We start from the raw sequence: 143,764 nt of genomic DNA, 5'->3' as shown, positions 1-143,764 counted from the left end.
GGGCCAGGCGCAGTGGCTCACACCTGTAATTCCAGCACTTTGGGAGGCTGAGGCAGGCAGATCACTCGAGGTCAGGAGTTCGAGATCAGCCCGGCCAACATGGTGAAAGCTCATCTCTACTGAAAATACAAAAATTAGCCGGACTTGGTGGTGTGCTCCTGTAGTCCGAGCTGCTCAGGAGGCTGAGGCTTGAACATGGCAGGTGGAGGTTGCAGTGAGCCAAGATTGCACCACTGCACTCCAGCCTGGGTGACAGAGCGAGACTCTGTCTAAACAAACAAACAACCACCAGAAAAACAAAAACATAGTACTGGAAGTCCCAGCTACAGCAATCAGGCAAGAGAAAGAAATAAAGAACATCCAAATTATAAAATAGAAAGTCAAACTATCACTGTTTGCTGATGATATGATCGTATACCTAGAAAACTCTAAGAACTCCACCAAAAGACTCCTAGATTTGATAAGTTATTTTAGCAAAATCTCAGGTTACAAAATCAATGTACACAAATCAGTAGCACTGGGATACACCAACAAAAACCAAACTGATAATCAAATCAATGACATAATCCCTTTTATAGTAGCTGCAAAAAATAAAATGTTGAGAAATATACTTAACCAAGAAGGTGAAAGAGCTCTAGAAGCAGAGTACTACAAAATACTGCTGGAGAACATCACAGATGACACAAACAAATGGAAATAGATTCCACACTCATGGATTGGAAGAATCAATATTGTGAAAATGACCACACTGTCCAAAGCCATCTATAGATCAATCCAATGCCCATCAAAATGCCATCATTATTTTTCACAGAACTAGAAAAAGCAATCCTAAAATTTATACAGAAGAAAAAAAGAGCCCAAACAACCAAAAAAGTCCTGAGAAAAAGAACAAACCTGAAGGCATCATATTACCTGACTTTACATTATATTGCAAGGCTATAGTAACCAAAACAGTATGGTACCGGTATAAAAGTGGATATACAGACCAACGGAACAAAAAGGAGACTCCAGAAATAAAGCCATATACTTAGAACCACCCGATCTTTGACAAAGCATACAAAAACCTAAACTGGGGAAAGGATACCCTATTCAATAAATCGTGCTGGGAAAACTGGATAACCACACGTAGAAAAATGAAACTGGATTCATTTCTCTAACCATGTAAAATAATCAACTGAAAATGGATCAAAGACAATTATAAGGCCTGAAACCATAAAAATTCTAGAAGAAGACCTAGGAAAACACTTCTGGACTTTGGCCTAGGCAAATAATTTATGACTACCATTCCAAAGGCAAATGCAACAAAACCAAAAATAAATAAATAGGTCCTAATTAAACTAAAAAGCTGCTACACAGCAGAAGAAATAATCAGCAGGGTAAACAGAAAACTCACAGAATGGGAGAGAATATATTTGCAAACCATGCATCTGATGAAGGACTAATATCCAGAGTCTACAAGGAACTCAAACAAATCAGCAAGAAAAAAATATCCCATCCAAAAGGGGGCAAAGGACATGAATAGACATTACTGAAAAGAAGGTATACAAATGGCAACAAACACATGAAAAAATATTCAATACCATTAATCATCAGTGAAATGCAAATTAAAACCACAATAAAATACCACCTTACCCCCGCCAGAATGGGCATAATTAAAAAGCCAGAAAACAATAGATGTTGGTGTGGATGTCACGAAAAGCGAATGCTCCTACTCTGCTGGTGGGACTGTAAATTACAACCTCTATGGAAAGCAGTATGGCGATTTCTTTAAAAACTGAAGGTGGATCTACCATTTGATTCAGCAATCCCACTACTGGGTATCTACCCAGAGGAAAAGAAGTCACTATACCAAAAAGACACATGCACATGTTTATTATAACACAATTCACAATTGCAAAGATGTGGAACCATCCTAAGTGCTCATTAATTGATGAGTGGATAAAGGAAATGTGGTATAGATACTCCCACAGAATACTACTCAAACATAAAAAAGAATGAAACTTGAATGGAGCTGGAGGTCATTATTCTAAGTGAAGTAACTCAGAAATGGAAAACCCAATACTGTATGACCTCACTTATAAGTGAGAGCTAAACTATAGGTATGCAAAGGTATACACAGTGGTATAACAGGCATTGGAGACTCAGAAGAGGGGAATGGTGGTGAAGGACAAAAAACTATATATTGGATGCAGTGTATGCTATACAGGTGATGGGTGCACTAAAATCTCAGACTTCATCGCTGTAGAATTCATCCTTGTAACCAAAATCCACTTTTACCCCAAAAGCCATTGAAATAAAAAAATGTATTTAAAAATAGAAAAAATAATGGATGCTGTCAGAGAAGCAGAAAGAAGGGAACACTCATATCCTGCCAGTGGGAGTGTAAATTAGTACAATCGCTATGCAGAACAGTATGGAGGTTCCTCAAAAAAAAAAAAAAAACCCTAAAAATGCATCTACAATATGATTCAACAATCCCATTGCTTGGTATATATTAAAAAGAATGGAAATCAATATATCAAAGAGATATTTCCACCTCCCCACCCACATTTACAGCAAAACTATTCACAATAGCCAAGATATGGAATCAGTCTAAGTGTCCATCAAGAGATGAATGGACAAAGAAAATGTACAAATACACAGCAGAATAGTCTATAGCCATTACAAAGAATGAAATCCTCTCCTTTGCAGCAAAATGGATAGAAATGCACATAATTATGTAAAGTGAAATAAGCCAGGCACAGAAAAACAAGTATGACATGTTCTCACTCATGTGGGAACCAAAAAAGTTGATCTCAAGAGATAAAGAGTAGAATAATGGTTACCAGAGGCTTGGAAAGGTTGAAGTTGAATGAAGATCAGTTGGTTAATGATTGCAAAAATACAGTTAGATAGAAGAAATCAGTTCTGTGTTCAATAGTGCAGTAGGGTGACTATGGTTAACAATAACTTACTGTATATTTCAAAATAGATAGAAGACAATAATGAAATATTCCCAACATAAAGAAATAACAGATGTTTGAGGGGAAGGATATCCCATTACCCAGATTCAACCATTACACTTTGTATATTTATATCACCATATCACATGTAACCCACAGATACGTACAATTATTATGTATCAATAAAAAAGAGAAAAACGATATAAAAAATAGATACTGAGTTTTTCTACCCAGGAACATGGAATATGTCTACATTCAATTCTTTGATTTCTTTCATTAGAAATTTGCGATTTTCCACATATAAATCTTGTACATTTTTAAAATTTATATGTAAGCATTTTATGGGGATACTAATGTCAATAGTATTGCATTTTTAATTTCCAATTTCACGTTTACTGCTGCTATGTAGTGTTTGACTTTTATATACTAACATTGTATCCTTCAAACTTGCTATAATGTCTTATTAGTTCCAGGAGGGTTTTTGTTGGTTCTTTTAGATTTTTTACATAGACCATCATCCCATTTGCAAACAAAAACAGTTTTATCTCTTCCTGCCCAATCCAAGTATTTTTTATTTCTTTCTCTTGTCTTATTGCATTTAGTACTTCCAGTGCAATATTGAAAAGTAGTGACAAGAGGGGAAATTCTAGTCTGGTTTCTAACCTTAGTGGGAAAGCTTGTCGTTTCTTTCCATTAAGTATGATGCTATCTGTAGGTTTTTGAAGATATTCTTTACTAAGTTGAAGGCATTCTCTCCACTTCCACCTTACTGATAATTTTTAATTATGAATGGGTGTGGGATTTCGTCACATGCTTTTTTGCATCTATTGATATAATCATGTGATTTTTCTTCTTTAGCTTGCTAATGTGATGGTTTACATTATTTGATTTTCAAATATTGAACCAGCCTTGCATACCTGCAATGAATCCCATTTGGTTATAATGTATAATTATTTTTATATATTGTTGGATTCAATTTGCTAATATTTTGCTGGGAATTTTGCATGTATGTCCAAGGTAGATTTTAATCTGTATAGTTTTACCTCTCCCTTTCTTCCTAATTTTTTTCTTTTATTTTCTTCTTCTCTTTTCTTTTTTTTTTTTTTTTTTTTGCTGGTAATGTCTTTGTCTAGGTTTGCTATTAGGGTAATGATGGTCTCATAAAATGAGTTAGGAAATATTTCCCCTGCTTCTGTCTTTTAAAAGATAAAGCAGAAAATTGGTAAGAATTTCTTCCTTAAATATTTGGTAGAAATCATCAGTGAACCAGTCTGGGTCTGAGGCTTTCTGTTTTTAAATGATATTAATTATTAATTCAATTGCTCTAATCGATACAGGCCTATTCAGATTGATCGCACTTTCCTTTCATTCTTTTCTTTCCCCTTCTCATAGTTTTGGGTAGATCAAAGGTGAATGAATGATAGTATATAACTATGATTAAACATTATGTACCTGATACAAACTAACACAGGAACAGAAAACCAAACACCGCATGTTCTCACTCATAAGTGGGAGTTGAACAATGAGAACACATGGATACAGGGAGGGGAACATCACACACGAGGGCCTGCCGGGGGGTGGTGGGGAAGGGGAAGGAGAGCATTAGGATAAATACCTAATGCATGCAGGGCTTAAAACCTAGATGATGGATTGATAGGTGCAGCAAATCACCATGGCACATGTATACCTATGTAACAAACCTGCACATCCTGCACATGTATCCCAGAACTTAAAATAAAAAAATTTAAAAAATTATGTAGCTGATACAATTAAAAACTTCATGGAGAAACATAAGATCTATATGTGCTATTTTGTATACTTACATGATAAGTACGTAAAATATTTATGCAATAAGTATAGTATTGAATGACATTATAAAAATGTAGTTAGGTAAATATCACAGATATTTTAAAGAGATTATTTTAAGGTTAGTCAGGCAGAGTGGTATACAGGCAAGAAAACTAATTTTAAACTCATTGAAAATATATGTCAAATGCCAGCCAAACCACTTACTACCTTCAGAATCTTGAGAACAGATTTTAAAGCTCTGGTAGCCCTAGTGCTATAATAATTACACAAGGAATTGCAATTACAATATTTGGAAGTAGAATCTACCCAATAATCATGATCCTCGCCTCTCTTTGTGCTGAGTTCAATGTTTAATTTAAAAATTCAAATGAAAGTAGATAAAAGTGTTGGGGAACTCCTTTGCACTGGACCTTGCCCAGTAGTCCTGGAGGAGAAGATTCTCGAGCACAACTGCCTAAACAGGAACCACCACAGCTCCATCTAGAAGGAAGCTGCTGAAGCTTTGCATGCTGTTGTGCTGACCAGAAATCTAGCATAAGGTAAATGTAAGCAGACCAGGGAGTGCTCATGACCTTGGACGGAAAATCATGTTTGGAGAGGAAGCTTGTTGCTCATCCCCTTCTATGCTCAGCTGCCTGGGTTTTCTTCCCTACCATTTTATTTAACAAGAAGCTATCTAGAGAACTTGCTCCCCGTGCTGAGCCAGGAGGAGAAACTTGTAAGCTTTGAAGGGGGCAGTTTCCTTTCAAGGACTGGAGAATATGTGTGCAAAGCTGGGGCAGGTCAGGGCAGAGTGTCCTGCAGACTGGTCTGAGGGCATCTATGGGGCTAAAAGTCTCCACACAAGTTCCTCGTTCTATGGTCCAAACCTTCACCTAGATTGTGGCAGTAGGTGAGACAAGAGTAGGGCAATGTAGACCTCTGATTCACCCTGATAGGCTGTAGTGTAGGTTTAAGGCTCTTTCCTTTGACCCAATTAGCCTCCACTCCCAATATTTCTCTGTGCAGAAGGCTCAGCTACATGTGTCAGGCGTTATAAATCCTTAAAATAAATCATAGTTTAACCCAGAATACAGAGTCCAGGCAGGAGGAGGAGAGGAGAGGTGGGAGTAATAATTTCTTCTCCCTTATCGGAAGGGGATGCAGTATCAGAAAATTCATGCTCAATGGGCCAAAGAGTAAATCAGAAAACTCTAGGGGTAAGGGTATGTTCATAGTGGGGGTGAAGGGGAATTCATTACCTCCAATTAAATTTTCAAAAAATTTTTGTACAGATGAGATCTTGCTATATTGCAAAGGCTAGTCTTGAACTCCTGGTCTCAAATGATCCTCCCTCCTTGGACTCCTGAAATGCTAGGACTAGAGGCATGAGCTACCACACCCAGCCCATCTGTCTTGATTTGTGATCTCATGACAATTCCCTGACTTCTCTCCAGAAAGAGATAAGTCCAAGTTCTCTTGTTAGCATCTCTGTCTTCTCCTTCCACTCTTAAATTCTACTGCGAACGTGTGAAATGACGCTGTCATGAAACAACGTGCTAATATAGCTTGTATGACTTTCTATAAGAAAATAATAATCTAGACTATCTCAAAAACAAATGTCAAAAATTGAAGGAGAATGAGGATTATAGAATAAAAGTCCCTAAAAGACATAACTGAATTAACATGTAGTTCTTGTTTGCATTCTGATTAGAAAAATGCTCTTTAAGTAATCCCGATATTAGAGCATTTATTGGATGTCAGGACAAACTAAGGCACTTGTTCTTTTTAGTAAGTTATAAACAAAACTTAAGTTGATATGGTAGTTATATAAAAAATGAACTTATATTTGACTTCCAGTTTCTGATCTGGCATGTAAGAAGCTGAAAGTTGCTGCTGGATCCCGACAATAAGTAAAAAGCTGAATAAACTGAAAACTCAGCAGTCTTGATTGGTAAAAGATGTCACAGGGCAAACTGCAGCTCCCCAAATTGGAAAGACCAACAGGCAAGTAGAGGGAATCACAACTTATTGTAAAAGAAATCCATCCATTGCAACCTCTGGAGGAACCAATATCAGAGAAGGGAAATGTTTACTGTAATTGAAGAATTACTGAAGGCTTGGTATAGACAAATCTGAGAGGTCAAAACTCCTGGGGACCCAGTTATTGGAGGGGGTTCCCACACTTTTGTTGGTTTTACCTCTAAGAGGTCTGTCAAGTCCTCATTGTAAAAGCAGGAGAAAAGACCCCTCATACTTCTGTTAGGGGAGGAGGAACAATGACCCATTTTGAAATACGCCAGAGTATTCTGTTCTTCCTATGAAGATCTACCCTCAGGAGGAACAATTTTCCTCTTTTCAACTTTTATTTTAGATTCAGGAGGTGCATGTGCAGGCTTGTTACATGGGTAAATTGCATGTTGCTGACGTTTGGTGTACAAATGGTGCCATCACACAGGTAGTAAGCGTAGTAGCTGATAGGTAGTTTTTCCACCCACGCCCCTCTCCCTCCCTCCCCCACCGAATAGTTTCTAGTGTGTGTTGTTGCTATCTTTGTGTCCATGTGTAGTCAGTGCCTAACTCCCACTTACCAGTAAGATCATGTAGCATTTGGTTTTTCTGTTCCCGCATTAGTTTGCTTAGGACGATGGCCTCCAGCTGCCTCCATGTTGCTGCAAAGGACATGACTTCATTCTTTTCAACATATGCAAATCAGTACATGTGATTCAGCACATAAACGGAATTTTTTATGCATTTTTTATGGACAAACATTAATTTATGTAGCCTGTGTTTGGGTGTTATGTTCTAGGTGAGGTGTTTTACATGTATAAATTTATTTAATTCTCACCAGTATCATTGTATCTATCTTTTATATAAGAAAAGAAAGATGAGAACTTTTTTTCTTACTTTAAGTTCTGGGATACATGTGCTGAACGTGCACATTTGTTACATAGGTATACATGTGCCATGGTGGCTTGACACAGGGAGGGGAACATCACACACCAGGGCCTGTTGGTGGGTGGGGGAAAGGGTGAGGGAGAGCATAAGGACAAATACCTAATGCATGTGGGGCTTAAAACCTAGATGATGAGTTGATAAACAGAATTTAAAACAAAAACCACATCTCAATAGGCACAGAACGGGCTTTCAATAAAATTCAACATCCCTTCATGTCATAAACCCTCAACAAATTTGGCATTGAAGGAACATACTTCAAAATAGTAACCATCTACGACAAACCCACAGCCAACATCATACTGAATGGGCAAAAGCTAGAAGCATTCCCTTTAAGAAGTGGAACCACACAAGGATGCCCACTCTCACCACTGCTATTGAACATAGTACTAGAAGACCTAGCCAGAGCAATCAGGCAGGAGAGAACAATGAAAGACTCCAAATGAGGAGAAACAATTGAACCAGAACCTAACCTACTGGAGTTTTATTACAGTTTCACTGGAAAAAGAAAATACCCAACTCTTGCCAGCTCTAGTCATCCTGTTCCACCTAAGGGAGGTGGTGTCAGGGGATCCTGATTAGCACATCTGCTGATGGGGGCTGATATCTAAGCATAGGTCTATAGAATGATTCCCCTCCCCATACCTTACTGCCATATTGCTAAAGGCTTATTTAAAACAGTTCTTTTACCCAAGTACTTCATGTCTGGGTATCAAGAAAAAAATTACAAGGCATACTAAAAGACTGTTTGAAGAGAGAGAGAAGGCATCACAAACAGACCCAGATAAGGTGGGCATGTCAAAATAATCAGACTGGGAATTTAAAACAACTATGATTAATGTGCCAAGGGTTCTAGTAGACAAAATAGACAGCAAGGAAACACAGATAAGCAATGTCAGCTGAGATGATAATTCTAGGAAAGAGACAAAAGAAATGCTAAAAGTCAAATCGATTGTAACAGAAATAAGGAATGGACTGGTGGCCCACACCTGTCATCTCAGTGCCTGGGGAGATTGAGGTGGGAGGATTGCTTAAGTCCAGGAGTTTGAGACCAACTGGGTCAAAATATCAGGACCCCATCTGTACCAAAAAAAAAAAAATTGTTCAGATGCGGTGGTGCACACCTGCAATCCCAACAACTTGGGAGGCTAAGGCCAGTGGATCGCTCGAGCCCAGAAATTCAAGGCTGCAGTGAGCTGTGATTGCACCACTGTAGTCCAGGCTGGGTGATAGAGTGAGACTCTGTCCCTATTTTAAAAAATAATCAGAAGAAAAGGAGGAGGAGGAGAAGAAAGGGAGAAGGAGAAGAAAGAGAGGAGGACGTGGAGGAGGAAGGGGAGGGGAGGGAGAGGGGTAGGAGGAAGATGAAACGAAGAATACTTTTCATGGGCTTACTAGTAGACTGGACATGGCTGAGGGAAGAATCTCTGAGCTTGAGGATATATCATAGGATCCTGCAAAATTGAAAAGCAAAGAGAAAAAAGAGTGGAGGGAAACAAGCAGAAGAGAATATCCAACTGGGACAACTACAAAATGTTAACATAGGTGTCATGGAAATACCAGCAAGAGAAGAAAGACAAATGAAAAAATTGAAACAATAATTACCGAGAATTTCTCCAAATTGATATCAGAAATTAAATCTCAGATCCTAGAAGCTCAGACCACTCCGAGTATGATAAATGCCAGAAAAAGTACACGTAGGCATATTATTTTCAAACTACAGAAAATCAAATATACAATGAGAACACACGGACAAGGCAGGAGAAAAATACACACTGGGGTCTGTCACGGGGTGGGCTGGGGAGTGAGGGAGCGTTAGGAAAAATAGTTAATGCACGCTGGGCTTAATACCTAGGTGCTGCGTTGATAGGTGCGGAAAATCACCATGACACACGTTGACCTATGTTACAAACTGCACACCCGGAACATGCATCCTGGAACTTAAAAATTTTAAAAATATATATATAAAGAAAAAAATCCTTATAAAAGCTGAAGGGAGAGCCTTACCTATAGAGGAGTAAAGATTAAAATTACATCCAATTTCTCTTCAGCCCATACAAGAAAGAGGAGAATGAAGTGAAATATTTAAAGTGTTGAGAGAAAAAAATTCACCAACCTAGAATTCTGCACCCTATGAAAGTATCCTTCAAAAGTGGAGGAGAAATAAAGACTGACTCAGATAAAAGTTAAAAGCATTTGTTATCAGTAGACTTGCTTTGCAAGAATTGTTTAAGGAGGTTCTTCAAAGAGAATGAAAATTATATAGGTCAGAAATCTGTGTCTACCTAAAGAAAGGAAGAGCATCAGGGAAGGAATAAATGGAGATAAATAAAAGCATTCATTTTTCTTATTCTTAATTGATCTAACAGATTACAGTTTAAAATAATAAGATAAACAAAGCATTTTACCATCTGTGCACATGTGTATGTTATACATATGTTATATACATTTTTATGAATATATGATATAGTGACAACAATAATAAACGGGATAGAAAGAAGACATCAGAATTGTGTTATTATTAGAAGATACTTGCACTACCTGTGAAATCATATAATGTTATTTGAAATGGATTTGGATTAGTTATAAATGTATATTTCAAAACTCTAAGAAAACTACTAAAAATATTTTTAAAGTAGAATTGATATGCCAAGAAATAAGAGAACATGGAAGTATATAAAATGCTTACTTAAAAGCACCAAAGGCATAAAAAGAATGAAAGACAAAAATAGAAATAAAGAACAAAAGCAACAAACAAAAAACCGTAACAAATTTGGTTTATATTAATATCAGTGTATCATAAATTACTTTGAACATCAGTATTTTTAATGCATGAATTAAAATACAGAGATCATTAGAAAGGATTAAAAAATAAGACCTGGATAAAGTGTTTTCTTTTTTTTCTTTTTTTTTTTTTTTTTAGACAGAGTCTCGCTCTGTTGCCCAGGCTGGAGTGCAGTGGCGCAATCTCGGCTCACTGCAAGCTCCACCTCCCGGGTTCATGCCATTCTCCTGCCTCAGCCTCCCTAGTAGCTGGGACTACAGGTGCCCGCCACCACGCCCAGCTCATTTTTGTGTGTGTTTTTAGTAGAGACGGGGTTTCACCATGTTAGCCAGGATGGTCTCAATCTCCTGACCTCGTGATCTTCTGCCTCGGCCTCCCAAACTGCGGATAAAGTGTTTTCTAACAAGAAAATCACTGTAAATATAAAGACATATATAAATTAAAAAGTAAATGAATGGAGAAATATATACCATACTAAAACTATTCAAAAGAAAGCGGAAGAAAGAGGTAGCAAAGTGGTTAATACTCACAATACCTTGGCTCTTGGAAAAATTTCTGATTTATTTGTATAGAAAGTTCCACCTCTGTAGCACGTGCATAGTGTTTACTTAATGCCCTTTCCATCATCACTCATGTCGCTTTATCATCTGTGACCATATTCCCAGAGGCTCTCTCACTGGTTGCTATGGTGCTTCACTGATGATAACCACATATGCAAGTCTTGCCCAGAGTATGCAGGATAATGCCAAGAAAAGCTTGCTTTGTTTGGAATTTTATAGCATAAACATACAATAAAACCTCTTCCAACCATATCACCTTTTGACCTTTTAAGGCCATGATCTCTGCTTTTCTAGAATGAAATCTCTTTCAATGTTGACCTTCACATTCCAGCACCAGCAGGAAGCACAGGTGAGGACTCTCTGAGTAGCATTAGAAGAGTAGCCGCACTGTGAAAATAATATTCATTCCTCAGCTGGTGAAACCAATGACCAGAACCAGAAAACCAGAAAACTGATGCATCCATTGGAGACAAGGGAGTACATATCCTAGAATGACCCATTGAGACTGCAGAGCAACTGTGTCAAAAACGCTTGGATGAGACACGTGCCTGTCTTATTAGGACATATTACAGCCCTATTATTAGGACATATTAAAGCCCTATTTTACCAACCTCCTTTTTTTCTCTCTTTTTCCCTTTCCCAGATTTTGCCCCAAATTCTTAGTTATTACATTTCTTGTACAGATCAAAAAATGTAAAGAACTCTATTTTTACTTGACTACTTGACACCTGCTTTCTCTCTCTCTCTTTCTCTCTCTCTCTTTCTCCTATCTCTGTATCTCTCTCTCTCTCTCTCCTTCTTGCTCTCTCTCCACTTTTGCATTCTGATATCCTTCACTCAATTCGACATAATATCCACACACACACTTAGGGTATATGTCTCCCAAAGACAGTGAGGAACTTTAAATAAGAAACCAGTTTCAGTGGCTGGGTGCAATGGTTCATGCCTGTAATCCCAGCACTCTGGGAGACCAAGGCCAGCAGATAAAGAGGTCAAGAGATCCAGGCCATCCTGGCCAACATGGTGAAAACCCATCTCTACTAAAAATACAAAAATTAGCTGGGCCTGGTGGCACGCGCCTGTGGTCCCAGCTACTCGCGAGGCTGAGGCAGGAGAATCACTTGAACCCGGGATGGGGAGGTTGCAGTGAGCCAAGATTGTGCCATTGCACTCCAGCCTGGTGACAGAGCAAGACTCCATCAAAACAAAAACAGAAACCAGTTTCTCTGAGACAAATAGTTTATTTTCCTTTGTTCATTTCTTCTAATTAAAAGGATAATATTTGTAAAACACTGGACACAGTACAGGATACATAGAAAAACTTCAATGCTTGGTGGCATTTATGACTATGATGTTATTCTTGCTTTTTCTTACACTAGGGGAAAATAAAATCTTTTTTGCCTGTCTGTTTAAGAAGAACCATGTGCATAAATGCCCAGACACATCCACGTGATGATCTCCACCTATCCACAGATAGAAAACACATTTCTAGGCACAGATAATGGGATAAAGTTCGTTACAATGGCTCATAAATGATCACATGAGCCTAAGCAAAAAGGAAGGGGAAAACAATAGCTAGTAGGTACAAAACACATATTTTCAGGTATTTTCACATACCTGAACCCTTACAACAGTCCTATGGAGATACACATTATTATCCCCAGCCCTTCTATTATATTTTATCACCACCAAACTGGCCATTAGGAGCTTAGAGGGCAGAACCTTCTGCAAAAGTTTTTATTTATGGCATTCTTCAGCTCCTTGTTCCTTAGACTGAAAATGATTGGGCTGAGGAAGGGGGTGAAGACAGTATAGGTGGTGGCCATCAAGGCATCACTGTACATAGAATGGAGGCCCTTGGGTTTGAGGTAGATAAGGGAGGCAAAACTATAGTGCATGACCACCACAGTGAGGTGGGATACACAAGTGGAGAAAGTCTTGTGCCGGCCCTCAGCAGAAGGAATCCTCAAGATGGCAGCCACAATGAAGACAAAGGAGAGGATGATGAGGAACAAACAGCCTATCAGGGCTGTGACACACACCAGCATCACACCCATGATGACAGATGATGTCTTGCTCCCACAGGCCAACTTCAAGAGGGAAAGCACATGACAGAGAAAATGGTGGATCACATTAGACCCACAGAAAGTGAGGTGAAAAACCATCATTGTCACCATCATCCCCATGACCGAGCCACCAGCCCAGGTCCAGGCCACAAGATGGGCACAGCCACGGGGACTCATTAGCATGTTGTAATGCAGTGGGTGGCAGATGGTCACGTAGTGATCATAGCCCATGACCATGAGAAGGAAGGAGTGAGTGAAGCCAAACATGAAGGAGAAGAACATCTGAATGGCACAAGCCACAAAGGTGATGGAACGATGGGTGAAGAGCAGATCAGCCAGCATGCGAGGGGTGATGGCAACAGTGAACAGAATCTCAGAGATGGAGAGGGCACACAAGAAGAGGTACATGGGTGTGTGGAGTCTGCGTTCAATCCAAACTGTGGCCATGATAAGAAGGTTGCCAAGCAATGTGAACAGGAACATCAGGAGGTACAGCAGGAACAAGACAGGCAGGAGCTGCTGGGGGAAGGCTGAGAAGCCAGAGAGGATAAATTCAGATATGGTTCTGTAGTTCTGACCAGGCATGGATACTGTATCTGGTGAGATCAGAAACAAAATTAAGTGACAGTGGTTAAAACTTAGACTCTAGCACAGACCAAATGGAAACCCAACAGCTCTATGCTATTCAACAACTGGTGGAACTTTCTGGGTCTCACTTTCCTCATCTGTTAAATGGAGTAAATAATAATAGTTCTTAACATTCAGCAATGTGACAAAGATCAAACGAGATCAATATATTAGATGACCAAGTCAGATGTTGGCTACTAATTGGGTTTCCATTAACACTGACTAACATAAAGAAAAGTTTCAATACTTGGAGCCATTAGAGACAGGCATGGATGATCAGGGTCAGATTCCCCTGAAAATGTGCCAGTTCTAGAAAACATTTATTTTGATCTTGAGCCTTAAATTTTTGTTCCCCAAGAGTCTTTGTCTTTTAATTGCTTATTTAACCCGTTTACATTTATTTTAATACTCATTTATTGATACTCATTTATGCCATCTTATTTCAAATTACACATTTACTATTCTAATAAATCTGAATAGAAAATTCAAAAATAAAAGGATGGGTAAATATATGTCTGAAGAATATGCACCAAATGAAAGCTGAGGCTGCAACCTTAATAAAAAAGTGGAATTTAAGGAAACAATGATCGCAAGGTCTCTAATACAATACACCTCTACAGGGAAGTAGAGTTCCTTAACACATGGCTGATCTGTGGTCTGGACATGGAAGAAAGCCTTGGACATCTTCTACCAGTGTAAAATGAAATTTTCACTAAGTAATGGGATAATATTAAAAGCCTGCAGGTACCAGATTGAAAAGATGCCCACTAGTCAAAAACAATAATCATTGTACAGAAGATGGAGGAACAAGCTAAATTATATAATGAGAAAGCTTTCAGAAAAATCCAGAAGGTGGATAATTCCACAGAACAATTGGTCTGGTTTCACTGATAGAGGTATATTGAAAGGATAAGAGAGATTCCAGGACATAGTAACTGGATGCAACATAGGGGACTAGTTGAATCTTGATCTACATAACCAGCTGTAAGTATTTTAAGGCAATAGAGAACATTTTGATTACAGTATGAATGAATGATTACGTATGAGTAATATTAAAGCATTATTATTGATCTAATTGTGAATTTTTTAGAGACAAGGTCTCACTCTGCCCCCTAGGTTACAGTGCAGTAGTAGGATCATGACTCACTGCATCCTGGAACTCCTGGGCTCAAGTTATGCTTCTTCTCAGTCTCCTAAATAGCTGGACTACAGATGTGTGCCACCTCACCTGTCTAATTAAACATTTTTTTTTTTTTTTTGTAGAGACAGGGCTTTGCTTTGTTGCCCAAACTGGTCTCTAATTCCTGGCCTCAAGCAATCTTCCTGTCTCAGCCTCCCAAAGTGGTGGGATTATACACATGAGCCACCATGCTCAGCTAATTATTTTTGTAAGTGTTATCTGGTTATTTTGACTATGAAGGTAAATGTTTAGTTTTTCAATGCATACCAAGATTTTTACATCTCACACACACACACATGCACACACACTAAGGGACAGAGAATAACATTTATACCCATTAAAAGAACATAGCAAACAGCATCAATACTATAAATCCATGTAACTATATATCCTGGAATATTCATTAACAAATAATCAATACAACTTCAGTGAGATAGATAGAAATAGCCAAATCGACGGCAGATTGATTATTTTTTTTTTGAGACGGAGTCTTGCTCTGTCACCCAGGCTGGAGTGCAATGGTTCAATCTCGGCTCACTGCAACCTCCCCTTCCCAGGTTCAACTGATTCTCCTGCCTCAGCCTCCCTAATAGCTGGGATTACAGGCGCGTGCCACCACGCCTGGCTAATTTTTGTATTTTTAGTAGAGGCAGGGTTTCACCATGTTGGCCAGGCTGGTCTCAAACTTCTGACCTCAGGTGATCCGCCCACCTCAGCCTCCCAAAGTGCTGGGATTACAGGTGTGAGCCACCACACCTGGCAGATAGATTATTATAGTTAGAAATTTTAACAGAGTTCAGAAATGCAATTTATTAATTATTAATTACAAAGCAATTAATAATATCCAGACATTAGCTATTATATATATTAGACTCTTCACCAAAAAGAAAATTAACACTCTTTCAACCACTCAGCGACTTTTACAAAAATGGACATTTCATTAGAATATAAAAATTTATTTAATTCCAAAGCATAATAATATGATATAGATTATAATGAATTAACATTAAAAATCAATAGGGAAGAAATAGCTTTACAAATCTCATGTGTTTGGAAGATAACTATATAATTAAATAATCTACAGTTTCAACAGTAAATCATAAAATGGAGGAATATTTAGAATTAAATGATAATTTAAATATTGAATGTCAACATTTTAACCTAAAATAGTACTTTGAAGGAAATATACAGCTCAAAATACCTTTATCAAAAAACTGCCTCAAGAAAAAAATCATGCATAATAAAATCAAAATCAAGTTATTGGAAAAAATTAATAAGATAAACAAGGAGAAGGTACCAATAACAGAACCCAAAATTACAAATGGGAAATAATTACAGAGATAATTGATATTTTTAAATTAATAAAAATAGTAAAAGAAATAACAAATTTACATTGTAGATGAAATGAACAAGTACTTAGAAAAATATAAAATTCCAAAACTGGTGCAAGAAAAAAGGGGATGCTATATGCTCAAATAAGCTTTAAAGAAATTGAAACGGTAGTCAAAGATCGTCTCTCTAAAATCTTTGCCCCAGTGGGTTTTATTAAAGTGCGGTAAGTACTATTAAACTGTTAAAAAAAAAAACAGTTGGTTAGAATCTTACACATGATCTTCAAAAAAATAGAAAAGAGTTAGGAAATCTGACAAACACATCTCCTCAAGTTAATGCAATCTTTGTCTAAAATCAGGCAAGAATCTTCACCGAGAAAAAGAGACAATTATAGGCCTACTTCACCTATCCAGGCAGATTTAAAATTCCAGAATAAAACATAACCTATTCAAATCTAATGGTGTATTAAAAATAGTTTACCATGATCAAGTGGCATTGGTTTATTCCATAAATGACAAGATTGGTTAACATCAGAAAACCTATCATACAATTTATCACAGGAATCGATTTAAAAAGAAAAATCATGATTATTTCAATCAAGGCATAAATACATTCTCTAAAACCCTACTCCTATTATGATTTAAAAAAAAACACTTCACAACACAAAATCCAAGGAGACTTTCTTAACTAGATATAGAATATATAGCACAAATTAGCAAATACAACACTGAAGAAGAAACTTTTCCATGCATCACTTTAGAGTCAAGAAAAAGCCAAGGATACTCACTAATTCCGCTGTTCTTTAACATGGAGCTGAAATTCGTGAGTGATGGTATAAGGTAAGGGAAAGAAACAAGTTATCTAAGGTATCTAAGGACTGGAAGGGAAGAGACGTGATCATCTACCTAGAAAAGATGAAAGAATGATGACATCATGTATTAGAACAGCAACAGAGCCCAGTGATGCAGAAGGCAAGGTCAGCTGGCAAAAACCCCAGTGATCCTCCTAGTATCACACCAGTAACAAGCATTCAAGAAGTATAATCTGAATACAGAGAAAGAGAACAGTCCCAATAGCAACACAAACTATTAATATAAAGAAACATCGCTCAGGATCCCTTTACACCTCAAAGTTACTAAGCACTCTAAAGGGCTTTTGTTTATGTGGTTTAGAACTATCCATTTTTACCATATTGGAAATGAAAATTGAAAATTATTAAAAATATTTAGTTATTAGTATATTTAAAAAAGCATGCCCAGGCACGGTGGCTCACGCCTGTAATCCCAGCACCTTGGGAGGCCGAAGTTTGTGGATCACTTGAGGTCAGGAGTTTGAGACCAGCCTGGCCAACATGGTGAAACCAGGTCTCTACAAAAAATACAAAAATTAGCTGGGCATGGGGGCACGCGCCTGTAATCCCATCCACTTGGGAGGCTGAGCCAGAGAATCACTTGAACCCGGGAGGCGGAGATTGCAGTGAGCCGAGATCATGCCACCGCACTCCAGCCTGGGCAACAGAGTGAGACTTCGTCTCAAAAAAAAATTTCTAAAGAGCAATAGTAAGTCTATTGAATGCTAATATGGGAAACATTTTCAGGCAAATAATCACATTAGGAAAAAAGCATTTCATGAGAAGAGTGGCCTTGTTTGACATTTTAGCCAATACCTCATATGTCCTAGCTTGGCAGGAAACAGCTTGATGGTTTCATCTGCCTCTTCATTCAGTCTGTGGCAATATATTGAAGCATATGATGAAAATATATTCTCACATGTAAATTTGAAAAATAAGGATTTCAGGGACCACTCTGCAGAGGTCCTCATGTCACACTTTGAAAAAATCTGCTATAAAATATCTAGGAATTAACCAAAAACATGACATAGCTCCAAAGAAAAAATTTTAAATACATACTAATAAAAATGTAGAAGATGATCTGAACACATGGGGAGCAGTATAGAGTCTTGGCTGGGATGGCCTGATGTGCTAATGGTGTCAATTCATCCTCAAATTATAACCTCAATACTTAATAATACTCAATAATATAATATTGTATTATATTTACAATTCCAGTGAATCAACTGTAAATTTGATAAAACTATTTGAAAATTCCTTCAGAAAAATAAATATCAGGCCAGGCACGGTGGCTCACACCTGTAATTTCAGAACTTTGGGAGGCCGAGCTGGGCAGAACACTTGAGGTCAGGAATTCAAGACCAGCCGGAGCAACATGGCGAAAGCCCGTCTCTACTAAATATACAAAAATTAGCCAGGTGTGATGGCCCACTTGTAATCCCAGCCACTTGGGAGGCTGAGGCACAAGAATTGCTTGAACCTGGGAGGCGGAGGTTGCAGTGTGCTGCCTGGGTGACAGAGTGAGACTCTGTCTAAAATAAATAAATAAATAAATAAATAAATATGGAATCAAGGGAAGAGCTGTTCCCTCCCACGCGCTGAGACACACAATAGAGTCATAGTCATTTTTAAAATTATGAAACGTGGAACAGACCTAGGTCTGGGTAAGTCGATTGGAAATCTCAGAAAATAACCCTGCATTATTCAAAACCTAATATAGTACACGATAAATGTACTGGCACAAATCAAGAGGAGAAGGTAGGTTGTTCACCCATTGTAGTGAGAAAACTGCTCATTTTATGAAGCAAGTCAATCCGAATTTCTGCCAAACTCTACATACAAAGGAGGATCCAGATGCATTCAAGAAATAAATACCAAATATCAAGGTGTAAATTTAAGAGAAGAAAGTATAGGAGAATAACTTTGTGATCTAGGCTTGAGGAAAGACTTCCTAAACAAAATTTCCAAAGCACAATCATTAAGATGATTTTTAAAACATTAAAAAAATCAACATTGAGGATTTCCATTCAACAAAGGATTTCCAGGATGAAGTTAACAGGCAGATGGGAAATGGGGAAAAATTATTTGCATTGTCTAAAACCGACAGGAGCACATCCAGTGGTGTGGGGAATTTCTTAAAAACTGACAAGAGAGTTATATCTAGAACAAACAAGGAACCAGTTATATCAAGAAGAAGTAGGTATCTTAATGCAAAAACGAGCAAAAGATGTGAGAAGATAATGCACAGGAATTACTCAGGCAGATGAAAGGATGCTCGAAAAAAAAGAAAAAAGAAAAAGAAAACAAAAAGGAAAAGAATGGAGGGAAGGGGAAAATGAAAGAGAGAGTGGAATTTCACTGTATACCTATGCAATTCCCAAAATTATAAAATGTCCAGTATTGGTTGGGCTATGAGGAGAAAGAAATATTTACGCACTATAGGCTGGGCGCGGAGGCTCACGCCTATAACCCCAGCACTTTGGGAGGCCGAGGGAGGAGGATCACATGAGGCCAGGAGTTTAAAACCAGCTATGCCAACATGGCAAAACCCTGTCTCTACCAAAAAGACAGAAATCAGCCAGGCTGGAGGTACACATCTGTAATCCCAGCTACTTGGGAAGCTAAGGCATAACAATCACTTGAACCCCTGGAGGTGGAAGTTTCAGTGAGCTGAGATGCCGCCACTGCACTCCAGCCTGGGCCACAGAGTAAGACTCCATCAGAGGAAGAGGAAGAGGAAGAAGAAGAAGCAGAAGGAGAAGGAGAAGGAGGGGAAGGGGAAGGGGAAATACTTACATACTATTAGTGGGCATGTAGAATGTTGGAAATTAAAATTTTTAATGGGATTCATGCTCTGTGTACCAGCAAATTTGCTACTGTATATCTATCTTGACTTCTGAAACCTGTTTATAGGGGGACATGTAAAAGAATGTTTCCTGCAGCAGTTATTTTAGTGGGGGTGATGGATAAGCCTGCTTGTCCCTAACTGGGGAGAAGGCAGGTAAAAGTATATAGAGGCAAACAACGGATATAGAGGCAAAAGGATATAGAGCTTTTGTCACGAGTTAGATGCACACATAGTAATATAAATGAACTTTTAAAATAATATTGAGTGAAAAAAACAAAAAAACAGAATGAACTCTTGTGGACACATTAAGAATATATGTACATAAAACTATTCTGAATGATATAGTAATAATGAACCCATGTCATTTGTCAAAATCCATATACACAATGCAAAGAGCATAACCTAATACAAACTATGAAATTTAGTTAATAACAATGCATCAATATTGGTTCATCGAGTGTAACACAGGTGATACAGAAATGCAAGATGTCAATAATAGGAGAGACAATCCCACATGCAGGGGTGAAGCGTATGTGAGAACTCTCTATACTTTCTGATCAATATTTCTATAAAGTTAAAACTGCTCTAATAAAATTAAGTCCATTAATTTACCATTTTAAAATAGTCACATTAAATTTTGTGCAGACAGAAAGCAATGTGTTTCTTACAAGAACATATACAAATCAAAAAGTGCATACTAAGTGTGTGAAAATGCCTGTCAAAGAACGGAAACAAAGTGAAACAAATGAAATAAGAGAAGGATCTTTCGCAAATCAATGTTAATCAAAAGCCACAAACTGAAAATATCATGGACTCAAACCTTTGCACCTGAATTCTACCATAAAAGAAACAAATATTTTTATGAATAATGTGAGCCACATTGCTACAAGAGTTTCTGAAATCTTTCTTTCTGGATGGGCCCATTCATCATTACATCCCCCTAGCAGTCTCACTAGGATATTGTCTGAAGTATCCCCTGACCAAAGCAGGAGTCAGTCAGGCGCTTGGAGAACACAGAATCACCCGGACAGTGAGGAACTTTACTGGAGTGAGGATGACGTATCCCACATGAAAAGACCACACTTATGACACGGAAGGAAAGTCTTCTGACCACGAAGCTGCCCTACCCAGAAACCATACTCCAGCATCAGCCATCTTCCTTCCCCATCCCTCCCATTGCTGGGCGCCCTCTCTCCTACTAAGCACTTCTCCATCTGCTCCCTTCCTCTCCATCCCCTCTCCTGGGCCACTGCCCCATCCTCCTCATCTCCTCTCCTCTGCACACACTCCACTCTGGCTTCCAGAGAGAATTTCCTGAAATGTTTACAAGTTGTGGAGGCATCAGACTCAGGGTGGAAACCCCAGCCATCACTGTGTGTCTTTGGAGAAACGACTTTGCAGCTTCGAGGCTACTCTCCCCAAGTGAAAAACAGGAGTAACCAGAGCACTGTGAGAGTCCACCTTGCAAAAGTCATTGTCATTGACTGATAATGATTTTGGTCTTCTGAGCTGGTTTGTTTGTGTTGTTCTGTTACAAATGTCACTTGCTGACCCCATTCTAGGCTAATTCTCTGACCCCAGCAGGGTCCTTAGGATTTCTGGCAATGACACAACACAGTGTCTGATCCAACCAAGAGTCTCATCTAACCTTCCCCCTCTCCTCAAGCCCCTGTCTCACCCCTACAGTCCAACATCCCACCTCCTGCTTACTGGAGCAGCCACAGCTCTCAAGGCCCGGCTTCCCCATCTCCTCTGACAAGTGGACAGAATTCTGCCTACTCTGGTATCATTGCAGATGGCTCATACATACAGGCTGAGCAAACATCTCACAGCACTGGAGTGCATCCTGCCCTCCCACAGAGCCTTGCCCCCAGGTTAGCAGGGGCACAACAGTGAAGACAAAATATACCTAGAACAGCGTTTCTCAGTCTCAGCACTAGTGAGGTTTGGGACGGATCATTCTTTGTGCTGGGAGCTGTCCTATGCATTGTCTGACATTTAGTGGCATGCTTGGCCTCAATCTCTTAGATGCTAGTAGGAAAATCCCCCCAACCCCCATACACAAGTCCTGACAACCAAACCGTCTCCAGGCACGACCAATTGACCCCTGAGGGCCAGAATCACGTCCAGTTGAGAACTGATATGAGTGCCTGGGCTCACTAAACAACCAGGCATCTTGAGTGGGCAAACACAGAAGGCCCCAGGAAGTCAACTAAAGTTGAGATCTCTCTCTTTTCCTCGTCTCCCCAGTTCTGCACCCCAACTCTAGGCTGGGCAGCTCCATCCACAGCTCTCTGACTCTGCCCTTATACCCTCCTCCTCTTGGTCCACCTCCACCTGGGGCTGCCTTCAATGAAGTGGCTCTAAGGAAAAGGCACAAAAAACACCCTTTTTAGGTGTTTTCACAGGACACCTGCAGGCAAGTGTAGGAGCCAGACCCAGGGCCTCCTTGAACTGGTGCTGTGAGCTTTATTCCTGCAGTGACCTTCCCAGCAGGTCATTCCCATGGGCCTCTACAGGAAACCACGCTGGAAAGGCTGTCCTCTGGGTCTGGAGAGGCCAGGAAGAGCCTCAGGGAGCATTCAGGAACCTGCAGCCTCCACCTCTTCCTCCAGCACACAGGGCTCACTGCTACCTCTCTGCCCAGGGAGATTTTAGCTCATGCAAAGGATGGGAAGATTCCAGTCTCAAAGGAGACAGGGATGGAGAATTCTGGTTAAAGATTGATAAGGAAGGGCCATACTGAGGGATAGCCAACCTCTCCTTCCATCACAGCTGGGAACACGGTTTTTAAGATTTCTCTGGGGTTCTTATGTTCAAGAGGGTGTCTGTTCAGTTGGTTGGGGGCCTTAGGATTTTATTTTTATTTCTCAAAATCCAACAGACCTAATGGTGCTCTGAGCAACTGGAAAATGAGGATGTTGTGTAAAACCTTGCAGAGCTCAATAGGAGATCCACAGTGGAAATGTTTAATATGTTAGAGCAAGAAATCACTATTCTTTCCTGGGACAATAAGGCTTCACTCACTTCTGAGCCCCATTAAGGACACAACCCAATATGCTTATCCTGGACTAGGCACGTTCTGTTCACAAAGCCATAAAATTAGATGCACAATCCAATTTGTCAGCAAGTACAAGTAGTATATAGCAAACTAGGCTCGAGGCAGTCTTTTTTTTTTTTTTTTTTTTCTGAGACAGGGTCTCATTCTGTCACCCAGGTTGGATTGCAGTAATGTGATCACAGCTCACTGCAGCCTCAATCTCCTGGGCTCAAGTGATCCTCCTGCCTCAGCCTCCTGAGTATCTGGGACTAGAGGCTAGTGCAAACATGCCCAGCTAATATTTTGTATTTTTTTTTTTGTAAAATTGGGGTTTCCCTGTGTTGCCAAGGCTGGTCTCAAACTCCTGGACTTAAGTTAACCTTCCACCTAAGCCTCCCAAGTAGCTAAGATTGCAGGCATGAGCCACCATGCCCACTTTCCACAGCTTGTATAGAGAAATCTCTTTCTAGAACTCAATCTCCCTCAAAACCTTTGAGAAATTAAAAATAATAAGCAATTTTTGCTGGCACACTTGTCTTTTTACCTGTTACACAGTTTTAGAAATGAAGAGATGATCTATGAAGGGTGCTGGACATAGTATACAGCTCAACATACAGTAGACACTCATACAGTGGCTACCATTATTATTTTACTATTGCTGTGCAACAGCATGGGAAGCAACCTAGTAGCTGGGAATGAAGTGTGTTTACTAATTCAGTATGAATGATGTGTCTGCCTAGGGCCATGTGTGTGTGTGATGATTATTTCCTCATCCTCACAAACTTATATAATCACAGACATAGGTCACTGATGGAAGTTCACAGACAGGATTCATTCAACCACACTGAACCCAGCCAAAACTAAGATTAGGCCCCTACCTCACACCATACACAAAGTTTGACACTCAAAATATATCAAAAACCCAAATGTAAGAGCTAAAACTACAAAACTCTTATGAGGCAACGTAGATGTTCATGACCTTAGATAAAGCAATACAATGTTTTTTTAGATGTGACACCAAAAGCACAAGCAACAACAAAAAAAAATAGGTACACTGATGTTATCAAAATGTAAATCTATTGTGCTACAGAAAGACACCAAAAAGACCATGAAAACACAACCCACAAACTATAAGGAAATAACTGAAAATCACAGATCAGATAAAAGAGTCTTAACTAAAAATATAAAGCATTCTTACAACTTAACAACAAAAATACAAACAACCCAATTGGAAAATGGGTGGAGTATCTCAATAGCTATTTCTCCAAGAACATATCTAAATAGCCAATAAGCACATGATGAGATGTTCAACATCCTTACTCACTAGGGAAATGCAGATCAAAACCACAATGAGATACCACTTCACACCCACGAAGATGGCTGTGATCAAAAAGACAGTAACAAGTATTGGTGAGGTTGCAGAGACCTAGACCCCTGCAGCATTGCTGGTGGGAATGTAAAATGGTGCATAGACTTTAGGAAACAGCTTGGAAGTTCCTAAAAAAATAAACATAGAAATACCACTTGACCCAGCAATTTCACTCCTAGGTATATATCCCAAGGAAATGAAAGCATATATTGCAACACTTGTACTGATCACTCATAGCAGTATTACTCAAAATAGCAAAAATTAGAAACACTGAAATGTCCATCAATGACAAATGGGTAAATAAAATGTAGTGTTTCCATACAATGGAATATTATTTGGCAATCAAAATGATATACTGGCTGGGCACGGTGGTTCATGCCTGAAATCCCAGCACTTTAGGAGGCCGAGGTGGGTGGAGTGTTTGAGGTCAGGTGTTCAAGACCAGCCTGGCCAACATGGTGAAACCCCGTCTCTACTGAAATACAAAAATTAGCCAGGCATGGTGGCAGGCATCTGTAATCCCAGCTATTTGGAAGGCTGAGGCAAGAGAATCACTTGAACCTGGGATGCGAAGGTTGCAGTGAGCCAAGATCATGCCACTGCACTCCAGCCTAGGTGACAGGGTGAGACTCTGTCTTGAAAAAAAAAAAAGATGATGTACTGATACAAGCTACAATGTAGGAGAACTTCAAAAACATTATGCTCAGTGAAACAATTCATCTGAAAATAAAAGAATTATATTTACAGTTGTCCATTGATGTGAAACGTCCAGAAAAAGCAACTCTAACCAGACAGAAAGATTAGTGGCTCCCTAGGGCTGGAGGGCATGGAGATTTGGAGGAAACAGAGAGTGACTGATAATGAGTATGGGTTGTTTGTTTGTTTGAGACAAGGTTTGGCTCTGTTGCCCAAGTCAGAGTTCAGTGGTGATCATGGCTCACTGCAGCCTCGAACTCCTGGATGCAAGCAATCCTCCCACATCAGCCTCTGGAGTAGCTGGGGCTACAGGAATGTGCCACCCCATTTAGCTAATTATCAGAATTTTTGTGTGTGTCAGGAAGGGGAACATCACAGACTGGGGCCTGTTGTGGGGTAGGGGGAGTGGGGAGGGATAGCATTAGGAGATATACCTAATGTTAAATGACAAGTTAATGGGTGCAGCACACCAACATGGCACATGTATATGTATGTAACTAACCTGTACGTAGTGCATATGTACCCTAAAACTTAAAGTGTAATAAATTAAAAAAAAAAGAACTTGTGTGTGTGTATGTGTTTGTGTGTGTGTGTAGATGGCATCTCACTATGTTGTCCAGACCGATCGTGAATTCCTGACATCAAACAATTCTCCCACTCAGCCTTCCAAAGCACTAGGATTTGGGTTTCTTTTTTGGATGACTAAAATACTCTAAGCCAGATTGTCATGATGGTTGCATAACTCTGAATACGCAAAAACCACAGAAATGTGCGCTCTAATGGGTACATTGTATGGTAGGTGAATTACATCTTAATAAAGCTACTATAACTCAAAAATTAAAACTCAGATAAAGACATACAGATCAAGAGTTGTGGAAGTAAACATGCTTTTAACATTTACTGAGCACCTACTATGTGATGAGTGTTGTCATATACAGAAATCTTTACACCTGCCTTACAAGGTAAGCATTACTAGCCACACTGTGCAGACAAGGTGATGGTCATCCTCCTATCATATTCTATCAGCACTTCCACACCAGCTACTCAGGTGCCTGAGGAATAGAGTGTGCTGAGGAAGGTCCTCTTCATGGCAACCTTCAGTTCTTTGTTCCTGAGGCTGAAGATGATGGGGCTGAGGAAGGGCGTGAGGACTGCGTAGGTGGTGGCCATCAGGGTGTCACCCTCCTGAGAGTGGGGACCTTTGGGCTTGAGGTAGATGACAGAGGCAAAGCCATAGTGCACAATGACCACAATAAGGTGAGAGGCACAGGTGGAGAAGGCCTTGTTCCGACCTTCAGCAGAAGGGATCTTCAAGATGTCGGCCACGATGAAGGCATAGGAGAGGAGGATGAGGAGAAAACAGCCCAGCAGTGCCATGATACATACCAAGCCCACGCCCAGGGCCACAGCTGGTACATTATTTCCACAGGCCAACTTCAACAGAGGTGGCACATGACATAAAAAATGCTGGATCTCATGGGATCCACAGAAAGTCAGTTGGAAAATGGCCGAGGTCACCACCATCCCCATGACCGAGCCACCAGCCCAGGAGCAGCCCACCAGGCAGGCGCAGCCCCGTGGGCTCATGAGCACGTTGTAGCGCAGGGGGTGGCAGATGGCCACGTAGCGGTCGTAGCCCATGACGGTGAGCAGGAAGGAGTGGGTGAAGCCGAAGCTGAAGGAGAAGAACATCTGACTGGCACAGGCCAGGAAGGCGATGGAGCGCTGGGTGGACAGCAGGTCGGCCAGCATGCGCGGGATGATGGCCACGGTGTAGAGGATCTCGGAGACTGAGAGGACGCACAGGAAGAGGTACATGGGCGTGTGGAGGCTGCGCTCGCTCCAGACGGTGGCCATGATGAGCAGGTTGCCCAGCAGCGTGAACAGGTACATCAGCAGGAACAGCAGGAAGAGCATCAGTTGGAGGTGGGGGAAGGCAGAGAAGCCGACGAGGATGAATTCAGACATGGAGGTGTGGTTTAGCCCCAGCATGACGGCCACCCCTAGTTGGGGAAGAGAGGAAAGAAGACCCAGTGGTTAGGAGCATGGGGGTGTCTAGTGATTCCTGCCTGGGAGGACATCTGAGAGCGCCTCCTTCATCTGTCCAAGCCATGGTTACTCCATCTGCAGAAAGGCATTAATAATAATGTATTGAGGTTTAAATAAGATCACTCACCTTAAGTGCTTTGTGCAGGTCCTGACACAAAGTAAGAATTTAATAAATTATAAATGTTGATAGTAATAATTATTCTGCTATTGTTATTGCCATCACGATTATTAGATCCATGCACCACCACCTACACCTTGCTTTTCTGCCTTTGTTCATGCTGGTCTTTTCATGCTTTTCCCTATCTTTATGGGTCCAAATCCTACCTGAATTTTATGAGCAAGCTGCTCCCTGATTGCCACCTTCAGCTGGAAGTCATCTCTTCCCTATGTCATGGAAACGTCCAGACTCTGTTTAATTCTCGGCACCACTGCTTTCTAGCTGTGAGATGCAGGGCAGGTTGCTTCCCCTCTCTGAGCCTCATTGCTCCCCTGGAAAATTGAAACCACCTTTGCAAAATTATGACTGAGACAGCGAAAGAGATCTAACTTAACCAACTCCATCTTGCTTCTAACCTCCAAGCTGTCCTTGTTCATTCCAGGACATAGGGTGAACTAACTTTGGGGGAAATTTAGTTTATAGTTTATAGTTTATAGTTTGGAACAAGGACGATAACAGCCCTTTCCCAAAGCAGACCTCCTTCTTGTCTGGGGATTAGATTGCCTTTGTAGAACTAACATTAGCCACAAGATTAGAAATTATGGTTTAGGAGTCATGCAGCTGGAGGCTACAAGATTCTGACCCTCCCTAAATTGCTCCCAAGATCAGTGCTTGAGATATTTTGCAGATCCTGCACTTGATGGATCAGCTGGCACCACCCAGGTCGATAAACTGGCTCAACTGATCTTGTGGCCCCCACCCAGGAACTGACTCTCCGCAAGAAGACAGCTTTGATTTCATCTCTGACCAATCAGCACTGCTGGCTCACTGGCTTCCCCTCCACCCACCAAGTTGTCCTTAAAAACTCTGCTCCCCAAGTGCTCAGGGAGACTGATTTGAGTAATAATAAAACTCCAGTCCCCTGCAGAGCCAGCTCTGTGTGAATTACTCTTTCTCTATCACAATTCCGCTTTTTTTTTTTTTTTTCTTTGAGACAGAGTCTCACTCTGTCCCTGCTGGAATGCAGTGGCATGATCTCGGCTCACTGCAACCTCCGCCTCCTGGGTTCAAGCAATTCTCCTGCCTCCGCCTCCTGAGTAGCTGGGATTACAGGCCCGCATCACCACACCTGGCTAATTTTTGTATTTTTAGTAGAGATGGGGTTTAACCATGTTGCTCGGGCTGGTCTTGAACTTCTGAGTTCAAGTGATCAGCCTGCCTCAGCTTCCCAAAGTGCTGGGATTTATAGGTGTGAGCCACCATGCCCAGTCAAAAACTTCTTAGCAGAAAATGGTTATGGTCCACTGACCTCTAGGCTATGGGCCCAGCATGCTTCCACTACGTGACTCTGCTGGTCTCCTCCTCTTTTTGACCCCAACCCCAATCCTCCAATCCCAAACCTAACAGCAAAAACCTAGGCTATCAGCCATGGCTTCTCTCATCACCTTCCCTGAGTGGCCACAGAGTCAGATCTGCCCAATTTCTCTGCCAGGGCAGCTCTCCTCCCTGCACCAATAGGAGCCCTTCTACTTTATTTAGTTTATGGAAGTTCCCCAACAAACTAAACTAGGAGGCTGTGACTCCTCTCCCACTCTCTTTCTTGCCAGTCTGCAAACAGGCTAGATGCAAAATACAAAAGTTTATGTTACAATGCAAACTGGATCAATGAATGAATGGATAAACAAAATGTGGTCCGACCACACAATGAAATATTATGCAACCACGCAAAGATTGAATCAGTGATACATGCAACAGCGTGGATGCACTTTGAGAACATGAGGCTGAGTGAAGGAAGCCAGACACAAAAGGCCACATAGTATATAATTCCATTTATAAGAAATGTCCAGAATAGTTAAATCCACTGAGAAAGAAAGCAGATGTGTGGTTGTCAGGGAATGGGGCTAGCGTGGGATGGGGAATGACTGATGAATGGATATGAAGTTCTTTTTGGAATGGTGACAATGTCTTGTAACTAGAGGTAGTAGCTGCACAACATGTTAATGTACTAAATGCCACTGATTGTCCACTTTAAAATATTTAAAGGATAATTTCAGGTTAAATAAATTTAATCTAAATTTTTGAAAGCTCATGCCAGTTAAAACAGCTTTTATCTAAAAGATAGAAGACAATAAATAGCTTTGTCCAAAAGATAGAGAATCCAGGTGAGAACACAGAGAAAAGGGAATCCTCATACACTGTTGGTGGCGATGTAAATTAGTACAGCCACTATGGAGAACAGTATGGAAGTTTCCCAAAAACTAAAATAGAACTACCTTACAATCCAGCAATCTCACTGCTAGGCATATACCCTAAAGAAAGAAAATCATAATTTTATTTTTGAGACAGTCTCACTGTATTGCCCAGGCTGGAGTGCAATAGCATATTCTCACCTCACTACAACCTCCACCTCCTAGGTTCAAGAGATTCTCCTGCATCACCCTCCCACTTAGCTGGGATTACAGGTGCCTGCCACCACACCCAGCTAATTTTTGTATTTTTAGTAGAGAGGGGTTTCACCATTTTGGCCAGGCTGGTCTCAAACTCCTGACCTCAAGTGATCCACCCACTTCAGCCTCCCAAAGTGCTGGGATTACAGATGTGAGCCAGGAAATTAGTACATTGAAGAGATTTCTTCACTCATGCTTACTGCAGCACTATTCACAATAGCCCAGATTCGGAAGAAACCTAAGTGTCCATCAACAGAGAATTAGTTAAAGAAAATGTGGTACATATACACAATGGAGTATTACTCAGACACAAAAAAGGAATGAGATCCAGTCCTTTGCAACAAAATGAATGGAACTGGAGGTCATTATGTCAAGTGAAATAAGCCAGGCACAGAAAGACAGACTTTGCATGTTCTCATTCATTTGTGGTAGCCAAAAGTTAAAAGAATTGCTTTCAGGGACATAGAGAGCAGAAGGATGTTTATTAGAGGCTGGGAAGGGTAGTGCACATAGCTGGGGGGGAGTGGGGATGATTAATGCGTAAAAAAGTATAGTTAGACAGAATGAATAAGATCTAGTATTTGATATCACAACAGGGGGATTACAATCAACAATAATTTAATGTATATTTTATAAGAGCTAAATATAATTAGTTAATATAATAAGTATAGTTGGAGGCCGGGTGTGGTGGCTCATGCCTGTAATCTCAGCATTTTGGGAGGCCAAGGCGGGCAGATCACAAGGTCAAGAGATCGAGACCATCCTGGCCAACATAGTGAAACTCCGTCTCTGCTAAAAATACAAAAATTAGCTGGGTGTGGTGGCATGTGCCTGTAGTCCCAGCTACTCGGGAGGCTGAGGCAGGAGAATCACTTGAACCTGGGAGGTAGAGGTTGCAGTGAGCCAAGATCATGCCACTGCACTCCAGCCTGGGCGACAGAGCAAGACTCTGTCAAAAAAAAATTATATATATATATATATATATAATTGGAATGTTTGTAACACAAAGAAACAACAAATGCTTGAGGTGATGGTTGAGGTGATGGATCCTGTATTTACCCTGATGTAATTATTACTCATCGTATGCCTTTGTCCAAACAGCTCATGTACCCCATAAGTATACACACCTACTATATACCTATAAAAAATAAAAAGGAATAAAGCACTGACCCATGCAACACGGATCATGACCCATGCAAAATGAGGAGCCTTGAAAACACGATATTGAGTGGAAGAAGCCAGACAAAAGAGTCACATATATTCTGATCCCATTGCTATGAAATGTCCAGAACAGGCCAATCCATAGAGACAGAAAGCAGGTGTTGGTTGACAGGGGCTGGGAGGGGGGAATGGGGAGTGATTGCTCATGGGTACGGGTTTTTAAGGGTGGGGACAAAAATATTCTGAAACTAGATAGAGGTGGTGGTTGTACAACCTTGTGAATGTACTAAACACCACTAAATTGTACACTTTATACTATTTAATTCAATATTATGAGAATTTTATTTCAATTTTTAAAAAGTACACCATGGGGCCGGGCACGGTGGCTCACGCCTGTAATCCCAGCACTTTGCGAGGCTGAGGCAGGTGAATCGCCTGAGGTCAGGAGTTCGAGACCAGCCTGGCCGACCTGGTGAAACCCTGTCTCTACTAAAAATACAAAAATTAGCTGGGCGTGGCGACACATGCCTGTAATCCCAGCTACTCAGGAGGCTGAGGCAGGAGAATCACTGAGAATCACAGGAGAATCACTGAGACAGGAGAATTGCTTGAACCCGGGAGGAGGAGGTTGCAGTGAGCCGAGATTGCGCCACTGCATACCAGCCTGGGTGACAGAGCGAAACTCCATCTCAAAAAAAAAAAAAAAAAATGGACCGTGGGCCACCCTCAGCCTTGTTCTACCTCTCCCTGTCTCTGCACTGTGTTCACAGCCTAGCCTGTGCTCAGGAAGGGAGAGGGTCCTGGGGTGCCCAGGGTCAGTCCGGAGCTAAGGGAGGCAGAACCCACAGCGCTGTCCCGGCTCAGCCTTCCTGCTCCCGCCCAGGACAGCGCTGAGCCCCACCCCAGCTGTGTCTGAAAGCAGAGGGGGAGGCTCCTCAGGAAAGCTCAGGGATGGGCGGCTTCCGCCTCCACAGACTGAGACACGGGTGCCCACTGTGTCCCTCACACACCTGTCCATGTACCTGCATCCGCCTGCCACCTCTCCCCACGTGCTGCAGGCTCTGTCGCCAACACCAAGCGTGCACCCAACCGGCACGCGCGCGCACTAGCAAGAATGTTCAGACCTGAGCCCTCACAGAGGCAGAGACCCTGCACGCGGAGGTGGACACGCACCTGCAGAGCGTCCTGGCACCATGCACACCTGGAGATGCGTGCAGACATGCGCACTCGCAGCACCACTCACGGAGACGCGCCGAGGATGGTACACGACGGTGTTCCCCCCACGCAACTTTCACCCGGGATCAATCAAATCACTGCACTCCAGCCTGGGTGGCAGAGTGAGACTGTATCTCCAAAAAAAGAAAGAAAGAAAGAAAAGAAAGAAAGAGAAAGAAAGAAAGAAAGAAAGAAAGAAAGAAAGAAAGAAAGAAAGAAAGAAAGAAAGAAAGAAAGAAAGAAAGAAAGAAAGGAGGAAGAAAAGAAAAAGAAAAGAGAAAGAAAAGAAAGAGAAAAGAAAAAGAAACATCTTCTCCATCTACTTCCTTTCACTGCATTCTGCCCTTGAGTCAGGGACTGTGCGACAAATTCCTCTGTTTCTTCCATCTGATCCCAAATACATGAAATCTGGCAGATACTCATTTTTTTAATGTGTATGTATTTATGCTGTACAACATGACGTTTGGATATCTGTATACACTGCGGAATGGTTCATTCAAGACTGTTAACATGTGCATTATCCCACATAGTTATCATTCTTTTCTGTGATGGCAATACTCAAAATCTACTCTCGTTAATTTTCAAATATACAATAGATTGTTATTAATTATAGTCATCATGATGCACTAGATCTCTTGGTCTTCCTGTCTAACTGAAATTTTATGTTCTTTGACCAACATCAAAAAGATGAAAGATAAAAAAAATGTTGGCAAGAATGTGAAGAAAAGGGAACTCTTGTAAACTGTAGGTGGGATTGTAGATGAGTACAGCCATTATAAAAAACAGTATAGAGGTTCCTCAGAAAATTAAAAATGGAATTATCATATAATCCAGCATATAATATCCAGCATATCATATAATCTGGGTATAGTATATACCCAAAGGATATGAAATCAGTATATTAAAGAGATATCTTCACTCCCACATTCATTGCAGCACTATTCACAAAAGTCAAGAGATGGAATCAACCTAAGTGTACATCAACGGATAAATGGATGAGGTAATAAATACACATGGAATACTATTCAGCCTTGAAAAAGAAGGAAATCCTCTCATTCACGACAACATGGATGAACCTAGAAGACATTGTGTCAAGTGAAACAAGCCACGCAGGTTCTCTTTAGTATTAATGGTAATTTATTCTAGATGAATTCCTTTTTTGGATCTTTTCACCTCAATGAGTTTCAGAGAAGGGAAAAGGGCTGTAAGCAGGAGCCTGCAGCATTTTCATTGCATTTATCTTGCGGTATCTGAATGACTGATGCACTGGTCTGTCTCCCTTCTTTGCCCAGAAGCTCTTAGAGGTGGAATCCAGGTCGCAGTCACCATTCTAGCACATATTAGGTGTGTCATAAATATTCATAGGATAACATTTTCACTAAAGATCGGAAGGCTGAGTTGGGTTGAAGGGCTCTTCAATGTCTTGGTCAACTTCTTGCTCAAGAGGTCTCCTCCATCTGAGATAAGCACTGCCTGACAATAAATATTAGTAGAAACAGGTAACCTCATGCTTGATCTGCTCTTTGGTAACAGGGAGAAATAGAAAGAGCCACACTGGCTGCTTAAGATGATGAGAGTGATCAGCCTCAACCCCTAAAGACTGTGCATGAGATAACTCTTATCTCCAGCTCAGAGGAAGTTCAGCCTCAGCTACCACACACTTAACAGATGTATCCAGAGCATTGGAGCTCATCACTGAGCCAGGAGCTGTGGACACTGCAATGGCCAGTGCAGACTTAGTGCCTGTTCTTGTGGACTTTACAGTGGAGGAGAGAAGGTAGATGATGAATAACTGAATTTCAGACAAGAGCAGGAGGAGCATAAGGAAGGGATGGTAGTGGCTACAGGAGTAGGCAAATGAATCCTCAGAAAGCAGGACAGGCTGATAGGAGAGAACTTCACGGAGGAGGTAGCACTTCATTTGAGTCATTCTGCAGAGGGAGAGGAAAGGTTGTGCACCAAGCAGAGGGAAGGGCATGTGCAAAGGACTTAGGGTGGGAAAATGACTGCTCATCCAAGGAACCGAAGAAGGCCAATATGGAAGGGGCCTTGGGCAGCTAGGAGTGAGGAGTGGCTCAAGGAGCCTAAAAGACAGGCAGAGGTTTGCATCCAAAGGACCTTTCCCCATAATCCATCAGACCTGAGTTGACACAGGGGATACACACATAAGGGCAGGTGGGTTCAAATGATGTCAACTACATCTACAAAATGAATTTCAGATTAACTGGAGAATAGCCATCCACATTTTAGAAGGGTTTTGCAACTCACAGACATGGAATGGGGTTGCAATGAGAGAGTCATTTGTTTGTTTTCTCTGCGATTATTTATTGAGCATCTATTAGGTGCCAAGCAGTGAGAACACAAGGTTGGGCAAATCCAGTGTGGCCTTATCTTCTTGGGGGGAACGTTGAGTAGAGAAAGATAGTAGGTATTGAACAAGTCATTTATATAATAAGGAGAGTGTGGTAAGTATTAGGATGGAGGAAGCAGAAGCCTGGCCCACCTCGGAGCTCTGGAGACCTTACCCTCCATCCCATCGGGCAGCACAAAATGCTCACAGGGGCCACTCTTGGCACCAAGTACTTTGCATACTTTGGTTCTGATGTCCAAGATGCTGTGGTGCTTTCTGTAACATTTGGCTATGTGGAGCTCTGGGACTATAGTGTCTTGGGGAAGAAAGAGCCACTTCCAATGCCTACCTATGTCTCTTGCTGCTAATCAGACACCTAAGTTTGGACCTGAGGCTAAATGGAAAACTCTCTGGGACCATTTCCCCAGAGTAAGATGAGCCGTGTTTCTGTCTCCACTTAATCCCTGAGCTATGCATTCAAACCTAACCTCCCTGCAGCTCTGTAGCTGATCCTTAGAGACCCTTTCATTTGCAAAAAAAAAAAAAAGAAAAAAAATGAAGTGGAGATGGAAATTGTGTGTCAACTTTTAATGAGTCACCAGGTGTTAGTGAAAATCCCATGGCTTGTTCACTATCAAAACTTAGAATTGGCTTCCTGGGGATTGTTATGCAGTGGAGTTTGGCGAGTTGTGCAGACAGTTGTCCCATTGGGATCTTTAATACCAATCAAGGCTCTAACCATGTTCTTCTCTGCTGTGTCCTCCAGAAAAGATACCTGGGGGCTTTGAACGATGTGCACTGAGAGCTTTAGAGCAGGGCTGGAGGTGGCAGGTTCAGATAAATTTTACTAATTGCCTGGTTTGGAGACCCCATGACATCACTTTGGTTGAATGCTCCAGGGGCTTGTTTTCTTCTTTAAACAGAGACCAGCTGATCACCATTGCGAATTGTTTGTTTCTCTTCAGTTTCTTAAACACAGATTAATGATTAAGGGGAGACTTGTAGCATAGCCTGGATAGCTCCTTGCTTCACAGCACTGACTCATCTCAGACAGACTAAGGTTCAAATCCTGGCTCATCCACTTCCTGGCTGTGTGGCTTTGGTAAAGTGAATTGATCTCTCTGCACCTCCATCTGCCAATTGGGAGGCTAATGTTAACAGCACCTGCTTTCATTTCAGGATGCAACTCTGGACTGTGCTGTCAGATCACAGGTGCATCACCCCACACATGAGCAATCTTCCAGGGGCAAGGGCTTGATCTGACTCACCTTTGAGTCCATAGTGCCTGGAACTTGAGTTGACACTCAGCAGGACTCCATATATGTCAGTGGACTAGTTGATTCACCTAACCATTTATACTGGGTAGAGCCAAACTCCTTACCTTTTTATCAATACCATTTAATAATATTCTTAATTACCACTTATCCCACACTCAGCTAGGCACTACACTGTGCCCTTATTTCTTCACTGAGCCTTTGAGGCGAATGTCATTGTTTTCTCCATTTTCAGACAAGGTGCTTGAGTGTCATATGTGTCTGAGTTGAATGATCACATACGCCTTAATAATGGTTCTGATGGATGTCAAGCCAGAGCATTCAGCCAGTACATTCAACTGTGACATTGACAATGGCCCCTGTCTGTGGGGTCCACTGTGTCTTGTTCTTTTTAGAAGACGACCCAACCCCTGGTCTTAGCTATGGTCCCACATATCTCTTGACTATATCTTTTTCTTAGGCAGAATTTCATCACTCCAACTAAAGATGGTGACTATTATTGCACTGACCTCAGGAGATGGTACCTGAAGGACATTTACAAGTGGAAAGATGGCTCAGCTTCAACTTTCACATGAAACTCTTTTTGGGCTTTGAGAATACTTGAGACCTTGTAAATTCCCCTTTCTGGAGCTTGGAGAGGTTTTCCAACAAGACAATTTCTCAACTGCCTCAAGGGTCTAATTTTGGCATAAACCAAACTGGCTGTCATTTCTCCTATTGTCATGCCTACTGTTTTTTTTTAAATTGCAAGTGTGTGTGTCTGTGTGTGTGTCTAAATTATGGATCAAGCAATATGAAACAGGAAGTTCTTTATTGCAGGGAGTCATAGTACTTTTAATATGTTATAATAATTGTGAATTTTTAGGAGGATAATGGACAATGTGTCATTTTGCCAAGCTTAGTGATATCCAGAGTCCTCTGAATATATATTATCTGAGGTGTCTAGCATCCCAAAGGGCACACTGGCAGAAACACTGTCTAGAAGATTTAGTCCTAATTCCTCAGCAGGACATTCAATGGCACCCATATTCTGGCTCCCTTCTGTCTTTGAGTTTTCCTTGATTTCCATTCCCTTTACCAGAACTTCACTCCATCCTTCTGGGGGATTCTTGAGTACATTTGCCTTCCTTCAGCACAATGCTTCTTCCTTAACTCTGGTTCCATGGTTTCTGGACTGGACATTTGCTATATATCCTAGCTGTGGTCCTGTCCTCATCAACTCATGCTCTGCTCCAGTCCATGGTGTCATCTTTCCTCCCAAGCCCCCACTCTGTGGGACCCTGCAAGGTGCTCACGCCTTGGACTCTGAACTGCAGGAGTGTATGGGATGCACCTGAGCCAGTGTCCCTGCAGCCACAGAGGCCAAGGAGTCCGGGGTCGATCGCTGTCCCTGGTGCTGAATGAGGCAGACCCTCTATGACCCCTGCACCCTCCTCTCACTTCCCAGAATACTTGGCACAGGATGAAGTCTGGGTTGCACTTCACATCAGCCTGTTCCTAGGTCACTGGGAGACCCAAGCAAGGAGCTGTCAGGGGCCGGTGAGGACGACCTGGGTCCCTAGGATGGTGTCTCCTGAGTCTCCAAATTATGCTCATTATTGCTACTTAGCTCTTCCCGCAGCTATGTCAGTGTCTCAGAGGCTACTGGGTGGTGGAGGAGGTCAAATGCCTGATCCCCAGTCCTCAAGCGGGCTCCAGGCTTCTCTAAACTTGGAAACCCTCCCAGGTCCATGTTTTGACACAGGCTCCTTCCAGCTCCTGTTTCAGCCCCCAAGGATCAGGGGATTTGTCCAGCTCCCACTGCAGCACACTGCCCCCAGGACCAGCTCTCCTCACCCCTGACATCAGGCCCGCTATCCCCTGACTCAGAATGCCAGAAGCACCCCCAGTGAGCTCAGCTGCACTGCGGTGGCTGACTCTAGGGGTTTTGAGGGTGAGGTGGTCAAGACAACCTCAGAGGTAGGAGAGGGCCATGCAGTCAGCGTCTGGGATGGGGTCCAGCTCTGTGGGCCTTTGTGACAGTTAATACTGAGTGTCAACTTGATTGGATTGAAGGATGCAAAGTATTGGTCCTGGTTGTGTCTGTGAGGGTGTTGCCAAAGGAGATTAACATTTGAGTCAGTGGACTGGGAGAGGAAGACCCACCCTCAATCCAGGTGGGCACCATCTAACCAGCTGTCAGAGTGGCCAGAATAAAACGCAGACAGAAGAATGTGGAGAGATTAGACTGGCTTAGCCTCCCAGCCTACATCTTTCTCCCATGCTGGATGCTTCCTGCCCTTGAACATCGGACTCCAAGTTCTTCAGCTTTGGGACTAGGTCTGGCTTCTTTGGTCCTAAGCTTGCAGACGGCCTATTGTGGGACTTTATAATTGTGTGAGTTAATATCCCTTAATAAACTCTCCTTTATACATACATCTATCCTATTAGTTCTGTCCCTCTAGAGATCCCTAATACAGCCCGTCAGCTGCTTTTGTAACAAGAGTAGCTACCTTCAATTCTAGAAGTTCTCCTCACCTCTCTTCATCTCTCACCACTCCCTCACTTCCTGCCCCAAGCCCACACTACATTCTACACACACCTGATGCCCTTCCTCCTAGAGGTGACCATGTGCCACCTCTTGAGACTGTCCACATCATCTCATTACTGCCAACAGCAGCCTCAGAGGTGGGATACTGTGAACATGGTGCAACTGAGGTTTGGTGAGGTTAAGGCTCTAACCAAGAGATGTGCATCTTAGAAGATGCAGAGCCAGGACTTGAACCAGCTCTGCCTGACCCCAGAGCCTGAGTTCTTACCACCAGGCCACTCTGCCTCCAGCAGACCCTGGTGTTCTCATTATGTTCACATTGAGCTGTTTGTAAGAGGGCACTCACCATTGAATGTTGCTCCAACTTCAGCTGACAAAGCACACGTGGTTCCTCCAAAGCTGGGGATAGAGAGGAGGGACACAGCTCCCTCTGCATCCTCTCCCATCCCAGCAGCAATTAGCCTACCCTAACCCTCCAGCCATGCCTCCTTTTCCATCGCTGCCCCAGATGTGTGGGATCCTCATTTGTGACATGGGAACTGGGGATCTTGGATCACTCCCATCACTCCAGAAGCTACAAGGCCAGTGACTTACTCACTACAATGCTGACGAACATGACCGTCAGAAACAGGATCAGAGTCACTCTCAGGCAAAAAATAAATAAATAAATTTTTAAAACTCCGAGGATTAAATGTTTTTTCCCATTGTGCTGGGGACAAATTAATCCAAGGGAGGTCACAGGGCAAAGAATTCCCCACCACCACCACCACCACCATGAGCATACCATCACCCATGGAGTTTTCTGATTTACTCTTTGGCCTATTAAGCATGAAATTTCTTACGCTAGGTTCCTTTCTGATAAGGGAGAAGAGATTAATATCTCCACATTTCCTCTCCTCCTGCTACATAGTCTCTGTATTCTAGGTTAAATTATAATTTATGTTGAGGATTTACAATGTCTGACACACCTAGCTTAGCCTTCTGCACAGAGATACATTGGGAGTGGAGGTTAATTGGGTCAAAGGAGAAATGCCATAAGCCCACACTCCAGCCTATCAGGGTGAATTAAAGGTCTGCCTTGCCCAACTCTTGTCACACCTGCTTCCATGGTCTGAATAAAAGTTTGGGTCCCAGGACTATGAGGTTGTATGAAGCCTTCCAGCCCCATACCTGCACAACAGTTTGCAGCTCACTCTGCTCTGAACTGCCCCAACTTTGAATAGATATTCTCTATTCCTCGAAATGAAACTGCACCTTCAAAGCTCACATATTTCTCTTCTTGGCTCAGCACTGGGCTCAGCAAGTTCTCCAGATAGCTTATTATCAAATAAAACGGTGGAGAAGGGAACCCAGGCAGCTGGACACAAAAGGGAATGAGCAACAAGCCTCCCCTCCGAACATGATTTTCTGTGTCAGATCTTGGACACTCCCTGGACTGCTCCCAGCCATCTGCCTCATGCTGGGTTTCTAGTTAACTTTGAATAAAAAATCTCACATCTTCCTTCTATATGCAGATTTGGTAATTTCAACTGAGGCAGTTGTGCTTGAGAATCTTCTCCTTAATACCACATGGCAAGGTCATTCCCCAGTGCTTTTACTTACCTTTAGTTGAGTTTTTATATTAAACATAGGATTGGACAAGAACAGAGAATCACAATTATTGAGTAGACGCTACTTCCAAACATTGTAGTTACATTTTCTCCTGTAATTATTACAGTGCTGGGACTATTTGAGCTTTAAAATCCTTTCTTGAGATCCTGAAGCTAGTCAGTGGTTCTACTGGCATTAGAGGTTGATATGGTTTGGGTCTGTGTCCCTGCCCAAATCTCATGTTGAATTGTAATCCCCAGTGCTACATGTGGTGCCTGGTGGGAGGTGTTTGGATCATGGGGGCAGATCCCTCATGGCTTGGTGCAGCCTTCGTGTTAGTGAGTTCTTACAAGATCTGGTCATTTAAAAGTGTGTTGCACCTGCCCCTGCTCTCTAGCTCCTGCTTATGCCATGTGATGTGCCTGCTCCTGCTTTGCCTTCTAACATGAGTCAAAGCTCCCCGAGGGCTCCTCAGAACCAGATGCCACTATGTTTCCCGTACAGCCTACAGAGTCATGATTCAATTAAACCTCTTTTCTTTATAAATTATCCTGTCTCAGGTATTTCCTTTTTGTTTGTTTGTTTGTTTTCTTTTTAAAGATACAGTCTTGCTTTGTTGCCCAGGCTGGTCTTAAACTCCAGACCTCAACCTATTCTCCCGCCTTGGCCTCTCAAAATGCTGGGATTACAGGCATGAGCCACCATACCCAGCCAGTTATTTCTTTTTTTTTTTTTTTTTTTTTTTTTTTTTTTTTTTTTTTTGTGCACCAACCTCAGCATTAGTTTAATGTTTATATTCTCTCCTTGTCTTTCTCACTTGGACAATTCTCTTTTTTTTTTTTTAAATTATACTTTAAGTTTTAGGGTACATGTGCACATTGTGCAGGTTAGTTACATATGTATACATGTGCCATGCTGGTGCGCTGCACCCACTAACGTGTCATCTAGCATTAGGTATATCTCCCAATGCTATCCCTCCCCCCTCCCCCGACCCCACCACAGTCCCCAGAGTGTGATATTCCCCTTCCTGTGTCCATGTGATCTCATTGTTCAATTCCCACCTATGAGTGAGAATATGCGGTGTTTGGTTTTTTCTTCTTGCGATAGTTTACTGAGAATGATGGTTTCGAAGAAAACCTAGGCATTACCATTCAGGACATAGGCGTGGGCAAGGACTTCATGTCCAAAACACCAAAAGCAATGGCAACAAAAGACAAAATTGACAAATGGGATCTAATTAAACTAAAGAGCTTCTGCACAGCAAAAGAAACTACCATCAGAGTGAACAGGCAACCTACAACATGGGAGAAAATTTTCGCAACCTACACATCTGACAAAGGGCTAATATCCAGAATCTACAATGAACTCAAACAAATTTACAAGAAAAAAACAAACAACCCCATCAAAAAGTGGGCGAAGGACATGAACAGACACTTCTCAAAAGAAGACATTTATGGAGCCAAAAAACACATGAAAAAATGCTCATCATCACTGGCCATCAGAGAAATGCAAGTCAAAACCACTATGAGATATCATCTCACACCAGTTAGAATGGCAATCATTAAAAAGTCAGGAAACAACAGGTGCTGGAGAGGATGTGGAGAAATAGGAACACTTTTACACTGTTGGTGGGACTGTAAACTAGTTCAACCATTGTGGAAGTCAGTGTGGCGATTCCTCAGGGATCTAGAACTAGAAATACCATTTGACCCAGCCATCCCATTACTGGGTATATACCCAAATGACTATAAATCATGCTGCTATAAAGACACATGCACACGTATGTTTATTGCGGCATTATTCACAATAGCAAAGACTTGGAACCAACCCAAATGTCCAACAATGATAGACTGGATTAAGAAAATATGGCACATATACACCAGCCAGGTATTTCTTTATAGGAACACAAGAGTGGCCGAACACAGAAGGATATTGCCACTGATTTAATACTAGTCTTCTTTTCTGTATGTCACTCTGTTTAACTAGCCTTCCACATTCTCTAAATAACTTGTAAGATTCACCTAACTACACTTTTCATATTGTCCTTTAATCTTTGTACTTACTGCATAAACATGTTTTATGCTTATTATATAGGTATTTAAATAATGCATATAGGGCCTATATTTCTCTATCAATGTTACAATTTTTATCAGCTACATAATTTTGAATCACATTTATATACCATCATTCACCTTCCATCTATCCAAAAGATATGAGAAGGGGAAAGAAAGGAAGAAAAGGAAAGTGCTAGTAGATAATCCAAATAGGCCTATATCTATTAAACAATCATTAATAACCTTCCAAAACAGAAAGCCAAGACCCCAGTTGGCTCACTGATGAATCCTACCAAACATTTAAGGAAGAAATTATACCAATTTTCTTCTGTGTCTTTTGAAAGACAGAAGCAGGGGGAATATTCCGTAACTCATTTTATGAGGCCAGCGGTACCCTAATGCCACATACAGACAGAGACATTACAAGAAATCAAAGAAAAGAGAAAGAAGAAAAAAAAGAAGAAATTAAGAAACAAAAAATTATACAGATTAATATTGCTCACAAACCTAGATGCAAAATCCTCAACAAAATATCAAATCGAATCCAACAATGTATAAAAAGAATTACACATGTTAGCAGCAGTGAGATGATATCTTACCATGGTTTTGACTTGCATTTCCTGGATGATTAGTGATGTTGAGCATTTTTTAATGTATCTATTTGCCATTTGTATCTCCTCTTTTGAGAAATGTCTATTCAGATAGTTTGCCTAATTTTTTTAATAGAATGATTTTGGTTTTTTTTTTTTTGTTTTTTTTTTTTTTTTTTTTTTGCTATTGAGTAAAGTTCTTTATATATTCCAGTTACTAATCCCTTGTCAGATGGATAATTTGCAAATATTTTTTCTCATTCTGTAGGTTGTCTCTTCACTTTGTTGATTTGTTTCTTTCTTGTGCAGAAGCTTTTTAGATTCATATGATCACATTTGTCTATTTGTTTTTGTTGCCTGTGCTTTTGAGGTCTTACCCAAAAAATCTTTGCCCAGACCAATGTTCTGAAGTGTTTCCCAAATATTTTCTTCTACTAGTTCAAAGTGTCATGTCTTGCATTTAAGTCTGTAATCTATTGTGATTGTTAATATTGAGTGTCAACTTGACTGGATTGAAGGATGCAAAGTATTGTTCCTGGGTGTGTCTGTGAGGGTGTTGTCAAAGGAGATTAACATTTGAGTCAGTGGACTGGGAAAGGCAGACCCACCCTCAATCTGGGTGGGCACAATCTAATCAGCTGTCAGTGCAGCCAGAATAAAAGCAGGCAGAAAAATGTGAACAGACTAGACTGGCTTAGCCTCCCAGCCTACATCTTTCTCCATTGCTGGATCCTTCCTGCCCTTGAATATCAAACTCCAAGTTCTTCAGCTCTGGGACTCGGGCTGGCTTCCTTGCTCCTCAGCTTTCAGATGGCCTACTGTGGGACCTCACCTTGAGATCGTGTGAGTCAATAATCCTTAATAAACTCCCCTTTATGCATACATCTATCCTACTAGTACTGTCCCTCTAAAGAACACTGACTAATACAGATTTTGGCACCAGAAATGGGGTTCACACATCTATCCTATTAGTTCTGTCCCTCTAGAGAACCCTGACTAATACATCCATCATGATTTGATTTTTGAATAGGGTGAGAGTTAGGGGTCTAGTTTCATTCTTCTAAATATGAAGATCCAGTTTTTTCAGCACGACTTATTGAAGAAACTGTTTTTTTCTAACTGAATGGTCTTTGCACCTTTGTCAAAAATTAGTTGGCTCTAAATTCATGAATGTATTTCTGGATTCTCTGTTCTGTTCCATTGATCTATGCATCTCTTTTTATACCAGTACTATAAGTTTTTGGTTACTACAGCATTGTAGTATAATTTGAAGTTGGTAGTGTAATATCTCCGTCTAAGTTCTTTTTCCTCAGGACGGATTTTGCTATTTGGAGTCTTCTGTGATTCCACATAAATTTTAGAATTTTTTGAAATTTTGTGAAAAATCTCATTGGTATTTTCATAGGAATTGCATTCTCTCTATATATTGCTTTTAGTAGTAGAGTCATTTTCACAATATTATTTCTTCCAATTCATGAACAGGAGATGATGTTCCATTTTTTGGTGACCTTTTCCATTTCGTTCATCAGTGTTTTATAGTATTTCTTGCAGAGATCTTTCAACTACTTGGTTAAATTTATTAAGAAATTTTATATATACACACACACACACACACACACACACACATATATATAAACACATATACATATCTACCTAATGTAAATGGCATTGGTTTCTTTCTTTTTCTGCTAGCTCATCATTTGTGTATGGAAACACTAGTGATTTTGTAGGTTGATTTGGAATCCTGCTGCTTTCCTGAATTGGTTTACTAGTTCTAAGAGACTTTTGGTGGAGCACTTAGGGTTTTCTATGCACATATTATGTCATCTTCAAACAGGGAAAATTTGACATCCTTGCCCACTCTTTTCTTTCTCTTGCCTGATCTCTGTGGCTAAGACTTCCAGCACTATGTTCAATAAAAGTGGTGGAACTGGACATACTTCTCTTGTTCCCGTTCTTAGAGGAAAACTTTCAGTGCCCATTTTGTGTGATAGTGGCTGTGGATTTGTCATGCCTATCCTTTATTTTGTTATGTATGCTTTTTCTATACTTACTTTGTTGAGTGCTTTTTATCATGAAGAAATTTTGAATGTTATCAAATGCTTTACCTACATTTATTGAGATGATCATATGATTTTTGCTATTCACTCTGTTGCTCTTCAATAAATATGATGTTATGTCATTTTTTATTTGAATGTATCAAAACATCCTTCATCCCTGGGATAAAGCTCAATTGATCATAGTAAATTATCTTTGTAGCGTGCTGATGGATTTAGTTTGCTAGTATGTAACTGAGAATTTTGGCACCTCTATTGACCAGAGATGCTGGTCTGTGGTTTTCTTTTCTTCTTGCATCCCATTCTGGTTTTGGTATAAGGGTAATGCCGGCTTCATAGAATGAGTTAAGAAGAATTCCTTCTTCTTTGATGTTTGGAATAGTTTGAGAAGAATTGGTATTGAGTCTTTTTTTTTTTAATGTTTGGTAGAATTCATCTTTAAAGCCATCAGGTCCTGGGCTTTTCTTTGATGAGAGAGTTTTTATTACTGATTATATTTCATTACTTGTAATTAGCCTGTTTAGATTTTCTGTTGTGTCTCCTCCTTTTTCATTCCTGATTTCATTTATTTGAGTCTTTTTGTTCTCACTTGGTCTAGCTAAATGTTTTGTTCTCACTTGGTCTAGCTAAACCCAACTCTTTGTTTTATTGATCTTTTGTATTTTATTTTTTACTTTCAATTTCATTTATTTTTGTTCTAATCTTTATTACTTCATTTTTTTCTACTAATTTTGAGTTTGGTTTGCTTTTGCTCTTCTAGTTCTTTGAGGTGCATTATTAGATTGTTTATTTGAAATCTTTCTACTTTTTTGATGTAGGTGTTTATTACTATACACTTCCTTCTTAATACTGCTTTTGCTGTATCTCATAGCTTTTGATATATTGTGCTTATACTTTAATTTAATCCAACAAATTTTAAATGTACTTCCTAATATTTTATTTATTCATTAGTTGTTTGGGAGCATGTTGTTAACTTTCATGTATTTGTACAATTTTGAAAGTTATTTTTGTTACAGATTTCTAGGTTTATTTCCTTGCCAGCAGAAAGTATACTTAACGTGATATCAGTACTTTTTTTTTTTTGGGACGGAGTCTCTCTCTGTCACCCAGGCTGGAGTACAGTGGCTCAATCTTGGCTCACTGCAAGCTCTGACTCCTCAGTTCAGGCCATTCTCCTGCCTCAGCCTCCCAAGTGGCTGGGACTACAGACACCTGCCACCACACCTGGCTAATTTTTTTGTATTTTTAGTAGAGACGGGGTTTCACTGTGTGTTAGCCAGGATGGTCTCGATCTCTGATATCAGTACATTTAAATTTCTTGAGACTTCCTTTGTAGCCCAATGTGTGGGCTACATGTGCTAATGGAAAAAAAGTGTATTCTGCAGCTGTTGCACAAACCATTCTGTCAATGTCTATTAAGTCTATTTGGTCTAAAGTGAAATTAAATTTAAATACAATGTATCTTTGTTGACTTTCTGTCTAGATGACCTGTCCAATGTTGAGAGTGGCTTATTGAAGTCCACAATTATTATTGTATTGGAGTCTATCTCTCCTTTTAGATTTAAAAATATTTATTTTCTATATTTAGGTGTTCCAGTGTTGGGAGCATATAGAGTTACTATTGTTATATGCTCTTGCTGAATTTATCCCTTGTCTGTTTTATTTTTATCTGATATAAACATAGCCACTCCTATTTGCTTTTGGTTTCCACTTGGGTAAAATGTCTTTTTCCATCCCTTCACTTTCAGTCTGTATGTTTCTGGATAGGTAAAGTGAATTTCTTGTAGGAAGTACATAGTTGGGTCATTTAAAAAATCCATTCAGCCAGTCTATATATTTGAAGTGGGGGATTTAATCTGTTTACATTCAAAGTTATTATAGGTAAGAACCTTCTTCTGTCATTTTATTCATTGTTTGCTAGTTGTTTTGTATATCTTTTATTCCTCTCTTCTTCTCTTATTGTTTATGCTAGTGCGCTGCACCCACTAACTCGTCATCTAGCATTAGGTATATCTCCCAATGCTATCCCTCCCCCCTCCCCCCACCCCACCACAGTCCCCAGAGTGTGATATTCCCTTTCCTGTGTCCATGTGATCTCATTATTCAATTCCCACCTATGAGTGAGAATATGCGGTGTTTGGTTTTTTGTTCTTGTGATAGTTTACTGAGAATGATGATTTCCAATTTCATCCATGTCCCTACAAAGGACATGAACTCATCATTTTTTATGGCTGCATAGTATTCCATGGTGTATATGTGCCACATTTTCTTAATCCAGTCTATCATTGTTGGATATTTGGGTTGGTTCCAAGTCTTTGCTATTGTGAATAATGCCGCAATAAACATACGTGTGCATGTGTCTTTATAGCAGCATGATTTATAGTCATTTGGGTATATACCCAGTAATGGGATGGCTGGGTCAAATGGTATTTCTAGTTCTAGATCCCTGAGGAATCGCCACACTGACTTCCACAATGGTTGAACTAGTTTACAGTCCCACCAACAATGTAAAAGTGTTCCTATTTCTCCACATCCTGTCCAGCACCTGTTGTTTCCTGACTTTTTAATGATTGCCATTCTAACTGGTGTGAGATGGTATCTCATTGTGGTTTTGATTTGCATTTCTCTGATGGCCAGTGATGGTGAGCATTTTTTCATGTGTTTTTTGGCTCCATAAATGTCTTCTTTTGAGAAGTGTCTGTTCATGTCCTTCGCCCACTTTTTGATGGGGTTGTTTGTTTTTTTCTTGTAAATTTGGTTGAGTTCATTGTAGATTCTGGATATTAGCCCTTTGTCAGATGAGTAGGTTGCGAAAGTTTTCTCCCATGTTGTAGGTTGCCTGTTCACTCTGATGGTAGTTTCTTTTGCTGTGCAGAAGCTCTTTAGTTTAATTAGATCCCATTTGTCAATTTTGTCTTTTGTTGCCATTGCTTTTGGTGTTTTGGACATGAAGTCCTTGCCCATGCCTATGTCCTGAATGGTATTGCCTAGGTTTTCTTCTAGGGTTTTTATGGTTTTAGGTCTAACATTTAAGTCTTTAGTCCATCTTGAATTAATTTTTGTGTAAGGTGTAAGGAAGGGATCCAGTTTCAGCTTTCTACATATGGCTAGCCAGTTTTCCCAGCACCATTTATTAAATAGGGAATCCTTTCCCCATTTCTTGTTTTTGTCATGTTGTCAAAGATCAGATAGAAGGACCTCTTCAAGGAGAACTACAAACCACTGCTCAATGAAATAAAAGAAGATACAAAGAAATGGAAGAACATTCCATGCTCATAGGTAGGAAGAATCAATATCGTGAAAATGGCCACACTGCCCAAGGTAATTTATAGATTCAGTGCCATCCCCATCAAGCTACCAATGACTTCCTTCACAGAATTGGAAAAAACTACTTTAAAGTTCATATGGCACCAAAAAAGAGCCCGCATCGCCAAGTCAATCCTAAGCCAAAAGAACAAAGCTGGAGGCATCACGCTACTTGACTTCAAACTATACTACAAGGCTACAGTAACCAAAACAGCATGGTACTGCTACCAAAAGAGAGATCTAGATCAATAGAACAGAACAGAGCCCTCAGAAATAATGCCATTTATCTACAACTATCTGATCTTTGACAAACCTGAGAAAAACAAGCAATGGGGAAAGGATTCCCTATTTAATAAATGGTGCTGGGAAAACTGGCTAGCCATATGTAGAGAGCTGAAACTGGATCCCTTCCTTACACCTTATACAAAAATTAATTCAAGATGGACTAAAGACCTAAACGTTAGACCTAAAACCATAAAAGCCCTAGAAGTAAACTTAGGCATTATCATTCAGGACATAGGCATGGGCAAGGACTTCATGTCTAAAACACCAAAAGCAATGGCAACAAAAGCCAAAATTGACAAATGGGATCTAATTAAACTAAAGAGCTTCTGCACAGCAAAGGAAACTACCATCAGAGTGAACAGGCAACCTACAAAATGGGAGAAAATTTTCGCAACCTACTCATCTGACAGAGGGCTAATATCCAGAATCTACAATGAACTCAAACAAATTTACAAGAAAAAAACAAACAACCCCATCAAAAAGTGGGCAAAGGATATAAACAGACACTTCTCAAAAGAAGACATTTATGCGCCAAAAAACACATGAAAAAATGCTCATCATCACTGGCCATCAGAGAAATGCAAATCAAAACCACAATGAGATACCATCTCACACCAGTTAGAATGGCAATCATTAAAAAGTCAGGAAACAACAGGTGCTGGAGAGGATGTGGAGAAATAGGACACTTTTACACTGTTGGTGGGACTGTAAACTAGTTCAACCATGGTGGAAGTCAGTGTGGCTATTCCTCAGGGATCTAGAACTAGAAATACCATTTGACCCAGCCATCCCATTACTGGGTATATACCCAAAGGACTGTAAATCATGCGGCTATAAAGACACATGCACACATATGTTTATTGCGGCACTATCCACAACAGCAAAGACTTGGAACCAACCCAAATGTCCAACAATGATAGACTGGATTAAGAAAATGTGGCACATATACACCACGGAATACTATGCAGCCATAAAAAATGATGAGTTCATGTCCTTTGTAGGGACTTGGATGAAATTGGAAATCATCATTCTCAGTAAACTATCGCAAGAACAAAAAACCAAACACCGCATATTCTCACTCATAGGTGGGAATTGAACAATGAGAACACATGGACACAGGAAGGGGAACATCACACTCTGGGGACTGTTGTGGGGTGGGGGGAGTGGGGAGGGATAGCTTTAGGAGATATACCTAATGCTAAATGACGAATTAATGGGTGCAGCAGACCAGCATGGCACATGTATACATATGTAACTAACCTGCACATTGTGCACATGTACCCTAAAACTATAATAATAATAAAATAAAATAAATAAAAAAATAAAAAAAAAATTTGAATAAACCCAAATGGATATTTTGGTAATAGAAAAAAAAAAAGAAATCCTCTTAGCAATTAGTAATTAGCAATCATTGGTGGTGGGGATAGAAGGATCCCAGTGGTTTCATTCATACTTTTTTTTGGTTTAGTTTATCTCTGTGCTCGTTGTGCATAAATGTAGTTTAGCAAAACAGGTTTTAGCTGGTGTAGGACTGGTCTATTAGGACAAATTCCCTTAGCATTTCTTGTCTGAAAAAGATGTTATTTCTCCTTCTGTTTTTACTTAGTTTTGTTGGATACAAAATTCCTGGCTGACAGTTTTTTCTGTACAAGGTAGCTAATGATAGGACCCTAATTCCTTCTGGCTCATAAAGTCTCTGCTGAGAAGTCTTGTTAGTCTGATAGGTTTTCCTTTATAGGTACCTGATGCTTTTCCTCACTGCTCTTAGCATTCTTCCTATGATGTTGTCTTTAGATATCCTAATGACTATGTGCCTTGGTCATGTCCTTTTTGCAAATAATTCCCCAGGAGTTCTTTGAGCCTATTATATTTAGATATCTAAATCTCTAACAAGACCAGGAAAGTTTTCCTCAGTTATTCCCTAAACTAAGTTTTCCAAACTTTCTGTTTATCTTCTTCCTCAGGAACATCAGTGATACTTATATTTGGCCATTATAGATAATCTTGTATTTCTTGGGTACACTTTCCATTTCTTTTCTTTTTTTAAAAAAAAGAAAGAAAAAAGTTAGTTCTTTTTTCTTTATTTTTGTCTAATTGGTTTAACTCAAAGCCTTGTCTTTGAGCTCTGAAATTCTTTCTTCGACTTGGTCAAGCCTACTTTCAAAACTTTCCCCTGCATTTTGTAAGTCTCTAAATGTGTCTTTCATTTCTAGAATTTCTGATTGATTTTTCTTTAAAATAGCTATTTCTTTAGAAAAGTTTTATTTATATCCTGAATTAATTTTTAAATTTATTTATGCTGGTTTTCAGTTCTCCCTTGTATCTCCTTGAGTAACTTAATAATTAATCTTTTGAATTCTTTATCTGGTATTTCAAAGATTTCTTCTTGGTTTGGATCTATTGCTGGAGAGCTAATGGTTGTTATAGAACCCTGTTTTGTCATATTGCCAGAATTATTTTTCTGATTTCCACTCACCTGGTTAGACTGCTTCTTCTAATTATTTTTGAACTTATTTTTGATTAATTGTGATGTTTCTTAGATCTTTTTTCCCTTTGAGGATGTGACTTTGATGTTTAGAGTTTATTGTAACCTATGGCTCTGGGTGCTTTCGTGGGTGCAGACTCTGTATGAGTTCCTTGGTTATACGGAGTCTTTGTATGGTGGCTTTCTCAGATGCTAGTTGTAGTAGCAATGTGCTCAGTGTGAGGGCAGGTTCACTGTTTCTGTTGGTGTTGGAAGGGCAGAGGTCTCTTGAAGCTTATCTCATTCCCCAGTAGTATGCATTTATTTATTTATTTATATCCCCCCAACCTTTTTTTTTTTTACCTGGATGAACAGTTCAGGCTTTAGGCCACTCAAGGGAGGTATCCATGAATAAAAACCAGCTGTGGTTAAAGCAGTTTGGTCAATGCAGTTCCCAGTGGGGGGCAAAGGTGCCATCCTTGACAGATGTGGTTGGGGGAGCTCTCAGGGAAACACATGGAGGTCTTTTCAAGGGGAAGGGAGGGAGCCTCCTCAGCTCCCCTGCCAGGACAGCAGGAAACCTACCCACCTCCCAGATACACTCCTGACCCAGTGATCTGACTAGTCAGATCAGATAGGCACCTCTTTTCATTTGCAGGAATGCTGATATTCCCTGTAGAGAGGGACTGGGGCTCTGCCACTCATGCAAGCCTGAACCTGGAGAGTGCTCCTCCTATAGAATGCAGTCACTCTGAACTATTCCAGAGAGAATGAATGTCTACATGTGTAGCCATGCCAAGCTGTCATGGGAGAAGCTGCAGCTGTGTCTGCAGTAGTGGACAAGGGGAAGAAAAAGTCCCCTTCTCTAAGACCCTTCATTGATCCCCAGAAGTGCCTGACTGTTGAAGTAGATCTGCAGACATTTCCGCCACTGAACCCAGCACTGCACCTATGCCTCTGCTGAAAGAAACTTCTTGCCAGGCACAGCGGCTCAAGCCTGTAATCCCAACACTTTGGGAGGCTGAGGCGAGTGGATCACGAGTTGAAAACTAGCCGGCCAAGATGGCAAATCCTCATCTCTACTAAAAATACAAGAAGTTAGCTGGGCACGGTGGCAGGCGCCTGTAACCCCAGCTACTCAGCAAGCTGAGGCAGGAGAATTGCCTGAACCCAGGTGCAGTGAGCCGAGATTGCGCCACTGCACTCCAGCCTGGGGGACAGAGCGAAAGTCTGTCTCAAAAAAAAAAAAAAAGAAAAAGAAAAGCAACTTCTCATATGCGGAAAGTGGGACTCAAGGTCTACCATCTGGAATCTTTTGTCCCATGGTGTGCTCCATTGATACGGTGCACTCCCCTTCCCCCTAGAAGTAGGAGTCTCAGAGAGCCAGACTACTATGAAGGCTGCGGCTCCTCTTGGTCTAGCCACCCAGTGGGGCTGCCACAATTTATGCTGGTGCTGGAGAATATCTGCAAGGGGCCAATCAAGTAACGGATCCTCAAAACCCCCAGCAGTGGTACCAGCCCCAGCTCTGATGGGGGAAGAAGGGGAGTGATGTAGATTCTGTGAGATTGCTCAGTTATAAGTAGCCTTAGTGTGTTGGCTTTCTCAAATGCCAGCTGTGGTACTAACAAACTGGTCATGTGGACAGACTCAGAACTTCCTGATTAACCAGATGGATGCAGGCAATAGTGATAGCTGAGGTCATGCACAAGTTTTCTCCTTCCTGCTGGCTGTTATTGTGCTTGCAAGCAGATACTATAATGGACTCTGTCAATTGGCCCACAGCCAGGAGGTGGCGCTTGCAAAATAACACCAGCTGTGGTGGTAGCAGTGGAATTTGTGTCTGTCTTATGTTACCCAGAGGAGGTACTCTCGCGTCTCAGGCAGTGGCGGGCCGGGCGGGGGGGCCATAGGGCTCCCAAAAATTTCTGCCCTACGTATTAATATATCAGGGCAGGTGGAGGGGCAAAGCCAAGTGAGAGCTCAATCAGGCAAGTCCGCACTCTGGCTCTCCACCTCTGGACAAAAGCAGTAGCCCCACTGGGGATCAGAGAGTGGTTCTCTGGTTGCAGGAATAATGTCCAGGGAGGAGCACAGCTGCCTCTGCTTCACAGAAGAGTCTGTATGGGGAATGGGGAGTAGCAGGTGGCAATAAGCCACACCCAGCTCCTACACTCTTGGCAAGACAGGTCTTGCACCCACAGTGTTCCACTAGCAGCAGCTAGCTAGGTTCCAGGCAGTCTGTGCTCAGAATTCAAATGTGCCCCAGGCCATACGCCTTCCCTGAGGAGCCAGTATCTGCAGCTTTCAGGCCACACCTCTCCAGGTTTGCCCATTAAGCAGGGACACAAAAGTCCAATGCTGAGCCAGTATCTGCAGCTTTCAGGCCACACCTCTCCAGGTTTGCCCATTAAGCAGGAACACCAAGCTCCTGTGCTGGTTGCTGCAGCTCACTTCCCACTTGCCTCTTGGTCTGACCACGGGGGAGTTATCCCTACTTGAGATTATATTGTGAATCTCAGTTGGGAGTTTCTCTCAACCTGTGACCACCACCTGTGTTAGCTGGCAGACGTCCATGAGGTCCCCTGTGAGGTAGGATCAGGAATGGCTTCCCTTTGTCCTGCTGGAGACTGGGAATGCCAGAGACTGGGAATGCCTGCCCTGATGCCACTTCTCATATACTCCCACCACTTACTAAGTCAGCTCCAGTACTCAGAAGGATTAAGACCCAGCCACCCAGTTGGCCTGCCACAAGGAAGGATTAAGACCTTCCCTGTGGCCTGGATTACCAGGTTCCCCGGTGGGACTGTATATCCTGGAGGCACTTTACCCTCTCTCACACTCTGGGGACTTACAGTTGTCCACCTGGCTCGTGGTGTAGGCTGCAGCCTGATGCTTCTTTCAAAGGGTGGTTTCTTTCAGTTTTCCTGTTAAGTTCCTGTGTCACTTCTTGGAAAAAACTTCACAGTGTGAATCTTTACACACTATGTTGTCTTCCAAGTGGGAGAAGCATGCTAACAATCCCTCCAATCCACCATCTCAGGAAAAAAATAAATAAACTGTCTTTTCTATAATCCCCATTTCAATGGGGGTGAGATGTTATCTCACTGTGGTTTTGATTCCCATTTCCCAGATGGTTAGTAATGTTGAGCAACTCTTCATATACCTATTGGTATGTCTTCTTTTGAGGAATGTCTATTCAGATCATTTGCCCATTTTTACTCGAATTATTTTTGGGTTTCCTTTGCTATTAGTTGTCTGAGTTCCTCATATGGTCTGATTACCAATCCTTTGTCAGACTGAAAACGTGCAAATTTTTCTTCTCATTCTGTAGGTTGTCTCTTCACTTTGTTGATTGATTTCTTTGCTCTGAAGAAGCTTTTTTGTTGGATTTAATCCCATTTCACCATTTTACCTTTGTTGCCTATGCTGTTGAGTTCTTATCAAAAAACTTCTTGCCCGTATCAGTTTCCTTAAGCATTTCCCCAATGTTTTCTTCGAGTAATTCATAGTTTCAGGTCTTGCATTTAAGTCTTTTATCCATTTTGGTTTGATTTTTGAATATGGTAAGAGATAAGCATCTGGTTTCATTTTCTGCATGTACACATTCAGTTCTTTCACCATCATTTATTGAAGAGATTGTCCTTTCCCCATTGAATATTCTTGGCAACTTTGTTGAAATTCAGCTGGGTGTAAATTCATGGATTTATTTCTGGGTTCTATGTTCTGTTCCATTGGTCTTTTTCCATTGGTCTCTCTTTATGCCAGTATCATACTGTTCTGATTACTATAGCTTTGTAGTATAATTTGAAGTCAGATAGTGTGATTCTTCCAGATTTCTTCTTTTCACTCAGGATTGCTTCAACTCTGTGTAGTGTTCTATGATATCATATAAATTTTAGAATCTGTTTTTTTCTATTTCTCTAGAGAATGTCACTGGTATTTTGGCAGAGATTGCATTAAATCTGTAGAATGTTCTTGGTAGCTGAGTCATTTTCACAATATTAGTTCCTCCAACTAATGTTGGAATAATGTTCCTTCCAACATGGAATGTCTTTCTATTTTTTTTTGTGACCTCTTCAGTTTCTTTTGTCAGTATTTTATAGTTTTCCTTGCAGAGCTCTTTCATCTGCTTAGTTATTTTTATTTTTAAGTCATGTATATACACTATACTATTTCTTAGTAATCTGTATTACTTAGAAATATTTTTTTTTGAGATGGAATTTCACTTTTCTAGCCCAGGCTGAAGTACAATGGTGCGATCTCGGCTCACTGAAATCTTCGCCTCCCGGGTTCAAGCGATTCTCCTGCCTCAGCCTCCTAAGCAGTTTAGATTACAGGCACACACCACCACGCCCAGCTAATTTTTGTATTTTTAGTAGAGACAGGGTTTCACCATGTTGGTCAGGCTGGTCTTGAACTCCTGACCTCAGGTCATCCAACTGGCTCAGCCTCCCAAAGTGCTGGGATTACAGGCATGAGACACAGCGCCCAGCCACTTAGAAATAAATTTAACTGAGTAAGTTAAATTTATTTCTAAGTTATATATATATAATATATATACACATATGTATTATACTATTTCTTAGTAATATATATTGCATAGAAATTAATTTAAATAAGTAGGCAAAAGATCTCTGCAAGGAAAACTATAAAACACTGATGAAAGACACTGAAAAGATCACCAAAAAAAGGAAAGACATATTATAATATATATTAATTAATATATGTATGTATAGAATACCAATCCGATGCATGTTAGGAACCAGGCTGCACAGCAGGAGGTGAGTGGTGGGCAAGCAAGCAAAGGTGAGCTCCGCCTCTTGCCCTGCTGATCGGATGCAGATCAGCAGCAGCATTCAATTCTCATAGGAATGTGAACCCTACTGTGAACTCCAAACATGAGGCGTCTAGTTTACACACTCCTTATGAGGATCTAATGATAAGTGTAATGTGCTTGAATCATCCCAAAACCATCCCCTACCTTCGTCCATGGGAAAATCGTCTTCCGTGAAACTCGTCCCTGGTGCCAAAAAAGATGGAGACTGCTAGTCTAGATGAACTGTCCAATGCTGACAGTGGGTTGCTGAAGTCCCCAGTGATTATTGTATCACAGTATATGTCTCTCTTTAGATCTAATAATGTGTGCTTTCGATATCTGGGTACTCTACTATTGGGTGTAAATAATATTGTAAATATTTACAACATTTGCAATTATTTCCTCTAGTTGAATTGATCCCTTTATTATTATATAATAAACATCTTTGTCTCTTTTTACAGATTTTAACTTAAAGTCTATTTTACCTGATATAAATATAGCTACTCCTGTTTGCTTTTGGTTCTCAAAAAACGTAAATCAAAACCACAGTGAGATAACACCTCACCCCCATTGAAAAGGGGATTACAGAAAAGACAGTTTATTAATTTTTTTCCTGAGATGGTGGATTGGTGGCATTGTTAGTATGCTTCTTCCACTTGGAAGACAAAATAGTGTGTAAAGGTTCACACTGTGAAGTTTTTTCCAGTTTCTGCCAGATAATTTTATACTTTTGTATGTTGTCATGATGGTAGTTATCCTATTTTCACTTCCAGATGCAGGACTTCCTTGAGCATTTCTTATAAGGCAGAAAATATTCTCAGGATGTCAGTTCTTCCCAAGTAATTATGTAGATTCAATGCAGTCCCAGTAAAAATTTAAGAAGGCTTTTTTAATGGATATCAACAAACTAACTCTAAAATGCACATGGAGAGACAAAAGACCTAGAATAGTCAACACACTGTTGAAGAAGTGGAATATTGTTTGAGGAATGACAATATCCCACTTCAAGACTTACTGTAAAGTTACAGTAATCAAGATGTTGTGGTATTAGTAAAAGACAAATAGGTCAATGGACCAGAATACAAATCCCAGAAAATAGACCCACGTTAAGTATAGGCAACTGATCTTTCACAAGAGTTCCAAGGAAGTACAATGGCCCTAAACAAGAAAATATAATGTATTTGGAGATAAGAATCAAGGACAAGGTGACTGAGTGTAACAAGGGAGGAATATGAGCTGGAGAGAAGATTTGACAAGTCTGCAGGGTGCAGCGGTGCAGAATTCCTTAGGCTATGAACAGAGGTCAATGTTTGTGGCAGGACATCATTTTAAAACATTAACTGAGGCTTCTTTCCTTCTCCTACCACCTTGCACTTTCAGGTGCCCGCAACCAGTCTTAGAAAAAATTGCCTCCTAAATGCACAGCCCTCTAAAAGGCAAGAGATTATTCAAGGAGCACAAATATTACAATTTTTGCCTGTAAGTTCCAAGACAGTCTTTAAAGTCGTGGTAGAAAAAAACTATCTTGAAAGGCAACATGGTTTATTAGCCAGACTTTCTCAGAGAGGAGGTAATAATGGCCACATTTATTAAGCATCCAATATGCACCAGGCAACAAGTTCTGAGTTCTCCACATTTTGTCCTCAGGACAACCCTGAGTTAGGTAGTGTTGTTGCCCACATTATATGTTTGAGGAAACTGAAGTGCATAGAGGGGAATTAACTTACTCAAGTCACACAGCAAAGATGAGACTTCAGCCCAACAGTCTGGCTCCAGATCCCATACCTTTGGGATGGTGTTCTGTTTCCAGTCATCTGTCTTTGAATCTCAAGGGTCAAACAGGATGTTCCTGACTGCACCCCACCCCAAGATGGGTCAGTGATGGGAATGAAGGAGGAATCTAGAGGTGAAAGGGTGAAGACGTGCCCAACCCCTGACACTTGTGAGAGTGCCTGGCACATAGCAGAAGAGAGTAGGGGGAGGATTCAGATAGCAGCTGATGGACAAGCAGCCTGGGCAGAGTCAGAGGGCTCAAAAGAGGAAAAATAGGAGCTGCCTGAAGTTAGGGAAAGGGGTCACAAAAGCGATCAACTGGAAGGGGGAGACATAGGGTGGGACATTAGCAAGAAAGGAAACAGAACTCCTGAGAGCCTGCCAGGGTATAAGCTGCACCCTTCTATCCTTGTGTTCTGAACTGGCCAGGGACCTCGGTCTTGGGACACTCCCAGACCAAAAGAAAGGATCTGCCCCTATGGTTGCTTCTCACTTAGCCTCAGTCGTACCTCTTAAATCCGTTCTTAATCCTGGTCCCTCTCCTGCTCAAAAACCTCCCATGGCTCCACATTGTCCACAGGATAAAGTCCATACTTGGGCTCTGAGAGACCCTGCTATAAGCATGGAGGCCCTATGCTCAGCCAAAGAGGCAGTCAGGTTCTTGGTTTCAGGGAAAACATCCCGCCTAACCCACCCAGGTTAGGCCCCTTCCCTGAAGCCTCCCAGTCCCCAAGAGCCCCCTGCAGGCTGTCAGTGAGGCCCAGGCAGAGGTGACAGCACCGTTTTATTCATGACAATCTGCAAAAAAACAGGTGGATGGGTCAGAAAGTCACTGCAAGCTTACATTCAGGGGCTCCACCCGCAGCCAAAGCCCGCCCTCGGCGCGCATGATCAATTCCAGCTTCCTGCGGGGCTCAGTGTGGTCTGGCAGGAACCGGAAGTGCAGCAGCATCAACGCCAGGACCACTTTCATCTCCGCCATGGCGAACGCCTGCCCGATGCAGTTCCTGCAGGCGGGAGTGGGGACTGTGACTGTGCCCAAGACCCGCATTTGGGTCCCATCAACCCAGGAACCTGGCCTGGGACCCCCAACTGCACCCAGCTCAGCCTGAGAGAGAGAGAGAAAGACTAAGCGTGCCTGGGACTCCCATGTGGGCTTGTATGTCCCGGAGACTGGGCCTGACTCCAGCTCCCAGCTCAGACCAGCAGATGGAGAAGGGGATTTTGAGCACTCCGCGGACCCCTCTAGGACCTACTCATCCCCATTCTATGGACGTTTTCCCATAAACTGTGAAGGAATGGAGGGAAGGAGAGCTGGAACTGGGACCATCTGCAACGTCCCCCTTTTTTTAACTCCCGCACCCATCATCCCATCCCTGCCTCAGACACAGGGCGCTCTTACCTGGGCCCTGCGGAGAAAGGAATAAAAGCCAGAGGTGACCTCCCCTTGCTGTTCTCTGGGTCAAAGCGGAAGGGGTCGTAGACCTGCAGGTGAGACAAAGAAGGTTTGCCAGTGGGATTTCCTATGTCCAGCAGCCTTGGAGAGACACTTGTGTGTGTTTTGGGGTGAGGTGATGTTGGATTTTCCTCATCAAAACCCTGCCCCCTCCACTAGGAACCTTGGAATTCACACACACACACACAAAAGTAGAGGATGGGGGTGGTGGTGGTGAATGGGGAAGGCAGCACCTCAGGATCCGGCCACACAGTTGGGTTGTGATGGACCCCTATAATATCGATGAGGCAGGTAATGCCTGTGGGAGAGAAAGGGGCAGTCAGGACAAGGATCCCCTGAGGGAACCATCTTCCTACCCGGGAGGCTTCTCCCCCTGAGGCTGTGGGCACCTTTGGGGATGACTCGGCCATCTGGGAGAACAATGTCCTGGGTGCAGCATCGGGAGATGAAGGGAGCTGGGGGATGTAACCTCAGGCTCTCCTTCACGCACATGGTCAGGAAGGGCAGCTGGGCCAGGTCGTCCCTAAGGAAACACCCCAGCCCCAGTCATTATCAAGGGAACAAATACACAACTCTCCACCTTTTCTATTTGCAAATGAGACCTTTTCTCCCTATCACAAAATAAACTCCACGGGGATCAAACATTTGAGAATTTTAAAAAGCAGAAAACAATTAGAGAAGCAGAGAATTAGAAAAGTACCAGAGAAAATTTAGCCAAATAGATAAAAATAAATACTCTGAGGAAAACACCCAGAAGCCAGCGGTAAAAAATTAACAAACTCACATAAAAATAAATATTGTCTATGGCAAGAAAGCAAACTCAAATGCAAATGAATAACAAACAAAATACCCAGATCCAATGTTTTGCTCTTATTTAGCGTGATGCTAGAGATACCAGCAAGTGCAATTAGGCAAGGGAAAAAAGGAGAGTCATGCAATTTGTTTTTTTTTTTTTATTATTATTATACTTTTAGGGTACATGTGCACAATGTGCAGGTTAGTTACATATGTATACATGTGCCATGCTGGTGTGCTGCACCCATTAACTCATCATTTAGCATTAGTTATATCTCCTAATGCTATCCCTTCCCCCTCCCCCCACCCCACAACAGTCCCCAGAGTGTGATGTTCCCCTTCCTGTGTCCATGTGTTCTCATTGTTCAATTCCCACCTATGAGTGAGAACATGCGGTGTTTGGTTTTTTTGTCTTTGCGATAGTTTACTGAGAATGATGATTTCCAATTTCATCCATGTCCCTACAAGGGACATGAACTCATCATTTTTTATGGCTGCATAGTATTCCATGGTGTATATGTGCCACATTTTCTTAATCCAGTCTATCATTGTTGGACATTTGGGTTGGTTCCAAGTCTTTGCTGTTGTGAATAGTGCCGCAATAAACATACATGTGCATGTGTCTTTATAGCCGCATGATTTATAGTCCTTTGGGTATATACCCAGTAATGGGATGGCTGGGTCAAATGGTATTTCTAGTTCTAGATCCCTGAGGAATCGCCACACTGACTTCCACCATGGTTGAACTAGTTTACAGTCCCACCAACAGTGTAAAAGTGTTCCTATTTCTCCACATCCTGTCCAGCACCTGTTGTTTCCTGACTTTTTAATGATTGCCATTCTAACTGGTGTGAGATGGTATCTCATTGTGGTTTTGATTTGCATTTCTTTGATGGCCAGTGATGGTGAGCATTTTTTCATGTGTTTTTTGGCTGCATAAAGTGTTGGAAGTTCTGGCCAGGGCAATTAGGCAGGAGAAGGAAATAAAGGTTATTCAATTAGGAAAAGAAGACGTCAAATTGTCCCTGTTTGCAGATGACATGATTGTATATCTAGAAAACCCCATTGTCTCAGCCCAAAATCTCCTTAAGCTGATAAGCAACTTCAGCAAAGTCTCAGGATACAAAATCAATGGACAAAAATCACAAGCATTCTTATACACCAATAACAGACAAACAGAGAGCCAAATCATGAGTGAACTCCCATTCACAACTGCTTCAAAGAGAAGAAAATACCTAGGAATCCAACTTACAAGGGACGTGAAGGACCTCTTCAAGGAGAACTACAAACCACTGCTCAATGAAATAAAAGAGGGTGCAAAGAAAGGGAAGAACATTCCATGCTCATGGGTAGGAAGAATCAATATCATGAAAATGGCCATACTGCCCAAGATAATTTATAGATTCAATGCCATCCCCATCAAGCTACCAATGACTTTCTTCACAGAATTGGAAAAAACTACTTTAAAGTTCATATGGCACCAAAAAGGAGCCCGCATCGCCAAGTCAATCCTAAGCCAAAAGAACAAAGCTGGAGGCATCATGCTACTTGACTTCAAACTATACTACAAGGCTACAGTAACCAAAACAGCATGGTACTGGTACCAAAACAGAGATCTAGATCAATGGAACAGAACAGAGCCCTCAGAGTTAATGCCACATGTCTACAACTATCTGATCTTTGACAAACCTGAGAAAAACAAGCAATGGGGAAAGGATTCCCTGTTTAATAAATGGTGCTGGGAAAACTGGCTAGCCATATGTAGAAAGCTGAAACTAGATCCCTTCCTTACACCTTATACAAAAATTAATTCAAGATGGAATAAAGACTTAAACGTTAGACCTAAAACCATAAAAACCCTAGAAGAAAACCGAGGCATTACCATTCAAGACATAGACATGGGCAAGGACTTCATGTCTAAAACACCAAAAGCAATGGCAACAAAAGCCAAAATTGACAAATGGGATCTAATTAAACTAAAGAGCTTCTGCACAGCAAAAGAAACTACCATCAGAGTGAACAGGCAACGTACAAAATGGGAGAAAATTTTCGCAACCTACTCATCTGACAGAGGGCTAATATCCAGAATCTACAATGAAGTCAAACAAATTTACAAGAAAAAAACAACTCCATCAAAAAGTGGGCGAAGGACATGAACAGACACTTCTCAAAAGAAGACATTTATGCAGCCAAAAAAACACGAGAGTCAGGCAATTTGAAATGTGGTAGTAAATGTATCATTTTGGCAGATAGTGATTTTATACTTAGAAAACACTAGAGGCCCCACTGGAAAACGTTTATAAACATTTAAGATCAAGCAAAGGAGCTGAATTCTCTGCTTAATCTTTCTTCTTTTGCAGTGGCTATTTAAAATTTTCATACCGTCTACAATTATCTGGTTCAGAATTTGAAAACTATAAAACATAATTCACTCCTATGGCCCAATGCCATTTACTTCTCCCCACACGTTGCCAGGTTATTATTTTTTTTAATGTATGCTTTCTGGGCTGATTTTAAGCATCTTAAAAAATTATATAGGAGCACACCATCTACTGTAGACACTATTCTGTATCTTTTTTGATGGGGGGAGGGAATGGAGTCTCTGTTGCTCAGGCTGGAGTGCAGTGACACAATCTTGTCTCACTGCAACCTCCACCTCCCTGGTTCAAGTGATTCTACTGCCTCAGCCTCCCAAGTAGCTGGGACTACAGGCATTCACCACAACAGCCAGCTAATTTTTTTTTTTATTTTTAGTAGAGATGGAGTTTCCCCAATTTGGCAAGGCTGGTCTTGAACTCCTGATCTCAAGTGATCTGCCCACCTTGGCCTCACAAAGTACTGGGATTACAGTCATGAACCACCGTGGCTGGCGTGTATCTTTTCTCTCATTTAACAGTTTATCACTTTTTCATAGCCCCTGGGACTTACGTCAAAATAAGGTTATCCCTACTCTGGCGCTATGAAATAATTTTCTCATGGTTCCTTCTAGAGCTTTTAGGACTCTTTTAGAAAAAAATGATTAATCTGAACATTATCTTGTCATAAGATATGAGAACAAGGTTCAGTTGCCTTTTTTCCAGAAGGCTTTCCAGTTGCCCCAAGAGCTTTTACTTAATTATCTATATTTTTTCTCTTGATACAGATACCATCTTTAGCATATACTATGTTCACTGGGCATAGAATTTATATGCATAAATCATTAGTTTTACCATATAGAAATAACCATCAAATGAAAAGATAATAAAAGAAAAGATACTAGTCATAATAATATAAAATACCTGGATTAAACTTAAAAAGAAACATGAAATCTCTGTATTTCATTATAAATTTCCCTCAATCCAAATAAAACATACACTTTATCACACAATAAATGTTTGCAGGGGTTGATTTAACAACAAAAAAAGCCACTCTGCCAGATATTAAAACCCATTAGAAAGTCAGAGTATTGGGAGGCCGAGGTGGGTGGATCACTTGAGGTCAAGAGTTTGAGACCAGCCTGACCAATGTGGTGAAACCTCATCTCTACCTAAAACAAGAATTAGCCAGGCGTGGTGGAGGGTGCCTGTAGTCCCAGTTACTCGGGAGGCTGAGGCAGGAGAATAGCTTGAACCAGAGAGGCAGGAGGTTTCAGTAAGCTGAGATCGCACCACTGCACTCCAGCCTGGGCGACAAAGCTAGACTCCATCTCAAAAAAAGAAAAAAGAAAAGAAAAGTCACAGTAAGAAAAAATAGTCTGGCAATGCCATAAAAACGGATGCATTCAAAAGACTAAAAAGGTCAGAGACGGGCATGTGAATAAGTGGAAACTTCCCATCTGCCAAAGGAAGCCCCACAAAACTCTGGGAAATAGCTGGGTAGTGTGGTACAAAAGAAAATACGAACAAATGTAACTTCATAAAAATTAACCAAAAGCACCCCCCAAAAAAGTCAAAAGGCAATCTTTTGCAACAAAAAAACAGAAAAAAAAAACATTAATTGTGATACACATTCTTATAAGTAAATAAGAAAAAAGAACCCAAAGAAAAACAGCAGAAAATATCAGATGACCACTCCCATAGAAAGAAAATAAATGGCTTATCAACTTGGGCAAAGGATGTTCTTTCTCACTCTTATTTAAGAAAATGCTCATTAAAAGATGAAATATGAAGATGGACAAAAAATTTAAATTTAATAATACAATAATACTATTGGCAAATTTGTGGGAAAGCTAGTGCCATCAAACTCACCTAATATAGAGATGGATTTGCAATCATTATTACAACTGTAGAATGCAAATGGTCTTTGGTTCAACAATTGCACTTTTGGGAATTTGTCCTGCAGTGATGTTTATACATATGAGCAATGCTCACTGTACACACATGCCGATTGCACAAGTTTAATTTAGCAAAAGGATGAAACAAGCCAAATATACATGGATGGGGAGATGTTTAGATAAACATCCACACAATGGAATAGTATACAGCTACACAAAAGGAGAAAAAAAGGATCACTAGTCCTGTCACACAATGCAGACCAGAAGCTAAATCAGTACAGAGACTCTGGAATGCAAATTGGCCATACCTCCAATGATTGGAAATGTTTACGCAAGTGTCTTCAACAAAGGGATGGGCCAAATAAAACATGGAATGCTATTCAGCACTCAGAAAAAATATCTGTCAGACACAGTATTGAGTGGAAAAAAACATGTTCCCAAATGTCCATATATGTAAATACCATAGGACAAAAAATATAAGGAATATAAGAAGAGATCGATGATAGAAAGATATGTAGATAGATGTAAACAGACAGACAGATAGATGACAAATAAGTATCTCTACAGGCCCCCTTGGAGAAAGGGAGGATATTAGGTGGGATAGCAGGAATGTCAAGAATAACCCTTGTCTATCTGTGATGCCTCATTGAGTGCAAGAAGAAACTGTTCTCATCATTGCTTTTGTAATTCAAAACTCATTTTCCGTGTGGTGTATATATACAAAATGGAATGCTAGTCAGCCTTAAAACAGAAGAAAATTCTTTCATTTGTGGCAATCTGCAAGAACCTAAAGGACATTATGCTAAGTGAAATGAGCCAGGCACAAAGAGACAAACAGCACATAACCTTAATTAACTGTGAGATCTGAAATAATTAACACAGAAATCATAGAAACCAAGAAGAGAATGGTGGTTACCAGAGAAGGGAGGAAGAAAGAATGGAAAGACATTGGTCAAAGGGTACAAGTTTCCGTTAGAAGGAATAAGTTTTGAGATCTATTGCATGCATGGTGACTACAGTTAATAATAATAAATTTCTCAAAATTGCTAAGAGAGCAAATTTCAAATATTCTCACCACAAAAATGATGAGTATATGAGATGACGGGTATGTTTATTAAATTGACTTAATCATTCCACGTTGTATACATATATCATAATATCACATTGCACCCCATAAACATATATAATTAAAATTTGCCAATTAAAAATAAAAACGAACTAATTTTCCAAAACTCATATTTTTAGAAAAAGAAAAGCTCCCAAAGATATATTGTTAATGTGCAGATCTGTCTCTTCTTTACTTCCTTTTATTTCAATAGCATTTGGGATATAAGTGGTTTGGTTACATGGATGATTTCTATAGTGGTGAATTCTGAGGTTTTAGTGCACCCATCACCCATGCAGTGTATACTGTCCCCAATATGCAGTCTTTTCTCCCTTACCCGGCTCCCAACCTTGCTCTCCGAGTCTCCAAAGCTCATTATATCACTCTGTATGTATTTGTGTCCTCACAGCTTAGCTCCCACTTATAGGTGAAAATATATGGTATTTGGTTTTCTATTCTTGAGTTACTTCACTTAGAATAATGGCCTCCAGCTCCATCCAAGTTGCGGCAAAAGACATTATTTCATTCCTTTTTATGACTGAGTAGTATTCCATTGTGTATATATGCCACATTTTCTTTATCCACTCATTGGTCAATGGGCAGTTAGGTTGGTTCCGTACCTTTACAATTGTGAATTGTGCTACTATAAGCATGCATGTGCATGTGTCTTTTTCATATAATCACTTTTCCTTTGGGTGGATACCTAGTAGTGAGATTGCTGGATGGAATGGTAGATTTACTTTTAGTTCGCTAAGGAATATCCTTATCGTTTTCCACAGAGGTTATGTTAATTTTCATAGCAGTGTATGAGCATTCACTTTTCAATACATCCACAACATACATCTATTGTTTTTTGACTTTTTAATTATGGCCATTCTTGTAGAAACAAGATGGTATCTCATTGTGGTTTTAATTTGCATATCCCTGATGATTAGTGATGTTGAGCATTTTTTCATATGTTTCGTGGCTGTTTGTGTATCTTCTTTTGAGAATTATCTGTTCATGCCCTTTGCCCACTTTTTGATGGAACTAATTGTTTGTTTGTTTTTTTTCCTTGCTGAGTTGTTTGAGTTCCTTGTAGATTCTGGATACTAGCCCTTTGTCAGATGCATAGTTTGCAAATATTTTCCCCCACTCTGTAGGTTGTCTGTTAAGTCGGCTATTATTATTATTATTATTTTGTTGTGCAGAAGCTTTTTAGTTTAATTAAGTTCCACTGATTTATTTTTGGTTTTGTTGCATTTGCTTTTGTGGTCTTGGTCACGAATTCTTTGCCTAGGCCAATGTCCAAAAGAGTTTTTCCAAGGTTATCTTATAAAATTGTTATGGTTTCTGTCTTAGATTTAAGCCTTTGATTTTTGTACAAGGTGAGAGATGGGGATGCAGTTTCATTTTTCTACATGTGACTGTCCAGTTTTCCCAGCACCATTTATTGAATAGGGTGTCTTTCCCCAATTTATGTTTTTGTATGCTTTGTCAAAGATCAGTTGGCTGTAAGTATTTGGCTTTATTTCTGGGTCCTCCTTTCTGTTCCATTCATCTAAATGCCTACTTTTATACCAGTACCATGCTGTTTTGGTAATTGTAGCCTTGTAATGTAATTTGAAGTCCGGTAATGTGATGCCTCCAAATTTTTTCTTTTTGCTTGGTATTGCTTTGACTACACAGGCTCTGTTTTGGTTCCATATGAATTTTAGAATTGCTTTTCCCAGTTGTGTGAAAAATGATGAAGGTATTTTCATAGGCATTGCGTTAAATCTGTAGATTGCTTTGCACTATGATCATTTTCACAATATTGATTCTTCCAATCCATGAACATGGGATGTGTTTTCATTGGTTTGTGTCATCTATGGTTTTGTCCAGCACTGTTTTGTAGTTCTCCTTGTAGAGAGCTTTAACCTCCTTGGTTAAGTATATTCCTAGGTATTTTTTTTTTTTTGCAACTGTTTTTTTGTTTGTTTGTTTTGCCCTGTGAGAGTCAGAGGGTGGTTCTTAGGTCACTGGGGTAATGATCCAGAGGTGAGTATAACTGCCTCTGCCTCACAGAAGAGTTTGACAAGGGAGTGGAGAGTAGCAGGTGGCAGTAAGCCTCATCTAGCTCCCATGCAGTTGGCACAAGGTGGGTCTCACACATGCAGTGTTCCACTCATAGCACTGGATTTAGATCCAGGCAGTCTGTGCACAGAACTCAGCCCTGCCCCAGGCCATAAGCTTTTCCCACAGAAATAGCAATGCTTTCAGGCCATGTCCTTTTTTGTCCCTGTCCAAGGCCAGGCACCCAGCTTCTGAACTCCTGTCTGCAGCACACTTCCTGCTTGCCTCCCGGGTTCTGGTCAAGGGAGTTCATCCCCACTCGAGGTTATATCAAGAAATTCATTTGGGCATTTCGTTCAACCTGTGACCTCACCTGAGCTAGTTGTCTGACTTCCCCAAGGTCCCCTGTGAGATACAATAAGGAATGGCTTCCCTCAGTCCATGCTGGAGATTGTGAATGCCTGCAAGGGACTTCCTGCTGCTGCTTCTACTTTTATATTTCTTACCACTCCCTAAATCAGTTCAAGCCCTGGATAGAGTTAAGGCCTTCTCCTGTGGTCTGGATTTTCAGATTCCCCAGTGAAGATGTGTACCTAGGAAGCAGTCTCTCCCCCTCTTACTCTGAGGATTCACAGTTTTTCACCTGTCTCACAGAGTAGAATGCAGCCTGTAGCTTCTTTTGAAGGGTTTGTGGATTCTTCTGGTTTTCCTGTTAAGTCCCTGTGTTGTTTCTTGGGAAAAGAAAGCTTACACTGTGAATCTCTACACACTATTCTGTCCTTCCACATGGGAGAGGCACACTGACATTGCCTCCAACCCACCATCTTGGGAAAAAGTACTGTGTCTATTTTATACACTCTTATTTGTATAGAAGAAGTCTGTGTTCTTATAAAGTGGGCATCAAGATAGCCATCTTCTGGAGGGACACACAAAACCATTGATGGTAGAAACTACTAGGGTGACAGTTAAGAAGGAAGCTCTTTTTTTTTTTTTTTTGAGAAAGAGTCTCACTCTGTTGCCCAGGCTGGAGTGCAATGGTGCCATCTCAGCTCACTGCAAGCTCCGCCACCCGGGTTCACGCCATTCTCCTGCCTCAGCCTCCAGAGTAGCTGGGACTACAGGCACCTGCCATCACGCCCGGCTAATTTTTTATACTTTTAGTAGAGACGGGGTTTCACCGTGTTAGCCAGGATGGTCTCGATCTCCTGACCTCGTGATCCGCCCGCCTCGGCCTTCCAAAGTGCTGGGATTACAGGCATGAGGAAAGCTCATTTTTATAAATGTTTTAGACACTTTTTTTTGTTTACAAAGTGCACAGTATTACTTGATATCTTGGTTTTTAAAAGCATAAAAAGTGTTGCCACCTTTTAGGACTGCTGTGCTGAGCAAAGGCTTGGACGGGAGGACACGGCCTCCAAAACACATGTCCAGTCCATTGCCTCCTCTCCATCCCCAGCCCCTGCCCTGGCTCAGGTCCCAGAATGTCTTCACTGGGACTTCATTCTACAGCTGGTCCTCTCTCCACAGTAGCTCTGAAAAGATCTTTCTGGTGCCCAGATATGACCTGCCCCTCCCCTGCTCAACCACTTGTTATGGCTTCCCATTGCCTTTGGGTTAAAATGGAAGCCATTACCATTTTCCCATATTTTCCACAGCCAGACTCTGCTTTCACTACCATAGTTATTATCTCATCACAACTCAGTTCCTTTCTCTCTCATTCTCTCTCTGTCTCCTTCTGTCTTCCCTCCTCTCTTTATCTTGCTCTCCCTCACTTTTCCTCCCTCTTACTTCTCCCTCCCTTTATAACCATCTCCTTCCCTGACACACAAACCTCTCTTTCCCTCTTCTCCCTCTCTCCTGCTCCCTCTTTTTGCATTTTTGCCCAGACTTTCTTTTTGACCTAGGGCACTACTGCATCCAAACACCTACTGATCACCATTCAGGGTTTCAGTTGAGGCACTTTATTATTTTGGTTTTTTACTTTTTTAGAAATGGGTTCTTTCTATATTGCCCAGGTTGATCTTAAACCTGACCTCAAGTGATTATCCCACTTCAGCCTCCTCGGTACTTGGTATCACAAGCGACAGCCACCAGATCTGGCTTGAAACACTTTCTATCACACTTTCTGTACTCCCAGCCATGCTTCTCTTGCTCTCAACTCCATCCTTGCCTATGTGGACTGGGAATGTCTTGTGGGGGACTGTTCCTACTAGGCTGGGAGTACCTGGAAAACACATCCATAGGCAGGGTTCTTTCCAGGTCTCCAGAGCACAGAAAGGTGTGGGAACAGAACTGGCAATGGAAAGGCATGTGGAAGAGTTTGCTGAATGAAGACTGAATGGATGAACGATGCAGGTGTTCTAGACAAAAGATAGATGACTTTTACCCCCAGGTCTCCCTTAGGACTCCCTGGACTGGACCGGAGGGTAGGAATTAGGGAACAGAAGAGTAAACATTCAGGAAGTAAAGATGTTTGAAAAAAATATGATAATTCAGAGTAAACAAGAAAGGAGTGAAGGGAAAATTCATTGACTGAACATGTCTAGATGTCATCGTCTGCCTTCATATATTGTCCTTAGTTCTCTCAGCGGGCTAGGACTCTCTGTCCCAAAAGTCTGAAAACTTTCCCCTGCTAGCCAGGTTGGATACCAAGTTCTGCCTCTGTGCTCTGCTCCTAGTACTACTAAGCAATAATGGAAGAATTGACAAAAACAACTTCTCCCTCCCCACCTGAGCAAACATTCAAGAAGTGAGGATTTTCGAAAAAACTGATATTTCTGGGAGAACAGAAACAGAGTGGAGGGGAAGTTCATTTGCTGAACATGTGCAAAGTAGCATTATCTGTCCTCACACATTGTCACCAATTCTCTTAGCAGCCCGGGTCTTTCGGTCCTAAAGGCCTGCAACTTTTCCCCTGACAGCCAGGCTTGGTATCAAGCCCTGCCTGTGGTCCTCTGCTTTTATACCCACTAAGCAATAGTGGAAGAATCCACAAAACAACTCCTCCACCCCTCCTCACTTGGGGAGCAGAACCAATGATGGGCTCAGGAACAGGCCAGAAGAACTTGCACTCACCATTCAATCTCTTTAGGATCGCGGTCCTTCAGAAGCTCTTGCACCTCCTGTCGGCAGCGCTCCTGGTATTCTGGGTGCCTCGCAAGGTTGTACAGGACCCAGGAGAGGCCACTGGCCGTGGTGTCATGGCCTGAGGAGCAGCCAGGTAAGCTTGGCTTCAGCACCGGAGGGTGGACAGCGCCCAGATATTGAGGCCCTCAGGAGGATGGAGGGAGGGGGAAGATGGGCAGAATGGAGTGATCCAGGGTCCACCCACCCGGATCCTGAGATGGAGGGACCTCTGTCTCCACTGTAGTCCCACACTGGGACCCTCACCTCCAAACATGAAGGTGTCAGCCTCTGCTCTTATATCCTCATCTGACAATGCCTTCCCATCTTCATCCTGAAGAGAAAGCAAGACACACACACACACACACACACACACACACACACACACACACAAATTATACTATCTCTGAGACTCCGGAGTCTAACCTGAGATAATCTCTGAAGCTCTGATCTTCCAGAAACTCAAATGCACTCTGCACGTCTAGATCTCTCTTGTTCACCATCACCAAAGCCCCAACTCCAAGGGCTTCCCCCAGATCCTTTGCCTCCTCTTTGGACCCTGGTGACAGGAATCAATGGTTCTCGAATATTTTCATTTTTCTGCATAATACAGACTTTCAGAGAAAAAGATACTGGCAACCTGGGGTACAGGATATTTGAATGGCAATTTGCCTTGGAGGTTAGAAATTATGTATTGCTCCAAAAATATTTGCTGACATTCTAGAGTGGTAAACCCAGAGAATCTTATCTTTCCAGAAGATATTTGGGTTATAAAACTCTAGAAATTGCCATCTCACAGGAGAGGGGTAGTTTATACGCCAGAACAAAGCATTCTCTCTCTCTCTCTTTCTCTGTCTCTAACTTTCACCCTGTAATAAAGAAGGAGCATATGAGCTAGCTGTCCTATATAAGCTATAATACTCATAATGTGGGGGCCCCTCTCCTTGGTGCAAATTCTTGTGCATTTACAGGTAAAAACATTGTGTTGCCCTAGGAATGGGGAGCCAGCACTACCATCCTACTCCACCTGCTGTTACTGCTGTAAATAATTAATGGGCTGCTGTGATCCAGGGGTTTGGTGCATCTTTTATCATAGATACAGACATAGACAAAGACATAGACATATAGATACACATAAAAATGTGAAAGACTAACACACTAACTTATAAGTTGAATAAAATATCATGCTCCTCACAGTTTCAGAATTAGCAGTGCCCTGTGGGCTGCATGCAATAAAGTCATCTCTAAAACCTATCTGTGACCTTCCCTTTCTCAAGCATCTTCCATGGCTCCCAGTGCCCTTTGGATCAAAACCAATTTATTTCACCTGACATTTGACATGAAGCTCTATTCTCTCACCTAAATTCAGATCATAGAGAAACCTACCTTGCTCAGCAGAAGCACATCAATGAAATCCAAAGTCTTGGACTTGGCTTTGTCTTTGAAAAAATCATCAATACCCTGAGTGGGGAGGGTGCGACGCCGCTCCCGGATGACAGCGTCTGTGAAGTCATGCACCAGGCGGCAGGCCCTGTGGAAGCGCCGCCCGTCATGGGAGAGGTAATACAGAAAGTCCATGTGCTGGAGGATATGCTGGCTTCTTTTCTCTACAAGGGCACTGAGCTCCAAGATGGTGGCAATATATTCACTGGGCCTCCTGCAGAGCAAGGGCAGAAAGGGAGGCAACAATGTAACGTATGCAAAGCCCCAGGAACACCTCCCACCAGCAGCCAGGAGCTACCTCCCATCAGGAAACTGAGTATCTAGAAATAGATGGTCCTAGAGATACATGGTGGGTATCAGTCATGAGACTGACTCTCTAGACTGTCTTCTCTCCCTGCATCCTATCTCTGAGAGAGCTGTCTCCATGCACCTAGGCACCTAGAGTATAGCTTGGACACCATGCTTCTCTCCTCTGTCTCCCATCCAGTATGCAGTACTGATCATTTTCCTTACCAAAACTGTCCACACAACTCAGACTTCATCCTCTTCCAGTTCAGCCCTGCTCCAGCCCCCAGCATAACCAACTCTCTCTCTCTTTCTCTCTCTCTCTCTCTGTCTCTCTGTCTCTCTCTCTCTCCCTCTCTCTTTCACCCTGTAAGAAAGAAGAAGCAGCTGGGCACAGTGGCTCATGCCTGTAATCCCAACATTTTCTGAGGCCAAAGAGGGCACATCACCTGAGGTCAGGAATTTGAGACCAGCCTGGACAACATGGTGAACCCCCTCTCTACTGAAAATACAGAAATTAGCTGGGCGTGGTGGTGGGCTATCAGTTTCCCACACAGCTCAGCTCTTATCACATCCATCATCAGCTGAAACTACAAAAGGTCTCTGGAAATGTCTTGATAAACTTCATACCACTTTTCCTGATTTTCAGTGCCCTTAATATCTAGCCCCTACTTCCACAACCTCATTTCTACTGTCTCTTGCACATGCTTGGCTCATCCTAACCTTCTTGCTTTTACACACATATTTCTACCTGGAAAGACAGCACTTTCTCCTCTTCCTCGACCTTCAAAGCACAGCTATGATACAAATCCTCCCGAAAGGTACTTCTGGTTACTTTGCTCATTCCTCCCTCCCCAACTTTCTCCCTTTGGTCCATGGATTCATATCCCAGGCCCTAGGAAGGAACTCACTCCTGACAATGGCTGTCAAAGCTGAAGATGCATTTCTGTAGACTGTCCAAGGTCATGAGGCTGATGTGCTCAAACATGTCCAGACGACTGCTGCCCTCTGAGGCCAGGTGCTGCCACTTGTCCTGGCCAGAGAAGGGAAGAGAGCTAGAGCTGGGCCCTGCCTCCTTTGTGCCCCTCCCCAGTCCCAAACATCAGGATGGACTCCCCCACAACCAGCCTCCTGGTCCTCTGCCCCAGGAACCCATTGCCAGCGAGGACCAGACTGGGATGCGAGCAGAAACTGTTAGTATAGGAGATGAAGACCCATGGCTTGGAGTCAAGAGACCTGCATTCAAGTCTCAGCTCTGTCTCCTATGCTCTATGTGCCCTTGGTCAACATATTGCCCTCCTCTAGGTCCCACCTGTCAAATATTCAATAACGGTCAAGGTGATCTGCTTTGGGGCCAGATAAACCAGGATAGAATCTCTGCTCCACCAGTCCTAGCTCACTTCCTGGCTGGTTGAACTCTGTCCAGCTCCCTAATCTCTCTGGCCCTCAGTTCATCATCTGCAATAGGACAAAAATAACCATAACCTCACAGGATTATTAAAATTAACTTAGACAACTTATATCCTGGCATTGGGACATGACATTTTCTCAGGCATATGATGAGTAAATGTTTGCTTTATTCATCTCCATTGTAATAAATTCATTTCAAAAATATCCCTGTGTTGGAAGAGGCACTTCTTCATCAGCCCTGAGCATCCTTGCTGCGTATGCCACCAATGCAAGACTGTGATGTTCTTACCTGAGCCATTTCTCAGAGTTGTATTTGCAGATAACCACCTGGAGAGATAAGGCAATGACTCCTCCTGGACCAATATCAGGCTTGTTTCTGCCACTATTAAAGTAGATTCCCTAAGCCTAATGCCCATTGTATGTCATGCAATGTACTGCATGAGCAGGCTAATGTAGAGGCCCACCAGTGTCACCCCCATGGAATTTAGGTTGACTCAGAAAAAGGATACAAACCAACAAGAAGTACATGTTGCTTATTGTGCCATGAGTAATCAACTACCCTTTGTCTCTGACCCAGGAATCTGTTAGAATGCATGAGACAGTAACAAGCTAACTTATCAGTTTGCATATTTAAAACAAATCCTAGACACTTCACAAAATCCTGACCCCCAATTCTTCACTTCTCCCTGTATTCGTACCCTTTCCACAGTAATTTTTCAGCAACTCCCATTAAGAGATGCGTTCTATTTTACACCCCTTTGAGTCTGTACTGGACTTTTGACTTTCGACTTTCTTTGGCCAGTACAATGTGGTGAAATGATGATGTAATAACTCTAATAGACTCAAACCTGGTTGAACTTTGAAGTATTGCAGAGACAATGTCCACAGACATTGCAGCCTCCTCTCAGTTTCTCGGAGCCCAGTCTCTGCCATGTGAACAACAGGGTGCCTTCTGGAGGCAGAGAATCACATGGGGGAAAGTCCAGGTGTCACAGCTGAGCCCATCCCAGATGAGTCTGAAGGTACTGAAGCCCCAAACGTGAATGAACTGAGCCAGGATCAGCAAAGCTGCCCCCCGACCCACAGCTGCTCATGTGCCAAGAGTGATCCCTTCCACATCCAGAAGAACTGGCCAGCTGTCTCACAGACTCGTTAGCAATTGTAAACCCTTATGGCTCTAAGCCAATGAGTTCTGAAGTGGTTTATAATCAGCAATGACTACTACACAATCTTCATTTTTACTCTCTTGAGTTTACAGGGATTCTGTGAGAAAAACACAGAAACTGACACCTTCTGAGAACCTACTGTGTGCCAAGTAAATGACCTTTCAAGTAGGGATTATCATCCCCATTTTACAGATGAGGAAACCAAGGCTCAGAGAGGAAGAGCAATGGCCCAGTGCCACCCAGAAGAGCCAAAATTCCAGACCAGATGTGTCCATGGTCCCTCCACCCCAAGACTCCATCTGGGACCCAGACTTCAAGGGACTCACAAGCATGATGTTTGCACTCTTGTTGAAGATCGTTATATAGGACTTCAGGATGTTGAAATGGAAGGCGGGCGTCAGCATCCGACGGTGGCGGCTCCACTTGTCACCGCCACTCAGCAGTATCCCTTCTCCTAGTAGGGCAGCCAAGGACAGTGGGCAAGAGCAGCACTTCCCCTACCCTCCCCGCAAGGTTGTCCCCAACCCCTTTCACCTGCAGGTACTCACCCAGCCAGGGCTTCAGGAACCTGATGAAGAGATTATCCTTGGGTGCAATGGCAGCTGACATGAACGAGGACCATCAGGGGCCATGTAGAGGGCAAGAGAGGAACTTCAGGTATAGGGCAAGGCTGCCTACCAGCACTTTCCCCACTCCATGCCCAGCATAGCAGGAAGGGGGCCAAGGGCAAAGGACGAAGGGAGGATAGAGGAAGAAGGACCAGCCCAGGCTGCAACAGCACAGTAAAGCTATGACACAACCTAACAGGTCATAGCACACCCCAGCACGCCTTGACATGGCTCCTATATATCCCAACATGTTCTGCAACAACTGAACACAGCTCCACACTCTACAAAATACCTTTAAAGGACCTCGGACACCCTGTCTGCCATAGCACTCTCTGTCATCTCCTGACATGGACCTGAGATAGTCTGACATGACCTCTGTGTACCCCACAGACAGGCCCCAGATAGGGTTTAAATGTGATTTCTTAAATGTCCCAGACATGTCCCAGGTGGAACCAAGAGTTTTCTTCAAGCGTGATTAGAATGGATTCCGAAACCTGGCTCAGGGAGACTAAAATAATAACTCTGACAATTCCAAAGAGACCCTAGCTCCCAGACCTTGGACAAGCTACAAACATGGCCAAGAGATGACAAGGAGGAGAAAAGACAATTTCAAATCACATGTCAGAGAAGAACCAGAAAGTCTCTGACATGCCCCAAGTGTCCTCGACCACAGCTGAGCCACACACATGATGACTTCTCCATATGATCCCAGGTTAAACAGAAAAGATATAACCAGGTATAATATTGAAACTATAGGCGGCTATTTATGGGACCCCTGGGGGTAAGGTGAGCTTTCGGACAAGAACTGAGCTGCTAGGACCCATGGTTGACAGATAAGAGAACGGCTGCCTTAAAAGAAAAAGTGATGCAGAGAAATGGTGAAATTAAGAAAAGGAGACAGATCCCTGATAATGTTCATTGACACCTGGATTCAGCCATGCCTGAAGACCACCCTCCCTGAAATTTACACTCCTTTGACTCTCTTTATTTGCTTAGAGCACACGAAGTTGAGTTTCCATCACTCACAACTGAAAGAGACCTCAGCAGCCAGAGAGCTGGTGACCTGCACAGAGTCACTAAGGATTTGGGGGTCAGAGCCATAGATTTTGTGGGATGCTGCCACTTCCCTAGCTCAGCCTGGTGTGTCCAAGGATGAGAAGAGCAGAGAGCAAGGGGAGGTCAAGCAGCTGGTGTGGGTTCTCCTATTGGAGAATCCTGAAGCCCATAGGAGGAGAGCAGGAAACTTAGGGTGGATGAGTGATAGGATGAGGTAGAAGGAACTGACCCATCATAGGTGGATGTCACATAAATAGCAGCCCAGATTCTCCACCAGCCACAAATCCTCCTACCGCTTTGGACTGAGGGATGGGCAAGGCTGGTGCAAGGACTGGCTGGGACCCCAAATACCAATGATGCCCACTGCATCATCCTGCCCCACACTTAAAAAATCCTACTTATTGGTCTAGACATAGCTCCAACAACTCTTCCTCCAGGAAACATTCCAGCCTGCCCCAGCAGACACCCAGTTCTCTGTGTTGTCATACCCATCTCTCTCTTGCCCATTCCTGACCCTATGAGGCTGGAAATGTCTCTGTCTAGACCCGTGTCCTTAAGCATGGGGGTTCCTTCCAGAAAGGGCCCTGAATTGAGGCCTCTTGGAGCCCCAGTGGTGCCCAGAACACCAAGACAGGGAGCAGATGGCAATGGAGGGAGAAGACATTGAGAAGGAAGTCTCAATGAGGGGCACGAGTACTCAAGGAGGGACGTGGGTACTGCAGAGACCACACAGAAGCTTGGTCTGGCACCCACCACCACAAGCTCTGCATGGGTACCTGAGGCATTGGTGATAGACCGGATGGTGTCAGGGTGGCATAAAACGATGAAGGGGATGATGGGACCCAGCCATACCGTAAAGCCCTGGGAATAGGTGGCCGACATCTGGGTCGAGTTCTTCAAGCCCTCCTCTGTAGGAGTGATCTGAAAGCAAGTCAAGGGCTGTCACTTCCTGTGATGGTTAATTTTAGGTGTCCACTAGACTGGGCTAAGGGATGCCCAGATAGCCAGTCAAACATTATTGCTGTGTGTGTCTGTGAGGGTGTTTGAGAAGAGATTAGCATTTGAAGGTAAACAGGATGGAAATAGTAGTGCAGAGGAATGAGTGAGTGAGGAAAGGAATGAGTGAGTGAGGAGAGGAATGAGTGAGTGTGGAGAGGAAGGAGTGAGTGAGGAGAGGAATGAGTGAGTGAGGAGAGGAATGAGTGAGTGAGGAGAGGAATGAGTGAGTGAGGAGAGGAATGAGTGAGTAAGGAGAGGAATGAGTGCATGGGTAGAGGAATGAGTGAGTGAGGAGAGGAATGAGTGAGTGAGGAGAGGAATGAGTGAGGAGAAGAATAAGAGTGAGCAGAGGAATGAGTGAGTGAGCGAGCAGAAGAATGAGTGAGTGAGGAGAGGAAGGAATGAGTGAGGAGAAGAATGAGTGCATGGGTAGAGGAATGAGTGAGTGAGGAGAGGAATGAGTGTGTGGGTAGAGGAATAAGTGAGGGAGGAGAGGAATGAGTGAGTGAGGAGAGGAATGAGTGAGTGAGGAGAGGAATGAGTAAGTGAGGAGAGGAATGAGTGAGTGAGGAGAGGAACGAGTGAGTGAGGAGAGGAATGAGCGAGTGAGGAGAGGAACGAGTGAGTGAGGAGAGGAATGAGCGAGTGAGGAGAGGAATGAGTGAGTGGGTAAAGGAATGGGAGGAGGGGAATGAGTGAGGAGAGGAATGAGTGAGTGGGTAGAGGAATGAGTGAGTGGGTAAAGGAATGAATGAGTGAGGAGAGAAATGAGTGAGTGAGGAGGGGAATGAGAGAGTGAGCAGAGGAATGAGTGAGTGAGGACAGGAATGAGTGAGTGAGGAATGAGTTGAGTGAGGAGAGGAATGACTAAGTGAGCAGAGGAATGAGTTGAGTGAGGAGAGGAATGACTAAGTGAGCAGAGGAATGAGTGAGTGAGGAGAGGAATGAGTGAATGGGTAGAGGAATGAGTAAGTGAGGAGAGGAATGAGTGAGTTGGTATTGGAATTAGTGAGGAGAGGAATGAGTGTGGGTAGAGGAATGAGTGAGTGAGGATATGAATGAGTGAGTGAGCAGAGGAATGAGTGAGTGAGGAGAGGAATGAGTGAGTGAGGACAGGAATGACTGAATGAGGGGAGGAATGAGTGAGTGAGGAGAGGAATGAGTGAGTTGGTATTGGAATGAGTGAGTGAGGAGAGGAATGAGTGAATGGGCACAGGAATGAGTGAGTGAGGAGAGGAATGAGTGAGTGGGGAGAGGAATGAGTAAGTGAGGAGAGGAATGAGTGAGTGAGGAGAGGAATGAGTGAGTGGGTAAAGGAATGGGAGGAAGGGAATGAGTGAGGAGAGGAATGAGTGAGTGGGTAGAGGAATGAGTGAGTGGGTAAAGGAATGAATGAGTGAGGAGAGAAATGAGTGAGTGAGGAGGGGAATGAGTGAGTGAGGAGAGGAATGAGTGAGTGAGGAATGAGTTGAGTGAGGAGAGGAATGACTAAGTGAGCAGAGGAATGAGTGAGTGAGGAGAGGAATGAGTGAATGGATAGAGGAATGAGTAAGTGAGGAGAGGAATGAGTGAGTTGGTATTGGAATTAGTGAGGAGAGGAATGAGTGTGGGTAGAGGAATGAGTGAGTGAGGATATGAATGAGTGAGTGGGCAGAGGAATGAGTGGGTGAGGAGAGGAATGAATGAGTGAGAAAAGGAATGAGTGAGTGAGGACAGGAATGACTGAATGAGGAGAGGAATGAGTGAGTGAGGAGAGGAATGAGTGAATGGGCACAGGAATGAGTGAGTGAGGAGAGGAATGAGTGAGTGAGGAGAGGAATGAGTGAGTTGGTATTAGAATGAGTGAGTGAGGAGAGGAATGAGTGAATGGGCACAGGAATGAGTAAGTGAGGAGAGGAATGAGTGAGCCGTCTCCCTTGGTTCTCTGGGTTCCCAGACCCCAGCCACCATCAATACACAGCTCCCTGAACCCCTACTGGAAGTCCCACCCCTCTGGAAGTCCACCCACCCTGAGACGCCAGACCCCATCCAATCCATTGAGGGCATGAACAGGACAAAAGGCAGAGGAAAGGAAGAACTTGCTCTCTCTTCTGCTGCTGGGATATCCGTCTTCTCCTGCCCTCAGAACTCCAGGGACTCAGGCCTTTCTGGACTCAGGCTGAATTTACACCACCAGTGTCCCTGGTTTCTGGCTTGCAGATGATATATCATGGGACTTCTTGGCCTCCATCATCACATTATCCAATTCCCATAATAAATTCTTATCTCTCTATCTCTTTCTGTCTCCATACATACATGCATTAGAGATAAGAAGAAACACCCTATCTGTTTCTAAGGAGATTCCGTTTCTAGGGAGAACCCTGACTAATGCACCTCCCTAGATGAAGCCACAGCAAGTCCCCCCACAGCCACCGGATGTGGTGCAGCCTCTGCAGTGAGCAGCGTGTCTGGATTCTCAGCAGCTGCAGTGGGTTTCTGCTGACTTCTGCTCCTTCTCTCTTGGAGCTGTCCCCAAGATCCAAGGGTAAATACCAAAGCAGAGAGAGAAGACAAGCTGTCTGCTCAAGAGGATGTGTTTTCTCATCCTGGATTGATTTCAATCTGGGGATTGCTATATGGGAAGGTCCCCATGGAAGGAGGTTTGTGGGCAGCAGTGTGGCCTCAGGACATATCCCTAGAGCTGGTTGCCATATCCTTTTGTGTCCTGGTTGGTCCACATGGGCACTGGTTCCTCCCACAGACAAAGGGCCTGCGTCCTGAGGGCCCTCCATTCTCAGCAGCCTCCAGGGGAGCAGAGGTGACTCTAATGTCCATCAGGATGGCAGCTCCCACCTAGGAGAGCCTCACTTATGCCAGGTTCTGTGCTAGTGCCTCCTGTGCACCTGTGGACACACCGATCAATCCTGCCTTTTGTAAGTGAGCAGACAGAGGCCACATCCCCCAAAGGGGAGGGCCGGTCCCAGTCGGAGGGAAAGGTTTGGGAGTACCAAGGACGGCTTCTGAAAGGGGAAGGGAGTGGCCAAATTATATCCAGGTTGGGCTACAGGGCTCACTGGGACATCTTACTGGGGAAGAGCACATTGTCCCTGGAAGGAGAGGGTGTGGGAGACTGCCTGCACTTCTCTTCTGGTCCAGCTGTGTCCCTCCGTGGGGAAGGAAGTCAGAGATAATTCCTGCGGGAAAGCAGCAGCCCAGAGATGGGCAGATACAAGCAAATGGGCCATGCAGGGAGCAGCCTGTCTATCGGGGCTCAGAAGGCTTCAAGTCCAGCAGTGGAGAAGGTGGGAATGCCAGGAGAGCCCTGCTCTGTGCACCCCACAACCATACAGGAGCCTCTGGGAGGGGCACTACGGTAGGGAAGACAGGCAGGAAAAGGATCCAAGCAGGCTGAGGTGGGAGGACAGGGAGGTGAGAAAGGTTTGGCATGGAACTGCAGAGGAATGAATGAATGAGGAAAGGAATGAGTCGGTGGGTAGAGGAATCAGTGAATGAGGAGAGGAATGAGTGAGTGAGGAGAGGAATGAGTGAGTGGGGAGAGCAAAAAGTGAGTGGATAGAGGAATAAGTGAATGGGTAGAGGAATGAGTGAGTGGGCAGAGGAATGAGTGAGTGATGAGGGGAAGGAGTGAATGAGGAGAGGAATGAGTGAGCAGAGGAATGAGTGAGTGAGCAGACGAATAAGAGTGAGGAGAGGAATGAGTGAGTGAGGAGAGGAATGAGTGAATGAGAGGAATGCGCGAATGAGAGGAATGCGCGAGTGAGGAGAGGAATGAGTGAGTGAGGAGAGGAATGAGTGAGTGGGTAGAGGAATGAGTGAGTGAGGAGAGGAATGAGTGAGTGGGTAGAGGAATGAGTGAGTGAGGAGAGGAATGAGTGAGGAGGGGAATGAGTGAGTGAGGAGAGGAATGAGTGAGTGAGGAGGGCAATGTGTGAGTGGGTAGAGGAGTGAGTGAGTGGGTAGAGGATTGAGTGAGTGGGTAGAGGAGTGAGTGAGTGGGTAGAGGAATGAGTGAGTGAGGAGAGGAATGAGTGAGTGAGGAGAGGAATGAGTGAGTGAGGAGAGGAGTGAGTGAGTGAGGAAAGGAGTGAGTGAGTGGGTAGAGGAATGAGTGAGTGAGGAGAGGAATGAGTGAGTGAGGAGAGGAGTGAGTGAGTGGGTAGAGGAGTGAGTGAGTGGGTAGAGGAGTGAGTGGGTAGAGGAATGAGTGAGTGGGTAGAGGAATGAGTGAGTGGGTAGAGGAGTGAGTGAGTGGGTAGAGGAGTGAGTGAGTGGGTAGAGGAGTGAGTGGGTAGAGGAATGAGTGAGTTAGCAGAGGAATGAGTGAGCCATCTCTCTTGCTTCTCTGGGGTCGCAGACCCCAGCCACCATCAATACCTAGCTCACTGAGCCCCATTCCTGCTCCTCTGGAAGTCCATCCACCCTGAGACCCCAGACACATTTTGCTGTCACACTCACCAGGCCCAGGTGACCCCAAAACCAGTTCCGTTTTGGGGGCTGTGGGAAACACTGGAGCCGGCGGCAGTTGTTATAGAAGGCATAGGTCCAAGCCAGGATGCGGGCGAGTAGCCAGGAGCCCACAACCAGCAGCAGGAGTAGCCATGGGGACGTTGCCACCGGTCTGAGGCCCAGCCAGGGCAGGCTCAGCAGCGACATCCTGCAGGGCAGAGGGGATGCAGGGTGAGGACCTGAGGCCCAGGGAAGAGCTCCGGGGACAGTGTATAGGGGCGAAGTCAGGAACTGCTGGGGGCAGGGCAGGGAGGGCTCAGGGGTGAGTAAACGAGGGCTGAGATCTGAAGTCCAGAAAGTCCCAACCAAAACCAACAACTAAGTGGCCTCCAGTAACCTGGTAACCACACAGAAAGGGAAAGAGATGGGCCGATTAGAGTCCAGAAGGGCCCCACCTGAATCCTTGGGAGTTTGCTAGGAGTCCAGTTACCAGGAAACCCCCAGTTTCCCATGCCAGCATCTTGGAGCCACCCCAGCCTTAGGCAGTCCCCTCTTCATCCCAGGCCAGGACCTTCCAGCCCTGCCACCCCCAGCCTGGTACCTTCTGTCGGGAGCAGCTTGTCCCACACAACCTCTTCTCCTCTTCTGCTGGGAGGTCTTTGGCCCTGGCCCCTGATCTAGGGAAGGCCGTAGGAGGCGGGGCTGGGCTGGGCTGGGCTGAGGCAGCCAATCCCCACAGCCTGGGTGTGTCTTCCGTGCCTGGGCAGCCAGCCAAAACCTGGGGTTGGGCCCACTGGGTGCAGCTCAGGGTGCCCCAGCACGAGCACTGAATTCTCAGGTCTCAGTACCTTCTTGGGAGTTTGCAGGGGAAGTTGGAGGGTGGTTAGAGGGGACTCTGAACCCCAAGTTTACCTCCACCCTGCCCTTCCAAGACAAGGGTGTTCAGATAAAAGCATATACTTATCATGACAGTTGGCAGCCAGCTGAGCTGGGCCAGGCCAACCCTTGTCCCAGATCATCTGGGCTCCTCTCCAAACATGGGCGGGGAGGATGTCAGGCACTACATCTTGGTGCAGACTTAGGAGATTCAGAGACAGAAGCCTCTCATCTCTGGCTTCACAGCCTGGCAAGAGTTCAAGTCCTGCCTCCTGGCAGCCCAGGGCCTGAGTTGAGGCCTGACTGCTTGAAGCAGGAAGAAAGAATCCAGCCCCAACCCCGCTGAGGATTACCTTCGTCAGATTCTGGGGATAAAGAGCCCAGCTGGAGGAGCAAACCTAGAAGCTGGGCTCAGCTTAGGAGGACAGAGCGGAGGCACAGGGGATGAGGCTGAGAGGGGCCTTGAGCTGACGGGGTCCAGGCAGGGGAGGGCAGAGCAAGGGGATCCCGAGTGGAGTCCTTGTTCTGCCCTGTCCTTTCTCTGACTGTGGGCAGTGTGGCCATCCTGGGCTCAGGCTTCCCATCTGGGAAATGGGATGTCAGATGAGGCCTTAGAGGGCGACGGAGGAAGGCTCCTAAGAAAAGGGAGCTCCAAAAAGAGGGACTGAAGGGAAGGGGATGACAACTAGCACTTGAGCTGCTGTGTGCCTGTCTCTACTCCATGCGAAAGACTGTACGGAAAGCACTACTGTGTGCACCTACTGTGTGCCAGTTTCACTATATAAAGTGCACTTACTGTGTATCAGATACTGTACATAAATTCTGTCTACTATGTGCCAGGTATGCCACATAAAGCTCACCTACTGTGTGCAGCATGCTGTACATAATGTAAGCTTACTTTATGCAGAGTACTTCATATAAAGCGTGCCTACTCTGTGCCATGTGCTGTATATAAAGCATACCTACTGTGTGTCAGGTGCTCCACATTGAGCATGTGTACTACGTACCTGGTGACCCACAGAAAGCGCACCTACTCTGCATCAAGTAATCTACATAAATCTTGTCTACTGTGTGCTGGCTATTCTACATATAGTGCACCTACTGTGTGCCAGGAGCTCCACATAAATACTGTCTACTGTATGCTGGGAGCCCTTCACAAATCCTGTATCTTGAGTCCCTGGCCCTTTATATAAACCATGCTTGCTGTGTGCCAGGTGCTCTAAATAAAGCACACCTACTGTGTGCCAGATGTTCCACATAAAATGCTTCTCCCGTGTGTTAGGTCCCCTACATAAAGTAAAACTACTCGGTGCAACATACTTGACATAAAGCACACATACTGTGTGCCAGGTACACTATATAAAGTGTGCCTTATTGTGTGCCAGATATGCTACATAAAGAGCACCTACTGTGTGCCAGGTATGCCGCATAAAGTGTACCTACTATGTGCTAGGTACGCCACATAAAGTACACCTACTGTGTGCCAGGTGCTCTACATAAGGTGCACCTACTATGTGCCAGGTGCTCTATATAACGTGCACCTGCTTGTATCAGATGCTCACCTGCATCACAGTGCCCAAAGCTGTCCCACCACCCTCCCAACAGCTCCCTAGGCCAGAACCCTGGGCATTGTTGAAGAGACCTGAGTGATGGCATCCAGAGGAGAGAAGGTGTCCATTTAACACAAAAGCAAACTGAGGCTCAGAGAGGGCAGGCCTCTAGTCCAAGTTGCAGAGCTCATAGGAACTCAAGACTATGAGACCCTCAAGTCCAAATCCGTTCCCTCTGCCATGCTGCTCCACCCCCATTCTTTAGTGTCAATGCCATATTAATATAGGGACATTTATAATGGAGTAATCTCAGGCAGTGTGATAGCCCCAAAGGGGAAATATCTTGAGGCCCTTGGATCAGCACCTGGCTCCTTCTCCCACATGCAGGATTCTCCTCCCAACAGATCCAGGGCTCCCCTCCTGGCCCTCCCTAGATCCTGTCCTGAATTGTCCTGTGGGGTGGACTCAGGTGAGGGGGGCGCTTGAAGGAGGGGGCTCCTAGCAGAACTGCTGAGCAGGAGGGTGGGGAAGACAGTACTCCTGACACTGGCTGGGTACTGGGGAGCCCCTAGACCACCCCCACCCCACCACCCCTGCCAGCTCAATCAGCCAGGGGATTCAGGCACCTGGTCCTACAGCTTCATTCGCGTAGGGTGCATCCCCCAAAATCCCCACTACCTCTGCAAGGACAGACCTCACCTGCTGGTGGTTCCATCCTTCTTAGGCTCAGGGAGCAAAGCCAGGGGTTGATGAACAGGCAGGGTCCTAGGGACACAGAAGAAAGTGCCCCCAGTGGCTAGAGGGGCTCAGCTCACTGCAGACCTCCTGTGTGCCTGGGATGGGCAAGCAGGTTAGAGCAGGAATGGCGGCCATCGACATTGCCAACATGAGTCATGGAGCCTGTTTTAAGTCTTTTAACTATATTAACCATTTTGTTTTTCCATTTTACAAATGAGAAATCCAGTCTGGAAAATATTTGAGTGACTACCCACAGTCATAGAGCTGGTGGATCTGGGCTGTGCACCCAGACCACCCACCCAGCCTCACATTGTGCCCCCCTCACCACCAGGCTGTGCTCCTTCACGTCCGTAAATGGGCGTTTCAGCAGCAGCACCTCACAAGGTTGTTGCAATAACGAAAACAGATTATGCATGCAAAATGACATTTCAGGGATAAAAAGAAGGGAGTAAAGGGGAAGTTCATCTACTAAACATGTGTTAAGTGGCATCATCTCCCCTCACATGTTGTCACCAATTCTCTCAGCAGAGCAGATCTTTGCTGTCCAAACAGCCTGCAACTTCTCCCCTGATAGCCAGACTGGGTATTAAGCCTTGCCTGTCATCCTCTACTCCTACTCCCACTAAGCAATAGTAGCAGAATAGACAAAAACAACTCCTCCTCCCATCCCCACCTGGGGAGCAGAGCCATCGGCATTGCCAACATGAGTCATGGAGCTCAGGAACAGCCACCAGCACCTGCACTCACCATTCAATCTCTTTAGGCTCCCAGACCTTCAGAAACTCTTGCCTTTCCTGCCCGCAGCGCTCCTGGCATTCTGGGTGCATTGCAAGGTTGTACTGGACCCAGGAGAGACCACTGGTCCTGGTGTCATAGCCTGAGGGGCAGCCAGGCAGTCTTGGGTCTCTGGGCTGCTTCAGCACAACAGGGTGGACAGCACCCATGGATTGAGGGCCTCAGAGAGGATGGGGGAAGGGGGATGGGAAGGGTGAAGCCATCCAGGGTCCACCCACCACGTCCCTGGGATGAGACATCTTGGTCCTCACTGGGATCCTCTCCCTCAAACATGAAGGTGTCAGCCTACACTCTTATGTCCTCATCAGACAACTCCTTCCCATCTTCATCCTGGAGAGAAGGAAAAACACCCTTGAAAACCACACAAGCTCTGAGGACTCCTCAGTCTAACATGAAATAAACTCTGAAGATCCATCCTCTTTCCAGAAACCCAAGCCCAGCTTGCACTCCTAGATGTCTCTTGGTCACCATCACCAGAGCCCACACCATGCAATCTTCCTCACTGGCTTCCTTCCTTCTTCTTTTGTCCCTGGTGGGAAGAATCAACGACACATGAATATTTTCATGTTTCTACATGTTGAGAACTTTCTGAGAAAAAGTTACTGGCAAATGAGCTTACAGGATAATTAAATAACAATTCGCCTTGGAAGTTAGAGATTAAGTATTGCTCCAAAGATGTATACTCACATTCCAGTGTGGTAAATGCAGACAATCTTATTTATTTCCCCTGAAGACATTTGTGTTGTAAGTCTACAGACTATTACATCTCACTGGAGAGAATTGGTTTATGCTTCAGAATAAAGCACTCTCTCTTGCTCTCGCTCTCTCTCTCTCTCTCTCTCTCTCTCTGTCGAGAAAATAAATAGAAAATGTGCCAAGACTCGTAATGTGGAGCCCCTCTCCTAGGGCGCAAACACTGTTCCACATACAGATAAAAACATTGCATTGCTCTTGGAGAAATGTGATTTGGGAATGAAAGCCAATGCTACAATCCTACTCCGGCTGCTAGTGTCACTGTGAGCAATAAATGGGCTGCTGTGATCCAGGTGTTCAATGCACTTGTTACAATAGACATCTGTCACAATAGAAAAAGTCATGGACAGAAAAAGACATAGACATAAACATAGAGAAAGACATAGATATAGACATAGACACAGACACAAATATAGACAAAGATATAGACATAGACAAAGGTATAGACATAGGCAAAGTCATAAACGTAGGGAAAGATGTAGATGTAGACATAAATAGAAACAGACAAAGACGCTGGGCACCGTGGCTCACTCCTGTAATCCCTGCACTTTGGGAGGTCAAGGCAGGCAGATCACAAGGTCAGAAGATCTAGCGCACCCTGGCCAACATGGTGAAATCCCATCTCTACTAAAAATACAAAAATTAGCTGGGCGTGGTGGCGGGCACTCGTAGTCCCAGCTACTCAGGAGGCTGAAGCAGAATCACTTGAACCCAGGAGGCAGGGGTTGCAGTGAGCCGAGATCATGCCATTGCATGCACTCCAGCCTGGCAACAGAGCAAGAATCTTTCTCAAAAAAAAAAAAAAAAGAAAGAAAGAGAAAAAGAAAAGAAACAGACAAAGACACAGACATAGACAAAGATGTAGACATTGACAAAGACCAAGAATTAGACAAAGACAGACACAGACATAGAGAAAGATATAGACATGAGCATATACAAAGGCATAAACATGACATAGACATAGGCACAGACATAGACAAAGACAGACATTGACAAAGATGTAGATAAATACATAGACAGACATCGACAAAGAGAAAGAGATAGACACAGACATAGACATACACATACACATACACATACACATAGACAAAGAGACACAGAAATATACATAGACATAGACAAAGACACAGGCACAGAAAAAGACAAAGACATAGATACACAGATATGACATGAACAAAGACACATAGATCTAGATATAGACATTGACACAGAAAAGACACTAAACATAGACATAAAGACTGAGATGAAGACATACATAAAGATATAAACAGACATACACAAAGACATAAACATAGACATTGACAAAGATATAGACAAAGAAAAGACAGACACAGACATAGAAAAGACACAAAGACATAGATATAGACACAACGAAAGAAAAAGAAGCAGATACAAAGACAGACACTCGCAATGACAAAGACAAAGACACAGACATAGTCATGGACACAGACACAAATTCAGGCATGGACAATGACCTAGACATTAGATATAGATATAGATATAGATATAGATATAGATATAGATATATTAATACTTATATAGACTAGCTTATTAATGCATAAATAGAGTAAAATCTTATACTTGTCAGTTTCACATCTAGCAGTCCCCTGCTAGGTGCATTCAGCAAAGTCATCTCTAAAACCTATCTCTGACCTGTCTCTCCCTTCCTCAAGCACCTGCCATGACTCCCCAGTGCCCTCTGGATCAAGTCTAAGTTCTTTGATCTGATATTTGACATTAAGCTCCCTTCTGCTTCTTGAATTCAAATCTCAGAGAAGCCCACTTTGCTAATCAGGAGCACATCAATGAAGTCCAAGGTCTTGGACTTGGCTTTGGCTTGGAGGAAGTCATCAACACCCTGGCTAGGGAGGGTGTGGCGTTTCTCCTGGATGGCAGCGTCTGCAAAGTCATGCCCCAGGCGGCAGGCCCTGTGGAAGTGCCGCCCATCATGGGTGAGATAATACAGGAAGTCCATGTGCAGGAGGATCTGCTGGTTTCTTTTTGCCACAAGGGAACTGAGCTCCAAGACAGAGGCAATATATTCACTGGGCTTCCTGAAGGATAAGGGCAGAAAGGGAGGCAACAACTTAACATGTCTGAAGCCCCAGAAGCACCTCCCATCAGCAGCTAGGAGCTACCTCCTATCAGGAAACAGAGTATACAGAAACAGATGACCCCACACATACAGAGAGGGGGTCAGCTATGAGATTGATTCTCCAAGCCCTTATCTCCCTGCATCCCATCTCTGTGAGATGCCTTCATGCCCCTAGGCACCCAGAGCATAACTTGAACATCATGCATTTATTCTCTCTCCCCTGCCCCCGGTATATAATCCTGCCCCTTCTCCTTCCTGAAACTGTTCACAAAGATCAGACCTCATCCTCTTCCAACTGTCTCTACCCTACCCTAGCCTCCCTGCATCCAATGTCAACTCCATTTAGTGTCCACACTACAGTCAGTCCCTCACAGAACTCAGCTCTGACCATGCCCATTAGCTCAAACCCCTTCAATATCTCCCTGGAAACCTCATGATAATGTTTATACCAGTCATTCAAAGACTGTGACACAACTCCTCCAGGTAGGCACTTCTGCTTGCCCTCATCAGTTCTCTCTCCCCCAGCCTACTCCTTTGGGTCCATGGCTCAAATTCCCAGCCACTGGGCAAAGACTCACTCCTGACATTGGCTGTCAAAGCTGAAGACACATTTCTGCAGACTATCCAAGGTCATGAGGTTCATGTGCTCAAACATGTCGAGACAGGCATTGTGCTCCAAGGTCAAGAGGTGCCACTTGGCCTAGCCAGAGATGGGGACAGAGCTGGTGCTTGTCCCTGGCTTCCTTGAGCCCCTCCCAAACCCAACCACCAAGGCACACTATTCCAGCCTCTTCATTTTCTCCCCAAGAATCCCTCCCCAGGGGTAACCAAATTGCAGTGAGAGTAAAAGTTGTTAATATTAAGAGATGGAGATGCAAGACTGGGAGTCAGGAGACCTGGGTTCAAGTTCCAGCTCTGAATGTCCTTGGTGAACGAACTCCTTATCCTTCCCTATGTTCTACCTGTCAAATCTTGAGGAACAGTTGAGATGATTGCCTTGGTGCCACATAAACAAGGTTAGAAACCCTGTTTCACTACTCCAAGCTCACTTATTAGCTGGGTGAACTTGGGCAAGCTCCCTAATCTCTCAGACCCACAGCTTCATCCTCTACAGTGAGGCAAAAATATCTCCTTCAAAGAACAGTGAACATCAAATCAGTCAATATACACTCATACCATGGGATGGGCACATGGCATTGTTTATGGCATATAGTGAGGGTTCAATAAATGTTGGCTTTCCTTATCTGCCTTGTTATAAATTGATTACAAAAATATCTCTATGTTGGGACAGGAAGTCCTCCATGAGCCCTGAGTATCCCTTTTGGGTATGCTAAAAATGCAAAACACTGAGTTCTTAACTTCAGCCATTTCTGAGAGTTGTGTGTGCAGAGAACAGTGTTCAAGAATAAGGTAATGACTCCCTTTGGACCCGTATCAGGCTTACTTTGCTTGCTATTCCCTAAGCCTAATGCTCCTTCCCTGTAATGCAACATACTACCTGAGCAGGCATTTATAAAAGCCCAACAATGTCACCCGAAGGGATTTGGGTATCCTGGAGAAACAATGCAATCTGACAGGAAACACATACTCCTTGCTGTGCCATGAGTAATAAACCACCCTTTGCCTCTGACCCAGGAGTCTCCTGTCTTCTGGCAGAATCCATGAAATAGTAACAAGCTAACTTATCAATTTGCAAGTTTAATAAAACCTGGAGACTTCACAAAACCCTCGCCCCAATTCTTCACTTACCCCCATATCCACACGCTTTGCAATGTGATTTTTTAGCGACTTTCCTTAAGAGACAGAGCCTATTTTACTCCTCCTCTCCTTTTCTGATTGTGTGCTGGGATTATGGCTTTCAATGATGAAATGCAATGTGGTGAAAATGATGAGGTAATAACTAATGAAGCTAAGCCTCGTGCCACTCCGTGGAAACCTGCCTGCCTGCATTGTGAACCACGGGGTGCCTTCTGGAAGGAGAGAATCACATGGAGGAACATCCAGGGGTCCCAGCTGAGGCCATCTGTATCAGTCTGAAGCCAGCCAAAACCCAAACATTGAGAGAACTCAGCCAACACCTGCAAGGCTGCCTACCTGACTCCAGGTTGCTCATGTACCATGACTGATCCCTTCCACATAGAGAAGGACCTGCCAACTGTCCCATAGACTTATTAACATTCATAAACCTTTATTGTTTTAAACCAATGAGTTTTCAAGTGGTTTCTTATCAGCAACAGCTACTGTGCAATTGTCGTCATGACCCTCTTGATTTTATAGGGCTTGGGTGACAGAATCATAGAAACAGACACCTTCTGGGCACCTACTATGCACCAGGGACATGACTCCATTACATCACCTTGACCACCTTTTAAGTAGGGATTATTATACCCATTTTACAGATTAAAAAAAAACAAAACAAAACTAGGGATCAGAGAGGAAGAACAATGGCCCAATGCCACCCAGCAGAGCCAAAATTCTACACCAGATCTGTCTGTGGTCCCTCCACCCCAAGTCTGCAGCTAGGACCTTAGCTTCAAATAACTCACGTGCATGATGTTCACACTCTCATCGAAAATCTTCATATAGGGCTTCAGGATGTTGAAATGGAAGGCAGGCATCAGCATCCCACGGTGGCAGCTCCACTTGTCACCAGCACTCAGCAGGAACCCATCCCTTAGCAGGGCAGCCAAGGGCCATGGGCAAGGTCATCTTCCTCCCCTGGTCCCCCAACTTATTTCCCAACCCTGTTCACCTGCAGATACTCCCCCAGCCAGGGCTTCAGGAAGCTGTAGAAGACCTTGTCCTTTGGTGCAATGGTGGCTGACATGAATGGGGACAATCAGGGGCCATGGAGGTGGGTAAAGGAGGGACTTTGGGGTTGGGGGAAGGCTCCCAGCTAGAGGTTTGCACTTCTCCCCTCCAAGCCCCACATAGCAGGAAGAGGGCCAAAGAGAGAGGAAGAAGAGAGGATGTGGGAGGAGAGAGGAGACTAGACCAGGCTATAGCAGCACAGTGCAGCAATGACAGCCTAACATGGCACAGCATGCTACAGTACGACTTGACATGGCTCCAAAATAGTCTAACATGTTCTGCAAAACCTGAGCATAGCTCAACACTACAAAATGCCTCTACAGGGACCTAGTATACTTCGTCTTTCTTGGCACTTTCTACCATCTCCTGACATAAAGCCGGAACATGTGACATAGCTCCAATATATCTTAACATGTCCTGACATTCAACATCACTGATCATATAAAAATGCAAATCAAAACCACAATGAAACGCCACCTAACACCAGTCAGAATGCCTCACATATGCGCCTGTATGCACGCACACACATGTGCTGTTACGACACTGCACACAGTCACACAAACACATAGAGTCACATACCCACACACTCTGTCTTCTCTTGCTCTCTCACATACATACAATGAAACTAATAAAGACTCTATAGGGCCAGTTGTCCCCAAACCGTCCAGCAGAGAGTGCCTCCTTCACACTCACTCAGGAGAAGATGGAGGTCTCATAGCAGCCAGTAACAAGACCAGGCCTGAGTGTGTTTTGAGAATTACATACACAGATGTAGCAGAGTCCTGTGGGTTTATGTCTCATTTATAAACCCTCACTCCCCTGAGAGGATTCTCAAAGCCTGTTTGGAGTGGGAGAGGAGACATTTGACACCCACATGTGGGTCACTCTTTGAAGGAGTTTGCTGCATAGTGGGGCAAAGAAATGGAGCATCGACTGGTGTGAAAATGAGGCCAAGAGGGGAAGTGTTTTAAGACTGAGGAAATAACAGCATTATTGTATTCCAATAAGAATGATCCAATATACAGACAATATACAAAAATCAACCATATTCCTATATCCCAGGGTCAGCAAACCATGGTCTATGGATCAAATATGGCCTGTGTACTGTATATGTATGGCCTATGAGCCAAGAATGGTTTTTATATTTTAAAAGGTGGCACAAGGAGAAGAAGGAGAAAGAGAAGAAGAAACCAGATAGGGCATGCAAGACCTAAAATATTGACTATGTGGCCTTTTACAAAAACAGGATACAAACTTCTACCATGTATTAACAATAAACAACTGAAGAACACATCTTTTAAAGCACCATTTTATTAGCATTGTACACCAGAAAAAATTAAATTCTCAGCTGTACATTTAACAAAATATGTGCAAGACTGTCATGGTGAAAACTACAAAACAATGATAAAAGAAATTCAAGAAAACAAATAAATACAGGGGTATACTATATTCATGAATTGGGAGAATCAATATCATTATTAAGTCTCCTCAGATTGATCTATAGATTCACAGAAATCCCAATTCAAACCCTATCAGGACTATTTGTAGAAATAGACACACTGATGATAAAATTTACATAGAAACACAAAGGAAGCAGAATAGCCAAAAATTATTGGGGAAAAAATGTAGTTGAAGGATTCCCATTACTCCTTTAAAGATATACTATAATGCAACAGTGACTAGGGCAGTGTGGTATTGGTCCAACATGGAATAGAATAGAAAATCCAGAAATATATCCACCCAAATTTCAACAATTGAGTTTTCTACAAACCTGCAAGGCAAGTTAAAGCAAAAAGGATTTTCTTTTCTTTTCTTTCTTTCTTTCCTTTTTTTTTTTTTTTTTTTTGAGAGAGAGAATCTAGCTCTTTCACCCAGGCTGGAGTGCAGTGGCACAATCTCGGCTCACTGAAACCTCTGACTCCTGGGTTCAAGCGATTCTCCTGCCTCAGCCATCCAAGCAGCTGTGAATACAGGCACACACCACCACGCCTGGCTAATTTTTCTATTTTTAATAGAGACGTGGTTTCACCATATTGGCCAGGCTGGTCTCAAACTCCTGACCTCATGATCTGCCCACCTTGACCTCCTAAAGTGCTGGGATTACAGGTGTGAGCTACCGTGCCCTGCCAAGGATATTCTTTTCAAAAAAATTGTGTGAAACAATTGGATATCCATATACAAGAAAACAGTCAAACCACAGTTCACACCCCATACAAAATTTAACTAAATGGAGATTATGGAATTACATGTAAACTCTGAAACTATAAAACTTTTAAAAGAAAATGTAGGAGAAAATCTCCATGACCTCCAGTTAAGCAAAGAGTTCCTATATATGGCAGTATAAACATAATTCACCAAAAATAAAACTGAGAAGTCTTACTTCATAAAAATTTAAAACGTTTGCTCTATGAAAGAAAGAAACTTCAGAGACTAGGAAGAAGACTTGCAAATCACACGACTGACAAAGGACTTGTACATAGAACTCTCAAAATCCAACAATAAGAAGGCAAACAACCGAAGGAAAATTTAATGAGCAGATGATTGAACAGACACTTCACCAAAGAAAATATAGGAGTGTCAAATAGGCACAGGAAGGCACGAGTGGTTCAACACCCTTAGTCACTGGAAAATGCGAATTAAAATCTCAGGGATATGCCACAGCATACCCATAAGGAAGGCTGAAACAAAAACTGACACTACGAAGGACTGCTAATTATTTGGAGGACCTAGAATTCTCATACGTTACTTATGGAAATTAAACACGATGCAGATGCTTTGGAAACAGTTTGGCAGTGTTTTGTTTTGTTTTGTTTTGTTTTTGTTTTGTTTTGTTTTGTTTTGTTTTGTTTTTGAGACCGAGTCTCGCTATGTCCCCCTCCCCCAGGCTGGAGCGTAGTGGCACCACCTCAGCTCACTGCAACCTCCGCCTGTGGGTTTCAAGTGATTCTCCCGCATCAGCCTCCCGAGTAGCTGGGATTACAGGCCCGCACCACCATGACCAGCTAACTTTTGTATTTTAGTAGAGAGGGGAGCCTAAGTTCTCATTGCTGTTAGAATGAGATGGCTGGATCATTATTCTAAGTGTACGTATAACATGATAACAAACTATCAAACTGGACCGGGCCTGTAATCCCAGCACTTTGGGAGGCCGAGGCGGGTGGATCACCTGAGGTTAGGAGTTCAACACCAGCCAGTGCAACATGGCGAAACCCCGCCTCTATTAAAAATACAACAATTAGCTGGATGTGGTGGTGGGTGCCTGTAATCCCAGCTACTTGGGAGGCTGAGACAGGACAATCACTTGAACGCAGGAGGCGGAGGTTGCAGTGAACTGAGATCATGCCACTGCACTCCAGCCTGGGCAACAGAGCGAGACTCCATCTCAAAAAAAAAAAAAAATTAGGCACCCCTGTCAAAGTCTTGTCTACTCACTCTGGAGTGGTCCCCAGGTGATCTGATGTGCCTAGGGCAGAGACTTACTTTGAAAATTACTTCTGTGGTAGGAAAAGTCATGGCCTCTGATGCCAAACGAACCAGATTTATCCCCACTCTTCCACTCAGAGTGACCTTGAGCAAGAGAGTTAACGTCCAGTCCATAAAATTGGTGTGAGGATGAAAACCACTTTTACCTGGGAAAGCTAAAATGTCACCTTCTCCCTTCTCAGTGGTCTACTTCTTAATAGGACAAAAACAGTCAGTGTCTGTGGAGTTTGCAGGGCATGCCTGTTCTAGAAAAGTGTCTAACCACACCTGTATCTTACAGGAATATCTGTGCATCTATTGCTATAAAAATAAAATCTCTACTCCAAAAGTCATTTGATGAAGAATAACTCAATTTGTAACTGATAATGATACCTCAAGCCATTAAAGTGCCAGAAAAGAAATCTTACAAACTGAAACAAAACCTTTTAAATTATTTTCTAAAATTACATATTTTTAAAAATTTAAGACTGATTTGAATACTTAACATGCACATTTTGAAGAACACAAAATAATGTTTCCTAAGATGATTTAATATCATGGAAAGATGCTCACAACATATTCTTTTGTGAAGAATCCAGATGGAAAAAGTATATATGAGCTGTAATAGCATGTTTAGGTAGAATTCACATAAAAATCACTATTTCAACCATTCTAAAGTGTCCAATTCAATAGCATTTAGTGCACTCACAGTGTCGTGCTACCTTCATCACTATCTAGGTCCGGAACATTTTCACCATCCCAGGAGGAAACCCCATCCTGATTAGCAGTCGCTCCTCAGTCCCACCTCCCCACAGCTGCTGAAAGCCACCAATCCACTATACATCTCTTCAGATTGGCCTGTTCTGGAAATTTCATATAAAAGGACAGTACACTATGTGACCTTTTGCATCTGATGTCTTTCATTCAGTATCATGCATTCAAGGTTCATCCACAGTGTAGTGGGGATCACTGCTTCATTCCTTTTTATGGCTGTGTAATACTCCATTGTATGGATGGACCATATTTTGTTTATCCTTTCATCTGGTAATATATAGCTTGGGGTTGTTTTCATCGTTTGGCTACTGTGAATAGGGCTGCCATGAACATTCACGCACAAGCGTCTTTCTGTTTGAACACTTGTCTCAATTATTTTGAGTAGATATCTAGGATGGAATACAGGACTGTGGAACAGGGTCTTAGGGTAATTCTAGGCCTCACTTTTGATGAATCAGGGGTCATTTTAGTGGGGTCAGAGTGGGTCTCTGCAGAACTCAGCTCAGGGGCTCCACCCGCAGCCAAAGTCCGCCCTCTGCGCGCAGGACCAGCTCCGGCTTCCTGCGGGGCTCGGTGTGGTCAGGCAGGACGCGGAAGCGCAGCAGCGTGAGCCCCAGGACCACCTTCATCTCCGCCATCGCGAACGCCTGCCCGATGCAGTTCCTTGGGGAGGGAGGTGGAAACTCTGACTGCACCCAGGTGCCCCATCCTGGCCCCATCAAGCCGGTAACCTGGCCTGGGACACCCAACCCCACCTAGAGCAGTTTGAGGAACAGAGAAGGGGGTATCCGTGCCTGGATCCCCATGTGGGCTTGCATATCCTGCGAGCCTAGCCGAGCTCCAACCCCCCAGCCTAGACCAAGGTGGGGTAGGAGGGAGCTCTGAGCTCACTAGGGATCCTTCTAGGACCAACCCAATCCTACTCTGTGGGCCTTTTCCCATAAACTCCAGAGGAGGTGAGGGAAGGAGAGCTGGAACTCGGACCGTCTACAATGTCCCCCTTTTCCCCACTGTCATGCCCAGACCCCTGCACCTATCTCCCCGTCCCCGCCTCAAACACAGGCCGCTCTTACCTGGGCCCTGCTGAGAAGGGAATAAAAGCCAGAGGTGACCTCTCCTTGATGTTCTTTGGGTCAAAGCGAAAGGGGTCATAGACCTGGAGGCGAGACCAAGAAGGGTTGCCGGGTGGGGTCTCCCAGTCCGCCAGCCTTGGAGAGACAGTGGTGTGTGTCTTGGAGGGAGGTGATGTTGGATTCTCCTGATCAAAACCCTGCCCCCTCCTCTAGGAGCCTTGGAATGGACAAAAACAGAGACGGGGGGCCCGCACCTCAGGGTCCGGCCACACGGCTGGGTTGTGATGGGTTCCAAAAACACTGATGAGGCAGATAATGCCTGTGGGAGAGAAGGGGGCAGTCAGGACAATGCTCCCTGCCTGAGGGGCCCCTCTTCCTACCCAGGAGGCTCCTCCCCCTGAGGCTGTGGCACCTTTGGGGATGACCCGGCCGTCTGGGAGCACAATGTCTTGGGTGCAGCAGCGAGAGACGGCAGGGACTGGGGGATGCAGCCTCAGGCTCTCCTTAATGCACATGGTCAGGAAGGGCAGCTGGGCCAGGTCGTCCCTAAGGAAACACCCCAGCCCCAATCCTTATCAAGGGAGCAAAGACACAACTCTCCAGCTTCTCTCTGTTTGCAAGTGAGACCTTTTCTCCCTGTAACGAAATAAACTTTTTAAAAGAATTGTTACAAAGTCGCAGGAATAAAAACAGTGTGACACTGTTGCAGAAACAAGAAAATAGACCCATGGAACAGCATAAAGAGCTCAGAAAAAGACATGAGAATAAGAGAAAACTTCACATTTGGTAAAGGGGCCCCCACCCACCCTAAACAAAATCCTGGGAAGTTGATGGATTTTACAGCTGTGAAAGAAAAATGTGGACCTACTTAACGTCATAAAAATTAATCAAAAGTACCCTCCAAAAGTTAAAAGGCAATATTTTGCAACACTAGGCAGAAAAAAATCAATCTTAATACACATTCTTAAAAGTAAATACTTTTAAAGGGTCCAAAGAAAAAGAGGAAAAATAATAAGAATACCAGTTCCATAAAAAGAAAGCAAATAACATCAACACGTGCAAAAGATGTTCAGCCTCACTCTTACTTTTTTTAAATGTCCATCAAAAGAAGAAATATGAAAATTGGCCAAGATTTAAAATTCAATAATACAATAGTACTATTGGTAAAGTTATGGGAAAGTTTGTGCCATAAAACTCAGCTAATAGTAAAGGATTTGCAGTCATATTGTATGGTGGCTCATGCCTGTAATCCCAGCACTTTGGGAGACCGAGGCAGGCAGATCACCTGAGGTTAGGAGTTCGAGACCAGCCTGGCCAACATGGTGAAACCCCATCTCTACAAAAAAAATTACCCAGGCATGGTGGGGGGGCACCTGTAATCCCAGCTACTCAGGAGGCTGAGGCAGAATTGCTTGAATCTGGGAGGCAGAGACTGCAGTAAGCTGAGATCACACCATTGCACTCCAGCCTGGGCAACAAGAGTGAAACTGTCTCAAAAAAATAATGATTATACAGTGCAAATGGTCTTTGATTCAGCAATTGCACTTCAGAGAATTTGTCCTGCAGAGATGCCTATGCATGTAAGGAATGGTCACTGTGCACACGTGCTGACAGCTTCATGTCCAGTTTAGCAAAAGTTTGGAGACAAGCCAAATATACATTAATGGGAAAATGTTTAGATAAACAGCCACACAATGGAATACTATACAGTTACACAAAAGAAGGAAATAGGGATCACTAGTCTCACCACATACTGCAGGCTAGAAGGTAAATCAGTACAGACACTCTGGAAGGCAAATTGGAAATATTGACTATAATTGAAAATGTTTAATGTCCTCTTCAACATAGAAATGAGCTGAATAAAATATGGAATAAAATATACAGCACTCAGAAAAAGATAGCATTAAGGCACCCTGTTGAGTGAAAAAAAGTGACAAATATATACATATGTACATGTAAAACAGCAAGAAGCATATGGATATATATTTATAAAAATGAATGATTCATAGATGGTGGAGAGATAGATCATGGATGGATGGATGATAGATAGATAGATAGATAGATAGATAGATAGATAGATAAATAGATGATATAGATAGATACATAGATAATAGGTAGATAAATAAGTAGAGAGATAGATAATAGATGATGGAGACATAGTTACATAGATGATAGATACAGAGATACATAGATGATAGATAGATAGACAGATAATAGAGATAGATGATAGATACATTGATAGATGATAGATAGATCAATGATAGATACATTGATAGATGATAGAAATAGATAGATAGATAGATAGATAGATAGATAGATAGATAGATAGATAGATAGATAAACAAATCTATGGCTCTAGAAACACCTTTGGAGAATGAGAAAGGATTAGGTCAGGTGGCAGGATTGTCAAGGAAAACCCTAGTCTTATCTGTAATGTCTCATTTGGTACAAGAAGAACTCTTTTTTATCATTCATTTTGTAATTTAATGTTGTTTTTCCATGTGGTGTATATATATATATATATACACAATGGAATCCCATTTAGCCTTTAAAAAAGAAAAAATTATCTCATTTGCCACAACATGGAAGAACCTGGAGGAACTCATGCTAAGTGAAGTAAGCCAGGTGCAGAAGAGACAAACACACATGATCTTACTTATCTTGGGACCTAAAATAGTTGAGCTCATAGAAATAGGAATAGAATGGTGGTTACCAGAGGCCAGGGGTGGGGGAGGGACAGAGAAGGGTGAAATGTTGGTCAAAGGGTAGAAGCTTCAGTTAGACAACAGGAATAAGTTTTTGAGATCTGCTGCCCAGCCTGGTGCCTTTAGTGAACAATGTATTGTATTAGTTGAAATTGCTAAGAAAGTAAACTTCAAATGTTCTCAACACAAAAATGATAAACACATGAAGTGATGGATTTGTTCATTACCTTGATTTAATAATTTCAGGTTGTATACATATATCACAACATCATACTGTGCCTCTAAACATATATAATTAAAACTTGTCAATTAAAGACAAAGAACAAATTTAAAAACAAACTCATTTTCCAAAATGTATATTTTGAGAAAAGCAAAAGATCTCAGAGATAATATGCAGACCCGTGTCTATTTTATGGACTTTCACTTACAAAGAAAAGCACAGTAAGTGTTCATATAAATAAAAGTCACAGTGTGAGTTCATATAAATGTGGGCATCGGGATAGCCATTTTCTAGAAGAATACACAGAGAACTGTTGACTGTAGTCACCGCTAAGGTGGAGCTTAATAAGGAACTTCATTTTTGTCATAAAGTCTTTCGACCATTTTTTTTAAACTACACGCATAATTTTGCTTGAAATCTTGGTTTTATACTCCGGGACATGGGTCTGGGCAAAGACTTTCTATGTAAGACCTCAAAAGCAGAGCCAATAGAGAAATGAGATTATATCAAGCAAAAAAGCTTCTGCACAGCAAAGGAAACAATCAACAAAGCGAAGAATCAACCCACAGAATGGCAGAAAATACTCACAAACTACTCATCTGACAAGCGATTAATAACCAGAATACATAAGCAGCTCAAACAACTCAATAGGAAAAGTAACCAAATATCTGATTTTAAAATGGGCAAAAGATCTGAATAGACATTTCTTAAAATAAAACATACAAATGGCCAATAGGTAGATGGAAAAATGCTCAATGTCACTAACAGTCAGAGAAATGCAAATCAAAACCACAATGAGATATCATCTCATCCCAGTTAAAATGGCTTTTATCAAAAAGACAGGCAATGATAGATGCTGGTGAGGATATGGAGAAAGGGGAACTCACACACACTGTTGGTGGGAATATAAATTAGTGCAGCCACTGCAGAGAACAGCACAGAGGTTCCTCAAGAAACTAAAACTAGAACTGCCATATAACCCAGAAATTCCACTACTGAAAAGAAAGAGAAGAAATTTCTATCCCAAAGAAAGAAAATAAATATATGGAAGAGACATCTGTACTTCTGTATTTATTGCAGCACTATTCACAACAACGAAAATATGGAATCAACTTAAGTGTCTATCAATAGATGAATGTATAAAGAAAATGTAGTGTGTATACACAATGGAATACTATTCAGCCATTTAAAAGACTGAAATTTTGTCATTTGTGGCAACATGGATGGAACTGGAGGTCATTGTGGTAAGTAAATAAGCCAAAAACAGAAAGACAAATATCGCATGTTCTCACTCACGTGTGGGAGCTGAAAAAGTGGATCTCATGAAAAAAGAAGATAGATTGGCAGAGGGGAGGGAAGGATAAGGAGAAGTTGATTAATGGGTACGAATTTGAGTTTTGATAGGAGAAATAAAACCTAGCACTTGATAGATCAGTAGGTTCACTGTAGTTTACAATATGTACTGTACATTAGAAAGTAGTTTGCTTATGTTAGTTATGTTTCTAGCATAAAGAAAAGACAAATATTTCAGGCAATGGATATCCCAAGTACACTGATTTGATCTTTATCAATTATATGAATGTATTAGATTATCACATGTATTTCAAAACTATGTGCATCTATTATGCATCAATAAAAATGTGTTTTAAAAAATAAAATTGCAAAAATATTCTTTATTTTAGAAGCATAAAAATGTTTCTTCCCTTCCCAGGACTGCTGTGCTGGGCAAAGGCATGGACGGGAGGACACTGAGTCCAAGACACCCGTCCACTCCAATGCTTCCTCTCCTTCCTCCAGCCCCTGGCCTGGCTTGAGCCTCAGAATGTCCCCACTGCGCTCTCATTCTATAGCTGGTCCTCTCCAGTACACCCTCCACACTAGCCCTAGAAAGATCTTCCTGGTACCCAGATGTGACTTGTCCCTCCCTGTTCAAACACTTCTCATGGCTCCCTATTGCCCTTGGGCTAAAACTGAAGCCATTAACATTTTCCCCAAGGCTTCCACAGCCAGCCCCTGCTACCATCTCCAGTTTTATCATCTCACCACAAGTCAGTCTCTCCCTCTTTCTCCCCTTCTCCTCCTTTCTGTCCTGACCCTGCTCTCTCTCTCTCTCTCTCTCTCTCTCTCTCTCTCTCTCTCTCTCTCTCTCCTCTCTCTCTTCCTCCCCCGAAGACCCCAGGTGGTCTTCTTGACCTACAGCACTGCTCCCCAACTGTACCCAATTATCTACTGATCATTATTCAGGCTTTCAACTGAGACACTTTCTATACCCCCCTAGTCCTGCTTCCCTTACTGTAAACCCCATCCCTGCCCACGTGGGCTGGGACTGTCCTGCCCAGGGACAGTTCCCCCACCAGGCTGGGAGCACCTGGAAAATAGATCCCTGGTTGGGTCCTTCCCAGGTCTCCAGAGCACAGAAAGATGCTGTGCACAGATGTGGGGGTTGGAATGCAGTATGAGAGTATTTGCTGAACGAGGACTGGATGGATGAATGATGCAGGTGTTCTGGACAAGAATGGATGAATTTTACCCCCAGGTCTCCCTTATAAATCCCTGGACTGGATGGAAGGGTAGGAATTAGGGAACAGAAGAGCAAACATTCAACAAGTGAAGACATTCAAAAAAATATTTCTTGGAGAAAAGGAAGAGAGTGGAGGGGAAGTTCATTTGCTGAACACATGCTAAGTGGCGTTATCTGTCCTCACATATCATCAACAATTCTCTCAGAAGCCCAGGTCTTTCTGTCCTAAGGGCCTATAACCTTTGCCCAGACAGTCAGGATGGGTACTAAGTCCTGCCTGTGGTCCTCTGCTCCTATTCCCACTAAGCAATAGTGGCAGAATCAACAAAAACAACCCCTTCTCCCCTCCCTACCTGGGGAACAGAGCCAATGAGACAGGCTCAGGAACAGGGCACCAGCACCTGCACTCACCATTCAATCTCTTTAGGCTCACGGTCCTTCAGAAGCTCTTGCACCTCCTGCCGACAGCGCTCCTGGTATTCCGGGTGCTTTGCAAGGTGGTACAGGACCCAGGAGAGACCACTGGCTGTGGTGTCATGGCCTGGGGGGCAGCAAGGCAGGCTTGGGTCTCTGGGCTGCTTCAGCACCCGAGGGTGTACAGCAACCTTGCATTGAGGACCTCAGGGAGGATGGGGGAAGGGGGATGGGAAGTGCGAGGGGTCCACCCACCCTGTTCCTGGAATGGAGATATCCAAGTCCCCACTCTAGCCCCACACTGGGGCCCTCACCCTCAAACATAAAGGTGTCAGCTTCTGCTCTTATGTCCTCATCGGACAACTTCTTCCCATCTTCATCCTGGAGAGAAGGCAATAACCCCCCACCCCCACCCCCATAAAAAGTCACAGTACCTCTGAGGGCTCTTGAGTCTAATCTGAGACAGTCTCTGAAGATTCATCCTCTTTCGAGAAACCCAAGCCCATCTTGCTCTCCTAGACCCTTCTTGGTCACCATGGCCAGAGCCCCAACCCCATGGGCTTCCTCCCTGGCTTCCTTGCCTTTTCTTTGGTCCCTAATGGGAAGACTCAATGACCCATGAATGCTTTCATGTTTCTGCTTGATGAAAACTTTCTGAGAAAAAAATCACTGGCAACCTGGGTTACAGGATAATTAAATGGCAATTTGTCTTGGAAATTAGAGATTAAGTATTGCTTCAAAGATATTTGCCCACATTCTACAGTGGTAAATGAATCTTATCTCCCTGGAGACATTTGAGTTGTAAGTCTATGGAATATGGCATCCAGAACAAAGCACATAATCTCTCACAAAGCTGGTGCCCTCTCTCTTTCTTCCTCTCTCTCTCTCTCTATAGAAAATGTGCTGAGACTCATAATATAGGGTGCCTTTCCTAGGGTACAAAGTCTGCTGCACGTACAGGGGAAAACATCGCATTGCCCTTGGAGGAATTTGACTTGGGAATGGAGAGTCAGTGCCACAATCCTACTCTGGCTGATAGTATTGCCGTAAGCAAGACATGAGCTGCTCTGATCCAGAGATTTAATGCCTCTGTCACAACAGACATACACATAGACAAAGACATAGACACACAGACATAGACACAGAAACACATGGAAAAAGTCATAGACTTAGACACAAACACAGACACACAAATACACATAAACATAGACATGGACATAGACACAGACACAAATACTCATAGACATAAACATGGACAGACAAAAACAGACACAGGCACAGGCAAATTCAAAGACAAAAATATGGCCGGGTGCAGTGGCTCACACCTGTAATCCCAGCACTTTGGGAGGCTGAGACAGGCAGATCACGAGCTCAGGAGTTTGAGACTAAAAATAGTGAAGCTCCGTCTGTACTAAAAATACAAAAAATTAGCCAGGTGCCTCTAATCCCAGCTAGTTGGGAGGCTGAGGCAGGAGAATCATTTGAACCCAGGAGGCGGAGGTTGCAGTAAGCCGAGATCGCACCACTGCACTCCAGCCTGGGTGACACAGCGAGACTCCATCTCAAAAAAAAAAAAAGACAAAGATATAGATATAGCATTGACATAGACATAATCATAGACACAGACAAAAAAACATGGACATAGACATACACTGAGACAAAGACACAAACACAGAGAAAAGAAAAAGACATAGACACAGACACATAGACATAGACAAGAACGAAAATATAGATATAGAAAAAGACATAAACACAGACATAGAAAAGACATGACAAGGTGGGGCACAGTGGCTCACGCCTGTAATCCCAGTACTTTGGGAGGCCAAGGTGGATGGATCATGAAGTCAGGAGTTCAAGACCAGCCTGGCCAACATGGTGAAACCTCGTCTCTACTAAAAATGCAAAAGTTAGCCAGGCATGGTGGCGTGCCCCTGTAGTCCTAGCTACTCGGGAGGCTGAGGTAGGAGAATCACTTGAACCCGGGAGGCAGGGGTTACCAGTGAGCCAAAATCATGCCATTGCACTGCAGCCTGGGTGATAGAGCGAGACTCCGTCAAAAAAAGGAAAGAGAGAGAGAGAAAAAGAAAGAAAGAAAGAAAGAAAGAAAGAAAGAAAGAAAGAAAGAAAGAAAGAAAGAAAGAGAAGAGAGAGAAAGAAAGAAAGAAAGAAAGAACGAAAGAAAAAGAAAGAAAGAAAGATGGAAGGAAGGAAAAGAAAGAAAGAAAGAAAGAAAGAAAGAAAGAAAGAAAGAAAGAAAGAAAGAAAGAAAGAAAGAAAGAAAGAAAGAAAAAGAAGGCAGGGAGGGAGGGAGAGCACAAAGGCATAAACATAAACAAAGATGAAGACACAGATGCAGACAAAGACATACAGATATGGCCAATGAAAAAGACAAAGACATAGACATAGTCATAGTCATAGAGAGAGACACAAACTCAGAGACAAAGATACAGAAAGACATAGGCAAAAACATAAACATAGACCCAGACATAGGTATAGATGTAGATATATAGATTAAAAGGTGGCCAATTAGCTTATTAACTTATAAATAGAGTAAATCTCAGACTCATCACAATTTCATTTAGCAGTCCCCTGGTAGGTGCTAGTCCACAGAGCTATCTCCAAAACCTATCTCTGACCTGTCCCTCCCTTCCTCAATCACCTTCCATGGCTCCCCAGTGCCCTCTGGGTCAAGTTCAAATTCTTTCATCTGACATTTCACATGAAGCTCCCTTCTACTTCTTGAATTCAGATCCCAGAGAGGCCCACCTTGCTCAGCAGGAGTACATCAATGAAGTCCAAAGTCTTGGATTTGGCCTTGGCTTGGAGGAAGTCATCAACACCCTGGCTAGGGAGGGTGCGGCGCCGCTCCTGGATGACGGCATCTGTGAAGTCGTGCACCAGGCGGCAGGCCCTGCGGAAACGCTGCCCATCAGGGGTGAGATAATACAGGAAGTCTATGTACAGGAGGATCTGCTGGTGTCTTTTTGTCACAAGGGCACTGAGCTCCAAGATGGCGGCAATATATTCACTGGGCTTCCTGCAGGATAAGGGCAGAAAGGGAGGCAACAATTTAATACACCTGAAGCCCCAGGATCACCTCCCACCAGCAGCTAGGAGCTACCTCCTATCAGTAAACGGGGTATCCAGGAACAGATGGCCCCTCAGATGCAGGATGGGGATCAGCATGAAATCGACTCTCCAGGCTCTCTTATCTCTCCCTGCATCCCATCTCTGTGAGATGCCTCCATGCAGCTAGGCACCCAGAGGATAGTTTGCACATTATGCTCCTATTCCCTCTCTCCCTCCCAGTATACAGTCTTGCCCCTTCTCCTTCCTGAAGCTGTCCACAAAGCTCAGACTTTATCCTCTTCCAACTGGTCCATGGTCCAGCTTCCACCCTAGCTTCTTTGCATCAGTGTTAACTCCATTTAGTGCTACATTACAGTCAGTCCCTGAGAGAGACCCACTTTGACCACACCCACCAGTTCAAACCCTTTTAATGAGTCCCTGGAAACCTCAAGATAAAATTCATACCAGTCCTTCAACGATCAGGTATAACAACTCCTCCAAGAAGGTTTGTCTGATTTCCCTGCTCAGTCCTCCCCAGCCCCCCACCTACCAACTTTGTGTCCACGGCCCAGGATCCCAGACCCTGGGCAAGAACTTACTCCTGGCAATGGCTGTCAAAGCTGAAGACACATTTCTGCAGACTGTCCAAGGTCATGAGGCTGATGTGCTCAAACATGTCCAGACGGGCACTACCCTCTGAGGCCAGGAGCTGCCACTTGGCCTAGCCAGAGAAGGGGACAGAGCTGGGGCAGGTCCCTTGCTCCCTTGAGCAGCTCTCCAACCCCAACAATCAATATGCACGCCCCAGAATAAGCCTCTTCATCTTCTCCCCAGGGACCCTTTACCCGGGAGCACCAGGTTATGGTGCAAGCAAAAGCTGTTACTATTAAGAGATGAAGACCCAAGATTGGGAGTCAGGAGACCTAGGTTCAAGTTCCAGCTCTGTCCTCTGTGCTCTGTGTGCCATTAGTCAACTCATTACCCTCCCCTATATCCCACCTGTCAGATATTCAGGAACAGTTAAGATGATGTGCTTTGGAGCCATATAATTCATGTTAGAAACTCTGCTCCACCATGCCAAGCTCACTCATTAGCTGGGTGAACTTGGGTTAGCTCCCTAATCTCTCAGACCTGCAGTTTCATCATCTACCATGGGGCAGAAATACATAATCTCTCCTTTGCAGAGTTGTTAAAATCAAATTAGACAATATATACTCGTATCATGGAATGGGCACATGGCATTTTTTCTGGCATATTGTGAGTTCTCAATAAATGTTGGGTTTCCTCATCTGCAGTTATAAATTGATTATAAAAATATCCTAGGTTTGTAGAGGTAGTCCTCCATGAGTCCTGAGCACCCTTTCTGGGCATGTCACAAATGCAACACGCTGATGTTCTTAACTTGAAAAATTTCTCAGAGTTGTGTTTGCAGAAAATAACTTTGAGGATAAGGGACACCCCCTGGATATGCTGCTTCTGCTTGCTATAAAAACAGATTCCTAAGCCTAATGCCCCTTCCCTGTAATGCAATATATGATGTCAGCAGGCATTTATAGAAGCCCACTTGTGTCAGCCCATGGGATTTGAGAGGCTTGGAGAAGAAGTGCAATCTAACAAGCAACACATGCTGCTCTCTGTGTCATGAGTAGTAAAACTATCCTTTGTCTCTGACCCAGGAGTTTCTTGTTCTTCCAGAATAATTTATGAAACAGTAACTAGCTTAACATCAATTTTAAAGTTAAAAAATTCTAAACACTTCACAAAACCTTCGCCCCAATTCTTCCCTTCTCCCCATATCCACACCCTTTGCAATGTGCTTTTTCAGCAACTCCCAATAATAGACAGAGCCTATTTTACCCCCTGCCATTGATTCCGTGTTGGACTATTGGCTTTTGATGTCAAAATACAATGTGGTAAAAATGATGAGGTGATAACTAATGAAGCTAAGCCTCATCTTATTCCCTGGAACCCTATCTGTATTGTAAACCATGGGACTCCTTCTGGAGGGAGAGAATCAGATGGAGGAACATCCAGGGGTCTAAGCTGAGGCCATCTGTATCGGTCTGAAGCCAGCCAAAACCCAAACATGTGAGAGAACTCAGCCAACACCAGCAAGGCTGCCTACCTGACCCCAGGCTGCTCATGTACCATGACTGATCCCTTCCATCCACATCCAGAAGAATCCACGAACTGTCCCACAGACTTATCAGGATTCATAAACCTTTATTGGTTTAAACCAATGAGTTTTCAGGTTGTTTCTTATCAGCAACAGCTATTATGCAATTGTTGTCATTACCCTCTTGAGTTTACAGGGTTCGGGTGACGCGAACATAGAAACAGACACCTTCTGGGCACCTACTATGCGCCAGAGACATGACTCCACTACATCACCTTGACCTTCTTTTAAGTAGGGATTTTACAGATGAGGAAACCAAAGCTCAGAGAGGAAGACAATGGCCCAGAGGCACCCAGCAGAGCCAAAATTCCAGACTAGATCTGTCTGTGGTTCCCCCCAACCAAAGGCTGCAGCTGGGACCTTGGCTTCAAATAACTCACATGCATGATGTTCACACTCTCATTGAAAATCTTCATATAGGGCTTCAGGATGTTGAAATGGAAGGCAGGCGTCAGCATCCGACGGTGGCGGCTCCACTTTTCACCAGCACTCAGCAGGAGCCCATCCCCTGGCAGGGCAGCCAAGGGCCATGGGCAAGGGCATCTCCCTCCCCTGGCCCCCCAGGTTGTTCCCAACCCTGTTCACCTACAGATACTCACCCAGCCAGGGCTTCAGGAAGCTGTAGAAGACCTTGTCCTTTGGTACAATGGCAGCTGACATAAATGAGGACAATCAGGGGCCATGGAGGCAGGTGAAGGAGGAACTTTGGGGGTGGGGGGAGGCTCCCAGCAAGAGGTTTGCACTTCTTCCCTCCAAGCCCCACATAGCAAGAAGAGGGTCAAGGGGAGAGGAAGAAGGCAGGATGGGGGAGGGGAGGGAAGACCAGACCAGGCTACGGCAGCACAGCACAGCAATGACACTGCCTAACATGGCACGTAGGAGCTATGTCAGGGCTCCAGCATGCCTTGACATGCCTCCTACATGATCCAACATGTTCTGCAAACCCTGAACACGCTCAGCACTCTACAGAATGCCTTCACAAGGACTTAGGACACCCTGTCTGTCCCAGCACTCTCTGACATATTCTCACATGGCATCTTCTGACATGGACCTAGACATGAGACATGACACTGACATGTGTTCACAAGTCCTGACATGGCCACAAAATACATGACAATTCCTAACATGAGATGGTATGCTCTAACATGCACATGAGATGGTCTAACATGACCTTAAAAGCGTGTTCCACATACAGGCTCCAGGTTGAATATAAATATGGTACCTTTAACGACCCAGACATAGCCAACACGTGACCCAGACTGTTCCTCACGTATGACCCAAACATACTACAACACATGCCTCAGACAAGACTCAAATAATGTCTCAGACAGTTCACTTAGGGACCCTGGGTCCCAGACCTCACACAACCCCCAAACATGGCCCAGATGTGACCAGCAGGAGAAAACGGCAGTGTCAAACAGCACCTGCGACAAGAACAAAACAGCCCCTCACATGCCCCAAATGTCCTTGGCCACACATGAACTCCACACATGACCAGCTCTACATGACCTCAGTTGGAATGATATACCAGATGTAACCGGGTATAACATATTTCAGGTGTAACCAGGACCCAGGTGTAAATATACAGGTGACAAGACGTAGCCGTACAGCAGACTTGACCATATAACAGCCACCATAGAGACACTTCCCAGACATGAGCAAACAGGAACAGAGGTCAGACAGATGGAAGTCCAGGGGAGATGGAAGCAGTGGCATCTCCACCACAGCCCCTCCTGTCTGCACATGGGCACGCGACCCGCTGGAGGCAGCACAGAGACCCCAGCTGTGGGCAAGGCGTGGCCAGTGCAGTGTCTACCTGGAGTGGCCAGTGCAGTGTCTACCTGGAGCAAAGAGCACAGGCTTGATGTAGGTGGGGTGGAAGATGCGGACGATTGCGTGCCAGGGCCCCACCCACCAGCAGCACATATCACCGAAGGTGCATGCCAGGCTTTGTGTGTATAGGAGACCTTCCTCCGAGCTGTGAATCTGGAGAGAAAGACACAGGACCCAATTCATGCTCTCCTAGGCTGCGAGAGAGAAGGATCTGCAGGGAAGAGGTGGAAGCCCTCTCCCTGAGAATTTCAAGCAGCATCTCATCTCCCTCTCAGTGCTGAGCCCCCACTGGGCTTCCTCCTCACATCCTCCATGCAGGACTCTCCAGTCCTTCAGTTACACAGACAGAAAAGCTCTTTCCCCATGTGGATCCACACACCATGTTCCCTGGGCTCTCATTCATCCCATTTTCCAGATGAAGAGACTGAGGCTCTAAATGATAAAGTAATTTGCCCATAGTCCCAGACCATGGCAAACCTGAGGCCTGAGACTGGGTCTATCTGCACCCATGGCCTGATTCCTTAACCATCAAACTTCTTTGTGCCCCCAAAACAGTAGCTCTAGAAGGCCCAGGCCTGCCGAGACTAGGCAATCAGAAACACAGGGACTGGGTGAAAAATTGATCTGGTGATCCAGGCCAGGAGAAGTAAATCATGGGCCTTTTCTGGGAACTCTGGGGGAAATGTGGGCTTTCCCATGAGAATTGAGCTTCTAGGACTCATTGTTGACGTCATGAGGGAAAGACTGTCTTGAAAGCAAAAGTGGCGTGGAAAAAGCTAAAGCCAAGAAAGGAAGACAAGCCAAAAGTGGCGTGGAGAAAGCTAAAGCCAAGAGAGGAAGTAACACTGTGTGAGACCTGGATCCAGCCATGCCTGAAGGCCATCCTCCCTGGACTTTAAAATCAATAGATTCTCTTTCTTTGCTTAGACTACACCAGGTTGGATTTCCACCACTCACAACTGAAAGAGACCTCAGTAACCAGAGACAGCTGGGAACCAGCCCAGAGTCACTCAGCATTTTGAGGCCAGAGCCATGGTCTCTGTAGGATGCTGCCTGTTTCCCTGCTCAGCCTGGCCTGTCCAAGAAGGGAAGCACAGGGGTCAAGGAGAGGGCCCCAAACTAGGCTGGAGTCTCCTTTTGGAGATTCCCAGGGCCTAGAGCAGAAAAGCAATGAACTTAGGGCAGACAAACTACAGGATGGGGTAAAAGGACTTGACCCACACCAGAGATGGACATCACAGAAATAACAGTCCAGATCCTCCACCAGCCACAAGTCCTCATTGTTCTAACCTTTGTGACAGGCAAGGTGACGCTAGACCTGGCAAGGGGCCTTGAACACTAACGATGCCCAATTGCATCACCCTGCACTCTCCTTTCAAACATCCCTACTCATTGTTCCAGACATGGCTCCAGTAACTCTTCCTCCAGGAAGGCTTCCAGCCTGCCCCAGCAGAGAACTTGCTCTTCTCTGGGCTGTCATCCATCTCCCTCTGGCCCTTTCTTGACCCCATGAAGTTGGGGATGTCTCTGTCCACATCCACCTCCTTAAGCTTGGGGGTTCCTCCAGGACAGGGCCTTGGGTTGAGGTCTCTTGGGGCCCCAGGGCAGCCCAGAACACCAGGACAGGGGGTCAGATGGCAATGGAGAGAGGAGATGCTGAGATGGGAATTAGTGAATACATGAAAGAAAGATGAAGATGGCTGAGAGAGAAGGAAAGGAGAGACCAGAGTACTGCAGGGGCCACACACGGCTTGGGGATAGAGGGACTTGCAGGCCTCAAATGCACCATAGCACCCACCACCAAGTATTCCAGGTGGTACCTGAGGCGTTGATGACAGACCGGATGATGTTGGGGTGGCAAAAACGGATGACGGGGAAGATGGGGCCCATCCAGACCTTAAAGCCCTGGGGGTAGGTGGCCACCAGCTGAGTCAGGACCCTCATGCCCTGCTCCGTGGGGGTGACCTGCAAGCAAGGCAGGGGCCGTCACCTCCTGTCATGGTTAATTCTAGGTGTCCACTTGACTGGGCTAAAGGATGCCCAGATAGTTGATCATCCGTCTGTGAGGGTGTTTCCAGAAGAGACTGGCATTCAATTTGGTAAACTGAGGAAGGAAGAATCACCCTCCCCAGTGTGGGCAGAGCTCATTCAATCTGTTGAGAGCCCAGGTAGCACAAAAATGCAGAGGAAAGGCTAATTTGCTCTGTTGTGGGGCTGGCACATCCATCTTCTCCTGCCCTTGGACACCAGAACTCCACCGTCTCAGGCCTTTGGACTCAGTTACACAACCAGTGTCTGTTTATCCAGCCTGCAGACAGCAGTCCATGACGCATCTCAGCTTCTATAATCCTGTGAGCCAATTCCCGAAATAAACTCCCTCTTCTATCTATCTATCTGTCTGTCTGCCTGTCTGTCTATCTATCTATCTATCTATCTATCTATCTATCTATCTATCTATCTATCTATTTACCTATATATATCTCTACATATCTACCTATCTATGTATCTATATATGTATGTATGTATGTATCTATCTGTCTATCTATCTATCTATCTAATCTATCTATCTACCTATGTTTCTATGTATCTATCCATCTATCTAATCCATCCATTCTATCTTATATATCTGTCTATCTATCCATTCATCTATCCTATCTGTGCATCCATTCATCCATCTAGCCTATTATCTATCTACCTACCTATCTATCTATTCATTTATCTATCTAATCTATTCATCCTATCTAACTTTTCTATCTATATATCTATCTGCCCATCCATCCATCCATCCATCCATCTTATCTGTACATTCATCCACTCATCCATTTATCCTATTATCTATCAATCATCTAGCTATCTATCCATCCATCTAATCTATCCATCCTACATATCCACTCTACCTATCTATCCACCTAATGTATCCATCTTATCTACTACTTTATGTATGTATTATCCATCCATCCATCCATCCATCCATCCATCCATCCATCTTATCCATGCATCCATCTGTCCATCCATCCATCTATCCTGTTATCTATCTATCTATCTGTCTATCTACCCACCTACTTATCCAGCCAGCCAGCCATCTATTCACCCTATCTGTGCATCCATCCATCCATCTATCCTATTACCTATCTATCTGTCTACATTCCTCCTGCTCTATCTCTCTTGGGGCCACCCCCAAGTCCCAAGAGCGCATCCCAAGGCAGAAGGAAAAGACACACTGTCCACTCACAGAGGCCCACTTAGCTTGAGAGGAAAAATTTCCTTGTTCTGGGAGTCATTTCAGCCCAGAGGTGGGCATATGAGGAGGTCCTCACAGGGGAGGTTTGTGGGGAGCAGTGTGGACTCAGGACATGTCCCTAAGGCTGGTCCCCACATCCCTTCATGCCCTGGCTGGTTCCTCCACCAGCCACACAGGTTCCAGTTCCTCCCATGGAGAAGGTTCTGCACACAGGGGACCTTCCCTTCTCAGCAGTCACTAGGGGAGCAGAGGTGACTCTAACTGTCCATCATGACAGTGGCTCCCACCTGGGAGAAGCTTCTGCACCAGGCTCTGTGCTAGTGCATCCTGTGCACCCTCCCACTTCACCTGTGGACACACCCATCAATCCTGCCATTTGCAATGAGCAGATTGAGACCACGTTCCGCAAAGGGGAGAGCAGGTCTAAGTCAGAGGGCAAGGTCTGGGGGAGGAGAAAGGTCAGGGAAGGCTTCTGAAAGGGGAAGTGAGTGGCCAACTTTTATGTGGGTTTGGCAACAGGACCCCATTGGGACATCTTACTGGGGAGGAACAAGATAAGAGGAAGGTGCCTCCGGATGTGGTGGAGGTGAGAGACAGCCCACACCTCTCCTCTGGCCCACCTATACCCTCATAAGAGGAAATAGGCCAGGTAGGGAGAGGACCCTGAACAGTGGGTACAGGAGGCCTCGAGTCCAGCAATGGAGAATGTGGGAACGCCAGGGGTTCACCTTTCTGTGCACCCAACCCCCTGCCCAAGAGCCCCGCAGAGGTGCATTAATGTGGAAAGACAGGCAGGAAAAGGATTCAACACAGGCCAAGAGTGGGAGAACAGGGAGGTGAGAAGGGCTTGGGTTGGCACCTCACAGAAATGAGTAAGCAGAGGAATGAGTAAGACGCCTCCCCTGCTTCTCTGCCACCCCAGACCCCAGCCCACCCCCTCTCACCTGAGCCTCATTCTTACCCCTCAGGAAGTCCATCCACCCTGAGACCCCAGACCCGTCCTGCTGCCACACTCACCAGGCCCAGGTGACCCAAGAACCAATTCCGTTTCGGGGGTTGCGGGAAACACCGGAGGCGGCAGCAGTTGTCATAGAAGGTATAGGTCCAGGCCAGGATGCGGGCCAGGAGCCAGGAGGCCCCAACCAGCAGCAGGAGCAGCCACGGGGATGCTGCCATTGGCCAAAGGCCCAGCGAGGACAGGCTCAGCTGTGGCATCCTGCAGGGCAGATGGGGTGGTGAGTGAGGTCCTGAGGCCCAGGGAAGGGCCCAGGGAGCTCCAGGGACAGTGGAGAGAGGCAGAGACGGGCAGTGCTGGAGATAGAACAGTAAGAGTAAACAGGGATGGATAAACAGGGGCTGAGGGGTAAAGTCCAGAAAGGCCCAGCCAAAACCAGCAACCAAGTGGCCTCCAGTTACCCGGTAAGCACTTAGATTGAGAAAGACAGAGAAACTGATTAAAGTCCAGAAAGGCCCAGCCTGAATCATTAGGACGTTGCCAGGGGCTTGGTTTCAGTTAGAAAACCACTCATCCTCCAAGCCAGCAACCAGGAGCTGCCTGGGCCTTGGGCAGCAATGGAGAATGTGGGAAGGCTGGGGCTCCCCTATGTGTGCGCCCAATCCCTTGCCCAGTGCCCATCTCCATCACAGGCTAGGATGCCCCAGGCCCACCACCCCCACCCTGGCACCTTCTGTCAGGAGCACCTTGTCCCACACAACCTCCTCTCCCCTTCTTCTGGGAGGTTTTTTCCCCTGGCCCCTGATGTAGGGAAGGCTGTGGGAGGCTAGGCTGGGCTGGGCTGGGCCAGCCAATCCCCACAGCCTGGGTGCCGCTCCCATGTCTGGGCAGCTGGCCAAAACCTGGGTGTGGGAGACCAGCTGGATGCAGAGGAACCAGCTCAGGGTGACACAGCACAGGCACTGGATCCTCAGGTCTCAGCACCTCCCACATAAGGTGGAGAGTAAGCCGAGAGGGGTCAGATAGAGTTTCCACTGTGTGACACCTGCTCTTAAAGAGCACCTACTGAGTGTGTGGCAGATAAAAGCATGAACTTGAGAGTTCAGGTGTCAAGCGAGCCAGGCCAGGCCAAGCCTTGTTCCAGATCATCTCCTGTGCTCCTCTCTAACCCTGGGCCGGTAGGACACCGTGTACCACTTCTGGATGCTGAATCAGGCAACCTGGAAGAGACAAGCCTCTATCCCCCTGCTGCTGGATGGAGTTCAAGTCTTGCCTCCAGGCAGTCCAGGGCCCTGTTGGAGACCTGACTGCTAGGAACGGGAACAAAGAATCCAGCCCCACTGAGGATTACCTGGGTCAGATTCTGGAGATTAAGAGCTCAGCTGGAAAAGCAAATCTGGAGGCCGGACTCAGTATAGGAGGACAGAGCGGGGACGTGGAGGGTTAGGATGAGAGGGAACGGATGGGGTCCAGGCAGGGGAAGGGCAGAGCCAGGGAACCATGAATGGAGTCCTCATTCTGCCTCATCCTTGCTCTGACTTTGGTCAGTACTGCCCCTCCTGGGTGCAGTCTTCCCATCTGGGAAATGGGATGTTCGATGAGGGCCTTAGCGGGGGACAATGAGGGCTCCTAAGAGGAGGGAGCCCCAAAAAGGAGTGAAGGGAAAGGGTGGCAACTAGCACTTGAGCTGCTGTGTGCCAGTCTCTACTCTGCACAAAGGCTGCATGGAAAGTACTTCTACTGTGTGCCAATACTCTAAATGAAGGGCAGCTACTGTGTGCCAGGTGCTAAATCCTGTCTACTCTGTGCCAAGTGCTTTCCATAAAGTGTGCCTACTGTGTGCCAGGTGCTCTACATTAACCCTGTATACTCAGTTCCTGATATTCCTCATAGAGTGCCTACTGTGTGCCACCTGCTCTACATAGTGAGTGCCTATTGAGTGCCACCCCCTGTATATGAAGAGTGCCCACTGAGCACCAGTTGCTGTCTACATAACACATGCCTACTGAGTGCCAAGTGCTCTACATAAACAGTGCCTACTGATACCACCTGCTCTATATGGTGACTTCCTACTGAGTGTTTCCTGATCTACATAAAGAGGGTCTATTGAGTGCTGCCTGCTCGAGTGTTGCCTGTGCTCCATAAAGTGTACCTACTGTGGGCTGCCTTCTGTACATAAAGGGTGCCTACTGAGTGCTGCTTGCTCTACATGAAGAGTTCCTACTCTTGCCTGCGCTACATAAAAAGTGCCTACTCAGTACCACCTGCAATACATAAAGAGTGCCTACTGGCCAGGCACAGTAGCTCATGCCTGTAATCCAAGCACTTTGGGAGGCCAAGGCAGGCAGATCATCTGAGGTCGGGAGTTCAAGACCAGCCTGGCCAACATGGTGAAACCCCATCTCTACTAAAAATACAAAAATTAGCCGGGCGTGGTGGCGGGCACCTATGATCCCAGCTACTCGGGAGGCTGAGGCAGGAGAATCTCATGAACCCGGGAGGCAGAGTTTGCAGTGAGCTGAGTTCATACCACTGCACTCCAGCCTGGGCAACAGAGTGAGACTCTGTCTCACAAAAAAATAAAAAAGAGAGAGAGCCCATTGAATGCCACTTGCTCTAGATAAAGAGTGCCTACAGATGCCACCTGCTCTATATAAAGAGTGTTTACTGAGTATCATCTGCTCCTGATAAAGAGTGCCTACTCACTGCTGCCTGCTCTACATAAAGAGTGCCTACTGCTGCCACCTGCTCTTCATAGTGTGCCCACTCTGTGACTCATGGTCTACATATGGTCTACATAGAGTTTCTACTGTGTGACACCTGCTCTTAAAGAGTGCCTACTGGGCCAGGCACAGTGGCTTACACCTGCAATCCCAGCACTTTGGGAGGCCGAGGCGGGCAGATCACGAGGTCAGCAGTTCGAGACCAGCCTGACCAACATGGTGAAACCCTGCTTCTACTAAAATTACAAAAAATTAGCTGGGCATGGTGGTGTGTGCCTGCAATCCCAGCTACTCAGGAGGCTGAGGCAGGAGAATTGCTTGAACCCAGGAGGCAGAGGTTGCAGTGAGCTGAGATCATGCCACTGCACTTCAGCCTAGGAGACAGAGCGATACTCATCATCAAAAAAAAAAAAAGAGTGCCTACTGAGTAAATGTTTTTTTGGTTTTTTGCTTTTTTTTGGTTTTGGTTTTTTTTTTTTTTTTTTTGAGACGGAGTCTCACTCTTGTTGCCCAGGCTGGAGTGCAATGGCCCTATCTTGGCTCACAGCAACCTCCGCCTCCGATTCTCCTGCCTCAGCCTCCCAAGCAACTGGGATTATAGGCATGCAGCACCATGCCCAGATAATTTTGTATTTTTAGTAGAGACAAGGTTTCTCCATTTTGGTCAGGCTGGTCTCCAACTCCCAACCTCAGGTTATCCTCCTGCCTCGGACTCCCAAAGTGCTTGGATTATAGGCATGAGCCACTGTGCCTGGCCGTAAATGTAATTTTAAGATGAGTGGGGCTGTCCACAGGCAAGGACAAGGAGAAGGAGTTTGAGACCATGCAGGAGGCATGCGGTATTGTGGATGTTCACCAGGCCTAGGTTTGGATACAGTTCTGCTATTTCCTGGCTGTGTGACCTTGGGCAAATCTCTCAACCTGTCTGCACCTTACGTATCTCATCTGTAGGAGTCATATGGTGGATGAAATGGCTGGTGGAGTTGACCCTGAATACAGCTAGAGCTGTGAGGGTTTTACAGTTGTGCCCCAGGGAGGTGAACTGACCATCGTGGGGGGGGGGGGCAATTCATCATCCTGAACAAAGGAGATTAATTACATGTATTATTTGCCTAAATATACTATGAAAGGATACAGAAAAAGTAAAAGTGTTTACCTTTGTAAAGACGGCGAGACTGGATAAATGAAGGGCATAGGTACAAGAAACATTTTTCACTGTGCATTTTATTTTTTACATGAGTGAATATATTTTCTGCCAAAAATATTGCATTTGAAAATTTAGCCACCAGCTGTCAAGGAGTCTCATCTGAATCACAAAAAGGAGGAGGTAGAGCAAGATGGCAGAATAAAATGCGTCATTGATCGTCTCCTCCACAGGAACGCCAAATACAACAAATATCCACACAAGAAAATACCTTCATAAGAACCAAAAATTAGGTGAGTGATCATGGTATCTGGTTTTAACATCATATCAAAAAAAGAGGTACTTTGAACTCATGGAGATAGAGAGTAGAAGGATGGTTACCAGAGGCTGGGAAGGGGAGTGGAGGAGTGAGGGGAAGTTAGGGATGGTTAATGGGTACAAATAAAGATAGAAAGAATTAATTAGACCTATAATAAGACCTACTATTTGATAGTACAACAGGGTGACTATAGTCAATAATAACTTAATCGTACATTTTAAAATAATGAAAAGAATGTAACTGGATTGTTTGTAACACAAAGGATAAATGCTTGAGGGGATGGATAATCTATTCTCCATGATTTGATTACTGTGCATTGCATGCCTGTATCAAAATATCTCATGTACCTCATAAACATATATACCTAGTATGTACCCACAAAAATTAAAAATTTAAAGAGGCACTAAAGAATGTACAAAAGACAGGTTTTTTTTCTTTTTTCTTTTTTCTTTTTCTTTTTTTTCTTTTTTTTTTTTTTTTTGAGACAGAATCTTGCTCTGTCACCCAGGCTGGAGTGCAATGGCACGATAGCTCACTGCAACCTCTGCCTCCCGGGTTCAAGCAATTCTCAAGCCTCAGCCTCGCAAGTAGCTGGGACTACAGGCTCATGCCACCACGCCCAGCTAATTTTTGTATTTTTAGTAGAGACAGGGTTTCACCACGTTGGCCAGGCTGACCTTGAACTCTTGACCTCAGGTGATCTGCCTGCCTCGGCCTCCCAAAGTTCTGGGATTACAGGAGTAACCCACTGTGCCTGGCCAAAAGAGTCTTAAATTGCCTACACTAACACTTCCCCATCTCCCAGAAGTGGCCTCATGGCTGGAGAGAGAATCTGGGTGCTTGAGTGGAGGGGAGAGAGCACAGTGATCATGGGACTTTGCATTGAAACTCAGTGCTGCCCTGTCACAGCAGAAAGCAACATGGGGTAGAATTTAGCCAGTGCCGACAGAGGAAGCATTTAGGCCAGCCCTAGTCAGAAGGGAATTGTCCATCCCAGTGGTCAGAACCTGAGTTCCAGCTAGTACCACCATTGCAGGCTAAAGTGCTCCAGGGTCCTAAATAAACTTGAAAGGCTACCACCTATGTTTGTTAAAGGCCCAAGGGCTCTACAATCAGTATGTGGTAAATCCAGCTACAAGGACTGCAATTCTGGAGCAAGTCCTGGTGCTGCGCTGGGCTCAGAGCCAGAGAACTTGGGGTGCACACAACCTAGTGAGGCACCAGCCAGGGCAGCCAAGGGAGTCTTGGCAAGCATCATCCCTCCCACAACTCCAGGCAGCACAGCTTGCTGCTCCAGGAGAGACTTCTTCCTTCTGCTTGAGGAGAGGCAGCTTGGATACCAGCTCAGCCACAGAAGAATAGGGCACCAGACAGCATCCTGAGGCTCCCATTCCACGCTCTAGCTCCCAGACAACATTTCTAAACACACTCTTGGACAAAGGAAACATGCTGCCTTGAAGGGAAGGACCCAGTCCTGGCAGGATTTACCACCTGCAGATTAAAGAGGACATAGGCCCTGAATAATCATCAGTGGTAGCTGGGTTGTACTTGTTGCAGGCCTTGGGTGAGACTCAGTGCCATACGGGCTTCAGGTGTGACCCAGCACATTCCCAGCCGTAGTGGCCACGGGGAGAAGCTCCTTCTGCTTGAGGAAAGGAGAGGTAAGAGTAAAGGGGACCTTGTCTTGCAGCTTGGGTACCAGCTTAGCCACAGTGGGATGGAGCACCTGGAGTCCCTGATTCCAGGCCACAGCTCCTGGACAGTATCTCTGGACCCACCAGATATGTGGGGAACTCACTGCACTGAAGGGAAGGTCACAAGGCCTGGCTAGATTTACCACATGCTGATTATGCAGCCCTTGGGCCTTGAGTCAACACAGGTGGTAGCCAAGCAGTGGTCACTGTGTGCCTTGGGCAAGACCCAGTGCTGTGGTGGCCTCAGGTCTGACTCAGCACAGTCCCAGTGGTAGATGCCACAGGGGTGTTTGTGTCAACCCTCCCCTAGCTCCAGACAGATCAGCACAGATCGAGAGAGAGACACATTTGTTTGGGGGAAAGTAAGGGAAGAGAAGAGTCTCTGCCTGGGAATCCAGGGAATTTTCCCAGATCTTACCCAAGACAACCAAGGCAGTACTTCTACTAATCTGCAAGAGTCCCAGCATTACTGGGATTGAGGTGCTCCCTGTGTAGATACAGCTGTGGTTATCAAAGACTTAGATTACTGCACTCAATTCCCTTTGAATATTTGGAAAGCTTTCCCAAGAAGGACAGGTACGAACAAGCCCAGACCACAAAGACTACAGTAAATGCCTAACTCTTCAATGCCCAGACATCAACAAACATTCACAAGCATCAAGACCATCCAGGAAAACATGACTTCACCACATGAGCTAAATACAACACCAGTGATCAATTCCAGAGTGACAAAGATATGTGACCTTTCAGGCAGATAATTCAAAATAGCTGTTTTGAGAATGCTCAGTAAAATTCAAGACAACACAAAGAAGGAATTCAGAATCCTATCAGGTAAATTTAACAAAGAGATCGAAATAATTAAGAAGAACCAAGATTGAAATAATTTAAAAGAACCAAAGAAATCCTGGAGCTGAAAAATCCATTTGACATACTGAAGAATGCATCAGAGTCCCTCAACAGCGGAACTGATCAAGCAAAACAAAGAATTAGTGATCTTGAAGACAGACTATTTGAAAATTCACAGTTAGAGAAGATAAAAGAAAGAAGAATTTTAAAATGAAGTAGGCCTACAGGATCTAGAAAATAGCCTCAAAAGGGCAAATTTAACAATTCTTGGCCTTAAAGAGGAGGTGGAGAGAGATCAGGATAATAACAGAACTTCCCAAACCTAGAGAAAGATATCAACATTCAAGTACAAGAAGGTTACAGAAAAGCAGGCAGATTTAATCCAAATAAGACTAACTCAAAACATTTAATAGTTAGGCTGAGCAGGGCGGCTCACACCTGTAATCTCAGCACTTTAGGTTGCCGAGGCAGGTGGATTGCTTGAGCCCAGGAGTTTGAGACTAGCCTGGGCAACATGGCAAAACCCTGTATCTACCATATATATATATTAGCCGGGCATGGTGGTATGCATCTGTAGTCCCAGCTACTTGGGAGACTGAGGTTGAAGGACGGCTTAAGCCCAGGGGGCAGAGGTTGCAGTGAGCTGAGATCATGCCTCTGCACTACAGCCTGAGTAACAGAGCCAGATCCTGTCAAAAAAAAAAAAAGATTAATAATTAAACTCCCAAAGGCCAAGGATAAAGGATCCTAAAAGCAACAGGAGAAAAGAAACAAATAACATACAAAGGAGCTCCAATATGTCTGGCAGAAGACTTCTCAGTGGAAACCTCATATGCTGAGAGAGTGGCATGACATATTTAAAGTGCTGAAGGGAAGAACTTTTATCCTAGAATAGTATATCCAGCAAAAATATTCTTCAAACATGAAGGAGAAATAAAGATTTTCCCAGACACACAAAACCTAAGGGATCTGCAGACCTGTCTTAAAAGAAATGCTAAAGGGAGTTCCTCACTGAAAGAAGAAGATGTTAATGAGCAATAAGAAATCATCTGAAGGTACAAAACTCACTGTAAGTACATAGACAAACACAATACTATAACACTGTAACTGCGGTATGTAAACTACCCATATATTGAGTAGAAAGACAAAAAATAGTTGTTATCTATTGCTTTGAAAATGAAATCTTTACCCCAAAACTTATTTGATGAAGTTACTCAATTTGTAACCAATGATACCTCAAACTGTCAACTTGTATGAAGACAATTCTTGCAACGTGAGACAAAGCACTTTTATATCATTTTGTAACATCACGCCATTTTTAAGAAATAGAGTGGTTTGAATACATAACCCAAATATTTGTTAAAACCACAAAATAATGTTTCATAAAATGATTTGATGTCATGGAAAGATGTTAACAGCATATCGTGTGAGTAGCCCAAATTAACAAAAATTTGAGATAAAATAGCATTTTTTGTTTGGGTAAAATTCACAAAACATAAAATTCACCATTTTAAAGGGTACAATTTAGTAGCATTTGGTATATGCACAGTGTTGTGGAAACTTCACCACTATCTAGGTCCAGAACATCTTCACCACCCAGCAGGAAATCCTGACCCCATTAGCACTTCCTCTTCCCACTTCCCCACAGCTCCTGACACCACCAATCTCCTTTCTGTCTCTATAGATTTGCCTATTCTGGACATTTTTTTTTTTGAGACAGAGTCTCACTCTGTTGCCCAGACTGGAGTGCAGTGGCGTGATGGCATGATCTCAGCTCACCACAACCTCCACTTCCTGGGTTCAAGTGATTCTCCTGCCTCAGCCTCCCAAGTAACTTGGATTACAGGCATATCCCATGACGCCCAGCTAATTTTTCTTGTATTTTTAGTAGCGACGGGGTTTCACCCTGTTGGCCAGGCTGCTCTTGAACTCCTGACCTCAAGTGATCTGCCTGCCTGGGCCTCCCAAAGTGCTGGGATTACAGGCATGAGCCACCACACCCAGATGGACATTTCTTATAAATAAATCATACACTATGTGACCTTTTGTGTCTGACTTCTTTCACATACTATAATGTATTCAAGGTTCATCCAGGTGGTAGTATGTATCAGTACTTCATTCCTTTTAATGGCTGAGTAATATTTCATTATACGAATAGATCACATTTTCTTTATCCATCCATCTGTTAATGGATATTTGAGTTCTTTCTACCTTTTGGCAATTGTGAATAGGGCTGCTATAAGCACGAATGTACAAGCTTTTTTGTTTGAACAACTGTTTTCTATTCTTTTGAGTATATAGCTAGGAGCTTAATATGATATCGTGGAATTGCATCATATAGTAATTCTATGTTTTAGTTTTTCAGAATCTCCAGACTGTTTTCCACAGCAGCTGCACCATTTTTACAGTCACACCAGGAATGGATGAGGGCTTCGATTACTCCATATCCTCTCCAACATTTGTTATATTCCCTTTTTTAGATGCTAGCCATCCTGTAGGTGTTGAGGTGACATCACGTTGTGCTTTTGGTTTGCATAATGGGAATAATGTTTAGCATCTTTTCATGTGCTCATTTGGCAGGAAAATAGCACTTGTAAACAAAATTACATGCAAATGTGATATGACACAGCTATATAGATGTAAATAAACATTTTCATATGTAAAAAGATCACATATGAATTAAAAACTGGAAGCATATGCAAGAAAATATAAACAGTGATTATTCTGACATTTTGAAATTATGGATGATTTTTATTTCTTGCAATTTCTTCTATAAGCATGCATTATTTATGAAACTTAAACTTTAAAGGGAAGAAAAATTGACTTTCAGCATAGAATATATTAAATAGTTATTTATTTCGTTTTGCAATGTTCCATTCTTATTTTGCAGCCAATAATCCTTCCAGGTTCCCAATCTATGGGCCCCTGAAAAGCGCTCAGTCCTTGGACTCTGCGCCCCGCAGGAGCCCCCTACAGTCAGACAGGGGAAAGTCCAGGTGCAGCCGCTGTCCCTGGTGCTGAAAGGGGCGGCCCCTCCCCCCCCCCGCCCGCCCCCCGCCCAGCCCACACCCTCTACCTTCCTCTCACTTGAAAACCTTCATGACCTGAACTTTTTAGACAGGAATAAATTCTGAGTCGTGCCTCTCTGGAAAAATTAATTTTTTCCGTTCTAAGCTTTGGGCCAACCTTTCACCAAAGTCCACTGTAGATTCTCGGATGTAATAACGGATATTTTGAGCACACAAAACATTCGAATGAATTTTCCTCAAGAGAAGGTTGCCATGCATCCCAAAGCTTGAAGCAACCTCTTGCGATTTTTTAAAATGTCAAAACTTCAAATGTGATGCAAAAAGAAGAGAAAGAGAGGCAATTAACCCTCATGGACCGCTAATACCCAACAGATGTGGCTCAGGGATGTTGTAGATACTGGCTTGTTCAGTCTTCCAGCAGCCCAATGAGGTGAATACTATTAAGTGGTAAACAAAACCAGGGCTACAGAGATAAACAAGTTTTCCCCAAGCCAATCAGCTAGTGAATAGCAGACTGGGATTCTGACATTTATAATACAACTTCAAGGTGATGTTTAGTACAATTCCAAGGGGATATGGATTATCTTAGCCCATTCAGGCTGCTATGACAACATAACTTACACTAGGTAGTTTATAAACAACAGGTATTTATTGCTTACAATTTTGGAGGCTGGGAAGTCCAAGATCAAGGTGCCTGCAGGTTCAGTGTCAACTAAGGGCCTGTTCCTCATAGATGGCACCTTGCACGTGTCTTTACATGGTGGAAGGGGCAAACAAGCTCCCTCAGGTCTCTGTTATAAGGGGTAATCTCACTTACGAAGGCAGAGCCCTCACAACTTAATCACCTCCCAAAGGCCTCCCCTCTTAATACCACCATATGCAGACTAGGCTTCAATGTATGGATTTGGGGGCTACATAAACATTCAGGTCACAGCATGGATCTAGGGTCATAGACCCTGACTGCTTCTAGCCATCTGCCCCATCTGCCCTAAATAGCAGTCCCTGTCCTCATGAGCCAAGATGGAGCTCCAGAGGCCACATCAATCTTGCAAGCAATTTGTTAAAAAGTCAAAAAATAGCAGATGTTGCCAAGGCTATGGAGAAAAAGGAACATTTATACACTGTTGGTGGAAATATAAATTAGTTCAGCCACTAAACTAATGGAGTGTGGAGAGCAGTTAGGATATTTCTCAGAGAATTGAGAGTTGAACTACCATTTGACCTAGCAATCCCACGACTGGGTATACACCCAAAAGAAAATAAATCATTCTGCCAAAAAGACACAAGCATCCACATGTTTATCGCAGCTCTAATCACAATAGCGAAGATGCTGAATCAACACAGGTGCCCATCAATGGTGGAGTGGATAAAGAAAATGTGTAGAAATACACCATGAAATACTATGCAGTCATTAAAAAGTACAAAATCATGTCGTTTGCAGCAACATAGATGCAGCTGGGGGCCATTATCCTAAGCAAACTAATGCAGGAACAGAAAACAAAATATTGCATGTTCTCACTTATAAGTGGGAGGTATGCATTGGATACACATGGTAATAAAGATGGGAACAACAGATCCTGGGGACTACTAGACAGGGGAAGCAGGGAGGGGGAAAAGCTGAAAAACTGCCTATTAGATACTATGCTCACTACATGGGTGATGGAGTCATTCATACTCCAAACCTCAGCATGATGCAATATACCTTTGTAATAAATTTGCATGTTAGCACCTGATTCTAAAATAAACATTGAAACTCAAGAATTTTTATTCTCACACCTGCAATTCTGGCACTTTGGGAGGCTGAGGTGGGCTGATCACTTGAGGCCAGGAGTTTGAGACCAGCCTGGCCAACATAGCAAAACCCCATCTGTACTAAAAATACAATTAGCCGGGTGTGGTGGTAGGCGCCTGTTATCCTATCTACTCAGGCGACTGAGTCAGGAGAATCACTTGAACCCAGGAGGTGGAGGTTGCAGTGAGCCACTGCACTCCGGCCTGGGCGACGAGAGACACCATGTCTCAAAAAAAAAAAAAAATCTTCCAAGCAGCAGGAAGGAAGAGGGGAGGACTGAGCAGACAGACTGTAGCAGCTTTCTCTTAAGAAAGGTTACCAGAATTACCACATAATCTTTGGCTTCTACACATGGGACAGCCACAGTCACTTAACCAATTGAGCTTCAAGAAAGGCTTTCAAATGTGATCTGTATTTCAGGCTGCTATGCACCTAGCTAAAAAACAGGGATTCTAAATTGGCAAAAATTTATATCAGAATACACAATTATTTTGGGGGGGAAAAAGTCTTTACTTAGACTCTGGGAGATCCCACCCTCAGCACGGGGCTCCTGTGCTCACCCAGAGAGGCAGTGAGTATCTTGGGCACAGAGACATCTCCCCGCCTCTTCCCAGCCAGGCCCTAGATCCCCGCAGTCCTCCAGCGCCCCCTACTGGCCATCCGCGGGACTGAGGCACAGGGGCCAACACAGATTTATTACCGGAAATCTGAAAAGGTAGTTGGTGCAAAGGTAGGTGATGCAAAGGTAGGTGGGTGGGTCACTGCAGGCCTCAGCCCAGGGGTTCTACTCGCAGCCAAAGTCCGTCCTCCGCACGCAAAACAATCTCCGGCGTCCTGCGTGGCTCCCTGTGGTCGGGCAGGATGCGGAAGCGCAGCAGCGTGAGCGCCAGGACCACCTTCATCTCTGCCATCGCGAACTTCTGCCCGATGCAGTTCCTGGGGGCCAAGGTGGAAGGTCTGACTGCACCCAGGACCCAGATCCCGGCCCCACTGCGCCAGGAACCAGGCCCGGAACCCCCAACCCCACCCAGATCACCTTGGGCAGACAGGGGGGAAGCTGGGTCTGGGACCCCCATGTGGGCTTGCATATTCCCAGAGCCTAGCCCAGACCCCAGCCCCAACTGAAACCAGACGGGGCAGGAGGCTCTGAGCACACCCTTTTTCCTAGGATCTTCTTTAAAACCCCTATCACAGAAACACGTGGTCCTACAAGTCAGGCATCTGACAAGGCAGCCATCTGTGCCACCCTCAGCCCATGCCCACCTCAGACACCCCCTGGCCTCACCTGGGCCCCGCCGAGAAAGGAATAAAAGCCATAGGTGACCTCTTCTGGGCGTTTTCTGGGTCGAAGCGGAAGGGGTCATAGACCTGGGGTGGAGGCAAGTTAAGGCTGCTGATGGGGCCTCTCAGGACACCCAGCCACCCCCACATAAAACAGATGTGGGTGGAGTAGAGAGGGAGTATCTGGTTTTCCGGGACAAGACCCCTCCCCCGACCAGGCCCGGGGGATGGAGAAACAGGGAGGGGCAGCACCTCAGGGTCTGGCCAGACTGAGGGGTTGTGATGGATTGCGAAGATGTTGATGTTACAGACATTCCCTGTCGTGCAGGAGAGGACAGTAAGAACAAGGTCCGAGCTGCCTGCTGGGACCACCGCCCTGCCCAGGACCCTCCTCCCCTGCCATGGAGGGCACCTTTGGGGATGACTCGGCTGTCTGGGAGCACCACGTCCTGGGTGCAGCCGCGGGCGAATGTAGGGATTGGGGGATGCAACCGCAGGCTCTCCTTCAGGCACATGGTCAGGAAGGGCAACTGGGCCAGGTCGTCCCTAAGGAAACACCCAACAATTATCCAGAGAGCATACACGGCCCTCCTGCTGCCCCTGGAGACCCTCTCACCACCTCCCTCTGACCCTCAGTCCTATAACAAAATTAATTCCAGAAGCAACAAAGATGTAAGCATTAGAAAACCAAAGTCACAAAACTACTAGAAGAAAAGTTGACCTGGTGTTTTTAGAGGTATTTCTGAGCAAAACAATATTCAGAGGGTGTCTCTTAAAAGTATTCATTCCGGCGGGGTGCAGTGGCTCACTCCTGTAATCCCAGCACTTTGGAAGCCTGAGGCAGGAGGATCACTTGAGGTCAGGAGTTCCACACCAGCCTGACCAACATGGTGAAATCCCATCTCTACTAAAAACACAAAAATTAGCCACGCATGGTGGTGGGCACCTGTAGTCCCAGCTACTCAGGAGGCTGAGGCAGGAGAATCCCTCGAACCTGAGAGGCAGAGGTTGCAGTGAGCCGAGATCACTCCACCGCACTCCAGTTTGGGAGGCAGAGCAACTCCATCTCAAAAACAAAAGTGTTCATTTGTTTGTGTGAAAAAGTATTTAAAATTATATAAAGAGGTAACAAAAGCAGGAAAAAAACATCTCTACAAAGGGCTTATAAAGTTATTTGAATAAATAATCTCCACTCCACACTGTAGGGTGGGATGACCATATGTTGTAAAGGTGTCAATTATTTCTAAACTAATCAATATACTTCATGCAATTAATAAAAATCTAGCTGGATTCTTTTTGGAACTTTGAAATCTTATTCTAATTGAAGGAATTTTAAAGTTCATCAAGGGCTAGGTCAATTTTTTTTTTTTTTTTGAGATGGATTCTCACTCTGTCACCCAGGCTGGAGTGCAGTGGCCTGATCTCAGCTCACTGCAACCTCCACTTCCTGCGTTCAAGCGATTCTTGTGCCTCAGCCTCCCAAGTAGCTGGGATTACAGGTGTGCACCACCACACCCAACTAATTTTTGTATTTTTAGTATAGATGGGGTTTCACCATGTTGGCCAGGCTGGTCTCAAACTCCTGACCTCAAGTGATCTGCCTGCCTCAGCCTCCCAAAGTGCTGGGATTACAGGCATAAGCCACCATGCCCTATCCAAGCTAGGTCAATTTTTAAATAAAAGATTGAAGAAGGAGAACCCAAGCTTCCAGATATTAAGAGATATTACAAATGCATACTAATAAAAATAAAATAATTTTAAAAAAACTGTGGGACTGCTGCAAGAACAGAAAAACAGATCCATAGAACAGAGTAGAGAGCTCAGAATCAGGCCTGTGAATAGGGGGAAACTTAACATCTGCTAAAGGAAGGTCCACACGCCCCTGGAGAATGGATAGTGTGGTGGAAGTTGTTCAGACCACTGGAAATGTGGGAACAGAGAGAAACAGGTTCTTGTCTACTGCATATACAAGGTGGAGTCTTTTCCTTTATGAGAAAGGTAAAATTATAATGTTAAAAGATGATAACATAGGAGAAATTTTTGTGACTTAAGAGTAGGAATTCTTAAAACCCCAAAAGCTTAAACAAGATAAAATATAAAGGATAAATACGCATGCAAATTAAGGATTTCTGTGCAGTAAAAGATACAGTGGACCCAATTAACATTCCAATGAGAGATAAGAGATTCAGAGAAGATGCCTAAGATAGATAGATAGATAGATAGATAGATAGATAGATAGATATCCAGAACAATATCTGAATATGTTAGGAATTCCTGCAAATCTACAAGAGAACGAACAGGTAACCCAAGTGAAAAGTAGACAAAGGATTTGATCTAAGAATTCATGGATGCTCAAACATGAGAAATGTAAGAGGAGATGCGCAAAGTCACTAGCTGTCATAGAAATGGAAGCTAGCTGACAACGAGGTACCACTTCACATCTATTCGAGGCTAGAATGGCCAAAGGTAGGTGTTGCCAAGGGTTGGCTGAGGTGTGGGTAGAGGGGTCACATGCACTGACAGTGGGGTGCACAGAAGCTGCCAATATGGAAGGCAACCTCCAGGACATGGCCAAGGAAAGATGTGTGTTTTACAGCCCAGCAAGCTGGTTCCCAACTGTAGATCCCAGAGAAATTATCAGACATGCAGATAAAGAGATATGCACAAAGATGGTCATTGCACTGGAGAGATAGAAGCAGTCCAGGTATCCACTACAGAACTGAAGAGAAAAGGACTAGATCATAGCTAAAAGCAAGAGAATAAATGTACTTAGAACCACGGTGCTGCAAATCATAGTGCTACATTTATATAGCACAAATCATAGCATGCAACCACGGTGCTGCAAACGTAGCACAAATCATAGTGCTATATTTCTGAAAAGGTAAGAACCAGCACAACATCTGTGAAATAAAAACATATATAGAATTTTAAAATGTATCCACCCCAACAACAAGTTTTACAGATAAAAGTATCCACCATTTTGTAATCATACTGATGGAGAGCTGGAAGGAGAGATTTGAGATAAATGGGAAGAAATACGTATTGTATAGAAAAATGACGAGAATTTGCCATGAATTGAAGAGCATCGTTAACTCAAACATTAGCACCTAAGGTCCAAAAAATTTATTAATTAACATTTTCAAAAGTATTTGTCAAACTGGCTAACCTGATCACAGAGTTCAAATGGAAAAAAATAGGAACTCGAGGGAAAAAAAACTGTAAACACAAAGTAATGAGACAGAACAAACTCTACCAAATATTAAAGTGTTTTTAAAAGTAGACTTCATGCTGCTCATGTAGGACTACATAATAAATGGAACAAAATGAAGGCAACAAATAAAACCATATATATACATACATGCCTAAGATAGGCATATATATATATGGTTTTATTTGTTGCCTTAAAATACATATATATATAGTGTATACACTATATATAGTATGTGTGTGTGTATATATATATACACAAACACTATATATATATACACTATATATATACACTATATATATATATATACACACACATAGTTTCTTGTGAATTTGTTGTTATTTAGAATCATGACACAAGGACAAAATATTCATTAAACTTGGTTGGGACAATTAGACATTTGGAGAAAAAATAGATTCCAACATAGATTTCAAAGGGAAAAATTTCTAAATGTGAAAAATATTGATAAAATGTTAAACTTTTAAAAATATATAAGCCTATTAAAATAAGTCAAACAAGAGTTTTGCATTTTACTATTAGAGTATAAAATGGTTTTTAAATATTTTTTTAAGAAACACAAACAGGAATTATAAAAGAAAAAATTAATAAATTTGGTGACAAATAAATGAACCAAAAATAAAAATAAAGTCCAAGACAATGCGAGGCAACATTTTGCATAACAGAAAAAAGAAATAATTTTCTTAATATGTAAAGAGTTTTTATAAGTAAATAAGAAAACTAGTACGACCCAAAGTAGAAAAAACAAATTACGCAAAAACTGACTTCACAGAAAAATAGATATGGATGGCTCATCGGCAGGTGAAAACAGTGCTCAACTTTACCCACATTTAAAGTTATGTTCATTAAAATAACAAAATATTATATTGCATCTATCAGATTGGCAAATGTTTTAGTTTCATAATAGGCACTTCTGGGGAGGTTATGAGGAAATTTGGTATTCTCAAAATCTGTGTATAGCAGTAGATTTCCCAAGAGCTATTGAATTGTAAAACTCAAATGGTCTTTGGCTCAGCAGTTGCACTTCTAGGAATCTGCTCTACAAAGATGACATGTCAGCAATGATCATCGTACACCGATATTCAACACATCATGTCTTTTATACCAAAAGGCTGGAAAGTATAAAAACACGCGTTGATAAGAGAATGTTTTGATAAATCATAATATTAGATTGGTCCAAAAGTCATTGCGGTATTTGCCGTTAATTCTCCAAGCAGCCCTGTGGGACAGCAATTCCCCACACCCCCAATTTACAAAGGAGAAAAGTTGTTCAGAAAAGGGAATTGATTTTACTAAGCTTGCATAGCAAGTTAGTGGGGAAATAAATATGGACTCCCAGACCATTCTGTCCCCAAAGCATGCAATGTTACCCTTGCTAGCCTGTTTCTGGGCTCTACTCCTATTCCCACTAGGCAACAATGGCAGAATCATCAAAAAGATCCTCCCCTTTTCCCCCACCTGGGGAGAAGAACCAACGAGAAGGACTCAGAAAGGCAGAAAGGCAGAGCCACCAGCACCTGCACTCACCATTCAATCTCTTTAGGCTCACGGTCCTTCAGAAGCTCTTGCACCTCCTGCCGGCAGCGTTCTTGGTATTCTGGGTGCCTCGCGAGGTTGTACAAGACCCAGGAGAGGCCACTGGCCGTGGTGTCATGGCCTGAGGGTCAGCCAGGCAGGCTTGAGTCTCTGGGCTGCTTCAGCACCCAGAGGGTGGACAGCGCCCATACATTGAGGCTCTCAGGAAGGTTGAGGGGAGGGGGAGGTTGGGCAGAATGAAGTGATTCAGGGCCGGCCCTCCACTTCCCTGGAGTGGAGAGACCCCTGTCCCCACTGTAGCCCCAGACTGGGACACTCACCTCCAAACATGAAAGTGTCAGCTTCTGCTCTTATGTCCTCATCTGACAACTCTTTACCATTTTTATCCTGGAGACAAGAACCCCAATCACACTAGTTCTGGGGTCACTGGAGTCTAAACTGAAACAGTCTCTGAAGACCCATTATCCCAGAAGGATCCCTCCCTTGTCACCTCCAGATCTACCCCCACATGCTTCCTTCCGACCTCCTGTTTGTTCTTCCCAGGAAGCTTTCTATGCAATCACCTCTAAAATTTATCTGACTTGTCCCTCCCTTCTTCGAGCACCTTCCATGGCTCCTTAGTGCCCTCTGTATCAAGTCCGGTCCTTCAATCTGACATTTGACCTGAAGCTCCATTTTACCTCTTGAATTCAGATCCCAGAGAGGCCCACCTCGCTCAGCAGGAGCACATCAATAAAGTCCAAAGTCTTGGACTTGGCCTTGGCTTGGAGGAAGTCATCAACACCCTGGCTAGTGAGGGTGCGGCGCCGCTCCTGGATGACGGCATCTGTGAAGTCGTGCACCAGTCTGCAGGCCCTGTGGAAGCGCCGTCCACAGGGAGTGAGGAAGTACAGGAAGTCCTTGTACCGGAAGAACTGGTTATTCCGTTTCACTACAAGGGCACTGAGCTCCATGATCGCAGTAATATATTCACTGGGCTTCCTGCAGGGCCAGTCCAGAGAGAGGAAGCAGCTCCTTACCCACATGAAAGCCTGGGAGCACCTTCCAGCCAGAATCCCAGGACCACATTCCATGCAGAAAGGGGTGTCCTGCAAGCGCACTTCACTCTCTGCCTCCCACTCTCTGTGAGCTGCCTCCTGCCCCAGGTCCCCAGGGCACAGCTTGGCCATCATGGGCATCTCCTCTCTCTGTCTTATAAAACATCTGCTCCTGCCTATTATTACTCAGTTTCTCCCAAATCTGCCCCATTTTCTCCACCAAACTCAGACCTCCTCTCCCTGGCATCCTTGCATGCTGTGTCTACATGACAGTCAATCTTCCATAGAGTCCCATAGAGTCCAGTGTCCAAGCTCAGTACTGACCATGTCTCTCATCTGCTCAAACACCTCCATGGCTCCTTAGGAACCTTGGATAAAATGCATCTCCCTTTGTCTGACTTTTCAAGATCCTTAAGATCTAGTTAACTGCCAACCCCTCCACCTTCATTTCCAAGTGTCTCCCAACTGCCTGTTGCACATGCTCTGTTCATCTTAGCCTCCTTGCCTTGACCCAAACAGTTCCACTTGTTTGGAGGAAACTTCTCTTTCTCTCGCTCTCTCTCTCTCTCCTTCTCTCCTTCTTTGTCCTTCAATGCCTAGTTCTCATCATCTCTCCAGGAAGGCTCTTCTTGTCTCCCTGGGCTTTGCTCTCCCCACACCCACACCCCCACTCCATCCCATGTTCCCAGGCCCTGGGCAAGAACTCACTCCTGACAATTGCTGTCAAAGCTGAAGATGCATTTCTGCAGACTGTCCAGGGTCATAAGGCTGATGTGCTCAAACACATCCAGACAGGTGCTGCCCTCCATGGCCAGGCGTTGCCACTTGGCCTGGCCAGAGAAGGGAGCAGGGCTGGGGCCAGGCCTTGGCTCCTCTGAGTCCCCCTGCAACCCCAACCACCAGGATGGACTCCCCCAGAGGCATGCTCCTGGTTTTCTGTCCCAGACCCCCATCCTCAGGGAGGACTACGCTTGGGTGAGAGTGGAAGCTGTTACTATTAGGAGATGAAGATCCCATGGCTGGGTTCAAGCCCCAGCTGTGATTCCTAAGCTGTGTGTACCCTTGGTCAACTCACAGCCCTCCTCTAGGTCTCACCTGTCAAATCCTCAATAGCAATCAAGATGACCTGCTTTGATGCCAGGGAGCCAGGCTAGAACCCCTTTTCCCCCACTCTTAGACTCACTGACAAGCTGGGTGAACTTGGGAAATCTCTCTAACCTCTCTGGCCCTCAGTTTCACCATTTGTCATGGCATGGGGGAGAGGGTGGAAAATATCCTCTACTTCACAAGGCGGTGTAAATTAAATGAGACCACATACACCATGGAATAGGCATATTACATCATTTCTGTCATATGATGAGTTCTCAATAAATATTATCTTGATTCATCTTCATTGTTATAAATTGATTACAAAAAGTCCCTGTGATCCCCCTGAACATTTTTTTCTGAGCATGCCAAGAATGCAAAACTCTGAAGTTTTGTTGTTGTTGTTGTTTGTTTGTTTTGTTTGTTTGCTAGTTTTTGAGATGGAGTCTCGTTCTGTTGCCCAGGCTGGAGTGCAGTGGCACAGTCTTGGCTCACTGCAACCTCTGCCTGCTGGGTTCAAGCAATTCTCCTGTCTCAGCCTCCTGAGTAGCTGGGGTTACAGGCACGCACCACCACGCCCTGCTAATTTTTGTATTTTTAGTAGAGACAGGGTTTTGCCATGTTGGCCAGGCTGGTCTCGAACTCCTGACCTCAAGTGATACCAATGTGCTGGGATTACAAGCATGAGCCACCACACCCGGTCAACCCTGAGGTTCTTAATCTGGGCTATTTCTCAGCATTGTGTTTGCAGAGAACAGCCTTGGGGTATAAGGTAATGGCTCCTCTGGGACACACGTTAGGCTTATTCTGCTTGCTCTAAAAGCTGATTCTCTAAGCCTAATGCTCCTCCCCATCATGCAAATATACTACATGGCAGGCATCTATAGAAGCCCACCTTATCACCCCAGGGAATTTGGGTGGCTTAGAGAAAGGATCCAAACCAACAAGATGCACATGCCACTTGCTGAGACATGAGTAATAAACTTTTGTCTTTGACCCAGAAGTCTCGTGTCTTCTGGCAGAATCCATGCAAAAGTAACAAGCTAATTTATTAGCTCACAGGAGAAAAAAAAATCCTAGTCGTTTCACAAAACGCTTGGCTCCATTTCTTCTCTTCTCCCTGCATCCACATCTTTTGCAATGTGATTTTTTAGCAACTTCCATTAAGAGATGGAGCCTATTTTGCCCCACATTGATTCATGGTGGACGTTTTACTTTTTTTGGCCAATAGAATGTGGTGAAAATGATAAGGCCATAACTAGTGAGAAGTTGACTGGGTGCAGCAGCCCATGCCTGTAATTCCAGCATTTTGTGAGGCCGAGGAGGGCAGATCACTTGACGTCAGGAGTTCAAGACCAGCCTGCCCAACATGGTGAAACCCTGTCTCTACTGAAGATACAAAAAATTAGTTGGGCATGGTGGTGGGCGCCTGTAATTCCATCTACCCACGAGGCTAAGACAGGAGAATTGCTTGAGGCGGGGGTTGCAGAGAGCCAAGATCGCACCACTGCACTCCAGCCTGGGAGACAAAGCGAGACTTCATCTCAAAAATAAAATAAATAATAATAACTAGTGAGAAGCATTGTATCCTCCTCTCACTGCCTTGGAATCCTGTCTCTGCCATGTGAGCAATCCTGGGGTGTCATCTAGAGGCAGAGAATCACATGGAGAAAAGTCCAGGTGTCCCAGCTGAGGCCATCCTAAATCAGCCAGAAGCCAGCAAAGCTCCAAATATGTGAGAGAACTGAGCTGGCACAAGCAAAGCTGCCTACCTGACCCACAGCTGCTCTTATACCATGAGGGATCCTATCCACATGCAGAAGGGCTGGCCAACAGTCCCACAGATTTGTTAGCAAATATAAACCCTTATTGCTCTAAACCAATTAGTTTTGAAGTGATCTGTACTCAGCAATGACTACTATGCACGTGTCATCATTCCTTTCTTGAGTTTACAGGGCTTCTGTGAGAAAAATGTGGAAATTGACTCCTTCTGACCACCTACTAAGTGTCAGAGACATGAGTCCATTACATGCTCCTACCACCTTTTAGTGAGGATTATTAGCCTCATGGGGAAATCAAGGCACAGAGAGGAAGAGCAATGGCCCCAAACCCACCCAGGAGAGCCAACATTCCAGACCCAATTGTATGTGATCCCTCCACCCCAAGGCTGCAGCTGGGATGCTGAGTTCAAGGCACTCACATGCATGATGTTTGCACTCTTGCTGAAAATCTTTATATAGGGCTTCAGGATGTTGAAATGGAAGGCAGGCGTCAGCAAGCGACGGTGGTGTCTCCACTTGTCACCAACACTTAACAAGAGCCCATCCCCTAGTACGGCAGCCAAAGGCTGTGGGCAAGGGCAGAATCTTCCCCTGGCCACAAAAGTTGGTCCCCGTCCCGTCCACCTACAGTTACTTACCCAGCCAGGGCTTCAGGGTCTTGTAGAAGACTATGTCCTTGTCTGTAATGGCATCTGACATGAATGAGGACCATCAGGGTCCATGGAGAGGAATAGAGGAGGGACTTTGGGTATGGAGGGTGGCTCCCAGCCAGAGGTTTGGACGTCTTTTCTCCAAGCCCAGCATAGCAGGAAGGAGGCCATGGGCAGAAGAAGAAAGGAGGGTGGGGGGCATAAAGGGGACCGGACTAGGCTGCAACAACACTATAGAGCAATGATACACCCTGACATGGTACAGCACACCCAGCATGTCTTGACATGGCTCCTACATGGTCCAACATGTTCTGCAACACCCAAGCATAAGTCAACACTCTACAAAACACATTTACAGAATAAGAGTTAAAGACAGAATTCTGATGATATTAGGTGAGACCTGGATCCAGTTGTGCCTGAAGGCCAACCTCCCTGGATGTTGCAGTCAATAGCTTCTCTTTAATGGCTTAGACTGCGTGGGGTTGAGTTTCTACCACTCACAATGGAAAGACACCTCAGCACCCATAGAGAGCCGTGGACCTGCCCAGAGTCACTCAGCATTTTGGGGCTTGAGCCATGGTCTCTGTGGCGTGATACCCCTTCTGCTGCTCTCCCTGGCCTGTCCAAAGATGGGAAGGGCAGAGGGCAAGGGTACGGCTCCAGGCTGGGGTGGTGTCTCCTATTGGAGATTCCTGGGGCCTGGAGCAAGAGGGCAATGAACATATGGTGGAAGTGCCACAGGATGGGATTAGAAGGAATCGACCCACAAGAGGTGAATGTCATGGAAATAGCAGCCTAGATCTTCCACCAACCACAACTCCTTCTCATCTTCTTGTCCTTGCTCTGGGCCTGCAGAAGGACAAGGCCAATGCCAAGCCTGGCCCGGAGCCTTGAATACTAACAATGCCCACTGCATCACCCTGCCCCTGCTTTAAAAAAAAAATTATCACTCATCGTTCCACACCCAGCTCCTGCTACGCCTCCTCCAGGAAGCCTTCCAGCCTGCCCCAGTAGAAACCTTGTTCTCCTATGCTCTGTCACAGCCTATCTCCTCCTGGCCCATTCTGAACCCCATGAAGTTGGGGATGTCTCTGTACTGCTCCATCTCTTCAAGTTTGGGGATTCCTCCAGGACAGGGCCTTGGATTAAGGCTTCTCGGGGCCCCAGTGGTTCCCAGAACAACACGGAGGTGGGGAAGATGGCAGCAGAGAGAAAAGACACTGAGGTTGGGGTTGGTGACTACAGGAAGGAAAGAGGAAGGTGGCTGAGAGAGAAGCAGGAAGGAAGGGGCTGAGTACTACAAGAGCTGCACAGAAGCTTTGGGGATGAGATCTAGAAGCCCTCCAATGTTCTCCTGTGCCCACCACCACAAGCTCTGCAGGAGTACCTGAGGTATTGATGACAGATCGGACGATGTCAGGGTGGCACAAGTTGATGATGGGAGTGATGGGGCCCAACCACCTCACAAAGCCCTGGGGGTAGGTGGCCACCAGCTGGGTCAGGACCCTCAAGCCCTCCTCTGTGGGAGTGACCTGCAAGCAAGGCAAGGGCCATCACCTCCTGTGTCCACTTGACTGGGTTAAGGGATGCCCAGATATCCAGTCAAACATTATTTCTGGGTATGTCTGTGAGAGTGTTTCAGGAGAGATTAGCATTTGAAGGAAAACTGAGGAAGGAGGATCTCCCCTTCCCAGTCTGTGTGGGCATCATCCAATCTGTTGAGGGTCCACGTAGAATGTAAAAGTGGAGGAAGGGTGAATTTGTTTTCTCCTCTGCAGCTGAGACATCCATCTTCTCCTGCCCTTGAACATTAGAACTCCAGGTTCCCAGGGCTTTGGACCCAGACGGAATTGCACCACCAGTGTCCCTGATTCTCCAGCTTGCAGAAGGCATAGAGTGGGACTTTTCAGCTTCCATAAACATGAGTCAATTCCTATAATAAATGCCCTCTTCTGTCTCTCCATAGATTAGATAGATCATAGACAGACAGACGGACTGATAGATAGATAGATAGATAGATAGATAGATAGATAGATAGATAGATAGATGTAGATATTGATATCCTATTAATTCTATTACTCTGGAGAAATAAATACATTTCCCAGGAGGAGCCACAGCAGGTCCCACTGCAGGCTTTAGAGGTGGCACAGCCTCTGCAATGAACAGCATGTCCAGATTCTGCGCACATAGGGGTAATCTCCACTCCCTCCTGCTCCCTTCTCTTGGGGGCAGTATCTAACTTCCAAGGCTACATCCCAGGGAACAGGGGGAAGACAAACTGTCTGTTCATGGAGAAGCCCACCTTGAATAAAGAGGATGGATTTTCTCATCCTGGGAGTGGCTCCAGCCCACGGAAAGTCACGTGGGGTGGGCTCCACAAGTGTGGTGTGTGGGCAGCAATGTGGCCTCAGGACATGTCCCCAGGGCTGGTCCCCACATCCTTTTATGTCCTGGCTGGGCCTCAGGGGCCCCAGGCCCTCCCATGGAGAAGGTCTGTACACGGTGGAACTTCCTTTCTCAGCAGCCCCCAGGGGAGAAGAGGTGGCTCTAACTGTCTGTCAGGAAGAACAGCGGCTCTCACCAGGGAGCACCTTTTGCACATCAAGCTCAGAGCTAGTCCGTCCTGTGTTCCCTCACCCTGCACCTGTGGACACACCCATCATTCCTGCCATTTGCCAAAGAACAGACTGATGCCAAATCGCCCAAAGGGGACAGCAGGTCTAAGTGAAAGGGCAGGGTCTGAAGGGTCAAAGGTAACTTTAAAGAGGAAGTCACTGGCCAATTTTTATCCAGGTTGGGCAACACAACTCATTGGGACAGCTTAGTGGGGATAAAGAAGATGCCCCTGCACGGGGGAGGGTGGAGATGGCACACATCTCTCTTCTGGCCCAGCTGTGTCATGATGTGAGGGTAGGGGGTGTATAGCTACTTCCTATGGGAAAACTCCAGCCCAGAGATGGATGGACACAAGCAAATGGGCCAGGCAGAAAGTGGGTTCTAGACAGTGAGCCCAAGAGGCCTCCAGTACAGCAGTGGATAATGTGGAAATAATGGTGAATACCTGCTGCGTAACCCCCACTCTGCCACAGGAACCCATCAGAGGTTCACTAGTGTACTGAAAACAGTCAGGAAAAGAATTCAAAACAGTCTAGGGGTGACTTCCCCTAGACAAGGAGATGAGAAAGGCTTGGCATGGCAAAGCAGAGGAATGAGTGAGCAAGGAGAGGAATGAGTGAGCGAGGAGAGGAATGAGTGAGCGAGGAGAGGAATGAGTGAGCGAGGAGAGGAATGAGTGGGTGAGGAGAGGAATGAGTGAGTGAGGAGAGGAATGAGTGAGTGAGGAGAGGAATGAGTGAGTGGGAAGAGGAATGAGTGAGTGAGGAGAATGAGTGAGTGAGGAGAGGAATGAGTGAGTGAGGAGAGGAATGAGTGAGGAGAATGAGTGAATGAGGAGAGGAATGAGTGAGTGAGGAGAGGAATGAGTGAGTGCGCAGAGGAATGAGTGAGTGAGGAGAGGAATGAGTGAGTGAGGAGAATGAGTGAGTGAGGAGAGGAATGAGTGAGTGAGGAGAGGAATGAGTGGGAAGAGGAATGAGTGAGTGATCAGAGGAATGAGTGAGTTTCTCTGCCGTCCCAGACCCGAGCCCACCCCCTCAGCCTGAGCCCCATTTCCACCCTTCCACCCTGAGACACTAGATCCATCCTCCTGCCACTCACCAGGCCCAGGTGACCCAAGAACCAGTTCTGTTTCCGGGGCTGCGGGAAACACCGGAGGCGGCGGCCGTTGTGATAGAAGGCATAGGTCCAGGCCAGGATGCGGGCCAGGAGCCAGGAGGCCCCGACCACCAGCAGGAGCAGCCACGGGGATGCTGCCACCGGCCTGAGGCCCAGCCAAGACAGGCTCAGCAGCGACATCCTGCAGGGCAGACGGGATGGAGGGTGAGGTCCTGAGGCCTAGGAAAGGGGCTGGGGAGCTCCAGGACCAATGATGGGTAAACATGGTTAAGAGCATGGAGGGAGATTCAGGGAATCTCAGGGGAAGAGGCCAAGGGAGAGGGGAGAGGAGAAGTGACACAAAATTAGAGATCAAGGAAACTAGAGACCAGAAACCAGACAGCCTCATCTAGAACCACCAGCCAACTTGACCTCTGGTTACCTGCAAGCACCCATCACCAGGGCCAGCTCCCTGGAGCCATCCCAGTCTTGGGCAGTGCCCCTCCCTATCCAGCCCTGCCACCCCCAGCCTGGCACCTTCTGTCAGGAGAAGGTTGTCCCGCACAACCTCCTCTCCTCCTTTGCCAGGAGGTTTTTGCTCCTGGCCCCAGATCTAGGAAACACTTCAGGAGGCTGGGCGGGGCTGGACTAGCCAATCCTCACAGCCTGGATGCCTCCTTTGTGCCAGGGCAGCCAACCAAAACCCGGGGACTGGTGGGGACCATAACTGTAGAAGAACCAATTCAGGGTGACCGAGCATGGCCACTCAGTCCTTGGTACCTCTCATGTAAGGCAGAGGGTAAGTTGGAGGGCAGCCAATGGTGATCTGAGCCCCAAAATGTGCAGCCACCCTGCCTTTCCAAGACCAGGGGAAGGTAGGTAAAGGAATGAAGTGTTCAGATGCCAGGTGAGCTGGGTGAGGCCAAGCCTTCTCCCAAAACATCCCCCAAGTTCCCCTCCAAATGTGGGCCAGGAGAATGCTGTGCACCATTTCTCAGTGCAGATTTAGGAGATTCAGAGACAGAAGCCTGTTGCCCTCCACTGCCAGCCTGGCAGGAATTCAAGTCCTGCCTCCCAGCAGCCCAGGACCTAGGCTGAGACCTGACTGACAGGAGCAGGAACAAAGAATGCAGCACCACTGGGGATTACCCAGGGTCAGATTCTGGAGATAACGAGACCAGCTGGGAAAGCAACCTGGATGCTGGGCTCAGCATAGGAGGACAGAGGGGGCCTGTGAAGGGTAACGCTGAGGGAAGCTGAGAGCAGACGAGGTCGAGACAGTGGAAGGCAGAGCCAGGGGACCCTGAGTGGAGTCTCCTTCTGCTCTGTCCTTGCTTTGATGATGGGCAGTACTGCCCCTCCTGGGCTCAGGCTTTTTTTTTTTTTTTTCTTGAGACGGAGTCTTGCGCTGTCACCCAGGCTGGAGTGCATTGGCGCGACGGGATGGAGGGTGAGCTCGGCTCACTGCAAACTCTGCTTCCTGGGTTCAAGCGATTCTCCTGCCTCAGCCTCCCGAGTAGCTGGGATTACAGGCGCCCACTACCACGCCCAGCTAATTTTTTGTATCTTTAGTAGAGACAGGGTTTCACATGTTGGCCAGGCTGATCTCGAACTCCTGACCTCGTGATCTGCGCACCTCGGCCTCCCAAATTGCTGTGAGCTCAGATTTTGCATTTGGGAGATGGGATGTGGAATGAGGGGCTTTAGAGGGGGACAGAGGAGGAGTCTTCAGAGGAAAGAGCCTCAAAAAGAGGAGGTGAAGGGAAGGAGCTGGCAACATGCACTTTAACTGTAAGGCTCAGTTACTCAAAGTGTGGTCCAGGGACCTGCGCCATGAGCATTACCTGAGAGCTGGCAGGAAATGCAGAATCCCATGCCCCAATCCAGAAATACTAACTCAGGATTGCATCTTAATAGAACCCCAGGAAATCCCTATACAATCCTTCAAGTTTAAGTAGACTTGTTTTAAGATTCCTGGCTCCAGGCTTTGCAGGGATGCTGGGAGTTAACCCCTTAACCTTTCTGATTCTCAGGGCTTCTTTCAGTTATAAAATAAAAAGAAAAATCTATGCCTCTCAGGGCTGTTCATGCAACTATATGTTTCTTGAGCACCTACTATGTGCCAGGCACTGGGGATGCAACAGTGAGTGCTCAGCTGTCAAAGGTATCACATCACGTAAAGAGACAGGCAATGATCCAATAAATCAGACAATCCAATAAATCAGAGAATCAGGGAGGGCTTCCAGGAGGAGGTGACCTTTTAGCAGAGACATGAATGAAGAGGGAGACCCTCCAAGGGCAGCCATGGGATGCGGCACCCAGCTGCGCAAAAATGCACATGAGTTCTTCTTCCTTTGCAGTTCATGCTGAGATCACCAACACATGGGACCACACAATTCATCCTTGGGAAGGCCAAGGTGGGAAGTGAAATCTGGCCCAATATTGAAGCCATAAGCATATGTTGAACTTTCATGAGCCATGAGCAAGGACTCACACCCCAGCAGGACTCTGCAGCCTGGGAGAAGCCAAGTTTCATCACTGAGGTCCTGATTCCTGGACCAGGTAGCAGAACAGGAAATTGAGGCCAAGGGCAGGAGAGATAGTCCAGAGGGAGCTCTCTACTCTGGGAGTTTTGTGCCTGAGAAGGCTGGAGTCTCCCCAAGATTTCTCATCCAACCAGGAATATCTCAGGGGCCAAATCACACAGCCTGGCTTATGGAAAGTCCCCTAGTGAGTATTGGAGGGAGGGGAGTCACTCATGGGAAAACAGAAGCTGGTGCTTCTCTGCAGGGGCCCTTCCACCCCTACCCAGAGTGGGGCAGTGGGAAAGTGCACCAGACCACAGAGTGACCAGCCTCAGTCACCACCCATCAATTCCTAAGCCTAAGTCTTCACATCTGACAAATGTGTCTCCTAAAGCATCACAAAGCATTGCCAGCATTCTATCAGACACAGGGAGAGAGAGCAGAGAATAAGTTCCAAATTAAAGATGTGAGTAATGGTCCCATCAATATAAAAAACGTACGAGTGTATGTGTATGTGTCTGTATGTACACATGTGTATGCACACTGAAAAAAATCCAGAAGAATGCACATACCACGATGGAATTGGAGAAATTACAATTGGAGTAGAAACCTTTTAACTTTCTACACGTCTCTGTTGCTTCGTTTTTCAAGCTGGGATGCTATAAATGTAATAATTAAAACAATTTTTTTTTTCCTCTGAAGTCCTTGTCCTTTATTGGGCAAGGGGTGAGGGAAGCAGACAGACCGGTTGGACACAGTAGATGGGTGTGTGAGGACAAAATGCTACCAGAAAGCCAGCCAATCCACACTCCCCTGAAATGGATGCTAACGCCCTTCAAACCCTGGGCATTGGTTTCATACACAGCCTCTTCCAGGGATAAAAGGGGTTCTTGTACAGCTTCTTGTTACCCTCAACCATGGAGGCAAGTTCTGAGTTCTGGTTTTCCTAGGACACTAACTCTAGTCACAAAGATCTCTGGAGTGATCACACATGGTGGAGTGGCAGGGTGAATATTTCAAAAGGATAAGTAGAACAGGAGTCTTGCCCAAGCCCTGTCATGTCAGTGTCTGTGTGTGGCCTCCCAGCCCAACCAGAAATTGACAGAGAGGCATGTATATGGTGAAAAGATATATATATATATATTCAGAATTAGGCAGCTGCACTCAGTTTAGATAATCCCAATTTTGTTGGCAACATCCAAAGCATCGTAATCAGGAGTCAGTCGAACATATACCTTCTTCTCTCCATCAGGCCGAATCAGGGTGTTGACCTTGGCCACATCAATGTCATAGAGCTTCTTCACAGCCTGTTTGATCTGGTGCTTGTTGGCTTTAACATCCACAATGAACACAAGTGTGTTGTTGTCTTCTATCTTCTTCATGGCAGACTCAGTGGTCAGCGGAAACTTGATGATAGCATAGTGGTCAAGCTTGTTTCTCCTGGGAGCGCTCTTCCGAGGATATTTGGGCTGTCTCCGGAGTCGCAGTGTCTTCGGCCGCCGGAAGGTGGGTGACGTGTGGATCTTCTTTTTGTGGCTGTGGACACCTTTCAACACTGCCTTCTTGGCCTTTAAAGCCTTCGCTTTGGCTTCGGCTTTAGGAGGGGCAGGAGCTTCCTTCTTCACTTTCGGCACCATCTTGTGAAAAGGGTCCAAAACAAATTTTTTTAAATAAATAAGGATTTGGTACAGTGGGGACACAGTTGATCCACAACATAGGTGAGTAGTTCTGTTTCGTTTTGTTTTGTTTTGCTTTGCTTTGTTTTTTGAGACAGAGTCTCACTTTGTCACCCAGGCTGGAGGGCAATGGTGCCAATCTCGGCTCACTGAAACCTCCGCCCCACCAGGTTCAAGCGATTATCCTACCTCAGCCTCCCGAGCAGCTGAGATTACAGGCATGAGCCACCACACCCAGCTAATTTTTGTATTTTTAGTAGAGACAGGGTTTCACCATATTGGCCAGGCTGGTCTCCAACTCCTGACC

At 44.2% G+C, this 143,764-nt stretch overlaps 5 protein-coding genes and 2 pseudogenes across 20 annotated transcripts, besides 1 other annotated feature; all 7 read right to left on the bottom strand.

Annotated features, from left to right (window-relative positions):
- Window positions 1-12,730: 12,730 nt before the first annotated feature.
- Window positions 12,731-17,089, bottom strand: OR10H3 (olfactory receptor family 10 subfamily H member 3). Its single transcript, NM_013938.2, has 2 exons — window positions 17,023-17,089; window positions 12,731-13,692 (listed from the first exon to the last, which is right to left on the bottom strand). The coding sequence occupies exon 2, from the start codon at window positions 13,679-13,681 to the stop codon at window positions 12,731-12,733; it is 951 nt and encodes a 316-aa protein (NP_039226.1). The 5' UTR covers window positions 13,682-13,692; window positions 17,023-17,089.
- An 8,932-nt stretch (window positions 17,090-26,021) lies between these two features.
- On the bottom strand, window positions 26,022-27,050 carry OR10H2 (olfactory receptor family 10 subfamily H member 2). The gene has a single exon (NM_013939.2). It carries the CDS (start codon window positions 27,028-27,030, stop codon window positions 26,083-26,085), a length of 948 nt encoding a protein of 315 aa, NP_039227.1. The 5' UTR covers window positions 27,031-27,050; the 3' UTR covers window positions 26,022-26,082.
- CYP4F12 (cytochrome P450 family 4 subfamily F member 12) lies at window positions 57,900-81,987 on the bottom strand. Of its 9 annotated transcripts, NM_023944.4 has the most exons (13): window positions 81,939-81,987; window positions 81,347-81,545; window positions 76,669-76,813; window positions 74,777-74,830; window positions 74,555-74,682; window positions 72,564-72,685; window positions 71,311-71,581; window positions 70,192-70,258; window positions 69,877-70,006; window positions 59,005-59,138; window positions 58,849-58,913; window positions 58,562-58,644; window positions 57,900-58,166 (listed from the first exon to the last, which is right to left on the bottom strand). In NM_023944.4, the coding sequence occupies exons 2-13, from the start codon at window positions 81,542-81,544 to the stop codon at window positions 57,989-57,991; spliced, it is 1,575 nt and encodes a 524-aa protein (NP_076433.3). In that variant the 5' UTR covers window position 81,545; window positions 81,939-81,987; the 3' UTR covers window positions 57,900-57,988. The 9 variants fall into 9 exon arrangements, 8 of the variants coding, with proteins under 8 accessions (NP_076433.3, XP_011526510.1, XP_016882661.1 ...); XM_011528208.3 differs by lacking the exon at window positions 81,939-81,987 and having other exon boundaries at window positions 76,745-76,813; window positions 81,347-81,363; NR_117085.2 differs by having other exon boundaries at window positions 58,562-58,913; window positions 74,555-74,830; window positions 76,745-76,813.
- On the bottom strand, window positions 87,834-90,968 carry CYP4F10P (cytochrome P450 family 4 subfamily F member 10, pseudogene; annotated as a pseudogene).
- CYP4F3 (cytochrome P450 family 4 subfamily F member 3) lies at window positions 92,249-114,177 on the bottom strand. Of its 7 annotated transcripts, none has more exons than NM_001199208.2 (13): window positions 114,129-114,177; window positions 113,461-113,659; window positions 111,023-111,167; window positions 107,969-108,022; window positions 107,750-107,877; window positions 105,793-105,914; window positions 104,891-105,161; window positions 102,439-102,505; window positions 102,122-102,251; window positions 96,677-96,810; window positions 96,519-96,583; window positions 96,265-96,347; window positions 92,249-95,854 (listed from the first exon to the last, which is right to left on the bottom strand). In NM_001199208.2, exons 2-13 carry the CDS (start codon window positions 113,656-113,658, stop codon window positions 95,689-95,691), a joined length of 1,563 nt encoding a protein of 520 aa, NP_001186137.1. In that variant the 5' UTR covers window position 113,659; window positions 114,129-114,177; the 3' UTR covers window positions 92,249-95,688. The 7 variants fall into 7 exon arrangements, with proteins under 7 accessions (NP_001186137.1, NP_000887.2, NP_001186138.1 ...); NM_000896.3 differs by lacking the exon at window positions 111,023-111,167 and adding an exon at window positions 109,211-109,355; NM_001199209.2 differs by having other exon boundaries at window positions 114,145-114,177.
- Window positions 124,435-139,856, bottom strand: CYP4F8 (cytochrome P450 family 4 subfamily F member 8). 2 transcript variants are annotated; one of them, NM_007253.4, is made up of 13 exons: window positions 139,794-139,856; window positions 139,260-139,458; window positions 136,930-137,074; window positions 135,531-135,584; window positions 135,312-135,439; window positions 132,734-132,855; window positions 131,699-131,969; window positions 131,309-131,375; window positions 130,980-131,109; window positions 126,639-126,772; window positions 126,479-126,543; window positions 126,231-126,313; window positions 124,435-125,881 (listed from the first exon to the last, which is right to left on the bottom strand). In NM_007253.4, the coding sequence occupies exons 2-13, from the start codon at window positions 139,455-139,457 to the stop codon at window positions 125,716-125,718; spliced, it is 1,563 nt and encodes a 520-aa protein (NP_009184.1). In that variant the 5' UTR covers window position 139,458; window positions 139,794-139,856; the 3' UTR covers window positions 124,435-125,715. The 2 variants fall into 2 exon arrangements, with proteins under 2 accessions (NP_009184.1, XP_024307109.1); XM_024451341.2 differs by lacking the exons at window positions 124,435-125,881; window positions 126,479-126,543 and having other exon boundaries at window positions 126,242-126,313.
- Window positions 125,459-125,508: a silencer, noted in NCBI's record as "silent region_10286". NCBI's record gives its function as "represses an Ori minimal core promoter by ATAC-STARR-seq in GM12878 lymphoblastoid cells {active_cell/tissue: GM12878}" and the evidence as "EXISTENCE:reporter gene assay evidence [ECO:0000049][PMID:35858748]".
- On the bottom strand, window positions 142,474-143,433 carry RPL23AP2 (ribosomal protein L23a pseudogene 2; annotated as a pseudogene).

Source organism: Homo sapiens, chromosome 19 (assembly GCF_000001405.40).
Source record: "Homo sapiens chromosome 19, GRCh38.p14 Primary Assembly".
Lineage (NCBI taxonomy): Eukaryota > Metazoa > Chordata > Mammalia > Primates > Hominidae > Homo > Homo sapiens.
The sequence above is the reverse complement of the archived record's forward strand: the minus strand, read 5'-3'. Positions and strand labels throughout refer to the sequence as shown.

Bases quoted from the DNA above. Each gene is read 5' to 3' on its own strand.
- OR10H3 (NM_013938.2), bottom strand. From the start codon at position 13,681: ATGCCTGGTCAGAACTACAGAACCATATCTGAATTTATCCTCTCTGGC.
- OR10H2 (NM_013939.2), bottom strand. From the start codon at position 27,030: ATGCTGGGGCTAAACCACACCTCCATGTCTGAATTCATCCTCGTCGGC.
- CYP4F12 (NM_023944.4), bottom strand. From the start codon at position 81,544: ATGTCGCTGCTGAGCCTGCCCTGGCTGGGCCTCAGACCGGTGGCAACG. The intron at 70,007-70,191 runs GTGAGGGTCCCA...GCTGCTCCTCAG, and splicing joins TGACACCTTCATGTTTGGAG to GCCATGACACCACGGCCAGT. The intron at 58,167-58,561 runs GTAAGAGCGCCC...TCCCGCCTGCAG, and splicing joins CCTTTCTCCGCAGGGCCCAG to GAACTGCATCGGGCAGGCGT.
- CYP4F3 (NM_001199208.2), bottom strand. From the start codon at position 113,658: ATGCCACAGCTGAGCCTGTCCTCGCTGGGCCTTTGGCCAATGGCAGCA. The intron at 111,168-113,460 runs GTGAGTGTGGCA...CCTTGCTTGCAG, and splicing joins TCTTGGGTCACCTGGGCCTG to GTCACCCCCACGGAGCAGGG. The intron at 105,162-105,792 runs GTAAGTTCTTGC...CTTATCCTGCAG, and splicing joins TTTGACAGCCATTGCCAGGA to GAAGCCCAGTGAATATATTG.
- CYP4F8 (NM_007253.4), bottom strand. From the start codon at position 139,457: ATGTCGCTGCTGAGCCTGTCTTGGCTGGGCCTCAGGCCGGTGGCAGCA. The intron at 135,585-136,929 runs GTACTCCTGCAG...CATTCATGTCAG, and splicing joins ATCTGTCATCAATACCTCAG to ATGCCATTACAGACAAGGAC. The intron at 131,376-131,698 runs GTGGGCCTCTCT...TCTTGTCTCCAG, and splicing joins ATGTGCTCCTGCTGAGCGAG to GATAAAAATGGTAAAGAGTT.